Below are 144,179 nucleotides of genomic sequence, written 5' to 3'. Positions count from 1 at the left end.
AAAAAATAATTACGGCCATGTATAAAATCAAAATTTTCCTCAAGAAATGGAACAGTAGGTAAATGCATCCAGGCACAGAGCTTTATTTCCTATGACTTAAACTTGGGGTTTAACTGGTCAGCACTTTACTGAGAGCAGAGCCTCAGAGCACTATCTCCTCTTAATTACAATTTTGAGAACAGATGCAGAATTTGCTTGTGTAACTTCCCTCCCGCACACACACTATACCCTACTCACCATTTCAGCTGATCCCCCCAAGTTAAATTCAGGAGGTAGGGAGGAAAAGATACAGGTTCATTTTTTTTTTTTTTTTTCCTGTTGAAATTGGGAACTCACATAAGTTCTAAGCTGAGGATAATAATCTATTCCTGGGACAGAATTCTGAGACATATCTCTTCATTTATTATTGCTAAGGCTCAGGGCAGTTTCTGTTGCTGTTGTGACTAAGAGAACACTATGCAAAGGTAGAAAAATCCACAGTTCCCAACCTAACTTCTTTGAGGAGAAGATTATTAATTAGCAATCACAAGTATATATCATGGTATCATTTCCATTTTTCCAGGACTGAAGCTTTTTCAATAGTATTTATGCTCAGAATTTAAAAGCTTCAAGATTATCCAGTCTAACTCCTTCCTTTTCCCTGTGGAGTAATGGAGGTGCAAGGAGGAAAAGCAAGGTCACCCCGCCAATGGTGGCAAGGCCAAGGCCAAACGACTGTTCCCCAGATCACACCTCTAGGCCTCTTACTTTGTACCCAGCCATGCAGGGAAATATACAACCCAAACCAGTTTTTCTTACCTGAGAAATCTTCCTTTAAGTTACCCATGATTGATTCCTTTTTGGGAAACAAGTTGAAATTTCCCATAAGCAAATTCTTACCCTAGAAAGATACAGACTTTACTATGTATTTTAAAAACAATGAGTCACAAGTGGGCTTCTGTGTTTTCATATATTTTGTTGAGAAAGAAACTACTGGAGAAGACTAATACACAAGGTGAACAATGAGATTTTTCTAACAGAGACAACTGGTTCTCTTATTTTTTTTGCTGTCCAAAGAAGAATAACATTAAATTTTTTTGCTAAGTGAGTGTGTCCAACAGCTGGCTGCTCCACCAAAGATTTGTGCTCTACCTGCCATAATGTGAATGTTTACTGGGAAACTAGGAACCACAGTTCCCAGATTCCTTTCTGTCTGAATGTGGGTATATGACTATTTTGGCCAATAGGAATGCAAGTGAAGCCAAGGCATTATTTCCAGACCAAAGAGCTTAAGAAGAAAATTTTACTTTTCTATGTACTTTTTCACTTGCTCTTCTTCATAGACTAGCTGCATCCATAAGGGAAGCACAGCATCAGAAAATGGAAGAAGCATGCCTCCTGGAAGCCTCTAAGTTACCATGTAAAAGCTCACTTACTCATCAAAATGTCAGCACTGGGCAGTGAATGAGAAATAGACTTCAATTTTTTACTCTGTATCTGTTGTTTATCACTATGCAACAAACCACCCCAAAAGTTAGAGGCTTAAAATAACAACAATCATAGATTTTACTCACAGAACTTTAAGTTGGACAGGGCTCTGTAGGGGTAGTTGCCCTCTGTTCCACACAGTATCCTCTAGGGTAGATCTGCTGGGGGCTGGAGGGTGGACTTTCAAGGTGGTCTCTCAGATGGCGGGCAAGTAAGTGCTAGGAATCAGCTGGGAGCTGACCTGACGGCTGGAGGTCCGCAGTTCCACTCCATTCTGGCCTCTTCATAGGCTGCTTGACTTCCTAATGGCATAGGGTCTGAGTTCCAAGAGCAAATGTCCCAAGAGACAGAAAGCAGAAGCTAATAGTTTTTCAAACTTTTGGCCCAGAAACTGATACAATTTCACCACTGCCATAACTTATTTATCAAGCAGAGAGCCCAGATTCAAGGTATTAAGATGTAGATGGCAGTTTTCAATAGGAAGAATGTTAAAGAATTTGGGGAGCATGTTTTAAAATAATCAATTAAACCACTGTGATTTTGAGATTTATATGTTACAGTAGCTAATGTCACATTACAACTACTACAGTGACAGAAAAGAAAAAGCACCAGCTCTATAACTGTCACAGCTTATTTTAATTATAGGTCACAAATCAACCAACCAACCAACAACAACAAAATTTGCAAGGGATGGGGAGGCCTTTAACTTTTTCCAATTAACAGAATGAAGAGATCTTTAGGTGGCTTCTGCAAAACCCTATGATCTTAACTTCAAAATATACTTGCAGATCTCTTATAAGTCAGCATAATAAAAATGAACACTGCAGGATAAAAATGTGCAAAGAACATAGAGATGATCTGTAGAAGGAGAAATGAATAACCAATAGAGGAAAAACCTGTCATGGTCATTTGTTGGGTTGATGGCTCAAGATCCATTTCCCCTTCCTGATAAGACTCTGATTTCCCTGGAGAGATCATCACTGTCTCTCTGGCTTCTGGTTCAGTGGGATGTTAATTAGAGCACTGCATTCTTAGTCTAAGCGCAGGCATGTGGCCCAAGCTAAGTCAACTGGAACTTGAATCTTGAGAATTAAATAAAGAAACCAAAACTGTTGGGCTCCATCCCATTCTTGTGACTATGTGCTGAGAAGATCCAGCCCAAGGATGCTCTTCTATGTTGAGTCCAATGCTGAAGTACCTGCTTCATCACCTCCAGAAATGCCTGTCCTGACCATTCCTCAGCCTGGAGGATCTCCAGCCTCTCATTAATTCTGTGAGCCTCTGATGTCCTTTCCCTGCATTTCCCTTGATTTAACCCGCCCAGAATCGTTTTCTATCGCTCGTAATGAAAGAACATTGATGTGTACAAATGTTCATTTAAAACAATAATGAACTAAATACATATTAAGGCAGTAATACACAATTTCACTTATAAAACTAGAAAGGATTCTTAATAATGAAGAGTAGTATCCAGTTTTTTTCAGGTTTTGGAAAAAAGGCTCTCTTCATAATTACTGGTGGGATTGCAAACAATTTCTCTGGAAGGCAAGGTAATATATATAAAAAAATTAAAATGTACACAAAGTTTGATCCAGTCATATAAAAATTCTATGTAAAGACTTAACTGCAAGCATATTTATTGCTGTACTGTTTATATTAAGGAAAAATAAAAATAATTACATAAATTAGGTGACCATATAATGTATCATTCAAAAGGGAATACTTTTGGGAGTAAAAGGAGGCTCTATCTTTTTTTTTTTTTTTGACATGGAGTCTCACTATGTCGCCCAAGCTGGAGTGCGTTGGTATCATTTTGGCTCACTGCAAGCTCTGCCTCCTGAGTTCTGGCCATTCTCCTGCCTCAACCTCCTGAGTAGCTGGGACTACAGGCATCCACCACCATGCCCAGCTAATTTTTTGTATTTTTAGTAGAGACGGTGTTTCACCGTGTTAGCCAGGATGGTCTCGATCTCCTGACCTTGTGATCTGCCTACCTTGGCCTCCTAAAGTGCTGGGATTACAGGCGTGAGCCACCGTGCCCAGCCAGGAGGCTCTATTAATAATTATGCCAAGACAAGAAACATAAACCAAGCCTGTTTCAGGCACACTGGGATAACAGTGGTCACCTTGTATATGATCAGGAGTTAGTATCATTATTTTAAGGAATATAAATAATTGGTTCATGTGATTGTGGAGGCTGGAAATCCAAACTCTGCATGTTTCATAATGGTACCATATATCCAAACAACAGAATCAATCAAGCTATTAAAAATATGAGTATAATAAAATTATTTATTTAGGTCTGTTTCTAGAACTTTGTATCATTTCAATGATTTGCTTGTATATTTTTGTACCCATTTTAAAAAGATTACGGTTTCATGGTATGTTTTAATGTGTGATAAAGCAAATCACCCAATATTAGCCTTTTACAATTCTTTCAGATAAAATGTATAATAGTTTGTCCACTTTCCCCAACTTGTTAAATCATATAATACTTTGGGAAGAAATTCATGTTTAAATATTCTGCTTTTTAAGAATATGGAATTTATCTATTTTTGGTTTCTTTCATATTGCTTAGTGGAATTTTACAGTTTCTTTACATTTTCTGTTATGTTTATGTCTGGGCATTTTACATTGTTGCTATTGTAAATACTGTTCGTTCATCATTGCTATATAAAAGGTTATAGATTTTTGTATATCTATATAACCAATCCTTCTACTGAGTAGCTTTTTCAATTATAATTAGAATTTCATTACATATTCCTCAGTTTTCCCAGTTGATAATTGCATTATCTAAAAATAACAATTTTGCCTCTTTTTCCCATTTTGTTTTATTGTCTCATTACACTTGTTGGTATTTTCTGAATTAAGCTTGATAGTAGTGGTGTTAACCAGCATCAAATCTATTTCTGATAATGTGCCATATTGCTTGTCTTCTCATATACTTCTTTCTCTTCAATTCAACTCCTTAACTTCCGCTATTAACTGTTACTTATTCTTCAGATCTCAGTTCACCTCCTCTTCTAGGACAACCAACTCTGATGGCCTGGACCAGTCCAAGTCTCCCTACTACAGTCTCTTAGCGGATCATGTACCCTTACTTCATTGTACCCATTACAGTTGTAATTTCAGGCTTATTTGGATAGTGATGTGACTAATGACTGTCTCCTCCATTCATCTGTAAACTTCATGAAATCTAAGAACTCGTCGTATTTTGCTCACAATGGTATATCCAGTACTTACTAAAGGGCTAACATGGTTAGTGCTCAATAAGTAGTTATTGAATTAATTCTAGCATTTTATCATTAATCATGATACTGCTCATTTCCTGTTATATTTTATCTATTTATCTATTAGTGATTTATTATTGAATTTTAGAAACTTTTTATGGTTTTAATTTATTAACTGTCCAGAATTGGAATGATTCCTTGCAATGCTCACATCAGAAGAAGTCAGAGCAGCCATTAAAAAGTTGAATTGAAGGCTTGGAAGCTTTTCCTTTGAGATCTGCCATCTGTGACAGCTTGGTGTACAGTGGCCATAGAGTAGAAGGTTACTACACACAGGGGTTCCAACTCTCCCTCACCACCAATATTTGTCCCTCTGAGATTGCTTTTGCCAGACATTCTTCCCTTTGCTTCTGCGTAATTTTCTTGAGAAAGGGAATTCAGTGTTGGTTTTTCTTGGAAGCTGGTCCAAATTCAACAGTATGTTGAAAAACAAATCCTTGAAGTTTGGGTTATGCAAAATCATGTTAAGGGGATATTTTAGTAAATAACCACAGCTATACACATGGATCTTTCCACAGGAAGAAGTGTTGGAAGAAGGGGCATTATAAAAGTAGCTCCACATGTTAGTGTAAGTATTTTAGGGCATTCTTAATTTAGAAATCCACCTGTAGAGTCCCTGACATTAGTCACCCAGTCTTGGCTTGAAAACCTTTTCTGCAAGAAAACTTACTACCTCTCAAAATTTTATTGAACAGTAGGGAATTTAACGTATTTTAATATATCAACACTAAATATAACATCTTTGCTTAAATAGCCTCTATTACACACACCCATCAAGATACAGATTAAAATCTATAAAAATTTTCTTAAATTTTGTGGAATATAATACGATAAACATTTTTCTTTTGTGATTTACTTTGTAGCTTTTGTGTAGAAATGACAGACAAAAAATAATGAATAGACAACTAACAGAATAGGGAGTACAAATGATCAAGAAAGACAAGAGGGTTCAACCTCATAGGAATCAAAATTATGTACATTAAAATTATGAAATTTATTTGCAGGTAAAATTGGCAAAGATAGAAAAAAGATAATATCGATTACTTGCTAGGGTGTAATATATTGAGTTTGCTCATACACTGCAAATGAGAATGTAAACAATCACAATGATATGACACTGATCAAGAACAAAACTTAGTGTGATGGTTCATTTATGTGTTAAGTTGGTAGCCCATGGTAACCAGATATTTGGTCAAAGATTCTAGATGTTTCTGGAAATACCTTTTTTTAGATGCAATTGACATTTAAATTGATAGACTTTGAGTAAAGCAGATTACTCTTCACGAAGTGGCTAAATCTCATTCAATCAGTTAAAAGCCTTAACAAAAGCAAGCAAGCAAGAAAGAAAGAAAGAGAAAGAACGAAAAAAGAAAGAGAAAGAAAAAAAAAGAAAAGAGAAAAGAGAAGAAAAGAAAAGAAAAGAAAAAAACTGGCCTCCCTGAAGAAGAGGGAATTCTGCCAACAGACTGCCTCTAGGTTTAAACTACGGCATATACTCTTCCCTTGGTCTCCAACTTGCTAGCCTACCCTGCAGAGTTTGGATTTCCAGCGTCCACAATCACATGAGCCAATTATTTATATTCCTTAAAATACATGCACATACACATACTCATCAAGACACAGAAAAAGATGTACATATATATATGACATACCTATCTATCTATCTATCATCTATCTATCATCCTAGTGGTTCTGTTTCTCTAGAGAACCTGTCTAATATACTTAATAATACTTTGTAATATGATTTCTAAGAATCTATCCTAAGAAAATAATCATATAGTATACATTTGTATAACAAAATGGAAAAACCAGTAATGTTCAAAATCATTGAGAATAAATAGATAAATTATGCCATATATACCCATAAAAGGAATGAAGAGATGATATAGTCCACAATCACTGAAAATCATATGTTGGTATAATAGTTACTGATATGGGGATATGCTTATATGTGACATAGCCATAGCCACATCCCTATCCCTGTCTCTATTTTTCTATGTAGCTATCCATCTATATCTGTGCTGTCTAATGCAGAAGCTACTAACCACATGTGGCTCTTGAGCACTTAAAATGTGGCTAGTGAGAAAGTGGAACAGGAGTTTTAACTTAATTTTAATAAAATTTTAAAAACCTTATGCCCAATTTAGCTATTAGAAAACCTTTAAAGGTATTTGAAACAACTTGAGTATTTCAATCTGCTTTTTTTAACTTTAAATTTTATGAAACTGAAATATAGATAAGTATTTTTGATGAAAATTCAATGCCCAAGACTAGAAAATTTTTAACTGTAAAATACATGGTAGATTTTAATGTGAATTGTATATTCTGGAGGTTTTTATTTTATTTTATTTTTTATTTTTTTGAGACAGAGTTTCACTCTTGTTGCACAGGCTGGAGTGCAATGGCACGATCTTGGCTCCCTGCAACCTCTGCCTCCTGGATTTAAGTGACTGTCCTACCTCAGCCTCCTGAGTAGCTGGGATTATGGGCATGAGCCACCACACCCAGCTAATTTTTGTATTTTTAGTAGAGACGGGATTTCACCATGTTGGCCAAGATGTTCTCAATCTCTTGACCTCGTGATCCTCCCGCCTCAGCTTCTCAAAGTGCTGGGATTACAGGTGTGAGCCACCACGCCCGACCCTGAAGTTTTCTATAATGGATACGTGTTACTTTTATAAAGAAAAATATGATTTCAAAAAGAAAATATAAGTTCATCTTCAGCAGCAAGAAATAATAAAAATATTTCCAAGTATGACTTTCACAAATGTCCTGCTTTTCAGGAATATGAGTTTCTAGACTACTGGGAAAATGACATTTCATTGAGCAGTACCTAAAATTAAAGGAAATCAGTTTGGATACACATGTGGGAACTTGAGGACATTTGTTAATATTTCAAATACAATTATTCAACACATTTTGTGAGAACTCTTTTCTTGAGCCATGAATAATTTGTTATTATCCTGAATTTTGGCTGTGAGTTAATGTTTTCTTATTCCTGGGGGATCTTCCAGTTAAATTTCAAAAAGATAAACTGTCTTTGGAAACTATGTGAAACACTCATTTCCAATCAGTCCTGTTCTTGTGGAAAAGTCACACTTTGCCTAATGAAAGAGAAAGTTTGCAATTTTTATTGACCTTTTCCCCTTTCGTTTGTAATGTAACAATTTGTAAGTTATCTTTGAGGAAGATTCCCTACCAGGAAGTTTCTGGAACTGAGTTAGTCTGTTGAGTTAGTTGAATGATCACTCCCTATCACCATCTTTCATTCCATACTATGGGGCAAAACACTGAGGTTCTACAGGGATTGCAGGGATTAAGCCTATGCTATTTGTGATTTTCTTCCTACATGTGGTCCAGTTAACTCTAAGTAACACCCAAAATGGAAAACATAAACCACCATGCACTAGCATGGACTATGCATGGGTGGGTATTTCTATCTCTTTTTAATGACAAAGGTACAGCTATTATGGAAATAGTTTGAAAGTTCTTCAAAAAATTAAAAATCCAGCAATCTCACTTCTGGGTATTTATCCAAAGGATACGAAACCAGTATGTTGAAGATATGTCTGCACTCCCATGTTCATTGCAGCCTTATTCACAATAACCAATCATGAAATGCCCATCAATGGATGAATGGATTAAGAAAATGTACATATACACAATGGAATACTATTCAGTCTTAAAAAAAAAAAAAAGAATCCTGTCATTTGTGACAACATCGATGAACCTGGAGGGCATTATGTAGGCAAAATAAGTCAGGTGCAGAAAGACAAATACCACATTATTTCTCTTATATGTGGAATCTAAAGAAGTTGAACTAATAGAAACAGAGTAAAATGATAGCTACTCGAGGCTAGGGAGTAGAGGGATTGGGGAGATGTTGGTCAAAGTATTCAAAATTTCAGTTAGGGGAATAAGATCAAGAGACCTGTTGCACATCATGATGACTATAGTTAATGACAACATATTATAAACTTGAAAATTGCTGAAAGTAGATTTTTAAGCATTTTTACCATTAAAAAACAGCAAGTATATGAGGTGCATCTGTTAATTAGTTTGATTTAGCCATTCTACAATGTATACATATTTCAAAAAATTATGTTGTATACCATTAACGTACAAAATTTTGTTTGCTAATTTAAAAAATAAAAATACATTTAAAATATAAAGACAAGGAAGCTGAGTTTCAGATATATTAAGTCTGTAGTGACAGAAATGACGTGTACCCACATCTTCCAAATTCCAATGCCACCGTTTTTGTTTTACTTCAAGTATTTCACTAAACACATTATAATAGAAATATTTCCTGTGTATTGTACATCAGAAAACAAAGGAAGCTTTTTGCTCAACAAGGTGGATGACCACGCACATCTATCTCTTCTTGGAATCCCTTTCAATATTAAAAAGAAAAAGAATTTAAACGTACAAGGACTGCTAAGGTTTGGGTATTTGTCTCCTCCAAACCTCATATTGAAATTTGATTCCCAATGTTGGAGGTGGGGGCTAGTGAGAGGTGTTTGAGTCCTAAGGGTGGATCCCTCATGAATAGATTAATGCCTTACCTGAAGGGGGCTGTAGGGAGGAGTTCTTATTCTATTACTTCCTGTGAGAGCTGGTTGTTTAAAAAGCCTGGCACCTTTCCCTTTTCTTTCTTTCTTTTTTTCTTCCTCTTTTTTCCTGAAATGGAGTCTCTGTCATCCAGGCTGGAGTGCAGTGGCATGGTATCAGCTCACTGCAACCTCTGCCTCCTGGACTCAAGTGATTCTCCTGTCTCAGCCTCTCAAGTAGCTGGGATTACAGGCTTCCACCACCACGCCCGGCTAATTTTTGTATTTTTAGTAGAGACAGGGTTTCATCATGTTAGCCAGACTAGTCTTGAACTCCTGACCTCAAGTGATCCTCCCACCTCTACCTCCCAAAGTGCTGGGGTTACAGGCAAGAACCACCACGCCTGGCCCCTTTCCTCTTTTGCTTCCCCTCTCACTGGTAATCTCTGCACACACTGGCTCCCCTGACCTTCTCCCATGAGTGGTAGAAGCATGAGGCCCTCACCTGACGCAGATGCCCAATCTTGAACTTTCTAGCTATCAGAACTGTGAGTCAAATAAACGTTTTCCTTTATAAATGACCTAGCCTCAGGGAATAAGGGAATACCGAATACCGACCTAGTATTCGGTATTCCCTTATTTATTTATTTATTTATTTATTTATTTATTTATTTATTTTTTGAGACGGAGTCTCCCTCTGCTGCCCAGGCTGGAGTACAGTGGCACAATCTCAGCTCACTGCAGCCTCCATCTCCGAGGTTCACACCATTCTCCCGCCTCAGTCTCCCCAGTAGCTGGGACTACAGGCGCCCACCACCACGCCCGGCTAATTTTTTTTGTATTTTTAGTAGAGACGGGGTTTCACCATGTTAACCAGGATGGTCTCCATCTCCTGACCTTGTGATCCTCCCATCTCGGCCTCCCAAAGTGCTGGGATTACAGGCGTGAGCCACCATGCCCGGCCAGGTATTCCTTTATAGCAACACAAATGGACTAAGACAAGGACAAAGAGAATGAGAGAACATACAGCCACAAACAAGGATTAACACAAAATTTTCAAAGACAGAAATCTTTTTGAAGTGGTGACTTTCTTTCTCAGCGGAGTGGAGAAACCTATAAACTGTGTCAGGAAGAGATACAGAAACCAATCTGATTCTTCCTTTAGAACCTTGGAAAATCTCAGGATTTAAAACGGTGAATACAGCAAAAGATGTGGGTAAGGAATGAATCTGAGTATAGAGGGATTGACTGAAATCTTTCATGCAAAATGTTTGGGTTTTTAGGTTCTCTTTCTCTCTCCAGAGTTGGTTGACAAGTTCCTCCTGTACACAGAGTTTCTAATCAGTTATTTGCGGTCACACTGTTAAACGCAAACAGCCTGGGTTTACGTACATTTGAGGAAAGTTTTCAATATGAAAAAGATACAAACCAACAGAATAAGCAACCTGGATAAACAGAAAATACAGAGAGAGCCAAGGAAATCACTAAGAAAGTGGGGAAAAAAAAAAAACAGAGAAGTAGAGAATAGGAAATAGAGGATAAGAAATTTGGGGAGGTCAATCTGGGATACTGAACTTTCAACCAATAGAGAAGAGGAAATTGTCAAAGAAATAATGTAAAAAATTTTTCAGGACAGAAGGACTTGACTTGCCAGATTGAAAAAGCTCTCCATGTGCCCATGTCAATTAATGAAAAAAAGGAACCACACTAAGATAGATCCTAATGAATATTAGTTTACTTATTGGACTAAATTTGATGAATAAACTTTAGGACACTAGAGATAAATACATGATATGGAAAGCTTGTGGTGGGGGACACCTCACATACAAAGAAATGGAAATTAAAGTGGCATTAGACTTCTTAAACTAACATTGGAAACTATAATGACACAGGGCAGTGTGGTCATAATTTGGAGGCAGCTGATGCTCAACATATAATTTTTTGTGTATTTGTTTTGAGACAGAGTCTTACTCTGTCACCCAGGCTAGAGTGCAGTGGCATAATCTCAGCTCATTGCAACCTCCGCCTCTCCATTTCAAGTGATTCTTGTGCCTCAGCCTCCCAAGTAGCTGGGATTACAGGTGTGCACCACCATACCCAGCTAACTTTTATATTTTTAGTAGAGACAAGTTTTGCCATGTTGGGCAGCTGGTCTCAAACTCCTGGCCTCAAGTGATCTGCCTGCCTTGGTCTCCCAAAGTGCTGGGATTACAGGTATAGGCCATGTGACTGGCCTCAACACAGAATTTTATCCCAGATAAACCATGTATTAGTTTCCTGTGGCTTCCATAACAAAGCACCACAAACTGGGTAGCTTAAAACAACAGAAATTTATTCTGTCACAGTTATGGATGCCAGAAGTACAAAATCAAGATGTCAGCAGAGTTGATTTTTTTTTAGAGGCTATGAGGGAGAATCTGTTCCATGTTTCTCTCCAGGCTGCTGCTGTTGTCAGCAATCCTCAGTGTTGTTCCTCGGCCTATAGATGTGTCACTCCAATCTCTGCCTCTGCCTTCACATGGCCCTCTTTCCTCTGTCTGTGTCTCTGTGTCTTTATAAGGTCTTCTTATGAGGACACCAGTCATAGGATTTAGGGCCCACTCTAATTCAGTATGACCTTTTCTTAACTAATTACATCTGTGAAGATCCTATTTTCAAATACACTCACATTCTGAGGTTCTTGGAGAACGCAAATTTTGGGGGAACACTAGTCAATCACTATAAACTGTCACTCAAGTGTGAGGGCAGAATAAAGATATTTTTGGGCAGATAAGTACTGAAAAACTATCCCTGCAATGCACTGTTTTTTAAGGAAGTTACTGGAGAATGTACTTACAGTAAGTAAATGAACTAAGAAAGAGGAAAACATGAGACCAGCCAATAGAGAATAAGGAAACCAGAATTAAGAGTTCATGCAGATGTTCTCACTCATAGGTGGGAACTGAACAATGAGATCACTTGGACTCGGGAAGGGGAACATCACACATCGGGGCCTATCATGGGGGGGAGGGGGGAGGGATTGCATTGGGAGTTATACCTGATAAAAATGACGAATTGATGGGTGCTGACGAGTTGATGGGTGCAGCACACCAACATGGCACAAGTATACATATGTAACAAACCTGCACATTATGCACATGTACCCTAGAACTTAAAGTATAATAATAAAAAAAAAAAAAAAAAAAAAAGAGTTCATGCAGAGCAGAATGGGGAACTCTGGGAGTGAAGTCTCCAAGGGCAAGAGAAATAAAATGCTAAGTATTTGATATCTTAAAATATTTAGAAATTAAAATCAACAGTTGTTTGATAGAGCTGAAACTCCAAGATGAAATAGAAGTTCAATGAGAAAGTGAACATATTCACAGTCCCTTCTTGGATCAATATTGAACAATATTTATATAGTTTTAAAATAGCAACCCTAACTCTTAACAAAAACTTAAGGGACTATATCAAGAAGGTGAGAATGAATAATTATGCTAGATAAATTGCTAAATATTAATCATAATAGTCAGCAGATAATGTCTAAAATATGACATGAAATTGCAGTATTGGCATGTTATTTAGAAATAGGAAGGTAAAAATTGAAGAAACTAATAAAAGTATAATATGTTGTTTTAGTCCATTTGGGCTGCCATAATGAAATACCATAGACTGGGCAGCGTATGAACAAGGGAAATTTATTTCTTGCAGTTGTAGAGGCAGGAGAGTCCGAGATCAACATGTCAACAGCTTGGGTATCTGGCGGGAGCCTGCTTTCTCATAGGTGGTACCTTCTCTCTATGTCCTTGTATGGTGGAAGAGACAAACTCCCTCAGGCCTCTGTTGTAAAGGCACTAGTCCCATTCATGAAGACAGATCTAATTACCACGCCCACCCCCCGCCACAAGGTCTCACTTTCTAATACCCTCACCTTGCGGGTTACAATTTCAAGGCATGAATTTTGGGGGACATGAACATTCAGAACTTAGCATGTGGTAACTTCTGAAAAGTAGAGGTGGGCAGGAGAAGAAAGGTAGTGGCTATCTTTCATTATTAACTTTTTAGTATTTGATTTTAAAACATGTTTGAGGAAGTAATATTTTTTATAGCAACACAGATTAAAGAAATAGAATATAATACACATAAGAATTATCTAAAGAGTGTGTTAAAATGTAGCTTCTGTGTTCATATCTAGAGATTCTAATTTAGTCAGTCTGGAGGAACCTGTGCAGTGGTGCGATCTCAGCTCACTGCAATCTCTACCTCCTGGGTTCAAGTGATTCTCCTGTCTCAGCCTCCTGAGTCGCTGGGACTACAGGTACATACCACCTCGCCTGGCTAATTTTTATACTTTTAGTAGAGATAAGGTTTCACCATGTTGGCCAGCTGGTCTCGATCTCCTGATCTCGTGAACCACTTGCCTCAGCCTCCCAAAGGGCTAGGGTTACAGGCATGAGCCACTGCGACTGGCCAGGACCATGCATTTTAACAAGGCTGACGAAATTCTGATGGAGGTGGTCCCTGAACCCCACTTTGAGAAACAATTGTCTAGAAAACAGCCACGACATGGTGGGGACATCAGCTTGAGCTGGTTTCTGGTAGAGGTCAAGCAAATTGGAGTCTGTGTGAGTTGTATCCATCCCCTACTGGTATTGGGGAAAACAGTGTTACATGCTAAAACCCTGCTTAATCAAAGGTTATTCTAACTTTGAGAGTGAGTGATGAAACAAGAAACCTAAATGCTGATGTCAGGACATGTTGTCAGGCAGCTGTTAAGTCTTCTGCCCAGGCAGGCTGCTAACATTGGCAGAAACCATGGGGACAGTCACTCCTGTGTTTGTAGGGGGCTGAACCAGCCTGCTGCTTTAAAGAAGGCATATGCACAAGGACTGCCCTAGACCCTGCTCCACCATGCGATTAGCCCGTTGCTATGCAATTACTATGAGTTTGAAGGTGCCAGAGGTCAGATCCCAGTCTGTGTGGAGAACCTTAGAAATGTTTCCAATAGGAATGCTGAAGTGAAAACTATTGCTGAAATCTGCTACTTACCCAGCAACAGAATTGTCACCGTGACTGCAAGTCTACTATAAAAGGTTTAAAACGCCATGATCAGCCCTCTCCAAAATTCTACACAACCCTGTTCCTTAGCCTACCCTGAAGGCTACTGCCAACTTCCCAAATGGAGTCAGTTGGGATGGTTCCCGACTTCTGCTGAGGAGCTGCTGTGAGCCAGACACCATATAAAGCACCTTGATGTGCCAAATCGCACAAAACCAGTTTCACAGATGAGAAAAATGGAGGTTCCAGAAAGTTAAACCACAAGTCCAGCATCACATAACCAGCATGTGGTAGAACAAGTTTTACTCTTTCCATAATTCCAAATTGCATCCTGGACACATCTTTAAGCCTACGGGGCATCAGATAACAGATAAGATCATTAGCCTCAGAGCTGCAGAGTGTGGTCCATTTATCACTGCAAATGTGTTCACAGAACGGAATTCCTGCTGACCTGGCATAAGGACGCTCATGCAGGCACTGCAGAGGTTGCTGAACACAGCAACACTGCACAAGAGACGTGATGGAGCTCCTGCGAGAGTCACCCAAACACTGACATAACTCTGTGGCAGCAATGGATAGCCAGGAAACAGCCACAGCCAGCCACACAACCCAGCGGAGGGGATGAAGTGGTAAAATAGGGGGTTATAGGAAGAGAGGCTGATTTTAAACAAAGACCAGTTCTTAAGATGAAGTCACTAGTTGAAGAGTATCAGAAAGTAGCTGTAGACACCAAAGAAAGTAGTAAATTCTTAATCACAGCATTCATAATACGAAGGAATGTTAGGGACGATTAGCCCAGCTCCCTCATTTTACTGAATATGAGGATGAAGAGGAAGTAGACAGTAAGAGTTAACGTTATTTGAGTATCTTCCATATGTCAGGTATTGGGCTAGGTATGATCTCATTTAATGCTATAAGGCTGGTAAAAATTTTATCCCCATTTTGATGATGAGGAAGTCAAGGCCCAGAGAGATGGAGATTCATTCAAAGTGGCACAGCTAGTTAGGGGTAGAGCTAGGGTTAGGATTCAGGCACCTGATGCCTAATCCTGGCTATTTTTCTCTGTACCATATAGCCAGTTTCTCTTCCAATAAGAATGTGTGCAAACAGTCTTTGGAAGAACCAGGCAAATCCAGCTCTAAATCCCGTTTTACCCTGGATTGTGTGACCGTCTCTCTCTTGAGTTCAGAATCCCTTATTAAAGGAATGGAGATAAGGATATTTTACTCTTGCTTTTGTTGTCAGCATTAGATGAGATAGTGTATATAAAGTACTTATTATACTATCTGGCACATAGTAAGAACTCAACAGAATTTTTTTTCTCTTTTCTTTTCCTCCTTCCTCTTGCCTTAGGTGTGGAAGTAGTATCTATTTTATCTTTTTAGTATTTTACCTTTTAGATAGTAGTCATTATATGCTATATTGATTTTCCAGAGAGATTGACTATATATTTACGCACATATCAGGGCCCACATAGTGAGGTATTTGTAGGAATATGTAAAAATAATTTAAACAAATTTAATGCCCAAATGGCTCCTTTGCCTGTATTCCAAATATAAATAAGTTGGGTTAGCATTGGAGTCACCGGGAGCTTTACAAATGCTGTGTCCAGGCTGCATTCCACAGCAATTCCATCAGGATCCCAGGGGTGAGGTGCAGGCATTAGTAGTTTAAAAATCTCAAGTGATTCTAGCATATTACTAAATCAGAAACTCTGCGGTGAGGCCTAATAAGAAATATTTTAATTAGCCCTCAGGGGATTCTGATACACACTCAAGTTTGAGAACCACTGGTCTAGACACCCAGTCTTCTCCACTCCCTTATCTTCTGTCCAAACCCATCAATGATCATATCCTACTACTTTTAAGTATTTCCCTCATATGTCAACTAATTTCCATCCTGAGCACCATTATCCATTCTTGCCCAGATAACTGGTTACCCTGTGACTAGTTTTTCTTCCCTCCAGTTCTCTCTTCTTTCAGCAGCCAGTGTGAGCCACAATAAATGTCTAACCACGTCTCTTCTCTGTCTTCAGGGGTAGCCCATTACCTCCAAAATAGAATCTAACCTCTTCAGCCTGGTGCACAAGGCCCTCTGAGACTGGCTTGGGCTAAGCTCTCTATCCTCCTCTCCTATCACTCCTTGACTCCATTTCAGCAGTGGAGAGAGTCTACGGGTTTCAAGGTGGATAATGCACATCTAGAGAAGAAATTTGGTCAAAAGAAAATCCCAGGGTTCTGGGGCTGGATCTCTGGTAATCTTGCAGTGGGAGAGGTATTCTGGAAGTACAGACAGGTTACTCTAGAAAGATGGAAAAGGGTTCCAATTTAGGGAGGCTGACTGGAGCTGCACAAACTTTCAACTGTGCTTATTCAAATTTTCACCCCCACTGCTTACACTAAGATAAAAGATCTAGAAATTAGGTTTGAAATGTCAACTGCAGTTTTCCAGAGCTATCACAGGATTCTTAGTCATCTGTAATTCTGACCAGCTGTTCTACAGCACATTTTCTCATGTCACGTAAGGCTGCAGTGGGTTGACCATGGGTCATTTCTGCATAGAACTCTGAAAAATGGGTGCTTAATGCACATACCATGCTATGTGCATGCTATTCTGCTTATAGATCATCCCATATTCAAACTGGATGTTGTGGAATGGTTCAAGATTTTTTTTTTTAATTTGCTACTTTTAAAGGCTTTTTTAAAAAGGCACTTCAGCCACTCACCATACGTGCTGTGGTCTGAAATTTCCAATCACACTGGCCTCCATACAAGCCAATTTCTCCACTTGCCTTAGTGCACAGACACAGCTCTTTCTAGCTTTTGTTTTCTCATCATTGCTCATACCAGTTCCCCTCAATGCCATCAAACCAAACCATATTTATCCTTCAAGGCGAGTTCGTTCACTTATTCATCAAATCTTTATTGCATGCCTTTTAAGTTCCAGGCACCATCCTGGGTACTGAGAGCACAGCGATAAACAAGATGGAGAAGCTCACTTCAGTGCTTCTTGGGGATATTGACAAGTGAATGGGTCATTATAACTCTCCCTAATAAGGGCCCAGAGGGAGAGATCCGGGTACTAGGAGAATATACGGTGGGGTTGGGATTACCAACCCCACTGTATAGAAAGTGTTCCTAAGCAGGTGAGAGCCAGCCTGGAAGAATAAATAGGAGGTAAAGAGTGGAAGAGATTCCTTGCAGTGAGAACAGATTGGGCTGGAAAGGCAAGCAAAGGTCAGATTAGAAACTGACCTATAGAAACTCCTTCTAAGGCATGAAAGGATTTTTCATTGTTATTATGAAGAAACTGGAAGGAAAGCATTATGAGCCTTTAAGTGGAGACCTGGTGTGAATCCCATTTATTCTTTGAAGTCTTCTTCAATTATTTAAATTCCAGGTGATTTTTTTCCCTTCTTTGATTTCCAAAGCAATTACTGGCTGTACTTAGCAGCCTGACTCTGAATTCATGCACTGTATTTTTATTAACCTATGGTCATTCTCTGATGTTGGTTGCTGTCACAGCACACATTCAGGTATTATATTTTTTGTTGAATGCCCAAAATTTATTTTAAAGCTCCCTGTATTTACAGCGTAATTGCTCCTCCAACGAAACAATGCCACTTAGTATCACTCATCTTGGCTCTTACGTGCATCAAATTGTGCTGTGCTCTATGCAACCTCAAATGACCAGATATAAAATTAATTTCATATATTGATCAACATTATGTGGCATATCAGTGAAGGGGACAAGTTTCCCAGATGGTCAATGTTTAAGAAGAACCATTATCTCAGAAGGTTACCTAACTCTAATGACCTTGACTTAGTGCAAACTCTTCAAGATCAAGTGGAGTTACCTAATTACAAACAAATCCCTCTCAATTCCTAACATAGTCCTGGATGTGGGACAAGGATTTACTTGAATTTTGCATTTTTATTACTTAATTTACTCTTTTAAATTATGGAATGTCAGGCATTGAAATATGTATAGAGAATATACATATTTCATAAGGAAAGTACATCTTTTCCATCACTCAGTTTAAGAAATAAAACATTAAGATGATAATTGGACCCCCACTTTACCTCTTACCACTGAAAGATAACCATTGTCTTGAATCTGGTATTTGTCATCCCCACATATGCCTTTGCGTTTTCACTCCAGTTGTCAGTAGCCATAAACATTATGTGGTATTACTTCTCAGGTTTTAAAATGTTGTATAAATGATGTCATAATATATCCTTCTGCAACTCTTTCTGGTTCAATATTATATCTGAAATTTGTTTATGTTTGCAGATACAGCTCCAGTTTATCAATTTAGCTGCTGTATCATATGCTATTGTATGAGTAGACCACATTAGGACATTCACGTTGGCGTCAGCTCCTCTCTAAAACACACAGTGCTGCAGTGAACATGGTTGTATTTGGTTGCTGGCACATATATGTGAGAGCTTCTCACACATAGTTGTAGAGATCTAGTAGTGGGTTTGCTGGGTTTTAGGATATGTGTATCATCCATCTAACTAAATATTGCTACAGTGCTGTTTAAACAATTTACAATCCCATCAGCAGAGGGTGAGTTCCTGTGGCTTCACATTCTTGATAATCACGTCATTTTCAGATTTAGGTATATGATGTATTTTTCATGTGTATGTTTACACACACACACACAGACACACACACACACCCCTACACATATCAGAGTTCTTAGGGGAAAACAAAGCTTTACTAAATGAGTAGAGTTGAATCTGGAACTTCCCAGAGAGCAATAAATGGTTATTATAAAAATCTCAGCAACTTAGAATTAATTGGATTATTTTTAAATTATACAAATAACATCAGTGAGGTCAAGGAAAAGTACAAAATAGCCTATGGTATTATCCTATTAACATAGTCATTTCATTTTTTAATATAATAGATGCTCATTGACTTGGTAATTACTTGTTGCCTTAGCCAAATTGAATGATTTTTAAAATTAATTCACTGTTAGCTAATTTTACATTTTATGTAAATGTTCCAAATATATTTAGTCTTCTATTGGTGTTCTATTAGGGTTGAATTAGACTGTAGTTAAATAATAATGATCAGAACAAACTTCCAAGTCAGACTTGTTTTTATTTTAGCAATTATCTCTTGCTACATTGTAATTCCCAAGAACATCTCTGGTCACATAGAGTATCTGTGCTTTTCCGTAATTCTTTGCTGCAAACATTCAGTATACACAAAGCAAAGCATTCTAAAATATAAACAAAAGATTATAGCACAAAACAGAGGTTCATAAAATTAGCCTCTGATCACTTTTTTTTTTTTTTTTCACCAATTCCATTCTTTTGTTAATGTCCTGGTGAAGAGCAAGCATTAACTATGGGTGATAGTATCCTGACAGGTGGGTTTTAGAGGACAATCACTGCTAGATGAAATGTTAGGTTCATCCCAGAACCAACGACATGGGCATGGCTTTCCAGTTTTAAGAATGAGTAGAAGATATTCCTAGGAAATTCCAATTCTAAATGCTTTTAGAGGAGTCCAATCTGAGATATAGATGTGAGGAAAATAATGACAATCTTTTTCAGACAGATACATCATCAAAATCGATGCCTGAACTGTGCAGAGCTTTCAAAGAAAAGTTAACTCTTATAGGTTGGTTTCCCCAGTTCTCAGGAGAAATGAAATCACTCCTGGTTTGTCAGGTCTTCTTACTGATGTCTTCACTCAGAAAATTCTTCTCCTCAGATTTGATATGGAGAACAAATTTAGCATGCTATTAGCCAATTGTTTTTGTGAAAAGTCCCTGTCATTTACCACACTACCTCTAATAGATGATTATACATTCTGGTTAGAACCACATGGGATTATACATGTCAGTGGAGCTATCTTCTTTTCTCCTATGATGACCTTGTATCTTCACCATTTGCAAAATATAAAAATATTCACCGCTTTTAATGTCATTATATTTGCTCAAAATGTTCCTCCACGGTCTGCTCCTTCATATGCCACATATAAAACAAACACAATATTTTTGTCATTTTCAATGGTCAAAATAGAAGTCCAGCTCAGGGTGATGTGATAATAGAAATAAATGAACAATATTTAAGGAGAATCATAGACATAATTCTTCCTGGAAGAATGCTGGTACATTAATGATTTGACATTCCATGCTTAGCAAATTTAGTGGTCGGTATTAAGTAGGTGCTTGAAGGGGTGTGCAATATCAAGGTTCTGTCCAGAATCCTTGTAATCTTTCTTTTTTTAACATTAATTTCTAGGACAATATTCCTTCATTTTCTGTCTTCCCCTTCTTGGCCTCCCTCCCCAACCATTGCCATATGAGCTTTTGCTTCCAACATCAGCACCTACTATTCTTCGAGGACTGCTGTTAGCTACTGGACCTGTTTTAACCACATGCACCATGAGTACCTGGAGTTTACATTCTTCTTAACAGCAGCTCTTGACCAATCAATAACCTGGGAGGAAGTAAGAAAGTCCAACTTTCTCTTTATCCAATTTGCTAGTCTGTGTCTTTTAATTGGGGCATTTAGCCCGCTTACATTTAAGGTTAATATTGTTATATGTGAATTTGATTCTGGCATTATGATGCTAGCTGGTTATTTTGCCCATGAGTTGACACAGCTTCTTCATCGTGTCAATGGTCTTTACAATTTGTTATGCTTTTTGCAGTGGCTGGTACTGGTTTTTTCTTTCCATATTTAGTGCTTCTTTCAGGAGCTCTTGTAAGGCAGGCCTGGTGATGACAAAATCTTTCAGCATTTCCTTGTCTGTTAAGGATTTTATTTCTCCTTCGCTTATAAAGCTTAGTTTGGCTAGATATGGCATTCTGGGTTGAAAATTCTTTTCTTTAAGAATGTTGAATATTGGCCCCCACTCTCTTCCGGCTTGTAGGGTTTCTGCAGACAGATCTGCTGTTAGTGTGATGGGCTTCCCTTTGTGGGTAACCCGACCTTTCTCTCTGGCTGCCCTTAACATTTTTCCCTTCATTTCAACCTTAGTGAACTGATAAGCAACTTCAGCAAAGTCTCTTGCACATTGATACATAATCAATGTGCAAAAATCACAAGCATTCCTTTACACCAACAAAAGGCAAGCAGAGAGCCAAATCATTAGTGAACTCACATTCACAATTGCTACAAAGAGAAAAAGATACCTAAGAATACAACTTACAAGTGTATGTGAAGGACCTCTTCAAGGAGAACTACAAACCACTGCTCAAGGAAATAAGAGAGAACACAAATGGAAAAACATTGCATGCTCAGGTATTTCACAATCAATATTGTGAAAATGGCCATACTGACCAAAGTAATTTATAGATTCAATGCTATCCCCATCAAGCAACCATTGACTTTCTTCACAGAATTAGAAAAAAACTACTTTAAATTTCATATGAAACAAAAAAGAGCCCATATAGCCAAGACAAACCTAAGCAAAAAGAACAAAGCTGGAGGCATCATGATACCTGACTTCAAACTATACTACAAGTCTACAGTAACCAAAGCAGCATGGTATTGGTACCAAAACAGATATATAGACCAATGCAACAGAACAGAGGCCTCAGAAATAATGCCACACATCTACAACCATCTGATCTTTGACAAACCTGACAAAAACAAGCAATGGGGAAAGGATATTCATTAAATGGTGTTGGAAAACTGGCTAGCCATATGCAGAAAACTGAAACTGGACCCTTTCCTTACACCTTATACAAAAATTAACTCAAAATGGATTAAAGATTTAAATGTGAGACCTAAACCCAGAAAAACTCTAGGAGAAAACCTAGGCAATACCATTCAGGACATAGGCATGGGAAAAGACTTCATGACTAAAACACCAAAAGCAATGGCAACAAAAGCCAAAATTGACAAATGGGATCTAATTAAACTAAAGAGCTTCTGCACAGCAAAAGAAACTATCATCAGAGTGGACAGGCAACCTACCCATCTGACATGGGCAGAAAAATTTTGCAATCTACCCATCTGACAAAGGGTTAATATCTAGAATCTATGAGGAACTTCAACAAATTTACAATTAAAAGAAAACAACCCCATTAAAAAGTAGGCAAAGGATATGAAGAGACACTTCTCAAAAGAAGACATTTATGCAGCCAACAAACAAATGAAAAAAGGCTCATCATCACTTGTCATTAGAGGAATGCAAATAAAAACCACAACGAGATACCATCTCACGCCAGTTAGAATGACGATCATTAAAAAGTAAACAACAGATGCTGGAGAGGATGTGGAGAAATAGGTATGCTTTTACACTGTTGGTGGGAGTATAAATTAGTTTCAACCACTGTGGAAGACAGTATGGCGATTCCTCAAGGATCTAGAATCAGAAATACCATTTGATCCAGCAATCCCATTACTGGGTATATACTCAAAGATTTATAAATCATTTTACTATAAAGACGCATGCACACGTATATTTATTGCAGCACTATTCACAATAGCAAAGACTTGGAACCAACCCAAATGCCCATCAATGATAGACTGGATAAAGAAAATATGGTACATATACACCAGGGAATAATATGCAGCCACAAAAAACAATGAGTTCATGTCCTTTGCAGGGACATGGATGAAGCTGGAAACCATCATTCTCAGCAAACTAACACAGGAACAGAAAACCAAACACTACATGTTCCCACTTATAAGTAGGAGTTGAACAATGAGAACACATGGACACAGAGGGGGAACATCACACACTGGGGCCTGTCGAGGGATGGGAGGCAAGGGGAGTGATAACATTAGGAGAAATACCTAATGTAGATGACCGGTTGATGGGTGCAGCAAACCACCATGGCACATGTATACCTATGTAACAAACCTGCACGTTCTGCACATGTATCCTAGAACTTAAAGGATTTAAAAAAAAAAAAAAAAAAAAAAAAGAAAGCCTAACTCTCTTGCCTCAGCTCAGGACATCTCTGCAGCCTAACTTAGACGCCTGCGTTTCCTTGAAGGATTGGGCTTAAGCTGCCCTCTATGGGACTTAGCCTGAGATGACACCCTTATTTGCCTTCCACTCCTTCCCTGTCTTGCTTCCTTCCTTACTGGTTCTCCTGTGAGGACTCCCTCAATAACTCACATGCACAGAAATTCTCAACTCTGGGCTGGCTTCAGGGGAATCTGGTCTAAAACAGAATCTTAGAGAGGCTCCAGCCTAGTTGTCTTTTTAAAATTTTGCTTACAGCCACACCTCAAAGGAAAACAAAACATCTATTTCTTGCCTTGAACATTTTAAATATCTATTTTTTTCATTATGAGTTTAAGTGGTGGAAAAAGATGTACGTTGTGACATATTATAAAAACTGACATTTAAAAATAAAAACTCAACATTTCTCTCTTAACTTATCCAACAGAGTCTACCATTATTTACTAAAAATATATGCAAACACGCTCATGTTTAAATGTCAGATAGTTTATAGTGTTCATTTCTCTCCTTAATTTGTATTTCCCTTCCACTTTCCCCATAGAATTTCATTCTAACTCTAATATGTTTATATGCTTTAAAATATTTTGTTTGCCTAATCATAATTATCTGTAAAAATATATATAAGTGTATGTTATTTTCTATGATGATAAGCGTCTATATATTAACACTTTTTAAAGATGAATTATCATTAGAATTTATCAAAACAATATATATATTTAAATTTTGGTAATTCTATTAAGACAAAAAGTAAACATTTTTGCTCGAAATACATTTATTAGTGAAATGGATAGTTTTTCCCTGTTATTTTTACTTATTACTGTTTTTGCTAGAGTAAGGCAAGATTTACTATCAGAACTGATAGAATTATTAATATCTATTGTTATATATTTAAGGACTGATAAATATTATTTATATCAATGGATCTTGAGGGAGTTTTGTCAGAGCAATGTCAAACAACTACTTGATTTCTTTCTGAATCATATCCCAAAAATCACCCAGTAATCTTTCAAAAAGTTTTACAAAACAATCAGTTATCTAGTCATTTAGACGACATTTTCTAATTTCTGAGAAATATTTTTTAAAAAGTGCTTTACCAAATTTATCAAACGGCTATTAATTATACCCATTACTCTTTTACTAAGAGGCACTGTATTTATCTTGAAAAACTAAAATGTTTGGAAAAGTTTAATATTGCTAAATTAAGCACACTTGACACTTATATTAGTAGTATATTTTTTGATAAAATATTTTAATCATCTCTTCTGTATGTTTTTACTTCAGAATTTTGAAACTTCAATTTAGTTCATTCACTTTATGGGAAATGTTCCCCATGTAGCCTAATTGGAAGAAATGGTCTTTATTGTAAAAGCCAATCCACACACGCTCTGCCTTTGAAAGAGTCTAATCTCATCTCTCAGTTGAAATAATTATGGTATTGGGGGCTCCTGTGATGATATCTTACTATGATTCTATCCCAAGATAGGTTGATAGCTCTTGCCATAGTGGGTTTTTGTTTTGTTTTCTGTTTTGTGGTTTTTGTTTTTTGTTGTTGTTTGTTTTTGTCTTTTTGTTTTTTGCCTGACAAAAGAATGCTTGCTCTCTGTTTTAGTCCATTTAGGATGTTACGACAAACTACCATAAACTGGATGGCTTGTAAACAACAGAAATCTATTTCTCTCAGTTCTGGAGGCTGGGAAGCTTATGATCAATGCACTGGCCCATTCAGCATCTAGTGAGGGACCTGCTTTTGGTTCAAACGTGGTGCCTTGTCACTAAATTTTCACATGGTGGAAGGGAAGAGGAGTCCCTTTGTCTCCTTTATTATAAGGACACTGATCCCATTCATAAGGGATCTACCCCCATGACTTAATCACAAATGTCCTAACTCCCAATACCATGATCTTGGGGGTTAGGATATCAACATACTAACTTTGGGGAGACACAAACACTCAGGCCATAGCATTCTTCATCAGTCTATCTCCTATACACTCACTGTTTGTTCTCATGGAAATCCCAGTCAGGAGAGACACACCCTTTGACAATAGTTGGGAAATGGGAGGGGCCAGATTACAAAATGAAATTTATCATCATTGCTATCACCCTCACTCCATGATACACCGGAATTCAAAACGTTCTAACATGAGTTCAAATACCCCATTTCTAGCAACACACTTCTTCCTTAACAGAAGTATGTACAGGATGGAAAAGATTTGAAGCCTTACCTCGGTTTATGGTGCTTTGATTAAAGAAGGACTACAGACAGAATATTTTTAAATGACTCCCAGTTTGACAATCCCCACTCCACCTCACCCCAAATACCTCCCTAGAGGGGTTTTACATCTGGGGCAAAGCACCACAGTTAGATTCAGAATGGCTGAGAGATGTGCCGTTTTGCATGTGTGAAGTGGGGGATGTTTTTAAAAGGGGATGCAGAAAAGGATGCCCTTCTGTGATTCCTCAGACACAAATACATTCTCAGGTAGATGGAGCCCTTGAAGACTAGCCTTTGAAATCCACGCACTGGAAAATCCTTGTGTGTCACCCAGTATGTACACCCCAGTATAAAAAATACTGGCTTTGTCCAAGCTTTTCATTACACTGAGAAGAAAGTTTAGGACCAGAGCAATCAGGTAACTTCTCAAGATCATAAAGCCAGTTAGTGACAGAACTAAAACTAGCACTGGAGTCTCCTCATTCCCAATCTGGTGTTCTTTTCACCATAACCACTAGCTCTGATATCATTTGTTATCATCACTGTCATCATCAACATGATCACAATTTTAAATAGTAGCTAACATTTATTAAGCTTTTACTCTATGCTAAGAGCTGTTTGAAGTACTTCATATTCATTTACTGCTTACATTAGCGAGTGACGTAGGTTATATTATTATCCCCATTTTGCAGATGAGGAAATGGAAGCTCAGAGAGGCAATGTGACATGCCCAAGATCACATGACCAGTAATTGCAGAAATAGGATTCAAATTTACAGCTGGCTCCAGGATTAACTCTTTCAACTCCTGTTTTCTGAAGTGTTTTCTACAAAATACTAGCCCTATAAAATGCTGTTAAAAGAGTCTGTGTCCAAATTGGTTTGATTATAGCTGTTTTCTCAGAATATTAATATAATTTAATATTCCATTAAAGACAATAAAAAGTCCTGCAGAAAAACCCATATCTACTTATCAGTGATTTCTAGAGAAATGTTTTTTCCCCAAATACTTATTAATATCCAATGAAAGGACCCCTATTAAAGAAGTCTGATTTAGACTTGATATTTATAATACTAGGTCAGTGGTTCTCAACCTCTGGAGGCTCCACCTCCAGAATTTCTGATTCGGTAGGTCTGGGGTACAATCCAAGAATCTGCGTTTCTAATGAGTTCCCAGATGATGCTGATGTGGCTAGTCCAGGGAACAAATTTTGAGAAACACTACAGTTGATACTGGAAAAATAAAGACTAAGAAACAAGCCTTGGGTTTGGCTTAAAGAAAAAAAGATACAGTTCCACTTAAAAATATCTACATCAAATTGTTGAAAATGTACTTTATAATGAGCAAACAGAAAATCTGTCCTTTAAGTAGAAATATATAATGAAAATATCAAACAAATGGACAGATGAAAAGGAAAGTTCAATCTCTTTAGGAAAACAAAAGATGAACAAAATAACATAAAGTGATAATTCTATACAATGGATTTATATTTTTAATTGTCAAATAGATGATCAAACTTAGATAATTCAAATAGGGATAATACAAGTTGATTATATTCCAGGGATAGTGTGTATTTTGAGCTTTATATGCATCATCTTCAACTTTTCAACAACTCAGAGATAGATTTTATTATTTCTGTTTCACGACCTAACTTTAAGGTAAACTTATTTTCTATAAACATTAGAATATGAATCACTATGATGAAAGTATTGGATTAATTACTGTGAATTCTTAGGTAAGATGCCTCAGATGTCTGTAGCTTCCATTTCCTTATCTGCAAAAAGATAAAGTACAACTCAGTGACTTCCGGTCACTAAGCTTTCATGAGTGCAAGAAAAAGTCAAGCTGATATTTTCTGAAGAGACTCAGATTGACTTCAGGGAGCAGAACTGGCCAAGTATAACTAAACCAAGCTGTTGGCTAGAGATCTGAGAGAAAAAGAATTAAAGACATCATCTATTTCTAGATGTATAACATATCATTACAATAGAAAAATGCAGCAAACTTTTGGAGAAAATAATGAAGAATAATAGCAAACAACAAAGATGCACACTTGATGATAATCCTTTTGATTCTACCAACCTTATTATTTTCAGCAGCAAATCACCTTGAGATATGTAAAGCTGTCTAACAGGAATGATTCAACGAGGATTTCTAGCAGTGTTTTGCAAACTTGAATGCACATTGAAATCACCTGAGAGCTTCAAAAAACAAAACAAAACAAAAAAACAAAATAACTGATGCCTGTGTCTTACCTCTAATGTAACTTAATTGATATGGAGTGTGGGCAAGACTTTGGACTTTTAAAAAAATAACTAGTTGATTCTAATGTACAGACAAGTTTGGAAACTACCAATTTACAGGGTTCTTTCCTGTGAGTAATTTTTAATTATATCCCCTGCTATAAACTGAAATGTGTCTCTTGCCCACAAATTTATATAGTGAAGCCCTAACCCCATGTGACTGTATTGAAGATAGAGCCCTTAAGGAGGCATTTAAGGTTAAATGAGGTCATAAGGGTGAAGCCCTGATTTTACAGAATTGTTACCCTTATAAAAAGAGAAAGGAACACCAAGATCCTCTTTCTATCATATGAGGACAAGGAGAGGAGGCAGCTATTTGCAAGCCAGGAAGAGAGCCCTCATCAGGAACCTTATAGGCTGGCACCCTGATCTTGGTCTTCCAGCCTCCACAACCATGAGAAAATAAGTCAATGTAATTTAAGCCACCCAGTCTATGGTCTTTGTTATGGCAGTCCAAGCAAACTAATACACCTCCTCTTCAACCCACCATTTCTGTTTCTGATCTACCCCTGATTCCTTCCTCCAGATGTTTGTAAAGCATCCTGAATCAGAAGTTACCAAAACAGAGTCACTAGCAAGGCACTAAACCTCTTTGAGTCTCAGTTTCTCCATCTGCATACTAGGGATATTAATTCCTGTCTCCCACAAAGGGGTTTTAAGGGAATCCAATTAAACCATGGGTATGAAATTATCTCACAGACAGTACAGCTATTCACATGGGCAATCTGTGTCTGGTTCTCACCACTTTTTCTTACTCAGCCTTCCTCCCTTTCAATCACCCACTTGACTTCTCATTTGTGTCCCTTCCTTAATTTCACCTGCCCAGTATGTCTCCTGCACACTGGGTCACCGGTCATTTGACCTCACTCCAACTCCCTGGCTGTTTCTCCTTTAGAACAGGTCTGCTGGTGACAAGTTCTCTTAATTTTCCTTCATCTGAGAATGCCTTTATTTTGTCTTTATTCCAGAGGGAGAGGGATATCTTTATTGGATATAAAATTCTGTGTCCATAGTTCTTTTCTTTCAGTACATTAAAGAGAGAAAAAAAAGAAGTTGTTCCACTGTCTTCTAGCCTCCGTGGTTTCTGATGAGAAATCGACAGTCATTTGTGTTGTTCCCTTATTTTGTATCATAGTTTTTCCTTAGCTGCTTCAATATTTTTTTTCTTTATCTTTGGTTTTCAGCAGTTTGATTATGCTGTGTCTGAATTGTTGATTTTTTTTTCTAGCTGTTAAAATCTGTACATTTATATCTTTTAACAATTTAGGGGTAATTTACCAATTTGGGGGAATTTTTGGTCATTGTTTCCTAAAATATTTTTTTTTTTTTTGCATGAATCTTTCTACTTCCCTTATGGAATTCTAGTGAAACAAATGTTAGACATTCTGATACTCAACAAGTCTCCAAGGTTCTGTTTGCCTTTTTCTCAATCTTTTCTCTCTTCAGTTTGTGTAACTCTATAATTAATCTTTCTTCAAGTTCATTGACTCTTTTTCTTTTTCTTTTCTTTCCTTTTTTTTTTTTTTTTTTTTTTTTTTGAGACATGGTCTTGCTCTGTTGCCTAGACTGGGGTGCAGCAGCATGATCATAGCTCACTACAGCCTTGACCTTTGGGGCTCAAGCAATTATTCCACCCCAGCCACCTGAGTAGCTGGGACTATGTACAAGTGCAAGACACCACATCTGACTAATTCGCTGTTGTTGTTGAGATGGGGTCTCACCACGTTGCCCAGGCTGGTCTTAAACTCCTGGGCTCAAGTGATCTGCCCACTTCAGCTTCCCAAAGTGCCAGAATTACAGGTGTGAGCCACTGCACTCAGCCTTCACTGACTCTTTCTTCTCTCATCATCACTCTGCTCTTAAGCTCATCCAGTGAATGTTTTAAAATTTTAGATATTGTATTTTTTACTTCTAAAATTTCCTTTGGGTTCTTTTCTGTGATCTCTATTTCTCTGCTTGAAAATGTCTATCTTTCCATTCATTTCAAGTTATTTACCTTTACCTCATAGAGTATACTTACAATAGCTACTTTAATGTCTTTGATCATTGCAACATTAGAGTCACCTTGAGGTTGGCATTTGTTGGTTGTCTTTTTTTTTAAGAATTGTTCACATCTCGTGGTTCTCTGTATGTTGCATGATTTTGGATTGTATCCTGAACATTTCGAATATTATGTTGTTTAGACTCTAAGTCCTGTTATGATTCTCTGTAGAATATTTTTGTTTTAGCAGGCAATTATCTCAGGTTCAGCATGCAAGTGCTGTCTGATTATCTGTAAGTAACAGTCACAGTTTAGTTTCTAGGGCCTCTGCTATCCTTTTTAGGGTCTTTCTCATCCATGTACATTTAGGGAAGAGCCTGAGACTTATATAGGTCCCCACATAGATCTCAGAACCATGGTGGCCTTGTCCTCTCCACGTCCCACTGAGGCTGAGGCTCAGCTAGGGGCCTCCATCTCAAACCAAAAAAGCTCTAGTTGCTAAGGGAGAGAGCAGATATCGAGTATTAAAACTCTGGAGGCTCCTTGCACAGTTCCCCCTCACCCTGATCTTGCACAAAGATGCAGGGCTGCTCCTGCTTACTTGGGACCTGCTGCCCTTGTTCTTGTCCCTCCCACTTCCCAATTTCCTGACTCCACACCAAGCATTTATACCTGCTTGTAATTCTGAATATGTCAACAAAGACTATTTTTTGCCTTTCTGAAGTTTTACCTGCCTTGGATCCTTAGATGATAAGCCCCTCTTTTATCCTCATCCTGTCATCTCTGCCTCTCCTAGTGAATTCTAACTGCTTATCTTCCACCAGGGGAAAATCCAAACAAAGGTACTTGAGGGTCTTCAACTCTATGGTACTCAAGATTACCTTCTTTTTCTCGCTGTTTATCAACCACTGGAGCTGAAATTTCTTCTAACTGTGCTTTTTCCTTGTCTTTCATTGCCAATTTCTCAGTTGAAAAGAGCAGGTATAGCTTCTGCATCAAATCAGTAGCTGTCCCAGAACCATTACTATGATTGTTCCCTAATACAAGGAAATGTTGCACCTGGGAATCAGATTCATCAAACAGCTCACCATTTTCTGTCTTTATTTCATATATCCCAGGAATAAGTCTGAAGTAATAGAGAAGAGAGATAAAAAAATTAGTTAGCCAAGTCCCCTGAAAGATTAAATGTGAATACCACCAGATCATATAAGAGGAACCCATTTTATGTATGTGATTGGAATAGTCCAAGTGCAGTTCACGAATGAAATTTGACTCATGCAATTTTCTAATATTCTGAAGGGAAATTAGACATTTGTCTCTGCAGTTTAGAATTCCAAACCAACATTAATTTCTATCATTAAATTTTTATTGAGTACTTAGGGTTGTACTTTGTAAAATCAAACTTGAAAGAATCCTTCCTGCCAATCCTCATATGTGTTTTATTTTCTAAATGGCCAAATGTCGTGTTTTGTTTTTTATGTTTTTATTCTGCTCTAAAATTGTTACATGGAATCTTTGATATAAGTTTTCTGTTTTGGCAGTAACCAATATTAGAGTTACGTTATCTAGTTACTGAAAAGGTACTAATAGGAGGCATTTTTGGTAAAACAAACAAAAATGGAAACATAGTTCTTTCAAATATAAGTCCTGTTCTATCTGTGATTAATTTCAGACCTGTGCTATCATCACAAACGAGTAGCATTTAAAACACACACACACACACTTGGATCTTGAAAACTAAAATGCTGTTCATTTCACAGTTTTCTTAAGGACTGTTTCCAGTTGTGGTATGATGCAAACTTGGAATTTCTCAACTCACAATACAGTGTTTTCTGTGCCACCATTCTCTGGATTGGGAGAGGTCATGTTAACACATGTGGCTTTCATATCTTTGGTGGGATATTTGTTGATGGCACCTGAAGAGAGAGTGGGCTGGTTAGTCTAAATTTTACCCATCTACATTATTATCTCACCCAAAGTCAGTTCATATTTTCATGTGGTTGGCAGTGTTTTTTCAGGAACAACTTTTATAACGGACTTGGCAAAATAGGCACACTCTAACATGGAAATTGTTTGTTCTTGGCAGAGTCAAGAAGATACAGCCAGTCATTGAATAAATAATTTCAATGCTCTATCACAAATTTGTGATATAATTTAAGGACATCTCTACATTCTTCCTATCATTTGTTTCTCTCCCTATAAAAGGAGGATCTTTCTAGAAGACTCTATTTTTTTAAAAAATTATTTTTTTATTTTTTATTTTTTGAAATTACACTTTAAGTTCTGGGAGAAGACTCTATTAGCTATTGAAATTGTCTGCCCTATTTATCTTGGGGTTGGGAGAAGCCACATTTTTACTTGCTACTAAATATAACTGCTAAATTCCAAGATTCCTGAGAACTATGTAAGCCCTGGGGCTTTACACATGCCAGAAAACCCGCATCCTTGTGATTCTCTAGTAAACTTGCAGCAGCTGCAGAGACCATTCAATGTAACCTCTGCCACATTCCTAATTCCCAGCACAGGCTAGGACTTGTTTGATGTTACAAGGTTTTGGATGTGCTGCTATATGCTTGTCTAAAATCATAACACATGGGCAGAGGCTAGGGCAGCCACCCTCAAAGCCCCACTGTGTAAAGAAAGACACCCTTAAAAATCCCTGCCAGCTGTCTGGAATAGAGGCTTTAGAGGAGATTTGTCCCTATGACTCATAAGAATTCAAGCAGAACTAAGGTTAATTTATAATGACAAGACAAAATAGAAGTCCTTGGAGTAGGTGGAGGGCAGTGTCACTGCTATATTATTTATTACAGCAGTACACCTTGCTAAGGGTTTAGTAATTAAAGTATGATTTACGAGATAAGAGCATAGCCCTGGGGTCAGATTGTGAGGGGTTGAGTCTAGAATTTACTAATTATTACTTGTGAGATTTTAAGCAGTTTATTTAACATTTCTGAATCTGTCTTTTTCACTTACAAAATGGGGTTATGAATACCTTCCTCTGAGGACTGCACTGAAGATTAAATGACACAATCAATTTAAAGAACCTGACACATAGTAAACACTCACAGGTTAGGGCTAAAGGGCACTTTTCATCCATCTGAGGATTTCCTGGCTAAAACTTTGGCAGTGCAGCAGCAAGGCTCATGGTCAAAAAATCTGGGAATTTTCTCTGAGATTTTTTTACTCCCTCCTACTCACTTATACTCTACCACCCTTAACTGAAGTGAGGATCATTTTACTAAGTCTGCTGATGGACTGTACACAGAAACATTAAATCTATCACAAAAGCAATCAGAGAATTAATGACTTACGTCTGATTAAATGGACAAATGGCTTGACAAACTTGATGATATAGTTCCAATCTGGCTTGTGGGTTCAGCCAAGTTGGACCAAGTGATGATCCAGAGGGTGGCTGGCTAATTCTTCCAATTCTTTGTCATTGTGTTTAGGGCCAAAGGAAAACACAAATATGGCGTAGCCTTGACACCTGGCTCTCAGAGACACATTCCTTAAGACTTCTTTGTCTAAAGGGTTGGTTTCACCAGCAGATACTACAAAGATAACTTTGTTTTTCCTCAGACTGGGGGTTCCTACAAAGACATTGTCAATTGTCCACTGCAAGGCATGGCCAATAAAAACATCTCCATTGAGCTGTTGAGAGTCTTGGAGATGATGTTTCATTTGGTGTATACTGTTATAAGTAACCAAATCAAATTCCAGGTAGACAGGGCATTCTTCAGTGTTAGGCATATAGCCTGGGGGAGAGTAGCTCAAGACAGCAACCCTGTCTCCTAAGGTGGAGGTCAGTGGATCGGGGGCGATGTGAAAGTAATCAGGCACTGAGGTTATAAAAGCTTTTACTTCCTTAAACTCATCACTTCCTACTCTTTGGGAAGCATCTATAAGGAAAGCCACATCCATGTAATATTCTTGAAGAGAGACATCTCCAGGTTCATTAGTATGATCTGGTTCTTCTTTTCTGCCATAATTTTCATGTCCTGCAACAGAATAACTCAAGTCATTCTTTTTAATGAAAGATAAGTTTGGAGCTCCTAGTCATAGATGGCAAATACACAGCATGAGGGTATTACCATGCTTCATTTCCATACTCATGGCAGACATCAATAATCACATTGCTCGTTCCCAGATGCACCCTCCAAATCTGCACCCACATAGCACATGCAGAGCCATTATCATTTGACACATATTGTCACATAAGAAAAAACCCATTTGCTATCCTATCTCAGATCTTTGTGAAAGGATTGATTTATCCTCCAGTGATTTTAATATGCAAGATGAGAAACATTCATTTTTAATGTACTCCACATGGCTAAAAACTTGGAGTACACATTTGCATGAAATTTAATTATATGTAATGACCTCAAGAGAAAGTATAGATACTAAAGTTACATTTATTGGTGGCATAAGCACAAAAACCTTTATATATGTATTCAAAATATATACCATACAGCAATGTCGTGAGAACAAGTATAAACAAGTGCTGACTTTAGAATCTAAATGCTGTGTGAGATATGACATACTCTAAGAAGCTGGTACTCAAAGTGCCTGCAAACAGTTCATCAGCCCACTTTAAGGTAAGGAGTTTGCACCATGATGTAAGTCAACTGTATTACTAAGCACACTGATTAGTTCAGCTGACATTTATTTATTTATTTTCATAGCAAGACTTTCTCTTTGAAGAAAACATTGTCTTGATTTATATTCTGAGACAAGCGTCTTATCTTGCTGCAGACCAGCACTTCAAGTAGCTCTGCTCTAAGCCTAAGGGATCATGAAGCCTGTCTACAATCATATGAATGATGGCTGATTGGTGAGGCGGCAACAGGAAACGCCAGCTCGGAAAGACAGGAAGTAGATGGCCAATGTTCTTTGGTTTTATGAAAGAAGTGAATTTGTGAACCTAATCAAGAAAAAGTAGATTTTTAACTGGCAGAAATGTATTGATCTCCATTTCTACTCAACCCTTTGTTAGATACTTTTACATTATTTTAATTCTCACAACAAATGAGTCAACCTTTATTAATACTATAAACCTAATATAGAAATAAAATGTCAAAGAAAATACCCCACCACCATGGGTGAAGTTATTAACTGTGAAAATGCTTTATTAGATAATGTTTGATGGTTAAATGGGCCTGCCTTCCAGTATAAATTCCATATTATCCCTTTTGAAATCTATTGTTGGATTTAACTTGCTAAAATTTTCTTTAGAATTTTGCATCTATGTTCACATCCTTATGAACGATGTTCTGTAGTTGGTCGGTAGTTTCCCTTTCATGCGATGTATTTGTCTGGGTTTGGTATCGGGGTAATCTGGCCTCAAAAAATGAGTTGGGAACATTCCAAATCTATTCTTTTAGCTATTTTGAAATATGCAATAAATTATTGTTAACTGGTGTTAACTTTAAAGTATATAATAAATTATTGTTAACCATGAGAACACTAGATCTTATTCCTTCTAATAAGTATTTTGTGCCCATTAACCAGCTCTTCTTTATTCCTGCCTCCCTGTTAGCCTTCCTAGCTTCTGTTAACCACCATTTTATTCACAGATATCCCAGTTATCCAGATTTGATCATTACACATTGAATGCTTCTATCAAAATATCACACGTACCCCAAAAATACGTACAACTATTATGTATTCATAAAAATTAAAAATAATAAAATGAAATAAGTGAGTTGTGAAATATTCCCTTTTCTTTAATGTTCTGGAAGAGTGTTCATAGAATTGGTATTAGTTCTTCCTTAAATTTTTAGTTGAATTTACCAGTGAAATCATCCATACCTGGAGTTTTCTTTATGGGAAGATTTGAACTACAAATTCAATCTCATTAATAGGTATAAGGCTACTTAGGTTATTTCTTCTTGAGTAAGCTTTGGTTGTTTACACGTTGCGAGAAATTTGTGTATTTTACCTAAGCTGACTTACAGGCAAAAGATTGTTCATGGCCGGGCGCGGTGGCTCACGCTTGTAATCCCCGCACTTTGGGAGGCCGAGGTGGGCGGATCACGAGGTCAGGAGATCGAGACCATCCTGGTTAACACAGTGAAACCCCATCTCTACTAAAATTACAAAAAATTAGCCGGGCATGGTGGCGGGCGCCTGTAGTCCCAGCTACTCGGGAGGCTGAGGCAGGAGAATGGCGTGAACCCGGGAGGCGGAGCTTGCAGTGAGCGGAGATCGCGCCACAGCACTCCAACCTGGGCGACAGAGCGAGACTCTGCCTCAAAAAAAAAAAAAAGGTCATTCACAATATTCCCTGAAATATTCATAATATTTCAATATCCTTGAATACATCTCCTTTCTCATTTCTGATATTGGGAAGTTGTGTCTTCTCTTTCTTCCTGGTGAGTTTGATTATAGATTTATCAATTTTATTGATCTCAAAAAACAGCTTTTGGGTTTATTGATTTTATTGTTTCTCTTTTTTCAATTTCACTGAATTCCACTTCTTTTTTCTATTTTCTTTCTTCCACTTACCTTGGGTTTATGTGGTTCTTCTTTCTCTGATTTCTTAAGATAGAAGTTGTGATCATTGATTTGAAACATTTCTTCTTTGTCAATATAGGCATTTAATGCTATTTATTTCCTCCTAAGTACTGCTTAAATGGAACCTCAAATTCTGGCATATTGATTTTATTTTCTTTTATTTCCAAATATTATACTTTCTAATGTCCCTTTTATTTATTCTTTGGCCACAGACTATTTAAAAGTGCTTTATTTAGTTTCCAAATACTTAGGGAGTTTTCAAAGATCTTTCTGGTATTGATTTATAATTTAATTTTGTTTCGGTCAGAGAACACATTTGCTACCACTTGAATCCTTTAAAATGTTGAGCATTGTTTTATGGTCCACAATATAGTCTATCTTGGTAAATGTTTCATGTGCACTTGAAAAGATTATATATTCTACTGTTGATGGAGTGTTCTACAAATGTCAGTTAGGTCAAATTAGTTGACAGTGCTGCTCAAGCCTACTATATTCCTGCTGATTTTTTTTTTTTTAATCAATTATTGGGAGAAGATCCTGAAACTAACTAATACTCTTTTCATTTTTTAAATATTTTTTCCTTTGTGTTTCATTTTGGAGGATTTCTATTGCTATGTTTTCAAATTTGCCAATCTTTTTGTTTTGCCAAATCTAATCTGCCATTATCCCATTCAGTGTATCGTTCATCTCAGACACAATGGTTTTCGACCCTGCAAATTCTATTGGAATCTTTTTATACCTTTCATGTTTCCACTTAACTTTTTAACATATTGAATACTGTCACAATGACTGTTTTGATATCTTTGCTAATTCTAACATCTATGTCTGTTGTGGTTTGTTTTTGAGTGTTTATACTCTTCATTATGTTTTGTGCATTTCTGCTTCTTATGACAGACATTGTGAAATTTTCCTTGTTAGGTGTGAAATACTTTCGTATTCTTGTAAATATCCATGTGCTTAGTTCTGGAAGGCAGTTAAGCTGCATGGAAAGAGTATGATCCTTTTGGATCTTGCTGTTATGATTCTCTAGGTGAGTCTAAAGCAGTGGTTAATTCAGGGCTAATTATTTCCTATTGCTGAGCTAAGACCTTCCTAAGTTTTCTCCCCATTACTATGTGAATTGTGTTCTTTTCCAGTCTTGCTGATGGGAGAAAAACATGATTCCTAGTCCTGTTGAGTAAATGGCACTATTTTAAGAGGGTTCTTTCCCTGGTCTCAGGTAATTCCTTCACATGCATGTGCTGTCAATACTCTCCTGAATAACCCAGGGAGACCCTCTGCAGACCTCTGAGGTTTACTCTCTGTGCAGTTATCCCTCTCTGGTATCCCACCCTGTCAGCTCTCACTGTCTTGGTCCTCCTGTTCTCTCAGCTCTGAGTCCTCAGCTCCAGGAGCTCATTGGGCTCCTCCTCCTCAATGCCCTCTTCTTGTACCATGGCCTGAGAGTACTCAGGACTATAAGCCGGAGCACTTGTCATGTTCATCTGTTTCCCTTCTCTAAAGATTACTGTATTTCATTTCCTAACGTCCAGTGTCTTAAAAGTTGTTATTCCATATATTTTATTTTTTTCTCTTTTGTTTATTACAGTTGTGAGGTAAATTCAACTACTTTACTCCATCTTGGGCAGTTCTAAAAGATGAGAACTGACCATCTTGTTTGAGATGCTTCTTTTCCTTCTTACAAAGGACTAAGAACTGGTCATATATACACCACATTCTTCATCACTAAATACATTTATAGTAATTGAACAGGATTTTGCATTGCACAAGCATGTTTGAAATTTATGGGCCTCCTATTTTCCACCAGGAACCCAGTGGCAAACTCTTCTTAGGATTTCTGGTCAAGATTGAGGTCCCTGATTAAACAACCAAACATGAAACTAGAAGTGCAGACCACAGCATGTATTTTGTATTCTTTGCACATCACCACCAAAAACACTTCTAGAGTTCTCAGCCATAGTGTGTTAGGAATTGTGAAGATTAATTAAATGAACATTTCTAACTTTTTGGAGTTTGTGATCCTTTTTGGAGTTGTGGAGTTGACTAACCATTACCTGTGATGTTACCATGATCTCTGTTTTTCAACTACAGCATTTCAGTTTCTTTAAAAAGGCCAACCAACACAGTTTGTTAAACATAAAGAAAAGCATGGCTGGGTGTGGTGGCTCATCCTGTAATCTCAACACTTTAGGAGGCTGAGATGGGAGGATCACTTGAGGCCAGGGGTTCAAAATCAGCCTGGGCAACATAGTGGACCCATCTCTACAGAAAGTTTAAAAAATTAGCCAGGCATGGTGGTGTGTGCCTGTAGTCTCAGCTACTCTTGAGAAGCTTAGGCAGGAGGATCACTTGAACCCAGGAGTTTGAGGCTGCACTGAGCTGTGATCACACCACTGCATTCCAGCCTGGGCAACAGAACAAAATCCTATCTCCAAAAAGAAAGAAAAAGAAAAAGATATTCATAATATTCTAGTAGATTCATAAATATTCTAGTAGAAGCAAAAGGGTTAACTTACGTTAGTGAAATATTTTTTTTCTGCAAGCCCATACCAGAAATATTACTGTTTTTCCAGTTTTTTCTTTATAAACAAGCAAAATCTCAATCCTTTTCTAAAATACCCCTCAGAACTATTTTCTAAAGAGGTATATTTCATCTACAAAATGTCTAAAAATAGGTCCCTTCCCAACTTAAAGGACTAGAATGAGAATCTCTGAGGCTAAATGTAGATGATGTATCTTGAAAACTCTAAAATTTAGTCAAACCCAAGGTGTGATTATTCTACTTGGAGAATAATTCATCTTACTTAGGGAGACAAGGTCTTCAAAAATATTTTCTTTCAAGATAATCTGGCAGAAGTGTGGATAAAATATACCCATAGCTCACAATGGTGCTGTGTATTTTCTGGAAATGTCAACCCAGCCAAATTCTCATCTTCAACTCTGTGAAAGAATTTCCTTAGAATGGCAGAGGAAGGGGAGCTGACCTACTTTCCTATGGGCAAGATTTGGAAGGAATTAGGGATTCAGCAGAATTTCCAGGGAAGCACCCCCAGAGAGTAGCCTGACTTTGGCCAATGACTCAAGCCACAACACCAAATGTGCTCCAGTAACGTTAGGGAGAAGCGGGGCTGGAAAGGAAACTTAGAGAAGGGAGGCTCTAACGGACTTGGGCCATCTGGACTGGGATGAGATATACTGTGAGGCCGCTATGCTGCCTTTCATGGCATTTGTGGGAAATCTCAAGATATACATGAATTATCCAGTGGCCTGCTTTGAAATTTGTTCAGGGGACAAAATGAACCATGTGTTCTTCATAGGCAAGCCACATGTACAATTGAGGCTACTTGATGTGTGAGGTTCTGTCCAGATGAACTGTAGCTAATATTTTCCAAGTTGATATTTTTTATGATTTCGCATGAGATTAGCAGTACTTTCTTTTGGCTTTTCTACTTTCTTAGTATTTAATCAAGCATTTAGTTTGCTTCGGGTCTTGTGCTCAGCTCTATGCTTGTCTTCTTTCATTTAATCTTCCTTGAAGCACTATGAGTGTAGAAAAACCACCATTTCCATTTTACAGATGAGCAAACCAAGCCTTGGAAAGGGTGAATGAGTTGGCTAAGAAAGGATGGCTGATAAGTGGTAGAGGCAGGATTTGAACCCAGCTTGGTCTAGCTCCTTCAGAAGAACTGGTCATTAGAGATGGGAGTCTAGCAGAAACATGAAGTGACTCATCAACCAGTTCGCTTAAGGCCCTGGGACCTGGTGTGAAAAATGTGCTTCTCAGTCAATGGCTGTTTCTTCTGGCTGAAGCCACCAGAGAATGTTTTCTTCCAAAAGTAAGCAACTACATATGAATTCAATGCAATTTGTAATTTTTCTCTTCTTAGGCATTGTAGAACAGTGATTATCAGCAGAATATTCAGAGTTTGAGTCCTACCTCTGTCATTTGTTAACTTTGTGACCCTGAGTTTTCTCCATGCCTCAGTTTCATTACCTTAAAAATATGTAATAATATACCACAACAAGGTTTTTGAGAAAATTAAAGTTTGCACCATGTTTTGCATATCTTAATTACTCCACAAATATAATTTTTAGAAAGAAACAAAGAAAAGTCTCAGGCATCTGAAAATCCTTCCCATGACAGTATATTATCCAAACCAGGACTTCTACTGAAAAAAGCAAAGTCAGCTGGTCTAATTTACACACACATGCACAGGTGTACAGATGCTCTCAAAAATGAGAACTCTCATTCTGTTGTGTTGACACATGCTTAACTTCAAGGAGTAGGTAATCATTCATACACCTCTCCACTTATCACTGCCAGCCCAGGCCCATCACCCCTCCTGTCTGGTAAAGTCACTGGTCAAGTTCTAAAGGCATGAGTTGGGGCAACAAAGGAGGCAGGCACAAATACGTATGTGTCTGATGGATATCATTGATTTTATGCCTAAGGGAAATATAGACATATTAAAAATTCTCTTGTTTTGCTGTTTGAAGTCCTTTTCCCTCATTTACCTGAATAAGTAGGGATGACTGCCTTAAAATAGATTTCATCCTTTTCTCCAAAGACTTATAATTCGTGTCTTTTGGGCCTAGATTTTTCTAGGTGGCATGTAGATGATAAGAGTGAGTCTTGTGGGTCATTTCCTACTCTGAAACAGTAGTCTGCAGAAAGGGACCAGCACACTGAGAAAAGGCGATGCATGCCTTAGGAGTCATTTACACCCAAATGACCTGGGATATGGCAGGTTGGTTTTAATGGAGTTATTTATTCTGTGCTCTGTGCCTCCGGATGAGTTTATAAGAAGGTTTTTTTTTAATTTAAATTTAAAAATAGAATTGTGCCACAAAAACTATGATTACATGATTTAGTGATTTAGTTTATACTCAAATTTGGCCATTGGGCATATCTCATTTGTAAATGCAGAAATGACCATCACCAGGCAACATGGCATACATTGTTAAAAGTCCGTGTTTGTGTGTTGATGGTCATGTTTTTGAATCCTGGCTCTGCCACTTACAATCTACCTGAATTTGTGTGAGGTTCTTAACCTTTACATCAGTGTCTTCATTTGTAAAAGGGAATAATGATAGATTTAATTTAATAAAAATTAAATAAAATCATGTCTATAAAGTGCTTATATGGTGGCTGGCCCATGGTTGCCCTCAATAAGCAGTAGCTTCTGTGATTACTATTATTCCTCATTCATTGTTCATCAATCAAGTGATACTGTGTATGCAATACTTTGAAAGGTGTCCTGCATGGAATGAATGTTGATCCCCCAAAGCATGCCACTTTTTTAAAAATTAAACTCAATATTTTCTGAATTGAAGTAGTCATTTTTTGCACACACAGAATATACCTGACAGATGACAAGCTTCTTGAAGACAAAGCTTATGTCTGAGACTTTCTTAATATCTCCCTAATTTCCCCAAAAAGTCCACTTCAGGGCTTAGTTCAGAACAGGAACCAAAGACATATTTGTTATATGAAAGAATGTCTGAATAGTTAAGGAAAAATCCATGCAAAAATCTAAGAGTCTTTTCATATAGTAAGCCCTCCATGAGGGCTGCCATCATCCAACTAACTTGCCATCAGCACTACAACCACAGCCATCACCATCACCATCACCACCACTCTCACTACCACTCCACCATCATATCTTCCTTCTATCACCAGTACCACCACCACCACCACACCACTGCCATCATTACTATTACTATCACCTCTTCACTATCACCATCATCACTACCACCATCACCACCACCCCACCTTCATACTTTTATCTCCATCGCCACCAATATTATCATCACCACCATCCCTACCACCCACCTCAACCACAACCATCAGCAACAGCAAACATCTTCACTACCGTCATCTTTACTACTACCATGACCAGCACCAATGCTATCGTCACCACCGCCTCCATCACCATCACCACCATCATCATCTACTTAATACTTCAAGTACCCAGTTTTTATTCCATTAGAAAGGGTCACATGACATAAAATGCCACCAACACTCTAGAACATTCATTAGTTGCAACAAATGATTGCACAAAACATACAGAAGCAATGTCAGTGTACGTCTGAATTCAGATAGTCCGCTTATTCTGAACCCTCAGTTTACATGCGTCTTGTTCACATGTGAAACTTTCATGGAAGACAACTGAAACTATAATGACAGTATTAATAACAAATTGCCAAGTAAAAGGAAGCATAGCCATCTCACTTGACAGCTTAAAATGAAGTAATGGGAGACTCAGTTTATTCCACAAAGAGCAACATGATGGTTAAGATTCCTTAACATTTTAAACATGTTATTATTTAATAACATTTAAAACATGTTATTAAAATCCAGACATTACTACAATTCTGCTGCTGATTTCTTATTTGAAAAGTGTACTGATAGGAAAGCAGAACATTCAGCTGATGTTCTTTGGATGACTCAGAAGCCAATACTGCTGCATTTTATTCCAGCGCAGATTTAAATTTAGCCCAAGTAAAAATATACATTCAAGTTTGATACATGACAGTAAAAATTAGAAGCAATCCAAGTGTTCAAAAAAAAGTAAATGGTCAAATACATGCATTCATTCCTCAAAAGGAATATTTTGAGAACATTTAAAAAATCAGTATGAAGCTTACAGTAATACAGAAAATGTTGTGACATAATATCGTATGAAAAGCAGGATATGCAATTAAATAAAACTGTAAACCTATATGCCTATGGAAAAACAAAAGAATGTATTATGCATTAAAAATAACTCAATTTGCTAAATTGTTTGATTTGAAACTCGGTATTTGAATTTTATATGGTATAATAGTACTTTTATCATTTGTAAAAAATATATAGTAGAATCTTGGACAGTTAATAAGGGAACAGTGGACAGGATGTAGCAGTAGAGAGCCTGTCTAGTGAGTCTGTCAGTTCCATAAACCTGGGGGCATGAGGTTTCTTCTAAAACACTTCCCTTAAGAGTGACTTGATAATTCATTGTTCTGAGGGGCTGTCCTGTGCATTGGAGAATGTTTAGCAATGACCTCTATTCACTAGATGCCAGTGGGGTCCTCCAATTTTGACAATAAAAAATGTCTCCAGACGTTGCAATATGTCCCCTTGTGTGGGGTAGGGTAGAGCTGCTCGCAGGTGAGTTTTTACCAGGTCATCACTAATACCCTTCCAGTTCTATTATCCTAGGAGTAATTCAAAGCAAAAAATACATATATATATTGGCTCTAAAACCAAAACAATTTATAAATCAGAATAAGAGTAAAGTTAGAAAAATTAAACAGAAAAACAAAACCTGTGTAAATTCCCTTAAGCAAAACTCCAGCCTAGCCTGAAGCAGCAAGTGTTGCTTCTCATTTCTTAATGAGCTCATTGAAAAGAACATCAGCTGAAGTTATCCTAAGGCCTGGGGCTGCTTAAAGCTAGGAGCAGGCCCTAGGCTGTGTTTGGGTTAGTATTTAAAATGCATTACAAATTATCCTATTTTTTAATTATGAAAGTAGATTAGTTGTATCTTAAGTACTGGTTAATACAGCATTTAAAAAACATTTCACAAGAAAACATCTGCAAGCATAATACAGCATCTTTGACGAAAGTGCTAGTTTACCAGTGGGTCAATAGTCGCAATTTAATTAGAATTAAACAACCCATTTTAAAGTTACATAACGTCGAAGAACAAAGTGCATTTTGTGGCAAGTAATTAGAAGGGACTGCATGTTGCAAGGGGTTTTTATATTGCAGATGTTATGTTCAAAAAGCTTGTTAGTATCTCTAGATAATGTCTACATATTTAGATCTTAAATGTGTTTTGTCAGATAGATGTTGGATGGATAGATGGATGGATGTTCTTGAATAAGATAAAATTATAATCTACTTCATGTGGAACTCTTTAGCAACACAAATTCTCATTTCTATTCTGTGATTCTAGATAACCAATTGTTTTCAGCTCCATTGAGAGCACAGATTAAATCTGGCACACCAAAATGTTCAAACGTGCAGTGACCCATAAACTTCTGCCTACATCAGAATCACCTGAGCTTCTTGTTAAACCCCAGATTGTGAGTCCTGCTCCCAGAATTTCTGATTCAGTAGTCCAGGACAAGTGCCGAGAATCTGTGTTTCTAATGAGTTCCCAGGTGATGCTGATGCTGCTTGTGTAGGAACAACACTTTGAGAACCATTGAAGTAGTTGATCTCAAGCTTGAGGGCATACAAATATTACCTACAGTGGTTATAAAGTTTGTAGCTTTCTCCTCCTCGTTCACACTCCTAAATATGAAACAGTAGTTATCAGGAGGGCTTAGGAATCTGTGCTTATAATGAGCTTCCAGGTAATTCTGATATGGGTTGTCCTTGGGCTGCTGTAAGTAAAAAGAGGGCCAGGAAAGGTGATAGAATTGAAGATGATTTCAATTCAAACCAGAGCAGATGGGGAGAAACAGAAAAAGAGGCATAGGTAAAAAGATAGTCAGTGATTGTGCTTCTTTTGAAAGAGGGCGATACACAACTCATTGCCAGCTCACAGGACTCTGGGTACTACAAATGTCTTAAATGGTTAAGATTCCTGACTTTTCCCAGCCTTTCAGTTCAAGGGCAGACAGATCAGCCATTAGCCAAAAGAATTAGATTATGAATGGGTAACAAACACAGCATATGGAGGTGCTTATGAAACTTACCAACCTTTTATTTGTGCCATACATCTGGAACTTATCAAAGCTCATTTCTGAGTGACTGAACAAAATATCTGAACTACAACTCACTCTACAGGACAGCACACTATACAGGAAGTTCTCAGCAATTTTTGGCAACTGGCTAAAGATGATTGAAAGAAAGAAAGAAAAGAATAGCACTAAGTTCCTAGAAAACACTTATGATCTGAGACTCACATTTATTTTAAAGGATTAAAAAATACACATTATACTTCTGTCTGAAACACTCAGTGTTGCCAGGCTATCCCAATCTGATGTAATCATCCCCAGAACTCTCAGCATACTTCAACTCACTGCAGGAGAAAATGGGTGCAGTAGGATTTACATTTTTTTCCCTGCTAGAGCTATGAACAATTATTTCTTCAGCCAAATGGGACCTTACACTAACTATACATATCTTGATTCTCCGAGAGCTGAAAAAAAACAATGAAAAGTCTTTCTTTTATACTGAACATCAGTCATTAACAATGGCTGCAGAGATGCCCTTCTTTCCTTCCTTCCTTTCATATCCAGTCATATCTGTCTTTCCTGAAAATGTTCATGCTTCTAAATTACTAGTCTTTGGAATGCTTCGCTCTAACAAAGCTATCACAAATGACAATTTGATACTCTAACCCTCTGCCAAAACACCTCTTCTTCTCTTTTTTCCCCTTTTAAAACCAAACCATAACAAATTCTTGTGCCTTGAAGGCTACTGTAATTTGCTATTCATTAAAATGAACACGCACAATTAATATCCATTAAAAGGTACAAATCTTTAATTTTCTTCTTTAGTCTGTGTCTACAAGAAAATAAAAAAAGTTTTAACTAAAAAAATACACATTTGAATGTCTTAATACCATGGTACTACATATATCTAGTTTTACTGCATCACTTCTTTTTTTGAGCTAAGGTGCCTATTTTTCAACTAATTATTGTCTTTTTTATCCTTAATTGTAGCTTGTACAAAGGTAAGTTTAGCTGTTTTAAAGATAAGGTTCAAATATTTATATTTTAGAAATAATTGTGGGGATGTAAGTGTTAAACCCAAGAAAAAAATTTTATCTGGGGAAGCTACTAAGAATGAATATTATAGTACAAAATTGGCCCCTTTTTTCTCTTGTACTTACCTATTCTAACTACCATATGATACTTTTGGAACAATGCTTAAAATGCTGACATTCTGCCAAATAAGCATTTTAGAAGATTCCGGATGCATAGGTGGAATGGCTGAATAGTCTCTTTGGAATTAAAAATAAATGTATTTTTAATTTATGTGGGTATAGAGTGGGTGTGTGTATTTATGGGGTACATAATATGTTTTGATACAGGCATGCAATGCATAATAATCACATCATGGAGAATGGGGTACCTCACTCTCATCATGGAATGATGAGAATCATCATTTATCTTTTGTATTACACAATTGAATTACACTCTTTTGGTTATTTTTAAATTTTTTTACATTATTGACTATAGTTACCCTGTCGTGCTATCAAATAGAAGTTCTTCCTCTTTCTTTCCTTTTTCTCTACCCATTAACCATTCCTACCTCCCGTCACACTTTTTAATGAAAGTACAGACATACTCCTTTGTATCTAATTTGTTTGAAATTATTACATTTTTACAAAAGTTATTGCTTTGCCATTAAAATGTATAGAGTAGGCATCAAGGGAGTTTATGCTCTATCATTTCTGGGTACCACAAAAATAAAACATACTTTCTCATATTATCACAAATTCTGGAACACTGGCCAGGCCAACTTTTAGGGAAAAGGAATTTTTTAATTCCATTTTAAAGGGAATTGCTTGAACCCGGGAGGCGGAGATTGCGGTAAGCCAAGATTATGCCATTGCACTCCAGCCTGAGCAACAAGAATGAAACTCCATCTCCCCCGCCAAAAAAAAAGTCATTTTAATCCCTCCTTTGCTCTGATGTTCACTGTACTGCTTCCTTCTACACCATACTAACCTTCTAAACTGTGGATTCTAGAGAAATCTTAAGCGTGGTGAGAATATCAGGGACATTTCTGAGAGGTTCCATCAGTGATCTCCCTAGCAGTGCCTGTCACCATTCAATTTCAATAAAAGTAGAAGTTGTATCTACCATAATGAACTTAAAAAAAAGTTGCTTTAGATACCAGCCTTAATTTATTTGATTTTCTACCAGTGTTAAAAGATGAGGATCCCAGCTATTTAAACATTTCCATCATGACTTTTCATTTTCTTACCAGAAGTGAGACTTGCAATTTCTGCAGATTTTTTATCTTTTTCATAATTGATCATTAATTTTTGTGGCTCAAACATTTGGCTTGGAAGGTAAACCAAATAGTCACTTCCATTGTCCTCTATCTTTACAAAAGAAGATTCTCTCCCAGAATTTAATTCTTGGCCAATGAAGTCATTCTCTCCTGAAAAATCTTCTTGTAGCTCAGTAGTAAATCTAGAAAAAAAAAAAAAAAAAAAAAAAAACTTTAGGTGAGTCCAGATAACTTTAGAGAAGGAGGCAAATAAAAAAATCCTAACATTTAACATAGTTATTTAATTACCTCCTTAAAAAACCAATTGGGTGGTGAAAATATAAATCCATTTCAATCAAATAATTCATTGAGATTCATTATACATATTATTTTTTAAAACTCTGATAAAATTTTCTACTTATTCTATTTTTTCTCACATCTGTCTAGAGGCTATTAAGTACTACTTTGGAATAACCAAGTTTGATTTGTGCAGAGTTTTATTGTTTGTTTTTTTTTTGAGACAGGGACTCACTCTTTTGAGACAGGGTCACCCAGGCTGGAGTGCAGCGGTGCAATCACAGCTCACTGCAGCCTCAACCTCTTGGGCTCTAGCAATCTTCCCACCTCAGCCTCCTGAGTAGCTGGGACCATAGATTCATGCCACCATGACCGGCTAATTTTTAATTTTTGTAGAGATTGGGTCATGCTGTGTTGCCCAGGCTAGTCTCGAACTCCTGGGCTCAAGTGATCCTCCCTCCTCAGCCTCCTAAACTGCTGAGATTACAGGTGTGAGCCACCATGTCCAGCATGTACAGAGTTTTAGATAAGTGAAAAGAAACTCACAAGCATTTGGAACAATCATATTATATCTCAGATTGATACCAATCACCATGGAAAATGCAGAAAAACTTAATCTACCAAGCACTGCTGTGAGAAAGTAAGATTATATAAAACATAACCCATATCAGTGTCTCTTAAAATAGTGTCTACATTTATAATCATAGCAGTTTAAGAGTTCTCTGTGATAATTTGAGAATTTTGTGTTTTTATTTGGTTGATGATGTAAAACATATTCAATAGACGTTTATTCTTGATTATGCAATTTTATGTAATTTCAATGTCCATGTTTGCATTTGTATTTGATACTAATGTTTGGCACCCAGTAATATGACTTTAACTGTTGAGAGTTAATGAGGAGAGGAAGCAAAGTCAGATGTAATATGTAAATAATACGTTCACACCAAGAGAAAATCAAATGATATCATGTGTGATGGCACACTGTGAATAATTTTGCAGTAGTGCAGGTGAAGATACGTGGTGGGGAATCATGTCATCATGTAACAGAGTAGGCAAGCTGCATGTCAATGTTCTTCTGCAGCATGCACCATATTTTATATATTTTACCAACATCTACCATTTTTTTGGTTTTTAAAAATTCCATTTTGACAAAGAAGAATCATTCATTGCATTAAGTTAGTGTTGAAAATTTTTGTCTCACTGAGTTTGTCTGGATTTGATATATTAACTTGTTTTGGTTTAACAGCTGCATAAGAACTATAAGTGTATAATATTTACAGCTAGATTTGTGTTTGTAAATGTTTAAATAACATTATATTTTGTCTGCTGTCCTATAGGATTGGTTTCCCTTGTAAACGACTTTATGATTTATTCAAGGTTGGGAAACACTGCTTCACATAAGATCAGTGCCACATTGTCCTTCAGAAGGTGTTGGCTGCTAGATGCTTCCCTGCATAATTACCAAGTAAATGAAATATGACATTAGAGGAACATGTGCTTGCATGAATTCTGGAGAACTCACCTTTCCATTTTGCTCCTGGGTGTATCAAAGAGACCTTATCTGTTCTGAGAAGCTCTTTTACTTAATTGCAATTTGAGAAGATGGGGTGATTGTGGGTCTAAACCTGGGTCTAAACAGGGTCTCAGGGATCTAAGCTCGATGAAGCATATAGAAAAGAAGAAAGCAACCAAGACGGGCCACTTTCACTCAGTTTCAGAGCAAAGATTCATTCAGATTAATTAGTTATATTTTTATTTAGGATACAATATCAAGGAACGTTATATACACTATTATACTGTGGAGTCTTTTATGCTAACTTTTGGAGATGAAACATGAATCATATGTAGCCTCAGACTTCAGCAAGACAAGACCCTGGGTAGACCCTAATAAGTGTCTCAGCAGTGCAAAAAAAAAAAGACTATGGGTTTTGATGGGGAGTAAACATTGGTTTCAAACACAAGATAGCTTCAATCTGGGTCGTGAAAGATGGCTAGGGTTTCACTGAAAGGAGCAAGAGTCCCAGGCAGTGTGAAATGGGATAATTCACACAAGGCAGGTAGGAGTTCAGTGTGACCAGAACTCATGGTTGGGAGAAATAAGAAGTGAGGTTGAGGTGGATCGAGGATAAATTGTGGGTTCTATTCTGGGGTAAATTTCAATACAGGAATTTCTGAAGAAACCATGAATTTAAAGGCAAAATTGTAATAAAGCTTATGATGTTATAAAAACATCAAATTGGAAATCATACCTGATGTGTAATTTCAGCTATGGAAAATGGAATGCATAAAAAGTCTACTTCAGTGACCTTGTTAGCATACTCAACCTAATAAAGTGTTATCAACCAGTAATACTCCTATCAGCCAATTAACAGTCACTTGTAAATATAAGAGCTTTCTAACTCACTGGAAACCATCATTTCAATCATTCTCTCCTTCTAAATTGATGAGACAACAGGCATCCTCAAGCATCGGTGGTGGGTACTGATTGAATCCCCCTATTGAGAGAACAAAGTTATAGTTAGATTTTAAAACTGGAAATGATGTTTCCTAGGTAAAGAGAATCCCAACAGGAATCCTCTTGAAGCAATTAATGTCACTAACATATTTCAGCAAAATTTGGCTGGGGTGAAAACAGAAAATAGCTGTTAGAAATAGCACTCAAAATTTGATTTCAGAGTGTTTTAGCAGCCAAAGGATTATCAGAATCATGGAAACAGACTTCCTCAAATTGTTCATCTAAGGGCTAGTTGTGATGCAGGGACACATGATTTTCACATGCTTAGGCTAACATAATCTAAGAGATACCCTATTCTGGTTCATCAAAGGTTTTTCACCCAGACTTATGCTAACAGATCAAACAAAGACAAGATAATGTTTCATTACATGATATTGATATCATTTCTGTGCTTCTGCACCCATTAACACTGATTCCTATGAGGAAAAGAATCACAGACAAGATTTTACCTTACTGGTCTAAATAACATGCCTATTTATCCCCTTCCTGATGTTGTTCTATACATTTTGGAATACTGAGAAGTATGTTACCCTGCCCCATTCAGGAAAATAAAAGATTTTAAAGAAGACCTTCAGCCATTGAATGATCCAAGGTTCTATGAAAATATCTCAGATAATGTCTGTAGTTTTATAATAATCACATTTTTGAATTCTAAGATGAGCATTCTTTTCCTTTTATTCTTTTTTTTTTTTTTTTTTTTTTTAGACGGAGTCTGGCTTTGTCGCCCAGGCTGGAGTGCAGTGGCGAGATCTCGGCTCACTGCAAGCTCCGCCTCCCGGGTTCGGGCCATTCTCCTGCCTCAGCCTCCTGAGTAGCTGGAACTACAGACGCCTGCCACCACGCCCGGCTAATTTTTTGTATTTTTAGTAGAGACGGGGTTTCACCGTGTTAGCCAGGATGGTCTCGATCGCCTGACCTCGTGATCCGCCGGCCTCGGCCTCCCAAAGTGCTAGGATTACAGGCGTGAGCCACCGTGCCCGGCCTTTTTCCTATTTCTTTAAAATGAAAATGCATCTCTCATAAATTGCATCTGACACTTACTGTTGGGTGGGCAGGTATTGTGATGCAGTGGTCATTGCCTGTGCATGTGGGAACAGCAAACATGCCAGCACCAAAACTTGTAGAATTGGGGACAGCTGTTTGAAAACATTCCCATAAATACCAGCAGAGGAGTCTTTTCACTCCTACAAACCAAGTGGTTGTGGGAAGGCAGTGAATTGGGTGTGTTTAACACTTCCCAGGTAAAAGTCAAAAGTAGGCTACCTCTACATAATTGCAAAGCCACTTAACAGCCCAGCATGACCAGCTTTGAGTTGTTTTATAGTCTTTTAAAATGTTGCATTATCATCAATCTTAATGGCACAAAGAACAATACTGCATAGAGAAAAATGGATACCAATGACTCTGAGCCAAGAAGTAGCTCAAAAGAGTCAAATTCTGAATAAGAAGTTGTTTTAGGAATGCTTTATCCTGCCTATTTCATAGATTTTCTTTTTATGCATGCACAGGAGTGATATATTTACCATACATCCAAAAGAACTCTTTCAATTGCTGTAAAATAAAATGCTTTAATAGGAAAGTTGGTATCAAAATTTAATTGGAAACTTTTTTTCCTTTACATTATACAATTGAGGGCATCTTAGATTTAAAGAAATAACAGTGTTCCCAAGAGGGCAACTATTGGATTCTTTAATTGAATATGAATCACAGGAGAAAGGTGGAGCTCTCCTTGCAATGAAAAGTGAACGCTCAAGACATTATCACTGTGGTGTTGTTGGGAAATCCTTTGAATAGCAAGGAAACTGGGATTGTACAGTGGTAGCATTGATTCCAGCCAAGTTTACTTCTAAAACTGTCAGATTTCCAGAAAGGAAAGGTTCAGCTCTGATTCTGTGGGATCTTATGGAGAAGGGTTTCTCAACCTCAGTGCTATTGCTATTGACATTTGGGGATGTATTATTCTTTGTTGTGGTGGGGGTCTGTCCTGTGAATTGTGGGATGTTTAGCAATATCCCTGGCCTCTATTTACTTGATACTAGTAGCATCCCCAAGTTGTGACCGCCAAATAATGCCTCCAGACATTTCCAAATGTCCCCTGGGGCAAATTGTGCCTTATTGAGAACAATTGCTCTAGAAAAGTGTTTTCCCAAACCATCTGTGGTAGAGGACAAGGTATTCTTATTTCTAGTTCTTTGCAGACTGATGCTTTTGGTCTAAATCCTGTTCAGTGAGACAGAGTCCACTGATCATGCAACTGTATGCCACAGCAATCAATGTCAAATTGCCTTAAAAGTTTCTAGATGTTTACTCTCAATCTGTGTATTTATTTCTTCACACATCAATTTGTAGCCTGGCACTCATCCAATAAGTAACCCTTTATAGTGCACTGGCCTAGAGCCATGCTATTCAAAATGTGATCCATGAACCAGCAGCATTGACATTACTGCGGTACCTGTTAGAAATGTAGAATCTCAGGCTTCACCCTAGACATCCTCAGTAGGAACATCCTGCATTTTAACAAGGTTACTAGGTGATGTGTTTGCCCAGGACTCTGCTATCTTCACATCCTCACACAGGTCTCCAGGGTGTACCAAAGTTGGAAATAAAACAGGTATAGCAAGTGAAACTTTTACTTGAATGTTCTTCTGGAAATCACCTAACTGCTGCTAGAACTTATTGAGCAAATGTGACTCATAAGACCTCTAGTCACTCTGTGGCTTTCTAGTGCTGAGAGTTTGGCTAACAGACACACTATGATAAAAACAGGCCTCAGGCCTTGCCATTTTGTGACCAGGATATAAACAGGGTATAACCAGCAAAGTATCCATTCCTGGCCCCATCTCACCATCTAATTCATAAATTATGTTTAGATTAGCTATAGACACAGAAACAGGTTTTTTAAAATATAGTATTTGTTAATATATACACAATAATATATTAACAAACACTAGCTTATTAAAACAAAGAAAACCAATGAAATAATAACTTACGCCTGACTGAGTATAAAAATGGCTTTAAGAACTTCAGAATATAATTCAGATCTGGTTTATGTATTCTCCCAAGCTGTATCAGGTGCTGATCAAGTGGGTAGCTGGCTAACTCCTCCATGTCATCCTTATGTGTAGGGCCCAGAGAAATCACAAATATGACATAGCCTTGACACTTAGCCCTCAAAGCCATCATTTTTACAAATTCTTTTCTCTCATAGTTTTCTCCAGGTGAGACCACAAAGATGACCTTGTGTTTTCTTAGATAGGGTGTTCCTGGAAAGAGATGTTCAGTGGTCCACAGTAGGGCATGACCAATTGTGGCTTCTCCATTTAGCTGTTGGAAGGAAGTCTGGATGTGATTCTTCTTTAGGAGTTGGTCGTTATAAGTGGTAAAATCAAACTCTGTTTTTACTGTACCCATCTTTCTCCTGGAACTTTCCCAAGGAGAATAGCTCAATAAGGCAATCCTATCACCAGAGTCTGAGATTAAAGGGTCTGAAGCAATGTTGAAGTTGTCAATCACTGAGCACACCAAGGCTTTCACAGCCTTAAACTCATCCTTTGCTATATTTCGAGAATTGTCTATGAGGAAGGCTACATCCATGTATGAATCTTCAGGTAAGAAAGCCTCTTGAATGCAAGCATTTGGAAAACATTTATCTGAAAACACACAGAGAGACACATCATTGGTTCAACACTGACCCAACAGGACACTTGTTTGAGATCTTCAAGTGATTCAGTGACTAATTACCAAGAATTATAATTTGATCAATACCTCTTTGATCTCACATAATTTAAATTAATGAGAAATTTTCAATGTCCCAATACTTCTCCAGGCACTAGCGGACAATAAGGGGAGGGCTTTGTTGAAAGCAGATGTAGGTAGCACATATACCTGCAGTGTACAAGTCATATCCAAACTCATTTAAAAAATATTTTTGATATTTTAGAGACTTCTGATATAAACTACCCAATCGTCCCCAAGAAATGCTACATTGGTTGGGATAATTTTCTAAACCAAATTTCACATTGTATGGAAACTCCAAACATTCCAGAGATTGAAACTATGACATATGGTATTGAAAAACTAGAAAACTGAAAATAGAACCTATGATTAAAAATAGAAATCTCTGGATAAAGCCATATTCAATAACTCATCTAGAAGGCATTTAAGCTCTTCAGCACAGTCAATTCTCTTCATTGGTCTTACCATAGCAAAGTGTACAGTGCCGAAGTCTTTCTAATGTTTGATTTTCCCCATTTGGAGGAACTGGAATCACCTGAAATGTTCCAGTGTTGTCAAACTGCATTGGAAAAGAAGTGAATGCATGTTTGCTCATTGTTTTTAGTCACTATTAGGAAACCACTGTGCAGTCACTTTAAGGATTAGTTTAAAAAACACCCAACTAATCACTATTACCTTGCATTATAGCTCCTTGTTCCATTCAGTGCATGTTCACACACACACACACACAAAATCCCCTGCTTATCCTAAACATAACACAAAAACTATGTATAGAACAAGTATCATCATCCCTAGATTATAATGAGAAAACTGCCATGAGATAACCTGACCAGATTCACTCACTGGGGCAAGTATTAAAATCTCTTATTTCCAAGCCTGCAATTCTGGACCAAATTTGTACACACTTCCGATTATGCACCAGCTGATTATACACCACATGCCAGCTTCTGAAGTTGGGCCCTGCATAAACTGTACATTCCCAAGCTTCCTTTGGCCTCTGTAGGTAGTGATCCCAACTATTTCCAGTCCACTCTATCTAGAAGAAGGCACATCTCTCAGTTGTCAAGGGGACCTTCTCAATCACAAATTCCACTTAAAAGTCTATTTCAAAAAGCAATTGACAGAATTTTATTCAAAATTCCTGGTGGTACACTCTCTGATTTCTTATTTCCTGATTACTTTTTAAAATACTTTAATACTCACTGTAATGGGCAATATACAGCACTCATTCATTCATTCAATGAGTCAATAACTCTTTATTGGGCATTTACTCTATGTGAGGCACCATGCAAAACAGATACTTTTATTATGAAAGAAATCTATCATTCCCAGGTAGTGAGGAAGCTCTCTCTCCATCAACAAAGATTTTTATGCTTTTTCTCTTTCTCCCTCAGCAAATTAAAGGGCTAGAAAAGCCAAACCCTCTGTTTTTCTGTAAAGTGCTGAGTCAACACTGGAAAATATTTATAATCATTCCAGCCATATGTTTAGAAACTGTTTACTACATTCCTACTATTTTTATTAAATTGGATGCTTTGGGTGTTATTTTGTATTTGACCTTGTTGGTCCCACATGTAAAGACTGGATGTTGACCTGGTAAACCAAGGAAGTTTATTCATAGGAGTAAACCCCATGCTCTTCATTCATTCATTCATTCATTCACTCATTCATTCAACAAATATTTATTGAATGTCTACAATGTTATAGGTGTAGTTTTATGTTCTGGGGATATGAAAGTAAATGAAACAGATAAAACCTCTATCTTGGCCAGGCACGGTGACTCACACCTGTAATCCCAGCACTTTGGGAGTCCAAGGCGGGTGGATCATGAGGTCAGGAGTTCAAGACCAGCCTGACCAACATAGTGAAACCCCGTCTCTACCAAACATACAAAAATTAGCTGGGCATGGTGGCACATGCCTGTAATACCAGCTACTCAGGAGGCTGAGGCAGAAGAATCGCTTGAACCAGGAAGCCGAGGTTACAGTGAGACAAGATCGTGCCACTGCACTCCAGCCTGGGTGACAGAGCGAGACTTTGTCTCACAAAACAAACAAAAACAAAAAAACCCTCTATCTTACATTCTAGTGGGAGAGCTATATCATCAACATAATAAAAAAGTAAATTATTTAGTATGTTGGGAAGTAATATTTTTTATGGAAAAAAGAAAACCAAGCAGGATAATAGGGATGGGAAAATCTGGGATAACATTTAAGTAGAGTCCACTGATAACATGACATTTAAGCAAAAATTCAAAGGAGAGGGAAGATGGAGAAAAGAATTTCTGGCATAGGAAACAGCCAGGTGAAAGCTCTGGGGAAACAGGGGCATGCCTAGCTTGTGTGAGGATCAGCAGGGAAGACAGCGTGCCTGGGATGGGGTGAGAGAGAACAAGACAAGGAGAAGGTGAGATCAGAGAGTTACTAAGAGGGATTGGGTGGTAGATCATTCAGAGCCTTGCGAGCCATTGTAAAGACTTAGCTTTAACTCTGAGAGAAATGATAAATTGTAGAGTTTCAGGCAGAAGAATAACCTGGTGGCTTAGGGCTTCCATAAGATTACTCTAGCTGCTGTGTTCAGACAGACTGTAGCAGGGCAAGAACGAATACAAGGCCACTAAGGAAAAGGTGATTGCACAGTCTAGGCAGAAGATAATGGTGGTTTGGATCAAGGTGTCAAAAACAGAGACACTATGAAGTGGTCAAATTCTGGATATATATTTTTTACAAATAATACCAAGATTAGTACTTATACCAATACTTAATACTAGTACTTAAATGAATGCTATATTTACTAATAAGTACTAATATACTTTATTGCACATATGCACATTTTAGTGTATATATGTACATATATGTACTTTTGTATACATGGACACACACAAACACACATATATACACACATTAAAGTTAAGAATGTTGGATATAAGAAGAGATGAGGAATCATAGATAACTGCAAGTAGAAGAATAGGATTTTTATTAGCTGTGATGAAGAGGGCTGTACATTGTACAAGTTTTGGGAAAAAATTAGAAGCTTCATTTTAGATGTGGTAAGTTTGAAATATCCATTAACATGTAAGTGGAAGTATTGAATAGACTGCTGTGTGTATGAATCTAGAGTTCAAGGATGCAGTGTGGATGAGAGATGGACATATCATTGAGGATATTTAAAACCCTGAGTCTGGATGAGAGTGTCAAGAGATTGCATAAGGATAGAGAAGAGGGCTAAGGCATGCGCTTTGGGCAATACCGACATTCTGAGGCCAAGGTGATGAAGCTGAATCGGAAAACTAGACTGAGAAGGGACAACTAATGAGGTAAGAGAAAAACCAGGAAGAGAGGTATACTAAAAGTCAGCCCAAAAAAGAAAATGTTTCCCAAAGAAGGGCAGAATCAACAATGTTATATACTGCAAATAAGTTCAGTGATTTGCAGACAGAATCAACAGAATCAACCACTAGGTGCAGAAACATGAAGATCACAGTTGACCTTGACATGAGCAATATCAGGAGAGTAGCAGGAATCAAAATGTGACTGGGATTATCTCAAGAAAGAATGCTAGGAGAGGCACCGGAGACAGCAAATATAGACAATTTCTTTTTTCCCCTAGGAGATTGCTATATGGGAGCCAAGAAATGAAGCAGTAACTGAAAATCTAGGTCAGAAAGTTGTTTTATTTCTCTCTCCTGATTGGAATAATGTGGCAGAGAGGGAAAAAAATCAATCTATAGTAGACAGAGGGTCTCTTCCAGCAATAAAACTAATAAATAATACTAATAGTAAATAATATAATAAATGATAATATATAAAACTAATAAAAATAATAAAACAGGGGAATGTGAATAACTAATAACTCTGTCCATTTTATCCAACTTCACAAGAGGAAAGATCATGGGTAATTTTTAAAAAGATATACTCTATAGAGAAAAATCAGACTTATAGAGATTTAACCTGCTAATACTTTTAAACATTTTTAGAAATTTCTAGAACATCAGTAGGGCTTTGCAAGTTTAAATTCCACTTGAGACTGGATTCAGGATAAAAAGGTAAGGCTAACTCTCTCACCACTCCTATTCAACATAGTATTGGAAGTTCTGGCCAGGGCAATCAGGCAAGAGAAAGAAATAAAGCGCATTCAAATAGGAAGAGAGGAAGTCAAGTTGTCTCTGTTTGCAGACAACATCATTGTATATTTAGAAAACCCCATCATCTCAGCCCATAAACTTCTTGAACTGATAAGCAACTTCGGGAAAATCTCAGGATACAAAATCGATGTGCAAAAATCACAAGCATCCCTTTACACCAACAATAGGCAAGCAGAGAGCCAAATCATGAGTGAACTCCCATTCACAATCACCACAAAGAGAATATAATACCTAGGAATACAGTTAACAAGGGATGTGAAGGATGTCTTCAAGGAGAACTACAAACCACTGCTCAAGGAATTAAGAGAGGACACAAACGGGAAATATTCCATCCTCATGGATAGCAAGAATAAATATTATGAAAATTTTATTTATCTTCATAATTGGTCATACTGCCCAAAGTTATTTATAGATTCAATGCTATTCCCATTAAACTACCATTGACATTCTTCACAGAATTAGAAAAAAACTATTTTGAATTTCATATGGAATCAAAGAAGACCCCATATAGCCAAGACAATCCTAAGCAAAAAGAACAAAGCTGGAGGTATCATGATACCTGACTTCAAACTATACTACAAGGATACAGTAACCAAAACAGCATGGTATTGGTACCAAAACAGACATATAGATCAATGGAGCAGAACAGAGACCTCAGAAGTGACACCATACATCTAGAACAATCTGATCTTCCACAAACCTGACAAAAACAAGCAATGGGGAAAGGATCTCCTATTCAGTAATGGTGCAGGAAAACTGGCTAGCTATATGCAGAAAACTGAAACCGGACCCCTTCATTACACCTTATACAAAAACTAACTCAAGATGAATTAAAGACTTAAACGTAAAACCCAAAACCATAAAAAACCCTAGAAGAAAACCTAGGCAATAACATTCAGGACATAGGCAAAGGCAAAGACTTTACAACTAAAACACCAAAAGCAATTGCAATGAAAGCCAAAATTGACAAATGGAATCTAATTAAACTAAAGAGCATTTGCACAGCAAAAGAGACTATCATTAGAGTGAACAGGCAACCTAGAGAATGGGAGAAAATTTTTGCAATCTACCCATCTGACAAAGGTCTAATATCCAGAATTTACAAGGAACTTAAATATATTTAAAAGAAAAAAACAAAAAACCCCATCAAAAAATGAGGAAAGGATTTGAAGAGACATTTCTCAAAAGAAGACATTTATGAGGCTAAGAAACATATGAAAAGAAGCTGAACATCCTTGATCATTAGACAAATGCAAATCAAAACCACAATGAGATACCATTTCATGCCAGTCAGAATGGCAATTATTAAAAAGTCAGGGAACAACAGATGCTGGCAAGGCTGTGGAGAAATAAGAATGCTTTTACACTCTTGGTAGGAATGTAAATTAATTCAACCATTGTGAAAGACAGCATGGCGATTCCTCAAGGATCTAGAATCAGAAATACATTTGATCCAGCAACCCCATTACTGCATGTATATCCAAAGGAATATAAATCATTTAACAAGAAAGAGTCATGCACACATATGTTTATTGCAGCACTATTTACAATAGCAAAGACATGGAACCAACCCAAATGCCCTCAACGATAGACTGGATAAAGAAAATGTGGTACATATACACATAGAATACTATGCAGTCATAAAAAGGAATGAGATAATATCCTTTGCAGGGACATGGATGAAGCTGGAAGCCATCATCCCCAGCAAACTAACACAGGAAGAGAAAAACAAACACTGCATGTTCTCAATCATAATTGGGAGTTGAACCTTGAGATCACATGGACCGTGAGAGGGGAACAACACATACCAGGGTTGTTGAGGGGTGGGGGTTGAGGGGAGGAAACCTAGAGGATGGGTCAATATGTGCAGCAAACCACCATGGCACATGTATACCCATGTAACAAACCTGCATGTTCTGCACATGTATCCTGGTTTTTTTTTTTTTAGAAGAAATAAAGAAAAAAAAAGGTAAGGCAAACTATTTCAGAGCAGACTTGCCAAAAGAAATAATAATGCCAAAAACAAGGGATACAAGGGATGTGAGGTGAATTTCACAGAAAAATAAAAATGGGCAATAAACATATGAAAAAATGCTTAACCTCACACAGGAATATAATCAAAACAACGAGATACTCTTATTTACCTACCCAATTGGCAAACATTTAAAAAGCTCAATAGGTAAAATCCAGTGTGGGTATGTGGGGAAACAGATACTCTCAGACATCAAGGGTAGCAGCTCTATGCCTTCAGAGTTGAAACAGTGAGGACTTGATGAAGAGGTTTGGAAGGAGGGAGTTGAGAGAGGAGAACAGAGAGGAGGATGTCCTGAGTGGAGAAGAGCTCAAGGCAGGGAAGAATAAAGAATGACTAAAGGGCGTGATATGCGGTCAGAATGACTGTGTGGGGTTATTATCTGGTAAGAGCAGAGTGATGAGAACCAGATAGCTTCCTGGGTCACCTTCTCTGTAGACATGATGCAAATTTAAAATGATTTGTTAACAAGAGTGACTGGAGGCTCTTTCTCACTGGGGATTCTGAGGGCTTTGGCACAGTCCTATCTGAAGGATTAAATTTGATGTCTTATTCAGATTTCTTGTATTCTGGAATTTTATGCAACTCTCAAAGCTGAAATGTCACTTATTTTCCCCAGAGAGAAAAATTAAGGAGGCAGAAAAATTTCAAAAAGAAAAACTGAAAACCACAGGACTTTGACTTCCTGCAATCCTTTTTGTCAGAATCTGTTGTAATTCTCTGTGGCTCCTATTTCCAAAAAATGCTTGGATGTGTTAGGAACAGATTGATTCTCTCCATGTTATAGAGAGATTCTTTCTCTTTATATGGTAGAAATTGTACATTTTTTTTATAAAAATAGACCTTTACAATCTCTTGAAGGACATGATGGCTTTACACAGCTCCAGAAGAATGTTATTTTATGGATAATCTGAATATATTGAAAAATTGTAGAACAGATGAAGAGGTTTTTAAGTTTCTTAGGAGGAAGGGAAGGGGAGAATTGATCCCTTGAGAATCTGTGGATCCAAAAGTGACAGGACCTCTCTTGGGAAAAATGTTCATATACATCAAATGTTTTGCATGACCATAGGGGTCCAAAGATCCCCTGAACGTCTTCCATCACTGGTTAAGGCCAGCTGTTCTGTGAGCTACAGCAAGCAGATAACAAATCTGAGAAACACCAGAGCAGTAGAGGGCTGGTAGAGCACCACGTTCATGGCCCTTTATATCACATAGACTTAAGTTGGAATCTCAGTTTAGCCACTTAGTAGTAATATATAGTTAAGTCACTAGTAATCCTCTGGGCTATTTTATTTTATTTTATTTTATTTATTTTATTTTTGACAGAGTCTCTCCCTGTTGCCAGACTGGAGTATAGTGGCGCCATCTCGGCTCACCACAACCTCCAACTCCCTGGTTCAAGTGAGTCTCCTGCCTCAGCCTCCTGAGTAGCTGGGATTACAGGCACGCACCACCATGCCCAGTTAATTTTTGTATTTTTAGTAGAGATGAAGTTTCACCGTGTTGGCCAGGATGGTCTCGATCACCTGACCTCATGATTTGCCCGCCTTGGCCTCCCAAAGTTCTGGGATTACAGGCACGAGCCATCACTCCTGGCCCCGGTTTCCTCATTTTTAACATGGAGATGACAGCTGCATTGACCCCTGAGGGCTGTGAGAATGTATGAATACGTACGGAAAGCTCTGGAGACAGTGCCTGGCATACAGCAGGAACTGAGCAAATGTGGTTGCTGTTATCATTGACTGTTGTTACTATTCAGGATTGGATTTCACAGACACTGAAAACAATATAGCTGTGAAAACTGTAAAGGAGTTTTCAAGAGGCCACATACATTCCTTGACTCTCTACCACTCCCATCCTGCCCTATCACAATACTACTATCTTAAAAATAAAGAAGTTGCCAAGAGAAATTCTTACCCCAAAAGCTTCAAGGAAAACTCTCTCATCAAAAGCAAAGACTGTTGGACTGATATCCAGGGCACTAAACTCCATGGTGGCCGTGATGATGGATGACCTACTGGCCATTTGACCATTGCTAAAAAACACAGCAACTCTCCTCATGTTGGCTTCTGCATATGTCCGTTTGAACACGTTGCGGGCCACAAACCTCATTGCATTACCAACATCTCGGGGCTCTGTGGTGCCTTGATATTTTATTTGGGAAAGCTGCTGGAGGAGTTGCTTCTTCCTATTGTAGTCAGACCAACAGATGAGATAGCTGGTGTCTGAGTTGTAGGAAACCACGGCAACTTTTGCTCCCACAAGACAGTTATTTTCCCTGATGTTAAGGTCATTGACAATGGAAGTGATGATGTCCCGTATTTTATTAAAGCTGTCTTCTGTGACATCATAGGAATTGTCCAGAGCAAATACTAACTCTGTTGGATATACTGGACATTTTTCTAGAAAAAAGAAAAGCAGAAGTATTAAGTTATTTCACTGGATCAAAATCCCTTCCCCTACCCTTTACTCCAATGAAGTGGATTCATACAGAGGCAAAGCAAGTGCTTCATCCAGCTCTAGAACAAGAGGTACCCACAGACAAAGAAAGGAAAGAAATCTGGTCTGCAAACTTGAAGCTGTTATAAAAATGCAGAGCATGAATATTTGGCTATATAATGCTCAGACTTCACAGCCTGCTATCATATCAGTCAGCTGTGTAAAATGAAATTGCTGGGAGTTCTTGGGCTGATGGAACTGTTCTGTGTCCTGACCAGGGTAGTGGTTACATGAATCTATGCATGTGGTAAAACTGAACACATACACAGAGAAGTGAATTTTATTGTGTGTAAAATTTAAAAATGAATAAAAAGAAATTATAGCTGATTGGGGATCTTGAAAATCTGTTCTCCTCCAAAATCTTCCAAAATAATCTATTAATTATAAAGATAGTTGTAAGATTTCCATCCACTTTTGCAACAAATATTTGAGTACCTACCACATGAAATGCAGTATAACATTCACTGTGAAATACATGCAAAGATGAACCAAGTGCAGCACTGCCCTCAAGGAACTTGTATTGGCAAGCGTCATTATACTATAAGGTATAGAGTAAAGATTATTCTTAATGAGGATTCAGAGGATAAAGAGGCTGTTTCCAGAAAGGGGCTATCTCAGGGGCTTCAGGAAAGCTGGCTTTCAATGAAGACCAGGGTGGCAAGAGGAAGGAAGCAACATGAACCAATGAAGGTTTGCAATAAGCTCTTACAAAAATGGGACTATCTGCCATTCCCAGCTCGATTCTCATGTCTTACGATGACTGAGCTTTAGAATTTCACAGAAAATCTACCCTATGTATCAAACCTCACTTTTCAATGTCCTTGTTAAAGTCTGAACACAGGAAAAGAAAAATGATTTTTCTTTTAATAAGCACTTCCATCTGCTCAGGCTGTTCTACTATCCCCAATCTGGCTAACTCCCAAAGCATATTACACTCAAAATATCCCATATCCCAACCACTGTTCTTGGTAGTAAAAATAGGGAAGTATTGATTTAGAGAAGTGTTTTGAATCAAATAATTTTACCGTGAAGAAATTTCAGTAATTTTAAAATATGAAAGCTGATAATGAACAATAGAATAAGAAAAATGAAAGATACATTTAATCCAAATCCATGAAGTTGTATTGAGCGCTTACTGTGTGCAAGGTATATTTTTGCAGAATTAAGGTGAATAGTTCCAAACCTGCACCACACTTAAAGACCCTGAGGGTCTATATCAGCAGGCCTCTAGGAGACCAGAACGTTTTGAAATTGACATAGCCACTGGCTCCAGTGGCCTTGCCATCCAAGGGCTCTAAGGCGCCGTGCAGCCCCGAATCGGTGGCAGATCATCCACAGCCATGGGCAGGAAAGGTTTACAAGTAGTGGGCACTCAGTGAGATGACAGGTATGAGCGTGGGCCAGAGGGAGGAAAGGACACATCTTACACCCAAGAAGCCAGTGTCAAGGGCATCAGTGGCAGACAGAGCAACAGAATGTCGATTAGTCAGAGAGCCATGTTTACTGAATCCCCCAGCAGCAAAGGGCCGCCTCTGGGGAGAAAGTGAGTTGTAAACTGTGATGGGTCCCAGGCTTGGGGCTGGGATTCAGTCACCATTTCATAATCAGGTCAATCATGACACTGACAACTATAGTCATAATCAAAAGAAAGAACTGTCTGCATGGAAGGAAGGAGGCCTGTTTCCCACGGGGGTGAAGGCTTCCTTCAAACTGGTCTTGTTGGAATGCAGTAATGATCTCAGCAGGGAAGAGCATAGTAAGAATACTCACCTTTCCAGCAAGCTGTGAAAAGGAGAGAGGGAAAAGTTTGTTATGTTTTTGGAACAAGACTACAAATAGTTCAAAAAACATCATTTTAACAAAGCTGAAAATGTGATTTGAGTCTAACTGCAAATGAGGCTAATTCTTGACAGGAAGCCAAGGTTAAAGTATTGAGGAAGTTGTCAACAGAATTTTATTAATTTGTGAGTCTTCCTAACCTTTTCCATTTGTAAACCACAGCCAGCAGACTTTAGCAGAATTTTGGTTGAAACTGAAACATTGATCACTCGTCTTAGAAGCAAAAATAGATGAGTCTCTGATTAAACGGCAAGATAGCTGAAATTCAATTTGTTTTGTCTCTCATCTTATAGCCTTCTGAGAGTCATTCAGCAACGCAAGGCTAAAATATGGGTTCTTATTTTCTTCCCTGATGAATATCTTGGGAGCCTTTATTTTCCTGTACAACCATGGGGGGATTTCCAAGTGAATTTTGCCTTTGATAAAAAGCACAGCTCCTCTGTTTGAGTGATCTCTACATCCAGAGGGAGAAAGAAAAAACCCCAGGAGTTTCTCCTGAGCAAAACACCATCTGGTTTCTCTGATTTACTCTGTAAAACTGAGAGGAATCAGGGCAAGTATTGATACATCTTTAAGAAACCACAGGCCTAATAATTTCCATGTTCATTTCACTCTATTCCTAGGAAGCAAATGAGTCACTCCAATATAATAAAAGATATTATTAACACTGGCAACACACCAGCCTTCTGTCTTGCTGTCATGCAGTAGTGGTCCCCTGCCATCTACCCTGTGAACACCTTTTGTTTGTCTTAACCCCGTGGCCACTGGGATGCTAACTGCCATCAGACAGCACACATAACCCACAGCCTCCTTTGCATCTGGAGGCTCAAAACAGACCCCCTTTTCCCGAATACTTCCACTTGTTCACTTCAAACACAGCTCCAAGGCTGCAAGCACAGGCTCTAGAAGCAGAAACACCTGCTGGGTTTGAGTCTGGCAAAGCTGGGTGACTTAGGGGAAAATTACTTAAATTCTTTTGAGCAATTTCCTTTAAGTTGATTTTTCCTAAAATTCTTTACTTATGTATCTCCCTCCAAAATGCTAATCACTTGGGCTCTTTTGTTTTATTCTCAACCACCCCCTTTCTCTCTTAATTTTCCCCAGCCTCCTAGACGCCTTCTTTTATTCTCCAAAGAAGGTCTCAGCCTGGCCCTCACCCCTGGGTGTCACAGAGCTGCTACTGGGTTGAGGAGCAAATGATGTTAGATGAGAAACCTTGGAAATGTCAGCTATTAAGTGAGGCCATTTAGATCAGCTCTAACGGCCTGTTGCCTGCATCTTTTTCTCCAGTCTGCATCCTGGAGTTCCATGTTATCCAATCAGTGCCCTGTGTGGTTATAGAACTTGCCTACTCTTCTCTGACCTCCTGATTTATGGGCTAACTCCTTTTATTCTATGTTGGAAAACTTCTCTCTTCAAATTCCAAACCCTCCAAGGCTGGTCCTCACCTCCCCAGCCCCTTCCACCTAACTTTGGTCTTCTTTGGGAAGACGTCATTTGATTTTACTGAGAAGACTGGCAACATCTTGAGGAAGGTTGATCCCACATTCGTTTCTCCTACAATGGTTCTTCCCTTTTTCTCTCCCTGTAGTCCCAGTCCCTAGTTCTCATCTCCTCCTGTGTACTGAACAGCCTTTCCCGCTATCTCCTCCCTTTGAATCTCCTCTCCATTGCCTCCTTCCTCTTGCCTCCTTTCAAGCTGCCCACATTTGGCAGGACTCTCACATCTCTGGAATGCCATTTTTCTGTACCTTGGCCCCACTCTTTTTGCCAAGAAACAGAAACCTCTTGAGATTCTGTTTCTGACTCTCTAGTTTTACATTTTGAGAAACCTCATCCATCCATGTGTTTTTAAGGACCACTAGCACTGAATGATTTGAACATCTGAGTCTCCTTCCCTCATCTTTACAAAAGCCCCATTTCATTGCGGTCGATCATTTCATGTAGGGTCTACACAACATTCCTCTACCTCCAAAATACGTAAACTCACCATCTTCTCCAACCAATTGATTTCCCTTCACAATTCCTCCTCTGCTTACTCATCCTTCGTGACACACTCAGCTTCTCCTCTGCTAGCCTGACAGTTATTCTAAACCTGCTTTTTTGCTGTTCTTTCCTTGCCACATACTTGCAATGACAACATTTTTATCTAGTCTCCTTCAGTAAAGTCTCTGATTTTCCCCTTTTACATTCTTCTGATTATGATTATTTAAAAACCACAATGGAAACATAATGAAGAAAGATCTCCTAAAATTCCACCTCCTTGAACACAGTAAATCATTGTTTTTCTACTTTTGCTTCTAGTACTTGTTTCTATGTATGTATTTACCTACATGCAAAAATAATGAGGATTCAATTTCATTTTATAATATTTAATGCCTGTATTTTTCAAAGTTTGATTGTCTTCATAAAAACTATATTTGGTTAATATTTTCTCAGAAGATGATATATTGTAACCTAATTTTTCTATAAGTGTAAACAGTCTAAATGTATAATCACTTTGCTTTAGTAAGTAATATTCCACCAATCATATTTACCTATATTTTTTTCTTTCTTTTGCTGTATTTCCTTGGGACAAATTTTCAGAAATGATATCGCTGGGCTTTTCTACCTTATTTTTCCTTCTTTATAACCAAAGACAACCTCTTTATGTCAACTCCTGCTTTATTCCTTTTCTGAAACCATTTTTTGCCACTCTCATCACTTTCCCATAGCTGGATTCAGTTACCCCTATGCAAACATCCTTTATTAACTGAGCAACTAACTGACTAGTCCCAAACCCCTATGATCACCCCTTTAACATCATGCCCTCTCAGTCCTTTTGCTCATAACGGTTATACGAATGTGAGTTAATTCACACACCTTTTGGGTTTTTCTCTAATTTGCCCATATGCATGTTTTCTTTTGATGTCTGTATTGCCCCATGAGTGAAGGCACTTTTACTTATACCCTCTTTCCTCTTTCCTTTAATGTACGATGTTCTACAGTAAGCACTCCAGGCAAGCTTGTTACAGAGGCTTCCCACCAGTGAACTGAGTCTACTGATCTCACATACTCACACTGCATACAATCCTAAGTGCCTCACCAACCACTGATGGATGCTCTCATTCCATAACAGATACTCACGACTACATTCCCGCAAAAACCGGATCAGATCACATTGCTGTAAATGTTGAAAAAAGAGAGAGAAAAGAAACATGAGTACAGTGACCTTTGAGTAGCTGTGTTTATTTCCCAGGGAACTTGGGTTTTCTTTCGTGAATAAGGAGATACATACAGAATATACAGGCTGCCCTGCCATGCCTTTAATGCCCTAGGAAAAACAAAAACAGAGCAAGTTAGTGGTATGCCAACTGAAGTCTTTAGTAATAAAACAAGAGAAAACAAAAATCTTTCTTTCTTAAAAGCACAGCTGGTAGAGAGTAGTTAAAATATTCCTAAACCCAGTGGATTAATTGCCATGTATTTTCTCTACTCACACCGAGGGTGTAAATTTTTTGTTTCAGTGTTAGATCAGGTAAGCTAATGTCTACCAAAGTTAACAAAATTATTTTTCTTCAGTGATAAGAAGAAACAAAGGTATTTCTTAAAGATATTTGTACTAAAGATGTAATTCTTAGAGGAAAGCATTTCTCATAAGAATGCTTAAAATTATAAACAGCATACTTTCCAAAGGGCAGTGCCAAGGAGAGTAATTTATTGAGAATTCAGAGGAACAGTTATATTACACATCAAGAGTGCAAAACACAGGAAATAAGAAACAGCCTCTACATATGAGAAAGACCCAAAGACAATTACACAGCAAAATACACAGCAAAATAAACATTACATAAAAGAAGAGTTACAGAAGTGTAACTAAATCATTACAACAAGCTCATAAATGCCAAGAGATTATGGAACAAAGCAAAACAAATAATTTGGTGAGATGAATCAAGGAAGACTTCCTGAAAGCAGTCAGTCTTTCTTGGCAGCTTGAGCTTTTCTCTTTGCTCCTTCTTACTTCCATTAATTAGGATCATGTGGGGAAAAGAAAGAGCGATCAGCCTGTTACTGTGTCTATATAGAAGGAAGTAGACATAAGAGACTCCATTTAGTTCTGTATTTGAGATGCTGTTAATCTGTGACCCTACCCCCAACTTCGTCCTTGCAAGAGACATGTGGTGTGGTGACTCAAGGTTAAAAGGATTTTGGGCTGTGCAGAATGTGATTTGTTAAACAAGTGCCTAAAGGCTGCTTGTGGTTAAAGGTCATCACCATTCTCTTAAATCTCAAGAAAGAGAAAAACATTTGTCTCCTGCCCCTCCCTGGGCAATGGTACATCTCCGGGTAAAACCCATTGTGTGCTTTGTTTACTGAGTAAGGAGAAAACCACCTTTAGGAATAAGGTGGGGCTTGCTGGAGCAATATTGCTAAAAGGTTTATGGAGATGTTCGCATATGCATCTCAAGGCACAGCATTTTCCTTTAAACTTATTCATGTTACAGGGATTTTTGTTCATATGTCTTACTGCTGATTTCCTCCCTACAATGATCCTATTTTCTAGCCACTCCCTTATCTTTTAGATGGTAAAGATAATTATCAATAAATACTAAGGGAACAGAGAGGCCGGTGCCAGTGTGGGTCCTCTGTAAGCACAGCACTGGCCCCCTGGGCCCCGCTTTTCTTTCTCTATACTTTGTCTCTGTGTCTTTATTTCTTTTCTCAAGTCTCTCGTTCCACCTAACGAGAAGCACCCACACGTGTGGAGGGGCAGGCCACCCCTTCAGATCAGGCTTCTCCTTGGCTGTGATTCTTAATATATTTGCATATATAGGTTCCCTTGGGCAACGAATGAATGCCTGTATGCTCACTTAAAAAAAAATGTGATTCATGCTTACGCTTGTACAATTTCATTGAGTCCCTCAGAAGTTCAACCAGGGACGTCGGCATAAGAACCTCTGTCCTAAATGACAACTGGGTCACTTCTCCATTGGTCCATCCATCCAATAAACAGTTAAAGGTCTGCTGAATGTCTACGTGTCCTGTTGTGGATTGCTGGAGTTAACCAGAACTGTTGTGGCATCCCTAATTGTACCCATTGGGACATACTAACCTTCTAACTCAAGTCAGGAAATTATGCATCCACAAAAACACGTAGTGTCATTCTTACTTTTACAAGTTATGGCAGACAACAGAAAATAATGCATGACCATTTAAACAGGAGATAAACAGTTTCTGGCTAATACACAGAGTAGGCAGTCCACATTTTCCAGAGAATCAGAACCATGAAGAGGATGTCCTGAAAGAGCGAGCCCTTGAATAACTTTGAGCAAGTTCTTAAGCAGAGGCTGAGGATCAAGAGCCTGAGACAAAGAAGCCAAATTCCAGTCCAGACTACCTGGGCCAAGCACAAGACCAGGAAGATGTGGGTGTCCCCAGATGAGAGCCCCAGAATCTGAGGAGATAAATCCAGAACAGACCAGATCGGCCCAGAGACTACATTCTCACTCACGTGACTAGGAATATTCATACATTGCTTAATGCCAAAAAAGTAAATATTGTATCAGAGTATCGTTAAAGTTAGCTGATTGTCATTCTAACATGGATTCAGTTGTCCACAAAACCATTCGTATTTTTTGTTTTTATAATAAAGTCCCAAGTTCAAGAACCTCTTCAAGTAATCAGAAAAAACTCACAATGCACAAAACAAGATAAGCAGCTTATCCATTCCTTACACAATGCTGCCTGGGCCTCTGCCACTAAACACAGGTGCTCGCAATATTTAATTCTCACCTGACTGTGCTTGTTAGGAGAGACAGACGTGTAACTAAATCATTACAACAACCTGGGAGGCACTAAAATAGAGAGATGGCTATTTCGTCAGTGGGAGATATGCCTGACTCTGCCTGGGAACGCTTCCAGAGGTGCCATTTTTCTTTAATGGAATCATAGGGGGTAGTTGTACCTATATTTCCAAATCTCTCTAAAGTCTAAATTTTGAGGATAGGAAGGCAACAATCGTGGTTTTGGTAAACTCCATCAACCTGGGGTTAATACTGGAGTTAACCAATATTAACTATTTACATTGTACTTTATATATTTTATTTTCTATTAATTATTTTGCAATGCAATATTACTATTTGTAAACCTTACAGTTTACAAAGAGTATTCACATTTGATTATCTGATCCTCACAGCTACCTTTTGAAGTAGTTAGGATAGAATATGTCATCCCCTCATTTTACAAATAAACTGAAGGACCCAGTGACTGGGTCATACAGCTAGTAAAAAGCAGAATCTGGACTTAAATCCAGTGCATTTGACTTTAAATGCTGTGCCCTTTCCATAGAACATACTGGAAACTACTGTCCTACTTAGTTCTTATGGGTACACTTACTCTGTCCAGGAGGGCCTGGGAGTCCTTGAGATCCCTCTTCACCTCTCAAGCCTACAGTGAGCTGCAGATAGGAATATATCAATACATTAGTTTCAACATTGTCTATCTACGGGGACTACTTCAGTTTCTATAAGACTTTCTAATTTTAAAAAAATATTTTAAAAAGACAGCAGCTATTAATTGAAGTCAGGTAAATTGCTTGTGATATAAACAATATATTCTTAATGACTGGTAAACATCCATTTCCCTCCTAGCCTCTTTAATAGTGATATACTTTGTTCTGGCACTGGCTGTGCATTTCAATCTTAATTAGCCGTAAATTGGGATTGGTGCTAATAGGAAAAGCAATATACGAGGGCACACAGAGATCTAATAAGAAAACTCACATCTGTAAAAGATCAGATAAGAAAAATGATTCCCTACACACATAAGAGGACACGAGTGGGTTATGTCATTCTCATACCTCAAAGTGATGGATACGAATACTAATGAAATTTATCCAGCCAGATAGAAAGTATCCATTGAGTTGCATCTTCATTCACACTGATGGTGACCACTGATACGGCACTCAGACTTTCAAATGAAAGATTGCTTGTCTCAGCATTTTGCTTCTAAGTAAGTAAGCATAATATTCTACTCTTCACTTTGCTAACTAGAAGATCTCAATAGCCTTCCTCAGAATCGGCCATATGACCTTGTGATGTATAGTGGAATCGTCAGAAACCCTCAGGGACACAGTGGGAAGGACATCTTCCCACCGTCACCTTCATTTCCACTCACAGGGTTAATATGCCAGGATTTAGTATGCACCTTAGAAAAGACTGGAAGGCATTGACATTTCTTGGAACAGCAAGTTATCAGTTTGTAAATCTTTAAAATAGTTCTGATTCATTGAACCATAAACTTTTAGAGCTGAATGTGACCTTACATATCACTAAGTTCAGTTCTTATGTTACAGAAATAGAGACCCTGAAAAGATGTGTTGAAGGTCACAGCTAGCAAGTGGCATTTCAGATGCCCTCGGGTTGAATCAATAATCCCACATTTATTATTACAACATAAAAGCCAAAGTCTGCCAAAGGAATATTTATCATTTCTGGAATTATAGGCTACTTATTGCTAGTCCCCTAAATCCTTTGGGTCCAGGTCCCCCAGGAATTCCAGGATCACCAATATCACCCTGAAGATTCAGATATAAAGAGTTAAGATGTTGAAGTATTTGCTATGAAAGAATTTTAAAAACTCTCTGAACTCAAACTTAATTGATACTATGACAATTATATATTGATGAAGGCCAATGCAATATTTAATGTCATCTTATCCTGTCATTTGGAACTAAGTCATTGGTACACTTATTCTTCAAACTATTCTTAATTTTCTAATAATAGAAATATTTACATCTACATATCAATTCAGTGGTCATCTAGTTACTTAAAATATCCAAAGAAAATGCTTGAAAACCCAGAAAAACATTTGGAGTATTGACTATGTGAAATAATAAATAATGAATTACTTTATAAATTCATAAAACATTTATGAAAAAGTTGAAGGTGAAAATAATATATTCTGATTTTTAAAAATTTTGACAGTTATTTATCAATATGCTTATTTCACATTTATCAATAAGTTGAATTATGCTAATTTTCTCCCTTTTTCAGTACATTGGAAAATTGATCCTGTACAATGAGGACTTTCTTCCTCATGGTTATTTGTATTGTCCCTTTTGCACCCTTTTGTACTTAAGAATCTCTTTTGGTAATCAATTCACTAAAAACAGTTTTAAGAGGATTCAACAGTTGACAGTTTTCCTATACTTTATTTGATTAATTATTCTATTTTTAACTCATATTTTATATTTTAATATAAGCATCACTTATATAGAAGACATTGTTCTGAACATTTTTTTTTTTTCAAAAGGGAGATTTTTTTACAGAATTCCAGTGTATAAAACAGACCTAACTTGAGCTACTCGGGTTGAGATGAAAGGTATGTCTGTTTCTACAGCATGAAGATGGATTTCAATCTGGCAGGCAATGAGGAATTCTTGAAGATGTTTGAGTAGGAAAGTTGCATAATTTGGCTATGCTTTGGAAAAAATCAAGGGACAGTAGTGTTTGGAATTAACTGAATCAGGGAGAAGATGGAAGTAGGAACCCAATTAGAAGGATATTGTAATCTTTCCCGTGAGAGAAAATAAAGAGCACAATAATGAAGAACAAATAGCAATAACCAAAGCCAAGAGTATTGAATGAAATCACCAAGGCAGAAAATCAAGAAGAGGAGAGAGTACTGAACTTGAAAGGATACCTGGAGGTAGGCTTTCAAGGCAGAGGCATCAGGCAATGATGGACAGAACAATCTTTTCCAATGTAAAGATTCATAGGGGTTAAATATGGTTCTTTCCTCAGGAAGCCCAAGGAAAACAACTGTCCTGGGTTTCTCCTTATTGCTCCCATTTCATTCAGACCTACAGGTTTATCTCAGTTCTCAAGTAGAAGGTTAAGATCACGGTAATTTCAAAAGGTCATGCATACAATACCTTCTGCCCCACATCTCCAGGGAATCCTCTTGGGCCCTATAGTTTTCAGCACAGAACAAAAATACATCCATATATCACTTCTGCAGTATGATTGTTTCTTCTTGTATTATTTAGTTTGATTCATCAATTAAAAAAATAATTGCTTTCCATATTTACCTTTATTCCTTTTCGTCCCATCTGACCATAGCCTGGGATGCCAGAATCTCCCTGTGTAAACACACCAATTTATTTCAATTTCTCAAAAGTGGAAATTAATTTTAATCTATACTGGGGAGATTACAGTGTCAAAAGAGAAGCACTGGGGACTTCCATGCAGAAGGGGCCTAACTGGTGACCTTGAACCCTGGGAACATTGTGTTGCTGTGTTTTCCTCACTCCCTGATATGTTCCCTGTACTTCTTTGACCAGTTCCATTCTGTAAACATTGCAGGAAGCAGAGGAGTGGTCATTCGGGACTTGTGGAGTCAGTGGCAGTTTCTTGCCTAGAAAATTAGGAGCTGATCCAAACAATACAGGTGAGGAACTCTCTGAAGAAGGATTATAAATAGTCAATAGACATACAGAAAAAATGCTCGTCCTCACTGGTAACAAAAAAATGCAAATTTGACCCTGCAATGAGATAGTATTTTTGTCAATGGTAAAGATGGAAAAAAGTGACAATACCTGTTGTTGTGGATGCCCTAAAACAAACACTCTCCTGAAATAACACGTGGATCCACATACTGTTTGAATTTTCCTAAGGGCACTTTATAATGGAGTGCAAAGCCTTTATGAAACATGTACATATTCTTTGATCCAGCTATGCTACTTTAGGAATCTCTACGTAGAAATTCATTATGGTTTTGCCCAAAATTTTAGTTAGGTACATGAATGTTCATTGCTGTGTTGTTTATCACAGTGAAAGCAAGCTAAATAACCATTAACAAGATATTGGTCAAATAAATGAATGTGCATGCATTTAGTAGAATATTTTGAAGCTACTAAAAGTGATGTTGAGGGAAAAATATGACATGAAAATATGCTCACAATACGTTTTTTAGAGTGATTTTTTTAAATTTCCAGGATAATGATAAATAGCTCAAAATGATGGATTATAAGCAATTTTTCTTTCTTTCCTATCTTTTATTCTGGGTAAATTTTCTTTCCTTCTCTCTTCCCTTCCCCTCGTTCCTTCCTCTCTTCCTTCCTTCCTTCTTTCTTCCTTTACTTTTAGATTCATGTTTTCAAATTAGATCACATAAAAAGATAATTTTTAAGACTTGCTGGACCATTCTACAAGCATTTAATTTTATGGATAGAAAATGCAATGAAGGAAGATTGAAAGCCTTTATGGAGGCAATGGATTGTGGGTGTAGCCATAAGTCAGAAACTTGCTGTGCCCTAATCATTTGTTCTCCTGTAAGCCTCTGGCTCCTTATGTTTATTTGCCATATTTTTTCTTTTTTTGCAATTTTCAAATATACGATATATTGTTATTAACTGTGGTCACCATGATACACACTACATCTCTTGAACTTATTCCTTCTTTCTAATTGAAATTTTATACACTTTGACCAACATCTTCCCAGTTACCACCTCTGGTAACTACCATTTTAATTCTCTGTTTCTATGATTTTGACTTTTTCTATGTTTCACCTATAAGTGAGATCTTGTCATATTTAACTTTCCATGCCTGGTTTATTTCATTTCACATAATGTCCTCTGGATCCATCCATGTTGTCACAAATGACCAGATTTTCTTCTTTTTAAAGGATGAATAATATTCCATTATGCATACATACCACATTTTCTTTATCCATTCATCCATTGATGGATACTTAGGTTGAGTCCATATTTTCTTGGCTATTGTGAATAATGTTTGTGCTTGGTAAATTTTCTATGATATCTATGTATAGTATTTACAATAAACATTAATTTTTTTAAAATGAAATAACTGTTCCTATACTGGCTGCTCCATGAGCTGAGATCTTGTTACAGCCACAGCCATTAGAACAGAGTGCAGGCCTAAAAATGCGATGCCCCATTTCGTAGCCCTATTCTTCTATCTCTCATTGTCACCCTAGACTTTTGCAAGAAGGGAGGAGAAATGGGCGGTGTTGTTTTTCAAAGGATATGCATCTATGTGGCCATGCTGGTTGTTAAGGTATTGAAATGCCCTGTTCTAACTCATCCATTATCCTCTCTACCTACCCCCCTTCTCCTGCTTGCTGTTCTCCTTCACTTTGACAGACTGTCTATGGAATGAGAGCTTTAGCACCCGCTAAAGCACCCGGGAGAAATGTTCGCACACCTTCCTAGATGCTGAGATACCTTCCATGCCCTCCACACTTGGGCTGATGGTGTCAACCCCTTCTCTTTACCTTGGAACTGAATACTCAGATCTGGGGAGGGGAGGGACCTCAAAACTTCATACCTGTCTTCCTCGCTGCCCAGTTTGCCCCACTGGCCTTGGATCTCCAAGAAGTCCAGGCTCTCCCTAGTAAGTGGGGCAAGAAGAGCTTCAGATCAGTAAAATCAAACCTGGTTCCTGCCATCAAATCTGGTTCTGTCCACTCGATGAGGAGACTCAGAGTTCTCAGTGAGGGGTCAGTGCTCACTAAGGGGATGAGAGCAGGGCAAAATTATAGTTTTTCCATAGCTAGCAGAAGATGCCTAGCACAGCCCAGAGCTGGACTGATGTGCTGCTTTTGCAGTGTTATAAAAGGACTGAAGGAAAAGGCAAAGAGTAGAAAATTGACTCCAGGGAAAGTTGACTCATTTGCTGACGCATTTGCCTATCCAACAATTACTTATTGAACTGCAAAATAAACACATTAGGGGTGGTCCTGCCCTCACCTGGCTGGAAAGAGAAATAATTAGACAGGCAATTATAATATTGTGAGATAAGGTTCAGGGTGCTATGGGAGCAAACAGAAGGGGAGTCTAAGTCAGATTTGGTGGGCCTGAGGAGGCTGCCGAAAGGCAAGGAGCAGAGAAGCTGAGGACTGAAGGATGAGTTGTATGTCAGGGGACTGGGCAAGGAAGGGGTGAGAGTGATCCAAGAAGAGGGAAGGCATTAGTGAGAGGCCTGAGGCAGGCACACAGGAGGGAGGTAAGCAGTGAAACCTTAGGATGAAATGGGGCAAATAGCAAAGGGCCGTGTAAATGACTCTCTACCTTATTGACAAAAAATTGCATATGTTTAAGGTGTAAACATGATTTGATATACATAGATGTTGTAAAATGATTGCCACAGTTAAGTTAGGTCATGTGTCTATTGCCTTATCTTGTTACCACTTTTCCTTTTTTATTTTTGCTTTATGTTGAGAGCATTTAAGATCTACTCTCTTAGCAAAATTTCAAGTATATGATGCTGTATTGTTAACTATAGTCACCATGTTATACATTAGCTCCCCAGAATTTGTTTATGTTGTAACTACCTTAAAGTTTGAATGTTTTTGTGGAGGCCATGGGAAAGCCAAGACCCATGATACAATTTGCTGGGCTCAGTGTAAAAGGAAAACTCAGGTCCCTTGCTTAAAAAATGAGATTCAAGACCATGACAGCAGAGCATTAAACTCAGCAGGGGGTTCTTCTCAGCAAGGCCACCTGTGTGGCTGCACAGGTCACAGGACCCTGGAGAGGGGGCCATTGAAAGGTTTGAAACAGGGGAGTCAGATTCTGATGAGGTCAATAGTCTCTGACAGTCCCCAACAGAGCCACCTCAGAGACAGTTGTGGTTTGAGAACCGCATGCACTAACGGATTTGAGTTCTGACACCACCCATCCTCCACTCAACTCAGCAACCACGTGCATTCTTGAATTCAGGAGATCAGGGAGTGAAAGAGATCTTTTAGAGTTGTTTCTGATGGGTGAGATCACTCTCTTCTAGGGAAACAGCAGCTTCATGGAGAGGTCAGCAGTTAGAAACTCTTTGCTCAATGGAAGAAAGAGAACATATTAGCAGAATGCTGGTGACTTGCTGATGGTGCTTGGATTCAATCATGTGAGGAATTAACATGAAAATCAGGAAGAAAATTGAGGTACTTTTGTATTTGAAATCCATAACAAATAACATTTACTTTTTTCAAGAAGGGGTTCATGTCCTCTGCAGGGACATTGATGAAGCTGGAAGCCATCATTCTCAGCAAACAAACACAGGAACAGAACAAACACTGCATGTTCTCACTCATAAGTGGGAGTTCAACAATGAGAACACATAGACACAGGGAGGGGAACCCTGACTAGGGTCTGTCAGGGTGTGGGGGGCAAGGGGAGGGAGAGCATTAGGACAAATACCTAATGCATACGGGGCTTAAAACCTAGATGACGGGTTAATGGGGGCAGCAAATCACCATGACACATGTATACCTATGTAACAAACCTGCCTGTTCTGCATATGTATCCCAGAACTTGAAGTATAATTTAAAAAAAGAAAATATCACATTGTACCTCATAAATATATGAAATTATTATCCATTAAATATAAAATATGTTTTTTAAAAGAATTAAAAAACAGAAATAATATTTACTTTTTTCCCCAAAAGTCCAGATCTTCCAGTGCTCCCTTTGGCTCCTATTAGCCCAGGAGAACCCTGAAAAACATATTAGAGACTAAAAAGTTGGCACCATAGTAATTCTTAGAAAGCCCATTAGAAACACTTCACTTTCCTTCATGGTATTCCCGACAACTCCTTGATGCAGCCTTAACAAAAGATCCAGCCACTCAGGAGGAGAGAGGCAGATGGCAGGGCTGAACCAGATGACTCAGGTTCCAGTCCTAGTTAGAGGACCACATGTTTTAATCTGCAGGGACATCACTAGTCCAAATGGGGCTTAGTGAGAAAAAGAAAAGGCACCCTTGAGTCAACAATGCTATTTCCAAATGTGGGAAAATTATCATAAATGCACTGATTCTTTTAGAACAAGACACTTTGCTGCCACCTTTGTGCAGGTACCACGTGCGTATCCATAACGGCATGTGGGATATGTTTCAGTTTTCCAATAAAAAAATGGGCAGAAGTGTCTTTTGCACACATATTATCCGAAAGATAACTGACCACACATGCTAGGAATATAGAAATATGGGTATCCCTTGCCTTGTGAACTCTCACTGTCTGAGCAGAACTGAATAGATTTAGAACATTTTTCCTACGAATCCTTCACCATCCAAACTATTATTTCTCAGGAAAAAAACAGATACAGATAATGAATTCAAGAGGTGAATGTAGGAATCAAGTAGTTTTGAGTAGTGAGGGATCTTTGTACAGTCAATTTTAGATATCTGTAGTCAAGGGAGATGTATGTGCATGGCACGTATAAATTTTAAAAGTTAGAAAAAGCAGAACAATGTATCAGTTTTTGGAGGAAATGTTATGATTGGGCAATATTTGTATTCTTCCAAATGCTTTCGTTAGGCTGATGAAATGGATCTGTGCTTTCAGAGTAAAACCCCAGTGAAGGAGAAAGAGGAGTGCTTTAGCTATGTATGAGGAATCTGAGCTGCGCTAAAATTTTGCCCCAGATAATCCAGAAATGAAATAATGTATATGTAAATAATACAAAAAAATTATATGTGAAGATTGTTTTGCAGTAAGAGGAAAATAACTGTTGAGAGTCATTGAGCCTAATGTCTCTGTCACTCACCTGAGGTCCTTTGTGCCCCTGGCTTCCTTTTTCTCCTTTCCTGCCAGGATTTCCCTGTGACCCCTTTAGTGGTAATAAAGGAAATATAATGCAATGATGTCAATGAAACCTTACTTCTCAGTGTTTCTTTTGAAACACCCTGCAGAAAAGCAATGATCCAACCCTTCCCGCAGCCTTTTAACCCTGAGATTAAGCATGTATTAAGAGTAATTGAGGACAGGCCCAGTGGACTCAGTGGTCCAGATCTTTTTAAGGAATTCCCTGCCTGGATGTAAGACCTTCATCCCTCTCCTACAGAGGAAATAAAAATAGGCCAAAGCAGGAAATGAAACCTGTAAGAAAAGAAAGTAAGATGCAAACAACAGTCAGATGAATTCCTTTAAAGGGACGCGTTACCTGAGCCAAAGCCCTTATCAATGTGTAAAATAGAGAGTAAAGTTGTTTCAAGTTAGCACAAAAGGGCATCTTAGCAGCAGACCCTGATCAGAGGGATCAAAGTCTATTTTTCTACCATATTTGCCATCAAACACATGGTTCTCACGTGGTTCTCTCATATAGGAGCAAAAACGTTTCTTCCTATTGAAGTACCAGCTGTGAAACAGCCCTGGGCTGCCCAGGAGCCACCAGGTGAGCCTTGATTCACTGTCTCAATGTCAAAGGGATGCTTGGATGTCTGAGGTATCTGAAGTAACTGTCATTCCCACCCCCACATCTGCTCCAAAGCCTGGAAATGGATCTAGGCTGGTCCCATCCCTACCCAATCTAGAGAAACTGCTAGCTCATGGTTTGGTTCAGGGACCCCAGAACCACTCAAGAGAATCCCAAATTCCAGTTTGGTCCTAATATCTGAACTTTCTAGAAAAAAAAAATGAATTCCTGGGAAGACCTTAGAATAGGCACAGCTACACAGGCCCTTCCATACAAGTCCAGGCTTAAGTTGGGCTTCATGTAAAGTGGGCTTCATAAGACGACTAAACAACCATGTGTTACAAAGCTACTCTCCAGAATGACCACAGCTTCCCCTTCTGGCATGGAGGGAAGCAAGACTACGATGCTCTGACTTCCGATGCTCATATTACTAATGATACGACCATGAAAGATGCAAATGGCTCACAGAAAGCCCTATCAATCATATTCCAGAAATACTGATACCCCTGTAGAGTTAGCTTTGGGCAAGTCAAGTAGCAGTTTCCAACTTCCAACTAATTTTCCTTTGTAAGAGCCTGTGTATGCAGGACTCCAGCTATGGAAAACCAATTTGTTGATCCTGGTGTTAATTACTAATGTAATATGAAGGTATTAATCATTCATTATTACTAATATGAAGACACAATACCAGGTGAGCACAAGAGCACATCTTTCCTCTACAAAGGCTTATTAGTGACCGGCAAATAATGAATCAAGTTTGATGGAACAAAATCATCCCCCACCCCATGATGGGGAATGCAAAATAGGGCAGGGGGCAGATTCTCAGTTATTTATTTTTATACAGAAATACCTACCTTCTTCCCATCAGAATAACTTGACAGCATTTATCAATATTTACAAAATATTCCAACACACCTGTGGGCCTTGTAATCCTTCAGCTCCCAATGTGCCTGTAGGTCCAGGATTTCCTGGTTCTCCCTGATGAACAAGAATTTCCAGTGTCAAGATTTTCTACACATTGTTTCCATATAGATTTTCTCTTTATAGTATGTACATCAGAAATAGGTACTATTTTGTCTGACTCATGGCTCACCCTCTACTTGGCCTAGGATTTTACTGTTCTAGACTGTCTAAGGAATGAACAGAAACTTGTTTCTTATTCCAATAAGGAATTTTTCCCTCTTGAAGCTGATTCCCAAGCACATGAAGAGCAGTCAAACGTACAATATTTGGAATTGCACAGGTTCTGCCTGTCTACCAGGTATCTATCAGGCAGGCTTTTCCTTAGGACTGTTCTGTTCCTGGGAGCTGCAGTGATCATTGGGTCAGTGGGTATAACGTCCAGTACTGGGCACTTCCTCTACCCTTGTCAAATGCTTACTGATTTGATGCCCAGCACCACCTACATGGGAGAAACAACCACAGAGAACAGGAAGTAAAGGTTACATACTGAGACACCTTGGAGTCCCCTTCGACCTTTCTCTTCCCTGGGACAGAAAAGGCAAAATGTTAGTATGTGGATCTCTGAATGGAGGGGTTCCTTTAGGCAAATCAGCCTCTTTCATTCTCTGATTGACATAAGTAATGAGCAGCTCATAGAAACAGTTTCCCTGAGGTGTTTTCCATAGACAAGCTTTCACACGGGGCACTTAATTACAGACTAACATGTGGAGGATTGATTGCAAACCAATCTAAAAGTCATTACAGACCCAGTTCCAGTCTGACAGCCTCTAACAATTATCAGGAGGCTGTTTAGAGAATCAAATCATCCTGAAGATCCTGTCTTCTGTATTTCCATCTCCAGCAAATTCCAAAAAGAACTGTCTGCTAATCAGAGCTTTCCCATGGGAGAAGAGGTGCAGCACATCCCTTTCTCTCTATCCTGGGCCCGTAATTGTATCTTGGGAGAAGGTAAAAAATTTCTAGATTTAGTGTCTCATATGGGCCCGCTGGGGCTAGTCTCTATAGAATTCTACAAGAAATAAATGGCTGATGGGGTCTGCTCAACTATGGTGATCCAAATGTCCAAATGGCTACCACTAGGTTCAACAGAGGACAAAAAAGCCTGGCTAATCCCTGAAGCCCAAATCTCTGTCTGCGCCTATCCAGAAGCAAGTTCACGTTGCCAGCTCAGGCCCTCTACCTAGTGGTTGTCACACAGGCTCCTTTCCAGAGGGTAGCCAAATGGGAAAAGGATTCAGTCCCCAGATCCTAACTTCCTTATCCCTAAACAGCAAGAATAAGATTTGCACCCTCATATCACCCCCTCAACCCCTGTCCTTGCTTCTTTGAGAGAGCCGTGGAACATCTTGACCACCAATTCACTTAGTGTTGTGATAAACAACTATGATTACTTTAAGTACAAAGCAAGTATTTTTTTAAAAATTCTATTTCTTCCTTCATTTATTCAGAAAGGTAGCCATGGAAATTATTTCAGAACTGCTGTTTTCTTTCAACTGCCCACCTTCTGAAGGTCCTTAGAATAAACTACCAGATCAAGTGTCAGCTCCAACAGGTTGGCCAGTGCTTGCAGTGATTCCACTGAGGTTCTGCCCCTTGATTCAAGGGACTTTTTGCTTTTAAGATGCAAATCCTCTTCGAAAGAAGTTACTCATTGAAACGTTTTAGCTGTTTGTGCCCAGAATCAATCTCCAAAGCTCTTGACATAAAAAAGCAGAGAAGAAACAGTAAACAAAGATTGAGGCTACAGTTCTCATGACATCACAACGCTGTCTTCATTAAAAAGCAAGGATAAAATAATGTGTATTCTGTGTAACAGACTGTATGCACAATGGTTATAGATACGTCCTTAAAAGTCAGGCAGACTTGAGCTCAGTTTTGTTCTTTAAAGCCTGTGTGGCAAAGGGAAATTGCCCAATAAACCTCACCCAGTGTGGTTAACAGCCCAGACTCTGGAGGGAGACAGACTGAATTCAAATCCCAGCTGTGCCACTTACTAGCTCTTGTGACTTTGGGCAAGCTGCCCAAGGTTTCTGGATTTTTTTCATCTGTAAAAAATGGATATAATAATAGTATCTACCTCACAGGTACGTTATGAGGATTAAATGAATTAATATTTGAATGTGATCTGAGCAAGACCGGCGCAAAATAGATGCTATAGAAGTAGCTATAGAAGTATTCTTTGTGGATGGCAGGCAAAAAGCATAGGGCCTGGAATGTGGATTCCAGTGTGGTTTTCAGTGTGTGGATCCACTGTTTTGGCAACAACGGGTAAAACAATTAATTTATATAAGTTGAAATTCTGTCACATAGAAGGCAATGTCTTGGATTGGCTTATGTTGTTTAAAATTTATCATCCACTTAAGATGCTCCCACCCTCACAGAGAATTCTATTCTTCATCGGAAAGTTGGGGGAGAGGGGAGAAAACCTGATGTTGTTTTATATCAATGTTGCCTTGTTTAATTCAGGATAAAATAAATTACAAAGGAGGAGGGCAGCAGGGAAATGGGTAGAAGATGAGGAGGGAGCCGAGAGCCTCATGTCCTTAGAATGACTTAAAAGTAATTGGCTGGTGTGTCCATGATTTATTGCCTACACCACTCCTGGCATCTCTTTTTTTAAAGTACCTGATTGATGTGTCAGTTATAAAGCTATTTTAAACTAAAAGTATTTCCTCTTAAACCAACAAAAATACACACTTATCTTTAAAATTTATAGCATTTAGCTCATCTTGCTGCTCTACTGTTTCCTCTTATTATATTTTAATTCTCTCGTGTGAAGAAAATGGCAAAGTCCCAAAGATTTTACCAGAAGCTCTGGGAAGCCTAACCCCTTCCAGCTCCAGCTCTTCTCCTTCAAGAACTGTGGTTCAAGATAAACAAAGGCAAGTGGTATAAAAACACATTTCTTCACCATCTATCCCAGAGAGAAAGGCAAGCAGCCACAGCCTTCAAAATAATGAGAAGATTCCAAATTTGTACTAGAAAAGAAATCCAAGCATTTTCAATTCCTTCTTGAACAAAACTCAGAGCCAAATCTAGGACTTTGTCCATTATTCTCTTTTAATGATGTCCATGCTGAGCACATGAGAGAGGAGTTTTTAATACATTATAAATATCACTTCTAGCTTCAGTAGTCCACAGAAGGAAAGGCTATTTCTTGGTTATTCCTTTTAAAAAGATAGAGAAGTCCAATGTCTCCGTTTTTTGCTGTAAAGTTATGCTGTAAAGTTTTTGCTGTAAAGTTATGACAGCACCTCAAGGTTGCCACTTGACCCTAATTGCCAGTGCTTTGGTCCATTCAGGAAGAATTTATTCATGAGTCCTCTTTCTCATTGGCAACATGTAGAGAGAAAGTATATTTACCTAGTTCATAATATCCTTATGTAAGCTACCAAAGGAGAGCTTTTGTGTTAAAATCATTGGCTCTCTTCAAAGACCTCCCAAAACACCTGGAAGGTAGAAAGGGAAAGGCCGACTATATTTCAGTGGTTCTCAACCAGGGGTGATTTTACCTCTCAAGTCCACCACTATTATACCCACCACAGATATCTGACAATATTTACAGACATTTTTGAATGTCACCAGTGAACAGTGGGGAGGGGTGGTGCTGCTGATACTAGTGGGTAGAGACCAGGGATGCTGCAAAAATCTGGCAATGCATAGCATAGCCATTCACAAGAAATAATTATCTGGCCCTAAATTTCAGTAGTGTCAAGAGGGAGAAGCCCTGAAAAATATTTCAGCCCTGAATCAGTCAACTCTGTGCAACAAATATTCTGAATGCCTCTGTCATCTTCAAGTGGTAAGGAGGGGAAATAAATGTCACAGAAATACTTACCCTGCTTCCTGTGGAACTAGGACTGCCTTGCACCCCTTTCTGACCAGTTCTACCCTAAAAATATAATAATTCCCTCAAGATCAAAAGGCAAAAATTCTGAATAAATCATAAAGGCATCAGCCTCAAAACCTCAAGCACTATTAAAATGGCAGAATAAACATGTCATACTGTGATCATTCTGCATATTAACAGTCAGTTATACACATCCTTTAAAGAAGAAAAAAGCATAGCAACATGCACTGCTACTACATTTTCCCAAATAATATCACTTGCCAGAAACTTCATAATTTTGCTCATAAAAGTGTACCCTACTACAAAGATGCATACCAAAAAATAAAGGTCTTTTAAATGTGGTCTTGAGAGCATTTGTTCAATTACAGAAAGGTTACATATCTTACTAAATTTACTTGGATCAATAACAGAATTAATCAACTCATAGATAAAATAGATCAAATTACTTGTCTGTCTTGTTCTCCTTTGGAGCCCTTTTGTCCTTTGATGTTACTGTTTTGTCCTGGATTACCCTAGAGAAAGATTTTTAAAAGCAGTTTAGAATCCAGAAATACCAGCTTTTTCTCCAAAATGGTATGATGTTCAAGTACTAAGCTAATTTGGGTCAAGGTATAAGAGGTGCGAGAAAATTTTTCACATTTGAAACTCGCAGGATTTTGGAAAAAAAATGAAAGCAGTACTTCCTCAAATTTGAAGAAGATTTGGCAATAAATAAAGAATTAAAAGAGTGCTTGCTACATTGAGATTTTCCCTTTTCTATGATGGTAGCTTCACTGGTGCACTGGTTCAAACATTCTTAGGCTATTCCCCCAAAGGTGTAAAAAGATTCCCCTGTAACTGAGTCTACAAATAGTGAATCTGTAGGTCTGCAAGATTAGAAGTCCAATAAATAAAGCTATGGAAATGTTCTCCCAAAGGAAGCAGAAAGTCTCAACGTACCATAAGGACTCAGAAGATGGCCCTAACCCAGATAAGACACAAAAAGACTTTTCCCAAAGCCTCAGCCAACACCTATCATCCCTACTCCTAAGACAAGCATGTGCCTACAGGGTAGCAGGAAACACAAGGGGAAAGGAGATAGGAACTGTGGAGCAAGTATAAAATTCAGGGCCAACTGGGCCCTGAAAACTTACTGGATCTCCTGGGAAGCCCTTCTCTCCATACTGCCCAGGGGCACCTCTGGAACCTGGGCTGCCCTGAAAAAAATGAAATAAATTTCTGAGTTAGCTTGTAAGAGGTTTATATAATGGTGTTAAATGTGAAGTTTTGTGTGTAGGGGGGTTAATCAGATAAAATGCTCTTTGTCCTTCATCACAGTCAGATTCCCTTAGACTTCTCAAGCAGTACTAAGTCCAGTTTTAAGCCTATGGTCAGGATTATTTGTAGTGAGGCTCAGAAACTGGTAAACTTCTCATAGTCTAACATAGCACTGTCCAATAGGAGTTTCTGCAGTGATGGAAATGTTCTACATCTGCATTCATCGATATGGTAGCCATTAGCTGTATGTGGCTATTAAGCACTTAAAATGTAATCAATGCCACTAAAAAGCATAATTTCTTAATTAATTAAAATTTAACTTTTAATAATCACATGTGGTTAGTGGCTATGATATTGGACATCCTAGCCAGTCTAACAACTTCTAACATCTGTAATTAAATTGCCCACTGGAAACTTCCATAAGGATGTTCTACTGGGGGAACCAGCCCCCAATATTTCAATGTAGGTTCTTTTCTATTTTCCCTAAGTATTGGCTGGACTGATAAAGAAGGGGAAAGAGTACAAAAGAGAGAAATTTTAAAGCTGGGTGTCCGGAGGAGACATCACATGTCAGCAGGTTCCATGATGCCCCCTGAGCCGCAAAACCAGCAAGTTTTTATTAGGGGTTTCAAAAGGGGAGGGGTGTACGAATAGGGAGTGGGTCACAGAGACCACATGCTTCAAAGGCAATAAAATATCACAAGGGCAGAGAGGCAGAGTGAAATCACAAGGCCAGGGTGAAACTAGAATTACTGATGAAGATCCATGTCCTGCTGGGCACACGTTGTCATTGATAAACATCTTAACAGGAAACGGGGTTTGCAAGCAGACAACCGGTCTGACTAGAATTCGCCAGGCTGGAATTTCCTAATCCTAGTAAGCCTGGGGACGCTACAAGAGACCAGGGCATATTTCATCCCTTATCTACAACTGCATATGACAGACACTTCCAGAGCGGCCATTTTAGAGACCTCCCCCTGGGAATGCATTTGTTTTCCCAGGGTTATTCCTTGCTGAGAAAATAATTCAGCGATATTTCTCCTATTCGCTTTCTGAAAGAAGAGAAACATGACTCTCTTCTGTCCGGCCCCACAGGCAGTCAGACTTTATGGTTATTTCCCTTGTTCCCTGAAAATCGCTGTTATCCTGTTCATTTCAAGGTGCTCACACATGCTTCACAAACAATTTGTGCAGATAATGCAATCATCACAGGGTCCTGAGACGACATACATCCTCAGCTTACGAAGATGATGGGATTAAGAGATTAAAGTAAAGATAGTCATAAGAAATTATAAGAGTATTGATTGGGGAAGTGATAAATGTCCATGAAATCTTCACAATTTATGTTCTTCTGCCGTGGCTCCAGCCAGCCCCTCCCTTCGGCTTCCCTGACTTCCCGTAACATGTTCCATTGTCATCTCAAACCTAATTATTTCCAATTAAACTTGCCCAAGCCAGGATCCTTGCAGGCACATTGACTGACTCTCTATTTCCTATTCCTCTACTTGCCTATATCTGGAGATTTCAGGTCCTAGAACCAGGACTAGTGTGAGATGAGAGAGGCACCTAGGATGCAGAATTGAGGTAGCTATTTACTCCACATAATTCTGCCCCTTTTGCACCTTAGGTGTCCTGTTAGCCTCGCTTCAGTCTGAGCCCTGCTACAACTTTAGCATATTTTGTGTCTGTTCTCACTATCATTGCTTTACTTGAAGGCTTCATCACCTCTCACCTGATTTCTACAGATCTGCCTCTCATCTTTGCCTTGCATCTATGTCATCTCCAAAATATCGTCCACATTACTGCAAGTAATATTTCTAAAATGTAAATCTGATTGTGATTCTTCTGCTTAAAATCTTTCAAAGGCTCCCCATTGCCTTATGGTTAAAAACCAAGCTCTTCCACATTGCTCGCTAGTGCCCTCCCAATCTCTTGATCTCTTCCCACCACGTCTTGACCCTCACCTCCCAGTGCCTGTATTCTAATGCTCCCTCCAGGAAGAAAAACTTGGCAGTGCCCTGAACCCTCATGTTTTTGCTTATGCTACTCCCTCTGTCTGGAATGTCCTTCCTCCACATCTTTGCCTTGCTGAATTCCTGTTCTCTTCAGCTCAGAAGTCATTTCCTCCAAGAAGATTTTCTGGACAACCCCTGCCCCTAGGCTGAGTTACACGCTCTTCTCTGGACTCCCATGTAGATATCTAAAACATGACCTCAATCACATTTTATGTAAATCTATTGATATATCTGTCTCCCCAACTATACTGTGGGATCTTTGAAGACAAGGACTGTGTGGTTCACCTCTGATTCTTATTAAATAAAAATATATGCCTGGCCAATGACAGGTGCCTGGCACATGACAAGCCTGACAAATGACAGATGCTCAAAAATATTTCATAAATAAATGGATCAGAACATAAAAGTAGAGCTGCTTGAAATCAAGTAGGCACACATTAATGAGTGTTGAAATAAATGTAAAGTTAAAAAATGTTTCACAGTCATTTGCCACCACAGCCACCAAAATAATTTTGTCTCTTTCTCTTGCTTTTTTTTTCTGACATAATAAAGACAACACAGAAATTACTGACATTGACGGAAATGTTGTGGTAAAAAACAGTTGAACAAAAGAAACCACTGACAGGTAAAAGCATTCATTTTCATACATGAGAAAGATGCCCATAGAAAAACCTCGTGTGTGCTAAATTTTTCTAGGTGGAAATTCTTGAAAATTACATAGTTACCCCCTTGCTCCAATCAGGTATGCAGCACATATTCAGTATTAATAGGCCTTCATTATGTGGTTAAGTCAGTTGTAAATTTTATCCCCTATAACCACTGACACACAGCAGTTAAAACTGTCTCTGTCATCAAATTCTCCTTCTTCAATGTATTGAAAAGAAACGTGTTACCTGAGATCCTGGATCACCCTTTTCTCCTTTTATTCCAGGAAATCCATGAGAGCCCTAAAAGAATACAAGAAAAATAAAATTCCCACTTAAAAAAATTTTAGCAACCTCATGACAGTTTTATGATACTTAAAGAAATATGGCTTACCTCTTCCCCGTCAAGTCCATCAATCCCATCGTCTCCATGTCCTCCCTGAAAGACGATAATAGACAGCCGTCAGGTAAAAGCAGGTCTCTGCCACATGCTTATTGGGAAACTAATCCCATTTGGATATCAAATTAAACTAAGAAAAAATTCCAGTACCTTAGGTCCAGAAAATCCTTTGGGTCCCTGCAAAAGATGAAATATCTCTCACTGACATATCAAAGACAGAGTGTGAATTCAAAGACTGCCTCTCTAAAGTGAGTGAACATGTATTTCTTTAGTTGCTATGAGCTATACATCTACAAAGAGGTTAGAGATGGAATTTATTAATGCTAAAGACTCCTTGACATTATTAAAAAGCAGAATTAATCTGCAGACAGGAAAACTCATCTATATAACTGGATAAAGGAAAAGAGAGAGGAGTGATGGAAGAGAGAAAACAAGGGAGGAAAGGAATGGGGAGAGAGAGGGAGAGAATGTCATAGAGAATTAGAAATAACATTTACAGAAGAGCCTTACCTTCTCACCCTGCTCCCCTGGACATCCTGCAATCCCTTTATCTCCTTGGGGTCCTGCATCTCCTCGTATTCCCTAAGAAAAGGAGCACAGACAGGTACCCAAAGTGATGTTTTTGCCAGAAGCTGCCAGTGGTTTATTTTCATAGAGTTAAGACAAAGCACATGGGCACTATGAGCTTCAGAAAAAGTGAATTCTCTTCAACCTCACTCATTTACATCTGTTTTTCCCCTCTATATTCAAACATGTTTCCTGTTAATCTTCAGGGCTTTTTACGGACCCGAGATCACAAAAAGGTGCAAGAAGAGCTCAGCCACTTCCCTACCTGATCAAACAGCACAGTGGCTGCACTTTGTAGCCATATTCCAAGACTCCAGTAATTTCATCTAGGGCCCTAATGCTATCCTGGGAGAGTCAGCATTGCTGACAGTAGACTCACAAGTCAGTGCTAGGGTACTGCTACTGAGTAGAAACAGTTGCTGGAAAGTGACACTACTAGGAGAATGAGAAAGCAAAGGTGAGAAAAGCCAGTCCTCACAGGAGGAATCACCAGGTTGAAGACCCCCAAAGTCAGACTATCCATGCAGGGATGAGCACTGAAGGTCAATGATTTCTGTGTCTCCCAACAACTCTGCTTCTCCAAGGAAATATTTAAATACAGATAAATGCTAAAGTAAAATGGATCTTAAGAAAGGAACAGTTTTGTGCTTTTTGAGGGCAGGAACCCCAACTGTGTCTTTTACCATCATGTCCCTTGTGACTGGCTCATGTCTAGGTGCATAACAGGTGCTCCCATTTTGCTGCATGAATAATTAATTAGTAATGAGCTTAATTCTTGCCTTGCCAGTAAGAGAGGGAGAAAGGATTTGCCTTCATCCTGCTTTGCTTTCTTTATTCTGAGGATCATTCCCTGCAAAAGGAGGAGGCCTTGCCCATGGCCACAGGCTGAGAGGTACCTTAGCCCTATGGCTTCCCATTGCCTGGACTTTCTGCCAGAGGTGGGTTCGGCCAGGCAGGTGGATGACACTATTCACCACACTGAAAGCACTCTCATGCTAGTTTGTTAGTCTCCAAGAACCCTCGCCTCCGAGGGTACAGAGTAGGTGATTTACAGCACCCCCTTCGTGGTCATTTTGTAAACTAGGTCAGCCATTAGATTGTAGAGGAATTTATAATTGCTTGCAGATGAGAAAACAGAGGATCAAGAAGTTAGGTATCTCGTTCAAGGACCCACATCTAGGCCAATTCTTGGCAGTCTGACTCTAGAGTCTTTGCTTTCAATCCTTATAACTTGCTGCCCAGATGAGGAACTGGCCTTGATCTAAGGTGATAGAAATCCAGTCTGGATATTTTCTGAACTTTTTCCAGCCCAAACAGAGCCACCTAAGTGGTTTCAGTTTCTTCAAATTCTTTCTCATAATTTGATTGATGAGAAAGTGAGAGTTCTGGTTTTAAACATGGAGATTTGCAAACCTCTGTGCAGCGTTTGACCATGAAGCCATGCCTCCCATCTTGAGGGATGCCTTGCCTTCTTCCCTTTCCATGGAAGGGAGTATACTCCAGCCTTGGCCCAAAGCCATGTACTAAGCACTGGGTTTTAGGTCTACAGAGAGCTCCCTGGCAGATAACCTGCTGTGCCCTGCTTGCGGGTAGAGAGGAGGGTGCCCAGGTCTCTCCCACTGATAAAAACATTCCAGACTACATGTGTAAGCCTGTTTCCTCCTTACCCCAAACTTAGACTTAGTAATTGCCTCATAATTCAGACAAGGAAAAATGAAAAGAAAGGCAACCCTTCTTCCCACAAAAAAGCACAAAAATCAACATATAAACAAAATAAACATAAACATATAAAAATAAAGATATAAACAAAACTCCATCTACCCTTTTTGTATGAAAATAAGCTTTTTGTGAAAAAGAAAGTAAGAGAGTGTGTGTGTACAGTGTGTGTATAGTGGCAGGGGGGTGAGGGGGAGTCATAAAAACTTACGGGGTCTCCGTCCTCTCCCCTGTGTCCTTTGCTGCCTTTCAGACCTTGAGAACCCTGGGAAGAAAGAGAGAACAATAAATTATAGTCACCGCCCCCCACTATCAAGTCAAACTTGTGAAATCATTAGGCATTCTAAGCAAGTCCCTTCCTTCAACTTGGTTGCAGTTTTTGCAGATGTGGCTGTGAGTTTGGGGAGAATCTGACAACATCTGGAGCTGGCTTTTGTCCTTGCACTCAGCTCTGAAGCCCCTCTGCAGAAGGCGACAGTCCTGATCCTTGCGGGAGGCTGACCTTTGGAACCCACTAGCAGATGAGGCCCATAGAGCCACACCTGCGCCTGAGTGATTTGCAGGGAGGACAGTCGTGCCAGCCACAACCCTTTTAGCAGACAAACCTATAACATTTCCAAAGGGATTATTTTATTTTGTTCTGCTATTTTGAGAGCTCAAGGAAGAATAGGCACTTCCAACAACAAGACTGCATATATATAGTGGCTCCAGTGGCGCAATCGGTTAGCGCGCGGTACTTATAAGACTGCATATATTTTAATTGCAGTCATCTCTCCCTTAGCCACATGTGGTTTAACTGTGTCATGGCTTACCTGTGGCAAACATTTCATTTGAGTTTGCTTCCCCCCCCGCCCCTAACACAGGCCCAGCTGGCTGATCAGTATACTGGGGGGGTTGTGCTTCAGGAACATAATTCTAATATTGACCTGAGCAAAGTAATGGAAAAAACTGTGCGAAACAAAACATCACAGTGCAGTAAGAAGTTCAATATAAATTATCCTTCCATAAGGATGGACAGTGCAGAACTCATGAGAAAGCATTGTTGATCTCTTTTTTTAACGAAAAACTTCATTTTTATTGTGATACCTAAAATCCACTTGAAACGTACATAAAAGTGTATAAAATATGAGTGTATAGTTTATTTTAAAGTAACTTTATAGAATAATCTCATAATTTTTATATATAAGGTATATGTAGCCACCACGCAGGTCAAGAAATAGAGCATTATTGGTCCCAAGCACAGCGCCTGTCCTGAGTCACAATTCACCCCGGCCCCTCTCCACAAGGGCACTCCTGACTTCTGATAATAGTTTCTTGCCTTTTAAGAATACTTCACCAGTTAAGTATTCCTCCCTAGATACAATAACTTTTAATAAATGGAACTTTACTACATGTATTCTTCTGTGTTTTGCTTTTCTTTTGGTCCTTACCTTGTTAGTAAAGTTATTCATGTTGTTGTGTATAGCTGTAGTTCATTAATTTTCATTGGCATATTTTATTGAAAATATCATGACATATTTATTCATCCTATTGTTGTATAATATTTTATAATTTGTGTTTTAAAGGGCTATGAATCTGCAATGCTATGATCGTTTTGTGGTTCAATCTCATTCCGTGCTGATGAAGCACAACTCTTATTTATTTATTTATTTATTTTTAAGGCAATAGGGTCTCATTATGTTGCCCTGGCCGGTCTTGAACAATCAAGTGATCTTCCCACCTCAGCCTCCCAAGGAGCTGGGATTACCAGTGCAAGCTACTACACCCAGTTTCATCTCCACTATTTTTTACTTCTTACTGTCTTTCAAACTTTCTAAAACAGGTACAAAAGTATAAATTGCAAAACCAAGAAGCAACATTGCCAAGGGTATATAAGAGAAAAGGGAGTTATTCTTGCTAGCAGTATCAAAAGTGAGCTCTCCTGACCTGGATTTTATACCAAAAAAAGTCATATGAAATGTCCAAAGGAATTCCAGTAGCACGGAGTGAAGATTGTAAATTCAATCACTCAGTCTCAGTCCTACCCTTACCAAATCAAAGCACATTAGATAAAATAGTATCACAGGTGAGTGGCACCTTCATGGCTTGTGGTCCTTGGGTCCCATGAGGTCCCAGAATTCCTGGACATTTGCAGAATGTATAGCAGCAAGTCCTCTCTGCAATGTTTCCCTGGGGAAAAAAAATTAAAGCTGAGTGAATAAAAATTGTCAGAAATTTTATTTCATAAGAATTGTATTCATACAAGTCATAATCCACCACCTACAAGCCCATCTTCTCCCTTTGGATGAGGGCTGCAGAGAATAAGAGGTGCTTTCTGAATTTAACACTGCAGAGAGGGTACCAGGCACTGCACTGGCAACATCGCCTCTCCAAAGGAAATGACCTCTGTTTATAGACAGGGCACCCAGTATGTGGATGGCCATGGCCCAACTTTGCCTAAGACTTGTTGGTTTCTGGTTGACAGTCTTCTGTTTCCTGGAATTTCTGCAACACAGTTGGGGGTTTTTAAATTCAGTTATGAGTTGGTTGGTTTTTTAGTTCCTTATGCATTCATTTAGTGAGATGACAAAGAATGAAAGAACACGCAGAAACAAAATACTATGCTGTGGTCTTCCACACTTTTTTATATACTAAGGACCATGCCCTTAATTTAGTAGGGTAAAAAAAGGCAGTCTTTGAAAGTTCTCATCAAGATTCCAATTTAGTTCCCATGGCATTATGAACAACTGGGGATTTTGTTCAACAACTCACCAGGTACTGTGAGAGTTTTTTGCCCAGCTCTCTCGTTCCAATAGTCAGATGAGTCTGGTAATTGAATCCTTTTCCAAATTCAAAGCTAGAAAACTCATGATGAGCAGTTGTGTTAAGGGACACTACCAGCAGAGCATCAAGTCCTATGCGGTAAGAACCACAATATAAATAAAGCAAAGGGGTTGTACATGAAAAAGAAGAAGGCATAGTAATTCTGCTCAGTGAACATGATTTAAAGAATTGAAAAGGGGAAAAAACAAACATAAGAGGAAGGAGTACTCCTGACATGTGAAGAAACTAACGGTGAATTTGCCTGCATTTTATGAATATGCACCAGCTCTGGTCCCTGACTTTTGCATGAAATCCCCTGATAAAAGTATTCAAGAGAAACAATTTACAAATCTATAGAAAAACACTAACAGAAAACTGTGTTCCACATCTTACCACCAATGTTGGTGCAATTCTTGGACACTGGAAAGTGATTTTTAAAAAAGGGCATTATTCATGAAATAATGAATAATATTCATTCAATAATAATAAAATAAAAACTTCAGAGAGTTTTTCTGAATTTTTCTAAATGTAAATTAATGATAATTCTCAAGTTAATTCCCAATTCCAAACACCCCTGGGAGGCCAGACCCTGAGAACATGAGGAAAACCCAGGGCAATTGTCTCAGCTGAACTCCTGACCGCATCCAGTTCATTCATTAATTCATCTATTCACTCATTAATTCATTTACTAGTTCATTTACTTTATTCATCTTTTCAGTAAGCAAATTTTTAAATTATTAATAGGAGCCTATTATGCATTAATCATTGTATAATACAGAGATACAGATGAGTAAGTCAGGCTTACTTCTTTCCTTTCCAGAGTTATTGGTCTAATGGAACAGAGGGTCGAGAATTGGATAGCTGCTCTGAGAAACATCAGGGTTCTATGAAAGCCTAGAGGAGAAGCTCCTAACCCATTCTTGGAGAGTCATGGAAGGTTTCTCAGAAAAATTGATGTCGAAGCTGATTCTAAAGGATAAATGTAAGTTGGCCAATGGAAGGAACCAGAGAAGGAAGACGGAGAGAGTACCTGGGGAGGAAAGGAAACAGAGGAAGCTCTAGGCAAGGACAGAGAAATGAGGCTGTAAAGTACATTGGAGGCCAGGCACAGTGGCTCACACCTGTAATTCCAGCACTTTGGGAAGCCGAGGTGGGTGGATCACCTGAGGTCAGGTATTTGAGACCAGCGAACTGGTCAACAACATGGTGAAACCCCACCTCTACTAAAAAAAAAAAAAAAAAAGTAGTCAGGCATGATGATGGGCACCTGTAATCCCAGTTACTCAGGAGGCTGAGGAGGGAGAATTGCTTGAACCCAGGAGGCAGAGGTTGCAGCGAGCCAAGATTGTGTCACTGCACTCCAGCCTGGGCAACAAGAACAAAAATCCATCTAAAAAAATTACATATATGTATAACCATGGAGGAAGAATGGTGAAAATAGTTTCATATGCCTGGAATGCTGAATATAAGAAATAATTTGGCTGAGCACGGTGGCTCACTCCTGTAATCCCAGCACTTTGGGACGCTGAGGTGGGCAGATCACAAGATCAGTAAATCGAGACCATCCTGGCTAACACGGTGAAACATCATCTCTACTAAAAATACAAACAAATAGCTGAGCGTGGTGGTAGGCACCTGTAGTGCCAGCTACTCAGGAGTCTGAGGCAAGAGAATGGCATGAACCCGGGAGGCAGAGCTTGCAGTGAGTCGAGATTGGCCCACTGCACTCCAGCCTGGGTGACAAAGCAAGACTCCATCTCATAGATAGATAAATAAATAAATAAATAAATAAATAAATAAATAAATAAATAAATAAATAAAGGCTGAAATTGGAAGCAGAGGCCAGGTTCTGCAACGCTCCCAGGCCATGTCAAGGAATTTGATCTATATTCCAAGAACAATGAGAAGGTATTGAAGGGATCTGTGCAGAGAAAGAGACACGCCAAGCAATAAAACAGATCGTATTGTGGCCTTTAGTGAGGTTTCCTGTGGAAGCTGAACCCTAGAAGCCAGTCTGGGCTACACCAAGGAATTCTTAAACAATGCATCTCATTTGACAATTAGTGGAGTCTTCCATCGCTGCATCCTACTCTCAACTTCTGCATTGAGCTTCCGGCTCAGTCTGAAGCTATGACATGGACAGAAAATATATAGTGAGAAGCGCTTTTCCAAATCCATGTTGCTATCTTTCATATGGAAAATAAGAAACAGTAGGAGCTGTCTCGGGTCAGGTTCTCTAGAACTGGAATCTGAGAGAGGATTTTGTATGTATGTGGTATCTGTATTGAGAGAAAGACCAGGAAAGGGAAGGAGATGTTGCAACTAGGAATACATCTCAATAAAGTCTTAGCCTTTGCCTGATTCATGAGGGACTCTGGAGTGCAAATTGTACTGGAGTTGATCCATTTGAGCAAGAGTGCCAGATTTTTGTATCCCTATATCATAGTTGCCCCCCACCACCACCAGCGTGCAGCATGGTAACCCCACACCCATTCCAAGCACACCCAGGTATATGGTTCAGGTCAATCAAGGGCATATGTCTATACAGAAGGTCATAAGTCTAAGTACTTGGCCATAGCATTTGCAGCATTTTGGGGAGGAGTGTGAGGGCTGGTCAAGAGGGGATTAGACGAGGTATCAACAGCCTCTGCTACAAGTAGCCAGGCAGATCTCAACATCTACAGCATCTGAGTAAAGGTAGAGACTTGTTAAGCACATTCCATGCTTCACTGTTTAAATTTTCAACTCAGCCGGGTGCAGTGGCTCATGCCTGTAATCCCAACACTTTGGGAGGCCGAGTTGGGCAGATCACAAGGTCAGGAGATCAAGACCACCCTGGCTAACACAGTGAAACCCCATCTCTACTAAAAATACAAAAAATTAGCCAGGCGCCTGTAGTCCTAGCTACTCAGGAGGTTGAGGCAGGTGAATGGCGTGAACCCGGGAGGTGGAGCTTGCAGTGAGCTGAGATCGCGCCACTGCACTCCAGCCTGGGCAACAGACCAAGACTCCATCTCAAAACAAAACAAAAAAAAAATTCTACTCAGTACCTGCTTAGCCTGTCTGATTGATTTTCAAGCATTATGTTGCTTTCACTCTGGAGACCGTCTGAAAAAATAAGCAGCACCTAGAGAAATAAGAAAATGGTGTGGTGTAAAAGCTACATATATAATTGGGGAATGAAGAGAAAATGGAAGAATGTGGAGATGGGAGATAGAATGTAATATGGATACCTGGCCCCAGGATGCAGATTTATTCTTAAATGTGTCCCAAAGAGACTGCAAGAACTGTGCGTTCAGATGAGTTGGCCCACTGACATTGACTTGCAGCAAGCTGTCAAACACCGCTTTCTGATAGATCTGGAACTTGGCAGGGGATTCTTGGTCATTGTTCACCTTAAATGCCAAACTCTCCTGCACCTCTGTGCCAGCCCCACAGTTCACCCCCCTGATAGAGCTGATGTCTTCTAAGATTCCTGGGAGGTAGGATTCCAGCTGGGGGTGGCCCTGGAACAAAGGCTGCCCCTGCACATGAGTGGAGATGTCAAACCCAACCACTATGTCCATAAAGCAATCTGGAAACCAAGGGAACAGAGTCAAGATTAATGAGTAGACAGGAGTAAGGAAGGAGAGACAGGGCAGAAGAAATGAGCACTGCCATGCCCCAGAGCTAGAGGGTCTCTAGTCTCCAAAAAGTGTTCAAGAAGGAAGATATTGGCTGCTTTATCATATGCATATATGTGTGTATGTACATCACATATATATATATATGATACCAACATATATCACAGGGGTTTTCTCTGTCCCCTTTAAAATATTAAAACTTCCAATAGCTATTTGAAGTTCAAACTATAGTTTAGTCTCATCCTCAGTGACTCTGTTGTGTGTGTGCCACGCATGTGGGCATGCATTTTAATGGTGACATATTTTAATTCATATAATCAGAATACATTAAAGTTTTGAGCTGTCTTTTCAGATTATTTAAGTTTTAGAGATCACAAACACAGATGGCTGTAAATGCAGGTAGATAAGATAGATGATTCAAGTGGGCAGAGTGTGAGGAAAATAAACTCGAGAACAATGACCCATTTCTGGGTCTGTTCGCTGTTCAGTTCCAGCTGAGAGTAGCTCTGTGGGAAATGGGGCCTAGTGTTGTCAGATATTCTGATTTTTCAAAGAGGAGCCTGATGTCTACATTTTCAATGTAGAACCTTCAGTGTGAATGCTGTCAACTAATTTAGCAACTCATCAACACTGGATGCAACAAACAAACTGCAACTGCAAGCTGCCAGTTGGTTACTCTGATCCTGCCCAGTTACTCATTTTACAGATGAGGAATCAGTGATGTGTGGAGGTTGTTGCCACCGAACCAGAGTTAGAACTCTGGCTTTCTGATTCCAGGCCCAGGGCTCTTTCCACCACTGTAATCTGCCTCCACTTGAGCACCACAAATGGGACATATAAGATATGGAGAGTCTGGAAAGACTAACACATTTTGTTAAAGAAGTGACTTCAATCGTAACACCTCTAGAAATGTAAGAACTCTAAGGAATTTCTGCATGTTGTGCAAATTCCACAAACCGTTATCATTCGCTACTGTTTCCTTACATGCTGTCCTCCCAACCCCTAGCCTCAAATTTAGAGAAGCTGAGTCCCCTGTGGCCAATCTCAGCTGGAGCTGAACGGTGGCATTCCTGTGAGATGCATCATTGTTTTCCAGTTCACTGTCCTCATACTCTACTCACTTGACTCATCTCCATTACCCCCCTGGTCTTTGCAGCCATGTGCCTTTGTGACCTCTGGCTTAAATAACCTCCAAGGACAATTCAGATCGTCAGTAGCCTATGATTATATGAATGTAATCATTAAAAGAAGAAAAATACACTGTACACACACACACACACACACACACACACCACGAGTCCCTTACAAGATGGTTTAACAAAGGTACAATAGTAAAACTTCCAGTCAGCAAATGTTTATTTTACTGACTTCCTGCTGATGCAGGGCATTTACTAGGAGGACAGAAATAGGAGACAGAGATCTAGGTGCTAAAAGGAGAATAAACACTGGATTGCTGTGAGGGAACAGGGCTGACCAGAGGACACAGCCTTTGAGGGAGGCTGAGTTATCCAAACTTCCTGGAAGCAGAGAAGTCTCGTATCATTGTACCATAAGTGAGATATTCTCACTAAATATATGTTCTAAATATATGCTCTGCTAGAGCTAGCCCATTAGACACCCTTGGGAAATGGAGAAATGAGGTTTCCATGGAAGAAAACCAAACAAGGAGCACTTATTGGTTTTCCCGCAGCTCTGGCAAATTTCACGGACGATCCTTTTTCTCACATCCACATTCTTTAACTTATCAAAGTCTTGAAAAGTGATTATTTTTTCAGAATTGCCTGTTATTGACAGAAGCTGTTCCTTAGACACATCTCCTATGCCCAAAACCAGGACACAAATTCCAAGGTCCTTCAGGGTTTTTACTGCATCTGCCACATTATAGTGAGGATCTCCAGATGTGATAACAACCAAAGTTTGGGGGACACCAGCATTTCTTCTCCCACCAGCATATAGATTAAACATGTTGCTCACTTTTTTAAGGGCAAAGTCAATTCTCGGAAACCCACTGCTCTTGGAGACATTCTGAATTTGATTCTTCCACTGGGTTTTAGTCAGAGAGTTTTTCAACTCAATAATACTCTGGTAGTTGCTTCCAAATTGAGCCATACCAATTTTCATTCTTTGAGACTGAATGTCAAAATTATCAATTAAGTCTGACAAGAAAGTTGTCATGGTAACAAAATCTGAATTCGATACCCTGTCAGAGCCATCGCAAAGGAAAATCACATCAGCTTCCTGAAGACTACAGACTGCAATAGAAAAAAGAATAAATTATTTTCCTCATGAATCATTCTAAATTTTTCCTTTCCTCATATACTTAAATTGCTTTACTAAATACTTCAATTGCTTTACATTAGCAAATTGAGATAAGTTAACAAGAGAAAGAATCACTGATTGATCCTCAAAAAGAAGAAAAAATAGCAAGAGGAGGAAAGATTAGAGAGTTTTTTCAAAGTTTAATTATTTATACAATCCATTTGAAAAGACACTGAAAGCTAATCAGAGAAAGAAAGTAATAAGTTTGAATAAATTTCATGTACTCATTAAAAGGTTATTACAAAGGCTAGACATCCCTTCAAAACACCAAGATTGGGACATTTAGCCCATCAAGATAACAGTACTTACTTACTGTACTATTATTAGTACTCCTATTACTATTCATGTTATCACTTTACATCCATATTGAGGAGTAGCATTTTAAAAATGCTTTTGGCACATAATAACAACATTAATATTCACAACCACCTTACGACTAATTATTCTAATTTTATAAATATAGAAATAGGATTTAGAGGTTAAGTGATTCATATAAGAGCACACAGTTACTATGGAGTGGAGCTGGTATCTGGACCTCTAGATCCTTTTTACCCTTAAATTTAGCACTTTTTTCTACTGCAATGCTTTTTAAAAATACCATGACTCAAATGTTAGAATTTCTCAGAAGAAGTGTGAATGCCTAGTAAATAGAGCATACGGTCAACTCCCTGAAGTCCAATCTGAAATGTCCCAAAATCGAAGGGACATTTCTATACTCACTTCCAACCAAACTCAATGGCTGTGGTAGGAGCAGCACTACGGTGATTACTAAAGGTAATTGAGACAGTAGGTTACTCACGGTCACACAATTCCTTGTAAGTGTGGTGTGGCAGACACACAGACGGTGGCTGCCTGGATAGACCTGCAAGGAAGAACTTACTTCCCAGCTATGGGAGTATGGGCAGGCAGTAGACAGCTTCTAGCTGTCAGCACTTTCAGGGTCTGACTCACTATAGAGAGATGCCTTGCCAAAAGTCATGCCCTTCTTAGGGCCACCACGTCCAGGCACAAAGTGGGAAGGGAGTTCTCCCTCAGTCCCAGCTGTTTCAGGCTGATGCTGGACAGCTCTCATGGGCAATATTTGCTTCAGAGCTCTCTGCTAGGTTTGGAGCTTTGTTTAGCTTATGTCACTATTTTGAGTTATTTGGTCCATCTTGCTTTCCCTATTTATTTTACAGGTGTGGATTCCTAATAAACATCTTGCATCCCAAACTCCATTTCAGCACTACCTCAAAAATGTAGCCATGGGACATGAGAATAAAACAGCCTTCACACTCCTAGGAAAAGACTGTAGTCTTAGTAATGTACTAGCTTTGGAGGACACCCCAAACAAATGCGATTAAGCCTGCCTGCAGAGCTTGTAGTCTTGTGACAGATACAGGTAGGAAAACAGCAAACATGTGTCAATTGCTACCACTTGGAAAATAGAAGGTGTGAGAGTTGGGGGATACAGTGGGGACATGAGGTCAGGTTTTGGGCCAGGAAACTAGCACACAAAGACTGAAACTTGACAGAAAAGTGAGATGTAGGCAGGCACAGTGGTGGGCTGGAGTGGTCATGGTGGGCAGGATAGTGTGCACAAAGATGTGGAGGAATTTCAGAAGGACGGGGTAGATTTGAAGAGGAGAGAGGTGATCAGTGAGCTTGGGGAGGTGGGTAGGGGCTAGATAGAGCTCACGAGTTTGGAAATTGTTCCAAAGGCACAGGGAGGCCTCTAAAAAAACAAAAAACAAAAAACTGTAAGCAGAAGAGTGACCGCATCCAGTGTGTAGGAGAAAGAACACTCAGTGTTAAGTGGACTGGCAGGTGTCAGGACTGAGGGAGGGAAGCCTGCGCTTCAGGGTGAGAGTCCAGGGAGAGGAAGGAATGGGCAGAAGAACTGGGGTGGTCCTGCTGTCTTGAGAAAAATCATAATTTTCCTTGGGTGAAGATGATACCATCATTCAATATCTGAAACCAAGAAGATGAATTAATTGTTTACTTAAGTAAGGTAAAGCTATGGTGGTCAGGCATAGTTTTATTTAGCCAAGCAAATGCTGATCTGACACAGGATTTGAGGGAAGGTTTTGTCTGGAGTTGGACAAGTTACAAATATGGAAGTGGGTTAATGTCAGTTTTAGAAACATGATTTGTATTAGTTACAAAAGTGAGCTTCTTATTGGTAGAAAGGAAGGAATAAACGAGGAAAGAAACAAGAGAAAGGAGGGAAGAAGGAAGCAAAGAAGAAAGGAAATTCAAAAGTTGATTATTTCATTTGCCAGATTGGGAGGACTGGGTCAGTACACAAATCACAAGAATTCGGACCTTCCAATTAGGCACAGCAGCCCTTCCTGGGTTACTTATCAGTCTCTACTGCTTTTGAGACCACAAGTGGCAAATCTCACCCTGTCCTCACTTAAATGTGATGTCACCAGCCTACCAACTTCGATGGTAGCTGGTAATCATCTCAGTTCCCTTCCCTCCCTGTTTCTCTCAGCCAGCTTCCATTACCCCACATTCAACTCTCATATCCTGCCCTCTGTTCTGGTGGCACTTACACAGAAAAGCACATCAGACCACTTGAATTTTGATGTCTCTCTAGAATGCCTATGATCCCATTTAGAGGGCCTGGATATTTGAAGACAAAAGTCTATCCATTTAAACCATGAAACTTTCCACTTGAGTTTGGCCTGAAACTGATGTCCAGTGGCTACACTGAGACCATTAACCAAATGGAGCACGATGAGCAGCCATTACATGGGGTAAGGTGAATACGACCCTAAGAAGAATTTCTTTCTGCCAGAAAAAGGCAACAGAGTAGCAAAATGCCAGGGAATGCATCTGGAACTTTCCTGTATAATCTCTTCAGTGCATGCTGTGGTGGGAAGGAAACTTTGGGATCTTGTTCAATCAACTCATTTCTTTTAGAGATGAGAAAACTGATAGCCTGAGCAGAGAAATGTTCAGTCCATAACATCCAGGCAATCGGAGACCTGAGACTTACGATCTACTTTTTATTTAAATTTTTATTGCTACCCCCATAGAAACTTTAAAAGTAACAACTTACCTTCTGGTGCTTCAGTATACATACTTTCTTGAACAAGTGTGATAACATCTTTCAGTTTGTCAAAATTATCTACATAGATAGTATTGTTTTTATTCCCTGCCATACCCTCAAGTTCCTTTTGGTTGGCCTTTCCTACACCCACTGCAAAGATGGTGATGCCTTTGTCTCTCAGTTCTGATGCTGTGTCATTGAGCTGATCATGGTCACGAGATTTCCCATCAGTGATGACAATCAGCATCTGCTTCACATTTTCCTTGATGCGGCTGCCATGCTCCTCTGTAAACAGGGCATTTGCATGCTTGAGAGCCTTGGCAGTGTAGGTGTTCCCTCCAGTGTCCCTGCGCATCCTTAGATTCTCAATTATTGCTGATCTGTTTGAGTACGTATTAAGGTAGAAAAGGATGTTAGGTTGGTCAGAGTATTTGAGGGCTCCAAACTGAACTCCGTTTCTACCAACATCTGCTTTCTTCACCAAATGGATAGTTAGGTTAATCATGTGATCTTGATATTGTTTTTTTAATGCTACCTGAGTGATCCAGCACAAACACAACGTCTAGTCCTGTAATCCTTTTACAATCTGAAAGAAGACGAAAACAGGAGTCACAAACTTTCTGCAGTGCATTCTACACAGGGTGCTGAGAAGGGAAGCAAACTAGCATTTGCTGTGAGTCTACTATGTGTCAGACACTACATCTCACTTAGTTCTTAGAGGTGGCTGCTGCCATTTTATAGAAAAAAAAAAAAAAAAAAAAAAGGCCAAGGCTCAGAGAAGTGCAACTTGCCTACATCATGACTCCAAGGACATTTGTACCCTATCTATATCACTCCAGGATCAGTGGTCCTTATGCCACACCACTCTATTTTGCTATATCTCATTAGGACTTGTAACGTCTTTTACTAAGCAGGCTTTCAACTGAAAGGCAATGTTAGAAGCTAGTTCAACGTCAATGTAATGGTAAGACATACTGATGTTTGCCAAACTGACCTGCTATCATGGAAAGCTCAGGAGCTCACTGTATAACTTGGTGGTTTTACCCTACTTCCTCTGGCTCCAGGTATCTTTGGACCCTCGGGTACACAAACCATCCCTGTGTATCATGTCTCTCTGCAGTTATTTATGCTTTTCTCCCTGACGTTTTCAATTAGAACTCAGAAAGGAGTGGCCCCAAGTAGGAGGAGAGCAAAAACTCCTATCACTTCTTCCCTGACCCCAAACCCTCCTCCACATTATAAGACAAGTGACTGTTTTGGCTGGCTTTCCGAAGTGTGGACTCTTTCCCCACTCTTTTCCTTCCCTCAATAACTTATGCACATGTATTCCAAAGATTTGCTTTCTCCACTTTCCACCTGCCTAGCTAATTGTCAACTCTTATTTCTAATAATAAAGTCTTAAATTTTCTAAGTTGCTGATACTGTGAATATCCCCAGGTTGTATCTGTAAAACCCTTGGTCAATGACCCACTCAGAACTGGTGACTAGTCATGACCTGATACTTAGGAGACAATCTAATGCATGAGTCAGATGAATTTCAGGTTATGCTGTAGACAAGACCTCCACATTTACATTTATCAAAATGAAGAAATGCCAAGAAGAGCCTTGCAGGTTTCAAAGTTGAAGCTATAGCCTTTAGGCACACCTCCCAACATTATCAAGAGTTTTGGAATCACTGCCACCTTTGGGGGAAGAAAAAAATTCCAATTAAGCGGTTACCAAGGAAACTTTAGAACTATCACCTAACACTTACATGTTTATAAGACATTTTGTTAAGTTTCTGGAAATTCCACATGCACAATTCTGATGAATAAAGTCCAATGAAAATCTCTATGTTGCCAGAGGAACAACACAAAACAAACTTACTTTGGTTTGTTTTCTTAGTTGTATCCAAAACACAGAAAATAGCACATGATAGATTTTAAAACATAGGTGTTTTAGTCTATGTGTGGATTGAGAGAAAGCTCTCATTCAAAAGACATTAAAATTGATAGGCTCAAACTGAAGGTTGTGCAGTACAATTTTAAAAGCACTACAATTTGTAAGAATAAAATGATGACCTCAAGTAATCAGAAAAGTGACAAATTACAATTTTCCAAAGGGATGGATACATGAACAGACAAATATAAAATATCCAGTTGATAGAGGTTAAGAATAATAATGTGAAGTAATGAAAATAAACTATCTTTAAGATACCCAGGGTTTTCTTGGTGGGTGGTGCTTAGGATACTAGATAAAATTTAACTAAAAGAAAGATGAAATTGTATTTCTAGTTATTTTCTGCTTAACAATGGCTACAGATAGCCAAGAAACAATTCTAGAAAATAATTTGGGATTCAAAACTGGCTCTGGAAAATCCAGGTATGTGGGTGTTAAACATTTGGAAGTTTAAAGTAAAATTCTGGGATCTTTTTGGAATATACTTGAAGTCACCAATGCCATACTAACTTGTGCCAAACTAGATGCCAAAATTGTTAGTCTGAAACATCCCTAGAGGTCACAGGTATTTTAATATAACATAAAGAAGACTAAAACTTAACATTAAAGTCCAGGCGGAGGCCAGGACCAGAGTGCCATATACTGTTTCTCATTGTAAAGTCAACAGCTCACATCCTTGAGTCCTGACAGATAACAGGGGCACTTACCATGGAGAGCACACACACGAAAGACAAGTTTCCTTTCTAGTGCCTTCAGATGATTGAAGTTCTCAATGTGAAAAACTAGGCTGCCATCTGCACTGATCTCTTCTAGCTGAGATCTATTGGCATTGTATACTCCTACAGAGAAGACGGTCACATCTTTGCCCCGAAGAATTCTAGCAGGATCTCTCACATCATCCTAAGCTACTCCATCTGTGATGAGGATGAGAAATTTTTTGGCTCCCAAATGGGCCCCCTTTGAGTGGGTGAAGTATTGACCTACAAAATTTAGTACCTTTCCAGTGAAAGTGCCTTCATTGATGAGAGACATTCTATCAATTGCATCAGAAATTTCTTGCCGTGTAAAGTATCTATTGAGCTGGAACTCTTCCTTAGTTTTATCACTGAACTGAACAACGCCAATCTGGGTTTTGTCTGCACCAATTTGAATCTTAGTTAACAGATTTTTCATGAAGATTTTCATTTTCCTAAAATTTTCATTTCCTATACTCCAAGAACTGTCCACCAGAAACATGATGTCAGCCTTCATGACTTCACATCCTGCATGTTACAAAAGAAAAAAAGATCAGAAATAACCAGGTTGGAATGGTTCTCAAAAAGTGGCATTAAGGCAGAAACAAATGCATTAATGTGAAAACATTGAAAATTAACTCAAGCAACTGTTGTTACGTTTGAAAATTGTATTTGCTTCTTTAGTAGAAGCTAGTTGACTAGAACCCTGAAGCAGAAATGCAACTTCCAAAATGTGTATTTATTCATTCATTCATGCATGCATAACTCATTTATTCATATTTAATTAATTGATTCATAATTTTGAGGTGTATAAAATGCCAAGCATCCAGCCATGTGTTAAGGATGCAGTAGTGATACAAAAAAGGAACCAGAGCCAAAGCAATCAATTCCTTGCACTCATAGTACTAACACTCCAGGGTTTTATGTATATTCTGGAGAAACACAATTTCAAATAATTTTTAAACAGCATTATTTTCTGGGATAATTCTAAGTGATTTCATAAACACTATAAATCAATATTAGAAATTGAACAAAAAGTTTTTACTAGAGATAAGTGCTTCAGTAAGCACATACTCATTCAACATGGACTGTTCCTTTATATATAAACTTTAGACAGCCTGATTGGAAATGAACATATACATATGTACATATACACACACACATATATACACACATATGTATGTACATTCATTGTTCTATATATAATATAGACATATGTACATATATAAAACCAATTTCTATAATCTATTAAAAACAGTATTAATTCATGATACATATGTTTTGCATATATATAATATGTAAATATATTATCTTTAGCATATATCTTTTTAGTCTTAATCCCTTTTTCTATCTGTAATCTCTCCCTTCCTTCCTCTTACAGTTTCTCCCTCAACACTCTGAAGTCTATCCCATACTTCCTGAAAATAAACACAGCATCAGCCATATATTTAAAAAATGAAAAGATGTTAACTATTACTTAATAAATGTGTAAGGTCACATTCTGATCCACCAGGAGGACTATACTACCATTTTAAGATTCAAGCTGCCTCAGAACCATCTTGAAAGTCATGAGAGGAGTAATTGCTGAAGATGTTTGTAGCCTTGATAGAGTGGCCTTGACCACTGTGGTGAAGTGTGGAAGATTCTCTTCCATGTAACACATATAAAAGAAATAGGCTTTTACATACAGTTTAGTATTCACAGGATCTACCTCCTGGTATCTATTTGTGACAGAAACTACTTCATGTCCCTGAATGTCTATCTTTCCATTCTTCTATGTTAATAAAATTTTAGATAGGCAGATGATTGTCCATCTAAAGATTATATTTCCCAGCCTGCCTTGAAGCTAGCTGTGGTGTTGTGTCTAAGTTTTAACCAAAAGGTATGAGTAAAAGTGATCTGGTCACTTCTGGGTCTTACATTAAAACAGTTGAGTGTGGTAGGCTCCCTTGGTCCTTTCTCCCTTTCCATGGACAGGAGGTGATAAGAACCGGATCTTCAGTTTTGACCTAAAGATGGAAGCTATGTGTTGAGGATGGAACACATAGCCTCTCTACTAGACCTGGACTATTCACCCTAAACTATGATGTAAGAGAAAAATGAGATTCTGTGCTGTGTAGTCTGGGGTCTTTTCGCTATTGCAGCTTAACCTGCACCCTATTAATACACCGTGCCTCACTTCATCTGCATCTGCTCTGAGACTCGTTAGTGTTTTTCTAGCTCTGGAAGCTTTGGCTCCTTTGTTTTCCTGCTTCTCTGACAGCCATTTTATGACTCATTTCCTTGTCCACAACTTATCTCCTCCTCCAGGCATGATAGTGCTCAGGCTGACTACTTCAACTGCAACTACCTGAAGTGCAAGGGATATACTGTACCTCCCTAGATTGGTCCAGGACCTTCTCCCTTGAAAGGATCTGAGATACAACCTACTTTATGCTTCCTGGAATCCTTTTACTTTTCTTAGCATCAACTCCAGGAAACATTGGGGAATCTTTTATTCTTGCACTCTTTCTAAGACATCCTAAAGACCCAACTCTGTTACTGTCTGTAACAGGGAGGAAAATGAACAAAATTGTTACTTACTTAGGATTTTGTTATTAATGCTATTTATTTGCTTACTTATTTTTTATTTTTGTTTTTTAGTGGCTCAGGGAAAATTCAAACATGTGTTCACTTTAGTAAGTTCAAATAAGTGAGAATTCTCTTCCTTTCCTCATCAGTGAACACCTTAATCACTTTCTGCAACAGCTAACTGTTGTGTAGCGCTTACTATGTTCCAGGCACTCCTCTAACTGCTCCATGTGTGTTATCACCATTAAGCTTCACAATAAGCCTACAAACAAGGAAACCAAGGCAAGTAGACAGTAACTTATTCAAGGTCATGGCTAATCAGTGGTAAACTAGGGTGTGAACCTTGACTCTGACTCTAGCATCTTTCCTCTTTACCAGTAAATTAATGTGCTTCTCAGCAGGCAATATTTTCATGTGCTAATACTAGCAATCAACACATACCATCTTAACTAATAAGTGGTGTAAGTGGCCATTATTAATAATAGAAATAACAAACAACGAGATACGGAAATTTGCAAAATTGTTTCTCCTAACTTTTTGTACTTAATCTCTAATTAGAACAAAAATGCAAATATGTGTTTTTGTTATAAAGAAAAATGAACAATTATTACATATATACTTGATATGCATTTAATATAAAAATAATGGTCGGCATTTATGGTGCTCAACCTATAAGGATTCTCTGATGTAGGTGTTATCCTCATTTTATAAATGACAATGTTCCAGGCTCAAGTGGAAGTATGTGAGACAAACCCTAAGCTATCTAGAGCCAAAGTCCATTTCCCTTCCGCTGTACCCAAGTGTGCACACACAAACACTGTACTTCCCCTGTACTCATCTGTGTATGCACATACATAAACACACGCACACCTCACATGCAGAATAGAATCTTTTTCACTTCACAGTGGTGGGCTTTATCAAGGCCCCAACATTCTTAGCAATTTTCCCACTTATGACTTCCAAGATCGCCTTGGGGCAACTGTTTATAGAGAGATTCTCCAGTCTTGGCATTTGGTTTAAAAGTGAGGGGCTGAATCGCCCCATGGAGATAAAGGAAGCTAGCAAAATGTTATCCAGACAGCTGGTCACATCAGGCCTTGTCTCAGCCTGGCCATTAATCTGCCTAAAGCAATTGATGAAATGTGGAGAATAAAGCCTTTTTTGTTTTGCTTACCTTTTTCAGTGCAGATTTCACGAACAACTTCATTTTTTATGCTTTTCAAGGCGTCAAAGTTCTGCCCAAAGCTAACCCTTTCTTCTTTCCCAGCAATTTCTTGTAGTTCTATTTTATTAGCTGCCCCAATGCCAACTGCATGAATGGTGATTTGCTCAGCCCTTAGTCTCTCAGCAGGTTCCACGACTCTGTCCATGGACATCCCATCAGTCAACACAATGAGGTAACAGGGAACCTTGCTCATTCTATCCTTACTTCCATTTTTTATTATCTGTAGCATGTAATCCAGAGCTTTCCCAGTATAAGTTCTACCAGTTAGTTGCTTAATGTTAAAAATAGCCTTTCTTAAGTCAATGTCATTAGAATAGTCAGTGATATAAAATTCTACTTCTGTATTATCTGAATACTGCACAACTCCAACTCGGACTTTGTCTGGGCCAATGCTAAACATTTCTGTCGCTTCCAACATAAATCTCTTGATTTGCTCAAACTCTTTCTCCTGGATGCTGCTTGAGCCATCAATGAGGAAATGGATATCAGCCTCTTTGGTATCCACACAGCCTGGAAAACAAAGTGTATTCTCTGTAAATTAGAGAACCTAGAGAGAACTTTGCAAGAGGGTTTGTGAAGTAACATGAGGTTGAGGCATTTCTAAAGAATGAAGATTTCATTTTTACATAGAGCCTGCACACTTCATTAAGCACACTCATGCCCATTTTCTCCTTTGAAATGTACAACAACCTTGTGAGAAAATTGAAACAGGGCAAAACGTAGTGGTTTGTCTAAGGTCACGTAACCAGTAAATTAAAGAGTAAAGACCAAATTCCCGAGACCCAAGGCTCCAAGTTAGTTTTTCTAGCATTGACACTTGCCTTCTTAGACAGTTTATGTCCTATCATTTCTTGAAAAAAGGCATGGGATTGACGACCTTCTACTCTTACTTCACCAATAATCTCTTCTTCCCAGAGCAACTAGAACAAGATATTTAAAGCTAAACTTAGATCACATTGTTCTTCCTCTTAAATGATCTATCATTGCATTTGGAACTTAAAAACTAAAACTTGGCCTTATTTTGTCTCCCGCTTTTCTCTCTGACCCTATTTCCAGCAATTCTTCATCTCACTCACTGTGCTCCAACCACACTGGGCTTCATTCTGTTTTTAGAATGTGTCCCTGGGTCTTTGCACGTACCCTCCTCTCTTCTTGAAATATTATTTCCCCCAAATATTCACATGGCTGCTTCCTTCTCATCATGGATGTTATCAAGTCGTCTCTTAAAAAAGGTCTTCACTTCCCCCTGTCTAAAGCACACCTGTCATTGTCTATCTTCTCACAGTGTTTATTTTATGTTACTTTCTGAAGTTACCTTCTTCATTTGTTCATGAGCATGGCCTGTTTCTTACCACAGAATGTAATCCATGAGGACAAAGACTTTGTTTATTTCTCTGCTTCTGCCCAGTAGGCCTGGCATATCATAGGAGTTTGATTTGTTTTTTTTAATAAAATACTTCTCAATGTTCCTTCCTTTGTTAAGCTGAATCTATGAAAAACTACTTTTGTTTTCTTAGCAGTCTGTTTACTACTTTATGTAGTCATTCATAGAAACCGGTTAAGAGAAATAACATATTTTCAAAATTTTGGGTTGTGTTTGTCATTATCTGGTTTTCTTGACAGCTCTTAGGTAATTTGTAGCTATTGACACTACTTCAGCCCACAGCAGGTGCTCCTTAGGAAATCGGATATACTGAAAAGAAATCTGACCCTGAGAAATGAACTATAAAATCAATACATAAAGCATTAGGGCAAAGATAAGTGGTTATCTGCAGAAGACAGGATTGATCCCAGGCCAACAAAACTTGACAGTAACCAGAATGCATTAATTTATATATCTAATAAAGAAGAATTAAGTCTTGAGCAAAAGAAAGGTAGTGGTGATCAGCAATGAGGGAGAGAAAAATGTGAGTAGGTAACTGCAGCAATGCCCATCCATCCCTGCCTAGGGCTGTGCTATCTAATACACTAGCCACTAGTCACATGTTGCCATTAAATTGTAAATCTAAACTATCCAACATCAAATAAAATTAAAAGTCATCTCCTTGAATACACTACCTACATTTCAAGTACTTAACAGCTCCATATAACTAGCAGCTACCTTATTAGACAGCATAGACAGAGAATATTTCTATCACTACAAAATTTCAATTAAACAGTGCCAAAGAATGTGTCCCTTGGCTCAAGGCCTCACCTGTGCACTCATATATACAGATATATATAAAAATATAGATGTATGTATTTAATTTTAAAGTAGAAACATCTGCCCAATTGAATGCTACTAAACATTTCAATTATAAAACTATAATAACTCTCTTGTTCTGATTCCACAACCCCACGCAGACTTTTGATTACAATTTAGCTTCTAATTTGGCATGTCTATAGGGAGAGAATGTACCACTTGGAAGATGTGAATGTCCAAGTCCCTGGGCATTAATAGCTCTCATTTTTACGTAGAGAATTGTCATTCTTTTTCCATACATCAGTCGCTTGAGTTTGATTAATGTGAGTTTAGCCTTGATTTAATGAAGTTTTATGGAATAAAAAATGAACACTTACTATGTGCCAGATGTAGTGGATATAGCAGTGACTAAGCCAGATATAGATTTTTCTCTGAGCGTTGATCATTCTGAAATTGCAAAGCTGGCCACCACACTCTAGACCACAGGAACATCACTAAGGTGGTAGGTCTTAAATGTTGCTAGCCTGAGTTAATTAGGGAGCTCACTAAAATGCATGGGCCCAGGTCCTACCTTCAGAGACCAATCCAGTAGCTTTAGAGTGATGCTTGGGCAACTGAATTATTAACAAGCTCCTCAAAAGACTCTAAGTTTACAACAGACACTGTTGGTGTTTTCGCCTATATTTTCTCAAATCTCTTACCATTTTTATGCAAACTGGCTGCTAGTGCTTTGCTTTCACTCCCAATGGCAAATGCTATATCTGTGGGTGAGCTGCCCCTGAGTTCTGGAAACTTCTTTGCCTGGCACTTGAACCAGAAGTGTCCAGAAATTTACATTCCCTGCATGTGCTTAAATGTAAATTCTCTAGTTACATATTTTTTTTTTCCTTGCCTGGGACAACTCTGACGTTTGATATACACTGTCTCTAGAATGACACCATGGAATTGAGCTAACATTACTATCCATGGGACTTTTCTTATTGTCCTTTCCTTCCTATTCCCATTTCCTCATTTTCCTACCAATTTCCTTTTTTTTTCCTGGTTACGCTTCCTAATATATCAATTTCATGTGAATTGTTACCTGGCATCTGCTTCTGAGGAGCCCAACCTAAGTCAGGTACCAACATTTTAAAACAACTGGATTACTAAGGAGTTACATAGTGAGGCCTTGTGCCCTAGCTTTGGTCCCACATCTTCCCATTTACAATTTCTGTAATGACAATAATAGTTTTTTGTGGCATCACTGCAAACTCCTGAGAGAGACTATGCCACACATCCCTTCTATGTCCTAATAACAGTATTACATTGAAGCTGGTCTGAGTTTAACATTAGCCTTTAATATCATTGGAACATTAAAATTCCTTTCCATGTTATGTGCTGCCAAATTCCAGTTTCAATTTTCTGGAAGCATTTTCTCTACAGAGAAAATGTGTGAAGACAGCAGATATCTCAGAATTAGATAAGCTCAAAGTCATATTAAGTATCTCTTGGCATGTACTTTTGAAAAGAGCTCAGTAAAACTATAGCAGATTCACAAAGAATCTTAACTAGAAGATCCTTCACTGGAATGATAGAAGAAAAAAATAGGATCAAAATGTCAGATAATAACCATGACTGTGCATAAAAATACAGGTAAAAGGATGTCCCTGCAAGACTTTTACAAAAACAAAACATTGGCCTATATATCCAACAATTTAAGATATGTTTTTTTAAATATGGTATATCTATTACATGGAATATTTTTCTCAACCTAAAGGAATTGTTTCAAAAGAATATTTAAGGAAACAGACAAATGATCATCATATCAAGATGATGGAAAAGTGGGTAAGGCAGATATTACTAGTTATCTCCAATATCCATTTTCTCCTTCTTTACACCAATTGAACTGCCAGTTTTAACCTAGGTGCTTGACTTCCCCAAATAAAGGTCACATTTCCCAGCTCCCATTTTCATAACTTAGGTGTGACATGTGACCAAGTGCTGGCCAATGGGATATAAGCAGAAATGGTACACATAACTTTCGGGAGCATCTTTGAAGAAAAGGTGAAGAGCCCTGCCCTTTTTTTCTTCCCTTTTGTCTTTCTTGCTTTCTGGATGTGAGGGTGATGCCTGGAGCCATTATTTTGGACAACGATCCTAGGAATTAAGCCCATGAACAGCAAAAAATAATGTGGAAAAAGACAGGGTCTCTGACACTGTGGTGTACCAGACTAGCTCAGTCTGCCTACCTCTGGACTTACTTGTGAAACACAAAAAATAATCTTACCCTGTTTCAATCACTGTAATTTTGGTTTCTTCTGTGGTCACACCCAAATATAGTTGTAACTAATAAAACTTACCCAACTCTCTATGCCTATACTGTTCAGTATGACAGCCACTAGACACACCTGGCTATTAAAGTTAAAATGAATTAAAACTACATGACATTTAAAATTCAGTTCCTCCATCACACTAGTCACATTTCAAGTGCTTAGTAGCCACATGTGGCTGGTGGCTGGTGGCTGACCTAGTGGACAGCGCAGATAAAGAACATTTCCAGCATCACAGAAAGGTCTGTTGGACAGCACTGATATATACAATGTGATATCATTTTTAAAAACTCTGTGTCTGTGTGTGCATGAATGAAAGGAAGACAGAGAGGGAGAGGGGGTGGAGGGATGGGAGAAGGGAGGGAGAGAAAGAGAGAGGGATGGAAGAGACTAAAGACAACATGAAAAGTATTAACGGTTACAGGTGATTCTATTTTCTTGTGTATGTCAAGCCATACTATTATGGTATTTTATAATTAACATATATATTTTACATTTTATTGAGGTATGATTTACATGTTATAAAATTGATCTCTTGTAAGTGTATTGTTCGATGACTTTTGATAAATGTTTGAAGTTGTATGGGCATCACCAAAATCCAGCTTTAGAACATTCCCACAACTCCTGAAAGTTCCTTTATCCAATTACAGTTGATCCTCACTCCCCCGCTACTCAGTCCTAGGTAACCACTTATATTACTTTTATAATTAGAAAAGTATTTTTAAAAACATACCAGTTTTATCAAGGTTCCTTTGTTCAGCATAAGTAGAAATTTGGGACCATATTTCATTCTGGAGTTTTTTAAGGAACTTTGTACTATAAGTTTCTAAGTCTGCATAGGACTTCAGTATGGAAATTGTCTGTTCTGGAGGATAAGACACTATTTCTTGTAACTGGGTATTGTTAGCCCCTTGGTTGCTCAAGGCAAACACTGTAACATCTTCCAGCCAAAGGTTCAGTGCAGCGTCACGCACCTTATCATCTGATGGTCTGTGGGTGACCAGGACTGCAATCTGAGGCACTCCCTGTGCTCTTCTGCTGCCATATGACTCTGAGAAGCCGTCTCTTCTCATGTGCTCAATGGCAGCCCCTGTATTGGATTTCCCAACTTGGATGGAAAGATTCTTGATTTGCTGCTTAAATTCAGATTGGGTTGTGCTTGATTTAAGAAAAGAAATAGTCTTGGCACTACTGCTGTAACTTATCAGTCCAAGTCGCATGCAATTTTCCTTCACATCCATGGAGCTGGTAATGTTCTCCAGGAAGGTCTGAAGATGCCTTAAATTTCCTCTGGTCCCAAGTGACTCATCCACCAGGAACACGAGGTCAGCAAGTGAATCTTTCTGACAGGATATGGGGAAGGGAACTATGGAGAGAGAAAAAGTGTGAGGATTAGTATATAACACTGGCCCAGCGAGAGAAAGGTACTTTTTACATTGTCAAGCACATTAGTTAGGATAGAGGTAGTCATGATGGATGTAGACAGCATTGTTTTCTTTTAGTGAACAAAATATCAAAATTCTAAACAACACGTACAAGGTCGTTGACTTCAAAAGCTTTCCATATGCTGTTCCCTCTGTCTGAAGAATGCTTCTGATCAATTTCCCTACCACATCCCATGACCACCACCACTATTATCTCCATGACCACCATCACCACTGGTATGATCATCACCACCGCTGCCATCACTTCCACCTCCACCACAACCACCGCCACCATTGCCACCACTACCTTCACTACTAGTGAAGTGAAGGAACCACCATGTCCACCATTGCCGCTACCTTTCCCACTGCCACCCCCACTCTCAAGAACTGGGATGCAGGGATGAGTTAGCAGAAATATCTCTGATCACAGGAAGTTTACATTATCTGGGGAGGGTAGATAACTAGATTGTACTATTTCACATAGTAATAAGTGCTGCTAGCAAGGAAATAAAACAGGTGACTTGACTGACTACACTGTCGCTAAGGGAGGGTTAACTTACCTGAGACATGAAGAAATCAGGGAAGGCCTCTCTGAGAGGATCACATATGGGTTGAGAAATGACTGGAGAGAGGAATTCAGCCACGTGGAGTTCTGAAGGAAGAGGAATTCTGGCAGATAGAGCAGCAAGAGGTGGGAACAAGCAAGAAGTCCAGAGTAGTTGGAGTCCATGAGTGAGGGGAAACACTGATGGATAAGGCCAGAGGGAAGCAGGGCCCAGATATTCTGGGAGTCACATGATCTTATTTAAATATTTTAAATATCACTCCAGTTGCTGAGAGGAAATACTGAATTCAGGGATAATAATTAAGAAACAATGGTCCTAGTCCAGGAAAGAGATAAGGATTCTTGGGCAAGTATTACAGCTGCTAAGATGGAATGACAAGGATAGTTTTGATACATGACTTAGAGGTAGAACAGAAAGCTGGATAAATTGGATGTGAGTATTGACAACAAAAGAGGAAGTGGTGAAAACTCCTGGGTTTTTGGCCTGAACGACTGAGTGAATGGTGGTGGTGTCTTTTTTCAAGATAGGGAAGATAGTGAGAAAAACAAGTTACAGGGGGGATTTGTGTTCTGTTTCAGACATGGTAAGTTCGAGAAACTACTGAGTATTGAAGAGGAGATGCCAGGTAAGCAGTTGGTTATACAAATTTGGAATCTAAGGTAAAGTACGCCATATTCACATAAAACATAGACTCCAAGCACAGGTAGATGAACTGCAGGTATGGAAAGCTAGCCAAGAGATAAGCTCAACCTTGCCAAGAACTACCCATCTGTGAGTTCTGAGAAGGCAGAAAGTGTGTCTTACTTATCACTATCCTTCCAGTACCTGGTGCCTGGTGAGAGTTCAAAAATATTTATGGAATTAAAAATAATTCTCATAAATCTACCAATCTACTCTGAATCCCCCATAGTTAGCTAAACAAATTTCAAGAATGACCTTCTCAGGTCAGTATTGATTTGCAAATAGTTGTTACTATTAATAACAGTAAACAGTGTGCCAAATGCCATACAAGCCCCCTCACTCATATTATATGGTAGACACTATTATCCTTACTTTACAGGTAAGGAAACTGATGCTCAGGGTTAAGTAAGGGACTCAATGTCCTAAGTGGCCAAGCCAGGGTTTGAACTCAGACCTTCCTGACTCCAAAGTCTTTGGTCCTAAACTCTAAAAGTCCAGGATGAGACAACACAGTAGATGCAGGGCTCAACACAGCAGAATGCAGTCCACTGCATTGCATTACAGCACCACTGAGGGCATCCCCTCTTCTTCCTTGTTGAACACAAAATATGAACATGCACTAATAGTATCTCATTCTAAGGTTATCATTCTTCTCACTGAGTATCACTATATATCAGTTCACAAGCATTTATTGAATATTTATTGTGAGTCTCATACTGTAACAAGACTGTGAAGGAAAGAGAATAGACAATGATCCTATTTCTTTATCTATAAGATACTTACGTATTAATTCATTAAGAAATAGAACACCAGCTCATTGTCAAGCACTGTGCTTGGCACAAAGGATAGAGAGATAAGTTGTCAATCCTGCCCTCATGTGCTACCTGTTTCTTGCTCGGTGGTGGTGGGGAAGGAAAGGAGGACAAACACAGAAATGGATAGTTAAACGGAAAGTGCTGCTGTCATAAGCTGTGTGCAAGGAACTGAAACCCAAAAAGAAATTAGAAAGGAAAGATTCCAAGAGGAAAAGGATGTAGGGATGAGATTTATATGATGACAGGAGTTATTCAAGCTATAAGAAAACAAAGGAGTGCAATAAGATCGAGCTCTTGTCAGAAAAAAATGGCACAAGCAAAGGCAGAAGTGAGCAGGTATGATGTGTAGAAGTTTCCAATACTTCAACATGGCTAATCGTGAAAACCTAACATGAGTTGCAAGAGGTGAGGGTGGACAAATGTAGACCCACCTGGGGATCAGGCACCTCTTCAACCAAGGGCTTCCTTACCTTGCATATCAGCATCGATGGCTCCCTCCTTGTACTTGGTTACATCCTTGATGATCTGTGTCATGTTTTGGGAAAATGTGCTGAGGTCTCCGATTATCCGAAGGTTGAAATGGAAATGGGACGTGGCCATAGCCTTCAGATTTTCCTCAGAAGCTTTCTGCACTCCCACAGAGATAATTTTCACCCCGTCTTTCTGCAGGGCTTTTGAAGCCTCTTCCACTTCATCCTCAGACTCAGCCGAAGCCAGGACCACCAAAATTGGGGGAAATTGTTTCCTGTCTCTCCCATTTGTGGGTGTAGAGAAATAGGTCCTGTGAGCCTCCTGAAGAGCCTTTCCTATCTGCAGGGACCCACCAATGAACTGAAAGTTCATCTTGAGGTGGTTCAGCATGGGGCTCCTGCCTTTAAAGGTGTTCAGATGGAATTCACTGTGAAACTCATCGCTGTACTGGGCCAGGGCTACATGGTATTTGTTGGTCTCTATGGGAAGACTGTTGATCATTTTGTTGATGAATGTTTTGACAAATGGGAACGACTTAGGTCCCAGGTGATCGGAGCTGTCCACCAGAAACACAACATCTGCATACTCAGGGCCTGGCCCTATCAAAATAAAATAACAACAAGCAAAAACAAAGTTATCATTCAGCCTTTATATTTTACATCACAATACTTATTTAAGACTATGCCCTAGTGTTAAGTAGGGATGTATCAGAATCTGATTATTCTGATGTATCAGAATCCCAAGAAAAGTGTCTTTTGGAGGTCAAACAGAAGAAACGATAATTGCCTTTGCTAAAATGTCAAACAGAAGGGCTTTAGTAAAGTTAGCCAACAGATATACAAGAGACAATAAACTTCTTTCCTTTTTTAGTTCTGGAACCCCAAACTCTGATATTGTACCAACCCAGAAAGTCCCTGACTGGACTGGTTTGGTTGTGTCCCTACCCAAATCTCATCTTGAATTATAGCTCCCATAATCCCCACATGTCATGGGAGGGACCCAGTAGAGAGTAATTGAATCATGGGGGTGCTTACCCCCATGCTGTTCTCGTGATGGTGAGTGAGTACTCATGAGATCTGATGGTTTTATAAGGGGCTTTTCCCAATTTGCTTGGCACTTCTCTCTCCTGCTACCATGTGAAGAAGGACATGTTTGCTTCCACTTCCGCCATGATTATAATTTTCCTGGGGCCTCCCCAACCATGAGGAACTGTGAGTCAATTAAATCTCTTTCCTTTGTAAATTACCCACTCTAGGGTATTTCTTCATAGCAGTGTAAGAATGGGCCAAAGCCATCTGAGGGCTACAGCAATTTTTGGAAACATTATAGAGTAAGCAATTGTCTCAGGTGGCAGAACACAGTCTAAGACCAGGATTTCAGATGAAAGTGCTTGATTGAGGGCATGCAATGTAAGAGAAACAGGACAGGGAACAAGCAGAGAAGGCATGTCATCAGGTAAGGTCTAGCTTTGGCCTGCTCTGCAAGAGGCTCTGGAGCCTAAATTACAGCAGAGCTGTCCCTCTTTGAGGCAAGAGGGCCAGTTTTTTGTACTACCCTATTAGTCAGTCATTGGCTGCAGACCATCCCCAGAAGTTGGAGAGGAGCAGAGGGTTGTAGGCAGAACCTTTTAGTTAAGTGGGAAAGCTGAGAACAGTTCCCCTGAGAAAATGGGGCACAGCCATGAGCTGTTGCCAGCAGTATTCACAGTAGCTGGGAGGTGGGTGCACCAGCCAGACAAGAAAAGTCTGGCAAGGGAGATGCCAATAGTATCTACCTTAGCAGTCATGGTCAGCCATGCTGCTCTTGAAATTAGTAATGTGCTAGTAAATGTCTAACAACTGGCTCTCTCTTTCAAGGTAACTCAGAAATTCACCAGGAAATCTTAGAGTAACACAGTGACAATGCACAGTTAAAAATATTTCTTTGAATGATGTTTTTAGTAATTACAATAGAGTAGAAAAACCTGCCTTTCATGCATTCTCTCTCTTTTCCTATACAGACACACGTGCACACACACACACACACACACACACACACACCACAGTCGTGTGCTTCACAATGACATAATGACATTTCAGTCAACAACAGACTACATATATGATAGTGTCCTCATAAGGTTATAATTAAGCTGGCTGGGCTCACACTGTAATCCCAGCACTTTGGAAGACCAAGGTGGTAGGATCACCTGAGCCCGGGAAATTGAGATCAGCCTTGGCAAAATGATGAAACCCTGTCTCTACAAAAAATATAAAAATTAGCCAGGTGTGGTGGCATGCATATGTAGTCCCAGCTATTTGGGAGGCTGAGGCAGAAGGATTGCTTGAGCTGAGGGAGCAGAGGATGCAATGAACCGAGACTGCACCACTCCACTCTAGCTTGAGTGACAGAGTGAGACTGTCTCAAAAAAAAAAAAAAAAAAAAAAAAAAAAAAAAAAAAAGATTATAATAGAACTGAAAAATTCTTATCACCTAATAACATCATAGCTGTCATAATATGGCAGTGCAAGGTATTGCCTTTCCTGTGTTTAGATGTGTTTAGATATATAAATTCTTACCATTGTATTATACTTGCCTATAACATGCAGTATAGGTTTGTAGCCTAGGAGCAATAGGCCGTATCATATACCCTAGGTGTGTAGTAGGCTACACCATCTAAGTATAAGTACACTCTATGATGTTTACACAATGACAAAATGGCCTAAAGATGCATTTCTCAGAAAGTACACCCATTGTTAAGTGATGTATGACTATGTGTGTGTGTTTGTGTGTAAATATATATTTCATGCTTGTAAAAGGAAAGGAAGGCAATGGTTTAGTCATGAAATACTTAGAATTTGTTTCTGTGTGGGGTTCCTTTTCTTTCATTTATAAGATCAAGATTCAAATGGATCTATAAACAAATGGACTGACTCAATCCACGGAGACATGTAATATTGAGATTGAAGCAAATCAATGGATAACTGAATTTTTCTAGCCAGGTGCAACACAACTCATGACTTTTTCTCATGGCTTTGTGCTGTCTTTGACAAGTTAAGTTTGTTTGATATTGTATAACAATTACTAAATGCTGCATACTTTGATTTTTAGTAAATAAATTATTTCCCTCTGTTTATTAAAGTTTACTGAGGTATAAAAATATTTCCTAAATAATAATAAACATAAAATACACTGGTACCTGGGCTCTGGTCTGCCAATGTTTCAGTCCAAATGATTAGGACAAATATAATTAGCAGGATCTTCATTTTGTTAGTGAAGATTTTTACTTTTGTTCTGCAAAAAAAAATTATTTACAATATGAAATTTTTTATTTTTTACCATTAAATAACTGTGAAGATAGTTGTATTAGAGCATGGTACACTGTAAACAAGTATTTGTCAAGCAGTGCCAAGTGTGTTTATAAAATTCATCAAGCATTTGGAGTATTTGTTGAAAATATTAATGCTAATGTTTGATGAGCCCTGGCTAAGGCTCAAACACCTTTCTCTTGCTTGACAAGTGTCATCTAATTTAATTCTCACAACAATCTTATAGGGAGGTACAATTACTACACTTACGTGACAGATAAGGAAACTGAAGCACCAGATGTCTTGGTAAGAGGTAGATCAATCCACAGTACTAACCCAGACAAAGCAATTGCATCACCCAACTTCTTAACCACTATGTCATAAGCTTTATACAAAATTAGTGTCCTCACAAAATTTACATAGTCACTATTCTCTACCCTTTATTATTATGCCACTATCATATATGTTCATAATTTGGCTTAAAAAGCCAACAGCTACACATGTCTCTTCCTTCATTGAGTCCTTGTGAATACTGCTTCCTCACTTACAGTTATGCCCAATTTCACAAAGTACCTTAGGTTTGGTTTTTCCACATAGTTCACAATCAATCAGAATGCTTCCTGGGAAATTAAAATCTCAAGAATTTAACCAAATCAGAGTTTGTTCTTTATAAGAATAGAAATAGATTAAAATGGCCAATACTCAAAAAATAGATCTTCCTCAAAACAGATACCAAAGGTATAAGGGCTGATTTTTAGAGCTCTTTTGAAATTGTTACTCATTAAAGAAGATTGATAGAATCATTGGAAGCTGGATGTGGAAAAGACCCTATAAATCATTTAGATTAAGCCCCCAGTTCAGAGGAAACAACATTTTTATCACCTCAAAAAGAAACCCCAAACCGATAGCAGTCATTCCCCACTCCCTCCCCCATGCCACCCTTCTATAGGTGCTGGCACTGATCTTTCTTTCTCTATGGATTTGCCTATTCTGGACATTTCATATAAACAGAATCACATAATATGTGGCCTTTATGTTTGACTTCTTTCATTTAGTATGAGTGTGTATCAGTACTTAATTCTTAATTCTTTTTTAAAGCTGAGTAATATTCCATTGTATGGATGTATAATGTTTAAAACATTAATTGTCAGTTGATGAACATTTGGGTTGTTTCTACTCTGGTCTGTTATAAATAATACTGCTATGAACACTTATGTACATGCTGATGTGAATATATGTTTTCATTTATCTGGAGTAGGTACCTAGGAGTGAAATATTTGGTCTTATCATAACACTATGTTTAACATTTTGAGAAACTGCAAAATTGTTTTCCAAAGTGGCTGTACTATTTTACACTTTCAGTAGCAATGTATAAAGGTTCCAACTTTTCCACATTGCCATCAACACTTATTTTCCGTTTTGTTATTATAGCCATTCTAGTGGGTATAAATGGTTTTCATTTGCATTGCCCTAATGACGAATGATGTTATCTTTTCAGGTACTTAACGGCCATCAGTATTTCTTATTGGGTGAAACATCTATTTAAATGCTTTACCCATTTTTACTTGGGTTATTTGTCTTTTATTGTTGTAATATAAAAATTCTTTATATATTCTAGATGCTTCACAGATATATGACTTGCTAATATACTCCTGCCATTCTGTGGGTTGTATTTTCACTTTTTAAATGTGTCTTTTGAGGCACAAGTGATTTTAAATTCGATAAAGTCCAATTTATCTGGGTTTTTTTGTTTTATTTTGCTCCTAATGCTTTTAGTGTCATATCTAAAACACCATTGCCTACAGTCACTAAGGGTTACTTGTATATTTTCTTCTAAACATTTTATAGTTTAGCCTTGTATTTAGTTCTTTAAACCATTTTAAGTTGTTTCTGTGTGTGGTGTGAGGTAGGGATACAATTTCACTCTTTTGTATGTGGATATACAATTACAGTTGTCCTAGTACCATTTGTTGAAAATACTTTTCTTTCAACATTGAATTGTCTTCACACCCTTATCAAAAACAAATTTACTATGAGTGGATGAGTTTATTTTTAGACTCTCAATTGTATTCTATTTATATATATATTTCTATCCTTATGCCAGTACCACATAGTCTTGATTATGCTACTTTTAAGAAAGGTTTGAAGTTGGAAAGTGTGAGTCCTTCCACTTTGTTCTTTCTCAAGGTTGTTTTGGCTATTCTGAGCCCTGTGCATTTCTATATGTGCTTTAGAATCACCTTGTCAGTTTCTGGGGAAAAAAAAAAAAAAGGCATCTGGAATTTGATAGGGTTTTCATTGAACAGGTAGATAAATTTATGGAGTTTTAGCATCTTAATATTGTCTTACAATCCATTAATATGGGTTTTCTATGGAGAATAGAATTTTGAGATCTTATTTCATATTTTCTCTGATGTTCTTTAAATATAGGAAATCATAAGAATTCAAAGATAAAGAGGAGACCTTTCTGTACAGCCACGTGAATTCCAAAGCCAATAAATATTCAGAGCTGTGTATACATCCTTCTTTAGGTTGGTGGTATGTTAAGAGAGTAAGATTAAGCTGGTCTCAACCCAGTAAAGCTCAGTAGAGTTTTACTTATGAACACTAGAGCCAATAGGACATATCCCAGGTGACCATTCATGCACACATCCCTTGGCTTAGCTCTGCTCCCATTCTTTCTTCAGCTCAAATTCCCACTTTGCATGTCTTGGCTCCAAAATAGTGTCAATAGCTTAATTTTGTAGATGTGGAATTGCTGAGTCAAAAGTATATTTACTTTAAGTTTCTTTGGATACTGCCAAATTGCCATCCTTTGGGTACCAAATAATATTCCCTTACCTGCCCCAACATAGTATGTCTCACTATTTTCACTTCACATTCCTATTTGTCTTTTCCATTATTTACACTGTTTTGGTATAAGTTATTCTGATTAGTCTGTCTTTTTTATTGTCCATGCTTCTGAAATGAATTTGTTCATATTTTTTTCATTTTTTTCATATGCTTATTTTTAATTCCCTTGGCAAGTAATATATGCCCGGGAACAAAGTGAAAGTTTGTATTCCTCCAGATAAGATGGAGATAGAAGAGGGCAGCCTCTCAGAAAAGACAATGTCCAGTGTTATAATCTAGACTCTACCACTCCCAATCCCCTCTTACAGCCCTGTAGTTATTCAGGGGAAGCCACTCCTTATTAATTGTTAATTTTCTATGACTCTTGGTCCTTTGATGGCTCAGCCTCCCTGTCTCTTTTGTAACATCTTGAAGTTTGGATTTGATGCAGGAAGTCAGCAGGCAGAGCTAAATTTCCAACTTTTCCAAAATTCAAAGTTTCCCATACCAAAGGAAAAATGAAAAAATATTTAGAATATACAGATTCTAAGATATAATAGTAGGGGACCCTTTGGAGAGAGTTGAATCATATCTCTAAGGCTCCTCCTAACTCTAAAATTCTCTGATCCTGTGATTCTATGATGGAAGGACCTGAGGCAGAGAGTGGCATGTATGAGTGATACTTTAAGGAATTAATTGGCCATTCTGGAGGAGATATACCCCAAACTAGACTTGGGGCCCAAAGAAACTCCAAGTTTGAATAGCTACCAAGTGAGCCAACTCACCCTTTCTCACACTTTCAAATGCTCAAACTCTCAGAGGCTGATTGGGAATTCAAAGTTAGTATCACATCTGAGGGAGGGGCACCCCAAGCCCACTTCAGGGTGGACCAACAGCCAAACGGCACATCTGAAGAGAAGGCACACATGCTGAGGGCTGGGCAACAATCAGCTAGCCTTGCTATTTCCTGTGGGGATGTTCAGCACATGTAGATCAGCCACATAGAGATGGGGGCTAATGCTCCCTAGCCACTGCCAGGAGATAAAATAAGAGGGTAATAATAGACCAATGAATAATCACATCCCTTCTTTGATTGCATTCCTTTGGTTAAAAATATCTGTGAAGACAAATCTCACCATTCTGAATGAGAAACTGTATTGTTTTATGGGGCAATCTATTTTATAACCTATGGCATGAGGTGTTAAAGTGACTTGGTGAAGTAGGGAGAAAAAGCTTAATTTAGCAAAACATAAAGGCACATGATAAAGCCTGCAACCCTCTAAGAGGTTCAGACACTAAAGGGAAAAAGAAATTATTTAGCGAGTTATAACCACACAGCAAAGGCCTTGGTGTAATTCTTGAATCCATGAGATTAGAAGTAAGTATGTGAACAGTTTATTGGAGGTTTAGACTGCTAAATCCTAAATCAAGCATGTCACAAATATTGCAAAAGTAATTGCAGTTTTTTACCATTAAAAGTAATGGCAAACTATAGCATTCTGAAACCACCAAGTTTAATTTCTCTTTCTCTCCTTTTGCAGTCAAAGGAGCAAAAAGTCCTGAAATATGGTAAGAAATAAAGGTCAGGTCATCTCCCCTCTGTCCTCTACACTGTTTCCCTTCTCCCTAATGCCTGCCTTCCAGTTTCCCTGGTTAAGCATCCCTCACTCAGGATTTATGCAACAAAAGCTGGCCAGAATATGGAGCTCCAGTAGAGGGAGAAGGGCACAGCTTTAGGGACCACAGTCTCCAGTTGATAAGGGACTTAGGCTGCAAATGCACCATTCATGCACACCCAGCTGAGGATCGGAGGGCACAGAACAAGTCCATGGCTGAGCTAAAGCTTAAATTCTCGGCTTAGCCTCCCTGGTGCCTTATCCCATTTCTGGAGCATCTGGAGGGCACATTGAGTTTTCCTGTCAAAACAAACTGTGAGGCTAGATAATTATTTAGCCTCATTTTCCTGTGCTGGCTGTCCATCCTGTGGGTGCCATATGACTACTTCCTTTGGTTTTCATTACTTTTGTTTCCTCCATGGCATCACTCCTCCACACTCTCAAATCTGTCCACACCTAGACACTCATTCTAGCCACCTGGACTGCCAAGTCCCTCCTCTTCTTTGGTACCTATCATATTTTGCCTTGTACTGAAGCTACTGAAAGACTTTCTTAATCCCCCACTTCTCCTCCTTACCCAGTAACACACACACACACACACACACACACACACTCACTCACACATACACACAGACCACTAACACCTATAAACTCCTTGAAGGCAGGACTAGACTCTTCATTCCTTGTCATTGAATGTCTCACTTGCTTAGGTGAGTGCCTGCTTTAGAACAGGCTCTCGAGAAATATTTGCTGACTTGAGTTAATTACTTAGGAAGTGATTAAAAGCCTCACTTATCCAACTATTGTGCCTATTAAACCTCACACAGCAGGAATTCCAGAAACTTCTAGAAGAAAAGGCCATGTTTGGAATATCCTGTGATTCATAAAGTAAGGATCTATGCATGGGAAGCAAACTCCACTAATTTGAGCAACTCTGGGGAAAAGCTGAACACCATATCGGAGCATTCCAGACAAGTCCCAGGGAGCCTGCTCTAGCAGGAGGGGCTGTGTAAACCATCCTGGTTCCATCTTTTCAAAAGGCAGAGGCCTTACAAATCTTTCTGGGTCAGCCCAGGGAAGAAGCAGGTGTGGCGAGGAGGTTTGGCAGCAGTATTAGGACCATCATGTCCTAATACTGCTAAGGGACCAAGTATGTTTGATACATCTTTATATTTCCAGGGCTTGGCAGAGTGAGTATTCGCAAGAAAGGAGAAGAGGAAATGAGGGCAGGTCGGAAGGCAAGTTCTTGTGCAAATGCTGGTAAAATATGGGAGGATGAGGTATTATTTCAAATGAAGTCACAAAAATATCATGCACAAAGGGGAAGAGGAGAGATCAAGGATCCCAGGTAGAGAGGTGCCTACAACTAGATTACACAGCACATCAGCAGAAGGAAACCATTTCCCGAGTTCTTCTTATTGGGAAATGTCTGATATCACATTCTAGTAACATCTTTATTAGAGGAAATTGGATTAGGACAGAAGGCAGAAATGCTTATGCCACCAGCTCCTAAAATCAAAACAAATAAGACATATCAGAAACACGGGCTACAGTTTAATTAACACATCTAACAACCATCACTTTCCCAGTCATCCAACACTGCCGTTTATAATTTATGGAACTGCCATAGGCTTTGGACACAGAGTAAAACACATAAAATACTTCCTCCAAGAGCACACAATCTATTTGGGGAGCCAGGACAGTGAAATGAAAAGATAAAATATAGAAATTCACAAACATTAGCCCCCTAATAACTATGGAGGTTATTTTGTAAGGTCAGTAAAGGTCATAAACCTATTGGTTTTGACTAAAATGTCACTGCAGGCTCCATCATACAATAACCGTCTATGGCATTTACTTCAATGCCTACCCCATAGTAGGTGAGTAGTGAATATTTGTTAAAAGAATAAATGAACATGATGTTTCAGAATAAATTGTAAAGAACAGTTAGAAAGCAGTTTAAAGAATAAAATACAGCACTTCAGAGTGTAATTTATAAAAAGGCATCAAAAGGAAATTTACAAAAGCCTTTGATATACTCTAAAGACTTCTACAACTTTGATCAGGCATTGTGGAAAGAATATCAAGGAATCAGAACTTATAATTCAAACCATGAGCTCCTCTCTGAGACTTGTTTCCATGATCTATAAAACAAGAGGGTTGGACTTGAGCTATAAAATGATCTCATTTTGTAAATTAGAGTATAGGCCATTTGGGAACATGGGTTCAACCAAAGGCATAAAATGAGTGAGCAGGTCCAGCCCTACAAGGTCCAGGCCTCTCAGAAGGGCGAGACATCACCCTTCTTGCAAGAGCATTGGCAAAAATCACACTGATATATACAGAAGCCCCCTCTATCAGAGCCCAGGCATCAGAATTTTGTTTCAAGTATTCTTAATTATTGTTCAAGTATCCAACCCATAAGCTTCTTATACACCAGATTTCAAAAAATAAACATCTCTAGAGAGAAGAATGTCTTGCTTACATTACTAATCCTTCTATTTGCCAAAACATCATAGGGCCATTATATTCACATGGAAATAAATGACATTGGACCACAGCCACCCTCTAAATCATGAAGACCCCACATGAGCAGCATTGCTATCCACAGTTTCGGTAGCCTGCTTTCCTGCTCTACGATCCTTTGGCTGTCTGGTTGTGTGCCTCATTATTAGTGTTGTGGCTGAGAAAACAAAACGTGGCTTGGCTTGCTCTTCTCATTATTACTTTCTTAAGAAAGAACAGGCTGTGGGCTGGTGATTCTCAATTTTGGCTGCACACTAGAGAGCTATTAAAAATACTGATGCCAGGTTCCACTCCCAGAGTTTCTGACTCAATTGGTCAGGGGCATGGTCTGAACATGGATTTTTTTTAAACACTCCTGGTGATTCCAATGTGCAGCCAAGGTTGAGGACCACTAAGTTAGGCCATCCTGAATGGTCTAAGCAAGCTCTCTATAGAAAACACAGAGGTATAGTCCCAGAGAGAAAATCTGGGCCTCAATGTCTTTTTCTGCAAGTTGTGGTAAATAATAGCTATAACATCGTGTTGTTGAGAAGTTTATATGAGACCATGTATATAAAACATCTTAAAGGAAACATCTTAAAGGAGACATCTGTTGATTTTGTCTGCCCAACTTTCATTACTTCTTCTGAGGATTCTCTTTCCCCACTTTCAAACCATGTAGTTGCTGAAATCTTGACCTCACTCCTACTCCAGGAAAGTATACCTGGCTTAGACCAGCATTGCTACAGTCACTGTGATTGATCCAACAATGAGCACTTCACCTACACCATCAAAGTCAGAGAGCCTCAGCCAATATACAGGTTTTGCCACCATGAAGAAGAATCCCAAGATCAAGAGAGATGTATCTTTGATGATGTCAACTGAGCAGCTTGATCAGCCTGATCAATCCCTGGACTTTTCAGGTGTCTCAGTCAATAAATTCTATTTTGTGTTTGAGCTGGTTTGAGTAGGGTTTTACTAATACAGGAGCAAAAAGAATCCTGACCAGAATTCAATTGACAACCTTTGAAAATGCCTGGATACCAGACCTGCTGGGATATTCAAGATTAGGGCCTCTGTGATGGTTCTTTCCTGCTGCAACTTTGCAGAACTAGACTCACTGGAGAGATCTTAAATTCCTATTCCCTTTGCATCTGACCAAGCACCATAGTATCCACATCGTTTTTCCCTCTGCTTCAAGGCTGAAGGAATTTGTGCTTTTCTTAAGTGCAAATTCAAATCCTAATTATACTTCAGAACTAGACCTGCCTGCTCCCTGACTACTGCAGTCTGTATCTAATCCTCCATGTTCCCATCTGCCCCAAACACTCAGTCTACATCACGAGTTTTTAATAGCTAAGATGTATACTGTATTTAGCTGTACTGTTTATTCATGTGTATATGTTTGGTAGTGCTATCTCCACTGAAACTTCTGAGAGAAGAGACCATGTTTTCTTCTACTTTGGGGTTGTCCTAATACAATGCAAATCAAGTAAATGCTTGCTAAACTTAAAAGATATCGTAGGTTGGGGAAAATGCAGAAATGGTTATGCAGAGTATGATCCCAATTTTTAAAAACGTCATATGCATTTATTTCTAAGATGTGGGGTTGAGGATATTTTTGGTTCATTCTTAAATTAGAAATTATTTTTCTGGAGTAAAACAAACAAAAATTTGAGAAAAAAATCACAAATAGCATATGTGGCTTCCCAGGACAGTGCCAATTTATGACTGTGGTCCCAGTGCAACGATTAATAGCACCTTAGTTATCTCTTTAAATTGCCCTGGGACTATGGTTTCCAGTTTGCTATGATGTAGCTTGGACCTAAGTTGTCACTCCATCCTAAAAACAAGTAAAAAACTAAGCAAACTGAAAATTAATAATTTTTCTTTGTCACAGGGAAAGCCCCTGCCCCAAAATTAAAGAGATAGTCAGGAGGATATGGAAAATCACAAGTACAATTTATTGGAACAGAAATTCATGAGCTGAAACCTTTGCAGGAACCAGTGCTCCGGTAGGAAAACTTGAAGTGTAATTGACAAATGGCTGGAAGTTCAATGTGGACACATCTAGTAGTTAAAAATTCCAGAAAAGCAATTGCTAAAGAGGCACCCACACTTTCATTAAGTTTTACCTCAAGGAGCTCCATCAAACTCTTGCAGTAAAGATAAAAGAAAAAATTCCTCATTATTCAGCAGAGTGAGGGGAATAGGAACTATTTTTAAATACACCACAGCATGCTGTTCTTCTTAACAAGGCATGTTCTCAAGAGAAACTATTTTACCAGAACTCAACCTGCTGGGGTTTTATCAGAATCTAACTGGCCTAGATGAAACGAAATACCCAACTCTAGTCCCCATTACACCATCTTGTCCCTCCCAAGAGTGACGGAAGGCAGAATGAGAGGCATTTGTAAAGTTCATAGCTCAGCAACACAGGTTCACTAAAGGAATGAAACCTAATCAGAGAACTATAGAATGCTTCTTCTCACTGCATACCTTACCACTACATCTACCACTACATGATTAAAGTCCTATTTACAGGATAAGGAAGGAGGAATTTGAATTATTTTGTTATTGTAAGTTATTTGCACTACCTGTGAAGCAGTATAGTGATATTTGAAAGTATACTTGGATTAGTTATAAATGCAAACTCTAGAGCAACCACTAAAGAATGAAGTATAACTGATACGCTAAATAAGGAGAGAGAATTGAATCCTAAAATGCTCAACTAAAACCACAAAAAACAGAAAAGAGTAGAAGACAAAATTGGAACAAAAAACAAAGGCAACAAATAGAATCTAGTAACAAATATGGTAGATATTAATGCATCTGTATCAATAATCACTTTAATGGTTTAAATGCACAACTAAAAGAGATTGTCAGAAACTGAAACAAATTGAATATATGTTCTCTTCAAGGAACCCTGTTTAAATATAGATAAATGTAGATTAAAAGAAATTGGATAGAGAAAGATATACCATGCCAATACTAATTAAAAGAAAGCAGCCGTAACCATATTAATTTCAGAGAAAACTTCAGAGCAAGGAAAGTTATCAGAGATAAAGAAGGGCATTAGAAAATGATGAAGTCAATTCTCCAAGAAGATATAGCAATCCTTAAGATGTTTCCACCTAGCAACAATGTACCAAAATATATGAGGCAAACATTGATAGAATTTCAAGGAAAAATAGATGAATCCACTATGATAGTTGAAGGCTTCAACATCCTCCATCAGAAACAGACAGATCTAACAGGGAGAAAATCAGTAAGGATATAGTTGAACTCAGCAACACCACCAATTGACTGAATGCAATGAACATCTATAGACCATTTCTTCCAACAACAGCAGAATAACATATTCTTCTCAATTTACCAAAATAGACCATAAAACACAAGATAACAAACTTAAAGGAAATCATACAATGTCTGCTCTCAGACCACATGGAATTAAGCTAAAAACAAAAAACAGAAAGATAGCTGGAAAATCCCAAAATACTTAAGAGATTAAATAACACAGTTTTAAATAACACCTGGGTCTAAGAAATCTCATGAGAAATTTAAAAATATTTTGAACTAAATGAAAATGAAATGACAAGTTATCAAAATTTGTGAGATGCAGCAAAAGAAGTAGTTAGAGAAAAATTTATACCATTTAATGCATATGTTAGAATAGAAGAAAAATATAAAATGAATAATCCAAGCTTCCATCTTAGGGAATGAGAAAAAGAACAAATTAAATTTAAAATAAGCAGAACAAAAGAAATGATAAAATTTAGAGGAGCAATCAATAAAATTGAAAACAGAAAATTAATAGAGAAAAATCAATGAAACTAAAAGCTAGTTCTTTGAAAACATGATAAAGTTGATAAGCCTCTAGCCAAGCTAATTTAAAAAAACAGAGAACATAAATTATTAACATCAGAAATGAAAGACAAAACATCACTATAAGTCCCATGGACATTAAAATGATAATAAAAATACTATGAACAACTCTATGCCCACAAAATTAATAACCTAGATGAAATGGAACAACTCCATGAAGACACAATCTGACAGAACTCACACAAGAAATCAAATCAGTAATTAATAACCTTCCAAAACAGAAAACAATAGGCCCAGATGGGTTCAATGGTAAGCACTACCAAACATTTAAAGAGGAAATTATACCAATTCTAAACAATTTCTTTCAGAAGGTAGAAGCAGAAAGAATATTTCTAATTGATTGAGAGAGGCCAGCATTACCCTAACACCAAAAACCAAAGACATCACAAGAAAAGAAAACTACAGACCAATATATTTCATGAACACAGATGCAAAAATCATCAACAAAATATTAGCAAATCAAATCCAACAATGTATTAAAAATTATATATCATGACCAAGTGGGATTTATTCCAGGTATGTAAAGTTGGCTTGTCAATTAAAAATCAATTTACAAATCCATCATATCAACAGGCTAAAGAAGAAAAGTTACATAATCATATCAATAGAGGGAAAAAGAGGATTTGACAAAATCCAAAACCTATTCATTATTAAAAACCCTCAGTCATCCAGAAATAAAGGGAAACCTTTTTAACTTGATAAAGAAAATCTACAAAAAAGCTACAGCTAACGCTATAATGATGAGAAGCTAGAAACTTTCCTGCCAAGATCAGAAACAATGTAAATACATCCTCTTTTATTACTCCTTTTTAACTTTATATTGGAAGTCCAAACTAATGCAATAAGACAAAGAAAGAAAGAAAATGTATATAGATTTGGAAGGAAAAAATAAAACTATCTTTGCTTGAAGATGACATGGTTGTAGAAAATTTCAGAGAATAAACAAAAAATTCTTGGGATGATAAGTGATTAGAACAAGGATGCAGGATACAAAATCCAGTTGCTTTCCTGTATACTAGTAATAAACAATTGGAAGTTGAAATGTAAAACACAATACTGTTTACATTAGCACCCCCCAAAATGAAATACTTAGTTAAAAATATAATAAAATGTCTGAAATCTATATGAGGAAAACTATAAAACTCTAATAAAGAAATCAAAGAAGAATTAAATAAAAGGAGAGATATTCTGTGTTCATGGATAGAAAGACTCAGTACTGTCAAGATGTGAGTTCTTCCCAAATTGATCTATAGATTTAACACAATCCCAATCAAAGTCAGCAAGTTATTTTGATATTGACAAACTGATTCTAAAGTTTATATGATGAGGCAAAAGACTCAGAATAACCAATACAATTTTGAAGGAGAACAAAGTTGGAAGACTGACACTTCCTCATTTCAAGACCTTCTGTAAAGCTACAGTAATCAAGACAGTGTAATACCGGTGAAAGAACAGACAAATCAATGGAATAGACTGGAAAGCCCAGAAATAGACCTGCACAAATACTCAACTGGTCTTTGACAAAGGAGCAAATGCAATACAATGGAGCAAAGACAGTTTTTTCAACAAACAGTGCTGAAACAACCAGACATCCACATGCAAAAAAAAAAAAATATATATAAATATATATATATATATAGAGAGAGGGGGGGGGGGGGGGGGGGGGGGGGGGGGGGGAACCTTATGCCCTTCCCCAAAATTATCTCTAAATTGGTCACAGACCTAAATGCAAAATGCAAAACCATAAGCTCCTAGAATATAACATAGGAGAAAATCTAGATGACATCGGGTTTGGCAATGACTTGTGAAATACAACCCCAAAGACAAGATCCATGAAAAAAAAAATTAATGAACTGCACTTCATTAACATTAAAATGCCATGCTTTATGAAGGGCACTGTCAGCAAAATGAGAAAACAAGCCACAGATTGGTGGGGGGAGGAAAGGTTTGCAAAAGACGTATCTGATAAAAGACTATTATCCAAAATATACAAAGAACTCTGAAAACTCAAGAATAAGAAAACAAACAAACCAATTTTAAACTGGGTAAAATATCTGAACAGACTTCTCATCAAAGAAGACATACGGATGGCTGATAAGCATATGAAAAGATGGCTAGCATCATATGGCATTACGGAATTGCAAATTAAAAGAGTAAGATGCTACTACACACCCATTAGTATGGTGAAAATCCAAAACACTGATAATACCAAATGCTGACAAGAATGTGAAACAACAGGAACTCTCATTCACTGCTGACAGGGATGAATGCAAAATGGCACAGCTGCTTTGGAAGACAATTTGATAGTTTCTTACAAAACTAAACATATTCATCCCATAACATCCAGTAGTTGTGCTTCTTGGTATTTACCCAAATGGGTTGAAAACTTATGTCCATACAAAAAACTACACGTGGATGTTCAGCCTTATTTATAATTGCCAAAACTTGGAAGCAAACAATACGCCTTTTAGTTGGTGAACGGATAAACTGTGGTAATTCAGGCCAATAGATTATTTTGGACTAAAATGAAATACACTATCAAGCCACTAAAAGACACGAAACTTAAACGCACATTAATAAATGAAAGGAGCCAATCTGAAAAGCCTGTATATTGTATTTTCACAACTATATGACATTCTAGAAATGGTAAAACTATAAAGACAGTAAAAAGATCTGTGGCTGTTAGGAGGTATGGAGGGATGAACAGGTGGAGCACAGAGGATTTTAAAAAACTATTCTGTCTGATTCTATCATAATGGATACATGTCATTACACATTTGTCAAAATTCATCAAATGTACTTTCCCAAGAGTGAAGCCTAAGATAAACTTTGGACTTTCGATGACAACAATGTGTCAATATAGGTTCATCGATTGTAATAAATGTACCACATTGGTGCAGGATATTGATAGCAGTGGAGGCCTCATGTGTTTGGGGTAGGGGGGCATATAGGAACTTTGTACTTGTTGCTCAATTTTGCTATGAACTTAAATAGAACCTCAGTCTGGGCATGAGAGACCTTTTGGGATTAGGGAAATGCTCTCTATACTGATTGTGGTTACATGGAAATATACATTTGCCAAACAGTTCTAACAGTACATTTAAAATGGATGCATTATATTACATATAAATTATATTTCAAAAGGGTTAACTTCGTTAAGTGCACAGTTTGGATGATGAATTATTTTATCATAAGAATGGTATAACGAAGGAAGGGCTGTGGTAGTAGTCTGCACTAGCAATAAAGTGGTACACAGAGCCTTTAAAAATAATAACAAAACAAACTTGGCCTGCTTTATTATCCCCAGGGAGCAAGCAATGTTAATCAATGTCAGTAACAATCTTTGCCTTTGTGGCTGCATGGACTACTTTCACCACAAATGATACATATTCCCATTCCCTAGAGACATAATAAAACTCCTACTGGCTGGATGTATTCTTCCAGAAGGTTTCCCTATGCATAAATGAATCATAATCTACATTAATTGAATGCTGTCTGCACCTTAAATAAATATATGATCAAAACAGGCCTAAGCTTAAATATCTCCCTCATAATATGAATTTGAAGAATCCAAGAACAAATCAGAAGTTTTACCCCAATGTGTAAATTATTATCATTTTATTAAAAATTTAATATGAAATTATTAAAAATTGGCATTAGAGTACAGGAACAATATTCTCAGCACACGTACCTGCTGGATTGTTCTTGAAACCACTGCATTACACTAATGCCACACTAAGCAGATGCTCATTTGCAGCTGATGTCTAGGAAAAGCACGTTATTTGGAGACCTATTGGGGATTTTTCCCGTAAAACTTCATGTTTTTCTTCATTCTCTTCATACTCTTTCTGGTGTTTGGTATGCAAATGATTTAATATAAATATTGGTTATTTGGTAATTTTCCTTGTCTCAAAATTTTGAGCTGATGTAATTGACATTTCCCCATAACAAATGGTCATGAATTGTGAACACTTTAAAAGCAGAACCTTTTCTTGAAAATTAACGGTCTAGGTGGAAGTAAATAACTAAAAATAAAATCCAGTTCATCAAGATAACTTTCTATAATATCATGAGTGCTAATACACTAAGCTAAACTTTTCTGTGAAGAAAAAGTAAGTAAGTATTTCAGGCTTTGTAGGCCAGACGGTCTCCAGGACAAAATATACTACTCAATTTTGCCCTTGCAAAAGCAGCCACAGAAAATATGTAAAAAAACAAGCGTGACTGCAGAACCACCTATGACTTCTGCGGGTCCTACACACTTTTGCCTTATGGGATCCTCTCATAATAAAATGAATTAAAAATTATTTTTGCTGTGGGTCCCATACACTTTTGATTTATAGGATTCTCTCACCATAATACAACAAATTAAAAATTATTTTTAATATAACTTTAAGTACTTTACAATTTAATTTATTTCTGTTTTAGGCAAAATTTAATAGACTTATGAGTCCTAAAAATTACATTTTTTTCCTTGTGTGAGAAAAAAATTAAACAATTTTTGACCTACATAATCATTTTTCTTCTAATTTTTTTAAATTAAACATGTCATAGACTTCTAAAAAACTGTGCCTAATGGATAAATTTGCCCTGCATGGCTGTGCTCCAACAAAATTGTTTTGGTGGTAAGTTGTTAAACCTGCACAAAACAATTATACAAGTTTACTATTATTATATAATCTCTATTATTCTGCCTAGTATTGTTTCTTAAATTTTAAAAACAATTGATAGCTCAAATATTCTTCCTAAATGTACCTACCTCATTTATACTGTATTAATAATCATATTAACAGTCAATCTATTTCCATACTTATTTAACCATTTGAAAGTCCTTAAAAATTGTCAGACTGGATTGACCATACTAATTGAAATCAACATCCATTCTGATTGCTCAATGTGTAGTCATTGTTAACTTTTTTTTTTTTTTTTTTTTTTTATTATTATACTTTAAGTTCTAGGGTACATGTGCATAACGTGCAGGTTACATATGTATACATGTGCCATGTTGGTGTGCTGCACCCATCAACTCGTCAGCACCCATCAATTCATCATTTATATCAGGTATAACTCCCCAATGCAATCCCTCCCCCCTCCCCCCTCCCCATGATAGGCCCCAGTGTGTGATGTTCCCCTTCCCGAGTCCAAGTGAGCTCATTGTTCAGTTCCCACCTATGAGTGAGAACATGCGGTGTTTGGTTTTCTCTTCTTGTGATAATTTGCTAAGAATGATGGTTTCCAGCTGCATCCATGTCTCTACAAAGGACGCAAACTCATCCTTTTTTATGGCTGCATAGTATTCCATGGTGTATATGTGCCACATTTTCTTAATCCAGTCTGTCACTGATGGACATTTGGGTTGATTCCAAGTCTTTGCTATTGTGAATAGTGCCGCAATAAACATACGTGTGCATGTGTCTTTGTAGTAGCATAATTTATAATCCTTTGGGTATATACCCAGTAGTGGGATGGCTGGGTCATATGGTACATCTAGTTCTAGATCCTTGAGGAATCGCCATACTGTTTTCCATAATGGTTGAACTAGTTTACAATCCCACCAACAGTGTAAAAGTGTTCCTATTTCTTCACATCCTCTCCAACACCTGTTGTTTCCTGATTTTTTAATGATTGCCATTCTAACTGGTGTGAGATGGTATCTCATTGTGGTTTTGATTTGCATTTCTCTGATGGCCAGTGATGATGAGCATTTTTTCATGTGTCTGTTGGCTGTATGAATGTCTTCTTTTGAGAAATGTCTGTTCATATCCTTTGCCCACTTTTTGATGGGCTTGTTTGTTTTTTTCTTGTATATTTGTTTGAGTTCTTTGTAGATTCTGGAAATGAGCCCTTTGTCAGATGAGTAGATTGCAAAAATTTTCTCCCATTCTGTAGGTTGCCTGTTCACTCTGATGGTAGTTTCTTTTGCTGTGCAGAAGCTCTTTAGTTTAATGAGATCCCATTTGTCAATTTTGGCTTTTGCTGCCGTTGCTTTTGGTGTTTTAGACATGAAGTCCTTGCCCGTGCCTATGTCCTGAATGGTACTACCTAGATTTTCTTCTAGGGTTTTTATGGTATTAGGTCTAACATTTAAGTCTCTAATCCATCTTGAATTAATCTTCGTATAAGGAGTAAGGAAAGGATCCAGTTTCAGCTTTCTACTTATGGCTAGCTAATTTTCCCAGCACCATTTATTAAATAGGGAATCCTTTCCCCATTTCTTGTTTTTCTCAGGTTTGTCAAATATCAGATGGTTGTAGATGTGTGGCATTATTTCTGAAGGCTCCGTTCTGTTCCATTGGTCTATATCTCTGTTTTGGTACCAGTACCATGCTGTTTTGGTTACTGTAGCCTTGTAGTATAGTTTGAAGTCAGGTAGCGTGACGCCTCCGGCTTTGTCCTTTTGACTTAGGATTGTCTTGGCAATACGGGCTCTTTTTTGGTTCCATATGAACTTTAAAGCAGTTTTTTCCAATTCGGTGAAGAAACTCATTGGTAGCTTGATGGGGATGGCATTGAATCTATAAATTACCTTGGGCAGTATGGCCATTTTCACAATATTGATTCTGCCTATCCATGAGCATGGTATGTTCTTCCATTTGTTTGTGTCCTCTTTGATTTCACTGAGCAGTGGTTTGTAGTTCTCCTTGAAGAGGTCCTTTACATCCCTTGTAAGTTGGATTCCTAGGTATTTTATTCTCTTTGAAGCAATTGTGAATGGAAGTTCATTCCTGATTTGGCTCTCTGCTTGTCTGTTACTGGTGTATAAGAATGCTTGTGATTTTTGCACATTAATTTTGTATCCTGAGACTTTGCTGAAGTTGCTTATCAGCTTAAGAAGATTTTGGGCTGAGACGATGGGGTTTTCTAAATACACAATCATGTCATCTGCAAACAGGGACAATTTGACTTCCTCTTTTCCTAACTGAATACCCTTGATTTCTTTCTCTTGCCTGATTGCCCTAGCCAGAACTTCCAACACTATGTTGAATAGGAGTGGTGAGAGAGGGCATCCCTGTCTTGTGCCAGTTTTCAAAGGGAACTTTTCCAGTTTTTGCCCATTCAGTATGATATTAGCTGTGGGTTTGTCATAAATAGCTCTTATTATTTTGAGGTACGTTCCATCAATACCGAATTTGTTGAGCGTTTTTAGCATGAAGGGCTGTGGAATTTTGTCAAAAGCCTTTTCTGCATCTATTGAGATAATCATGTGGTTCTTGTCTTTGGTTCTGTTGATATGCTGGATTACGTTGATTGATTTGCGAATGTTGAACCAGCTTTGCATCCCAGGGATGAAGCCCACTTGATCATGGTGGATAAGCTTTTTGATGTGCTGCTGAATCCGGTTTGCCAGGATTTTATTGAGGATTTTTGCATCGATGTTCATCAGGGAGATTGGTCTAAAATTCTCTTTTTTTGTTGTGTCTCTGCCAGGCTTTGGTATCAGGATGATGCTGGCCTCATAAAATGAGTTAGGGAGGATTCCCTCTTTTTCTATTGATTGGAATAGTTTCAGAAGGAATGGTACCAGCTCCTCCTTGTACCTCTGGTAGAATTCAGCTGTGAATCCATCTGGTCCTGGGCTTTTTTTGGTGGGCAGGCTATTAATTGTTGCCTCAATTTCAGAGGCTGCTATTGGTCTATTCAGGGATTCAACTTCTTCCTGGTTTAGTCTTGGAAGAGTGTACGCGTCCAGGAAATTATCCATTTCTTCTAGATTTTCTAGTTGATTTGCGTAGAGGTGTTTATAGTATTCTCTGATGGTAGTTTGTATTTCTGTGGGGTCGGTGGTGATATCCCCTTTATCATTTTTTATTGCGTCTATTTGATTCCTCTCTCTTTTCTTCTTTATTAATCTTGCTAGCGGTCTGTCAATTTTGTTGATCTTTTCAAAAAACCAACTCCTGGATTCATTGATTTTTTGGAGGGTTTTTTGTGTCTCTATCTCCTTCAGTTCTGCTCTGATCTTAGTTATTTCTTGCCTTCTGCTAGCTTTTGAATGTGTTTGCTCTTGCCTCTCTAGTTCTTTTAATTGTGATGTTAGAGTGTCAATTTTAGATCTTTCCTGCTTTCTCTTGTGGGCACTTAGTGCTATAAATTTCCCTCTACATACTGCTTTAAATGTGTCCCAGAGATTCTGGTATGTTGTATCTTTGTTCTCATTGGATTCAAAGAACATCTTTATTTCTGCTTTCATTTCGTTATGTACCCAGTAGTCATTCAGGAGCAGGTTGTTCAGTTTCCATGTAGTTGAGCGGTTTTGATTGAATTTCTTAGTCCTGAGTTCTAGTTTGATTGCACTGTGGTCAGAGAGACAGTTTGTTATAATTTCTGTTCTTACATTTGCTGAGGAGTGCTTTACTTCCAATTATGTGGTCAATTTTGGAATAAGTGTGATGTGGTGCTGAGAAGAATGTATATTCTGTTGACTTGGGGTGGAGAGTTCTATAGATGTCTATTAGGTCCGCTTGGTGCAGAGATGAGTTCAATTCCTGGATATCCTTGTTAACTTTCTGTCTCGTTGATCTGTCTAATGTTGACAGTGGAGTGTTGAAGTCTCCCATTATTATTGTATGGGAGTCTAAGTCTCTTTGTAAGTCTCTAAGGACTTGCTTTATGAATCTGGGTGCTCCTGTATTGGGTGCATATATATTTAGGATAGTTAGCTCTTCCTGTTGAATTGATCCCTTTACCATTATGTAATGGCCTTCTTTGTCTCTTTTGATCTTTGATGGTTTAAAGTCTGTTTTATCAGAGACTAGGATTGCAACCCCTGCTTTTTTTTGTTCTCCATTTGCTTGGTAGATCTTCCTCCATCCTTTTATTTTGAGCCTATGTATGTCTCTGCATGTGAGATGGGTCTCCTGAAGACAGCAGACTGATGGGTCTTGACTCTTTATCCAGTTTGCCAGTCTGTGTCTTTTAATTGGAGCATTTAGTCCATTTACATTTAAGGTTAATATTGTTATGTGTGAACTTGATCCTGCCATTATGATATTAACTGGTTATTTTGCTCATTAGTTGATGCAGTTTCTTCCTAGGCTCGATGGTCTTTACATTTTGGCATGTTTTTGCAGTGGCTGGTACCGGTTGTTCCTTTCCATGTTTAGGGCTTCCTTCAGGGTCTCTTGTAAGGCAGGCCTGGTGGTGACAAAATCTCTAAGCATTTGCTTATCTGTAAAGAATTTTATTTCTCCTTCACTTATGAAACTTAGTTTGGCTGGATATGAAATTCTGGGTTTAAAATTCTTTTCTTTAAGAACGTTGAATATTGGCCCCCACTCTCTTCTGGCTTGTAGAGTTTCTGCCGAGAGATCTGCTGTCAGTCTGATGGGCTTCCCTTTGTGGGTAACCCGACCTTTCTCTCTGGCTGCCCTTAAGATTTTTTCCTTCATTTCAACTTTGGTGAATCTGGCAATTATGTGTCTTGGAGTTGCTCTTCTGGAGGAGTATCTTTGTGGCGTTCTCTGTATTTCCTGAATTTGAATGTTGGCCTGCCCTGCTAGGTTGGGGAAGTTCTCCTGGATGATATCCTGTAGAGTGTTTTCCAATTTGGTTCCATTTTCCCCCTCACTTTCAGGCACCCCAATCAGACGTAGATTTGGTCTTTTTACATAATCCCATACTTCTTGCAGGCTTTGTTCATTTCTTTTTCTTCTTTTTTCTTTTGGTTTCTCTTCTCGCTTCATTTCATTCATTTGATCCTCAATCGCTGATACTCTTTCTTCCAGTTGATCGAGTCGGTTACTGAAGCTTGTGCATTTGTCACGTATTTCTCGTGTCATGGTTTTCACCTCTGTCATTTCGTTTATGACCTTCTCTGCATTAATTAGTCTAGCTGTCAATTCTTCCACTTTTTTTTCAAGATTTTTAGTTTCTTTGCGCTGGGTACGTAATTCCTCCTTTAGCTCTGAGAGGTTTGATGGACTGAAGCCTTCTTCTCTCATCTCATCAAAATCATTCTCTGACAAGCTTTGATCCGTTGCTGGCGATGGGCTGTGCTCCTTTGCAGGAGGAGATGCGCTCTTATTTTTTGAATTTCCAGCTTTTCTGCCCTGCTTTTTCCCCATCTTTGTGGTTTTATCTGCCTCTGGTCTTTGATGATGGTGATGTACTGATGGAGTTTTGGTGTGGGTGTCCTTCCTGTTTGTTAGTTTTCCTTCTAACAGTCAGGACCCTCAGCTGTAGGTCTGTTGGAGATTGTTTGAGGTCCACTCTAGAGTCTGTTTGCCTGGCTATCAGCAGCAGAGGCTGCAGAAGATAGAATATTGCTGAACAGCGAGTGTACCTGTCTGATTCTTACTTTGGAAGCTTCCTCTCAGGGGTGTACTCCACCCTGCGAGGTGTGGGGTGTCAGACTGCCCCTAGTGGGGGATGTCTCCCAGTTAGGCTACTCAGGGGTCAGGGACCCACTTGAGCAGGCAGTATGTCCATTCTCAGATCTCAACTTCTATGTTGGGAGATCCACTGCTCTCTTCAAAGCTGTCAGACAGAATCATTTGTGTCTGCAGAGGTTTCTGCTGCTTTTGTTGTTGTTGTTGTTTAGCTGTGCCCTGTCCCCAGAGGTGGAGTCTACAGAGACAGGCAGGCCCTCTTGAGCTGCTGTGAGCTCCACCCAGTTCAAGCTTCCCAGTGGCTTTGTTTACCTGCTTAAGCCTCAGCAATGGAGCCTCGCTGCTGCCTTGCAGTTAGATCGCAGACTGCTGTGCTAGCAATGAGGGAGGCTCCGTGGGCGGGCATGGGACCCTCCTGGCCTGGTGTGGGATATAATCTCCTGGTGTGCCCGTTTGCTAAGACCCTTGGTAAAGCGCAGTATTGGGGTGGGAGTTACCCGATTTTCCAGGTGTTGTGTGTCTCAGTTCCCCTGGCTAGGAAAAGGGATTCCCTTCCCCCTTGCGCTTCCCAGGTGAGGCGATGCCTCGCCCTGCTTCAGCTCTGGCTGGTCGGGCTGCAGCAGTTGGCCAGCACCGATTGTCTGGCACTCCCTAGTGAGATGAACCCAGTACCTCAGTTGAAAATGCAGAAATCACCTGTCTTCTGTGTCACTCACGCTGGGAGCTGGAGACTGGAGCTCTTCCTAAGAGTGATATTAAAAATAGTTAACAATGGGGGCGGAGCAAGATGGCCGAATAGGAGCAGCTTCAGTCTCCAACTCCCAGCGCGAGCGACACAGAAGACCGGCGATTTCTGCATTTTCAACTGAGGTACTGGGGTCATCTCACTCGGGAGTGCCGGACAATCGGTGCTGGTCAGCTGCTGCAGCCCGACCAGCGAGAGCTGAAGCAGGGCGAGGCATCGCCTCACCTGGGAAGCGCGAGGGGGAAGGGAGTCCCTTTTCCTAGCCAGGGGAACTGAGACACACAACACCTGGAAAATCGGGTAACTCCCACCCCAATACTGCGCTTTACCAAGGGTCTTAGCAAACGGGCACACCAGGAGATTATATCCCACACCAGGCCAGGAGGGTCCCATGCCCGCCCACGGAGCCTCCCTCATTGCTAGCACAGCAGTCTGCGATCTAACTGCAAGGCAGCAGCGAGGCTCCATTGCTGAGGCTTAAGCAGGTAAACAAAGCCACTGGGAAGCTTGAACTGGGTGGAGCTCACAGCAGCTCAAGAGGGCCTGCCTGTCTCTGTAGACTCCACCTCTGGGGACAGGGCACAGCTAAACAACAACAACAACAAAAGCAGCAGAAACCTCTGCAGACACAAATGATTCTGTCTGACAGCTTTGAAGAGAGCAGTGGATCTCCCAACATAGAAGTTGAGATCTGAGAATGGACATACTGCCTGCTCAAGTGGGTCCCTGACCCCTGAGTAGCCTAACTGGGAGACATCCCCCACTAGGGGCAGTCTGACACCCCACACCTCGCAGGGTGGAGTACACCCCTGAGAGGAAGCTTCCAAAGTAAGAATCAGACAGGTACACTCGCTGTTCAGCAATATTCTATCTTCTGCAGCCTCTGCTGCTGATAGCCAGGCAAACAGACTCTAGAGTGGACCTCAAACAATCTCCAACAGACCTACAGCTGAGGGTCCTGACTGTTAGAAGGAAAACTAACAAACAGGAAGGACACCCACACCAAAACTCCATCAGTACATCACCATCATCAAAGACCAGAGGCAGATAAAACCACAAAGATGGGGAAAAAGCAGGGCAGAAAAGCTGGAAATTCAAAAAATAAGAGCGCATCTTCCCCTCCAAAGGAACGCAGCTCATCGCCAGCAACGGATCAAAGCTGGACGGAGAATGACTTTGACAAGATGAGAGAAGAAGGCTTCATCAAACTTCTCAGAGCTAAAGGAGGAATTACGTACCCAGCACAAAGAAACTAAAAATCTTGAAAAAAGAGTGGAAGAATTGATAACTAGAATAATTAATGCAGAGAAGGCCATAAACGAACTGACAGAGATGAAAACCATGACACGAGAAATACGTGACAAATGCACAAGCTTCAGTAACC

The 144,179-nt window shown here is 38.6% G+C and overlaps 1 protein-coding gene across 1 annotated transcript; it reads right to left on the bottom strand.

Moving 5' to 3' along the window:
* Window positions 1–27,246: 27,246 nt before the first annotated feature.
* COL6A5 (collagen type VI alpha 5 chain) lies at window positions 27,247–120,842 on the bottom strand. The gene is given in 43 exon segments (XM_023207395.1): window positions 27,247–27,275; window positions 30,667–30,911; window positions 31,605–31,701; window positions 33,100–33,786; window positions 47,232–47,443; window positions 49,942–50,032; window positions 53,043–53,702; window positions 54,253–54,346; window positions 61,884–62,368; window positions 64,236–64,247; window positions 67,431–67,467; window positions 67,582–67,617; window positions 69,063–69,064; window positions 70,680–70,741; window positions 71,798–71,859; window positions 73,219–73,254; window positions 73,375–73,425; window positions 75,632–75,694; window positions 77,730–77,792; window positions 78,844–78,906; window positions 80,407–80,469; window positions 80,942–80,973; window positions 84,289–84,346; window positions 84,751–84,816; window positions 85,438–85,500; window positions 88,470–88,523; window positions 88,615–88,659; window positions 88,771–88,797; window positions 89,131–89,202; window positions 91,115–91,168; window positions 92,980–93,072; window positions 93,655–93,797; window positions 93,989–93,993; window positions 96,756–96,832; window positions 96,939–97,279; window positions 98,987–99,580; window positions 102,694–103,210; window positions 103,212–103,270; window positions 105,330–105,884; window positions 109,102–109,662; window positions 114,377–115,009; window positions 117,600–118,199; window positions 120,776–120,842. Coding segments are annotated over 43 exon segments (7,866 nt in total).
* Window positions 120,843–144,179: the final 23,337 nt, after the last annotated feature.

The sequence above is a fragment of the Piliocolobus tephrosceles genome, chromosome 2 (assembly GCF_002776525.5).
Source record: "Piliocolobus tephrosceles isolate RC106 chromosome 2, ASM277652v3, whole genome shotgun sequence".
Classification (NCBI taxonomy): Eukaryota; Metazoa; Chordata; class Mammalia; order Primates; family Cercopithecidae; genus Piliocolobus; species Piliocolobus tephrosceles.
Note: the sequence above shows the minus strand (reverse complement) of the source record. Positions and strands in the feature narration are given on the sequence as shown.